Raw genomic sequence first — 144,179 nt, 5'->3', positions numbered from 1 at the left:
TTTTGTTTTGCAGCCATATGACTGAAATCCTCCTCTTAAGAGACACACAGCACTTTATATCATGATATTAATTCTTCTCCAGGAATATGTAGCAAAGCAATGCATGTCTATTCTCTTTTTGACAGCAAAGTTTAAAATGGTGGAAGGTTTTAGAATGGTGTTGTCTACCATAATTTTATGCTTAGATCTGTATATGGTGCAAGCAGTTGTTAAGCATCAGTAGAAGCTATGGCTACATTCCACTACTTAAAAAAGGTTCCCAGGGGTCGGATCTGAAGCCTACAGAGTCACAAAAGGGTTCTGTGCTCGATGGAGGGAGGTTGTATTACGAAGAGTCTGTTATAGATGTGAGCCTATTGCTGTATTTCAAAGGCTGTTTCTTGAAACATTTTAATGTCCTCCCTCAGTTGGAATCATCTGTGTCCAAAATAACAAATGGTCCCATACTTTTCCCCTTCTCTGTACTTTGGGTGGCTTGCTTTTTTGAAGTTGATGAAAATTGGTGTGGAAATCATGAGGGAGGTCCAGAGAGGGCTAAAATCAACCATTCAAAGCTGCCGGCAACCCCTGGACCCCCCGCCCCCCGCCCCTAAATGGCTATTTCCATGTCACAGAAAAAAATTTTTTTCATTTTAAAACATTCTGAGATATTTTCATGGTGTTGTGGCTAACCATTTTTAGTCAGTTAAAAAAAATGCCTTTATCACCTCCCACCAGGAAACTCATGGAACACACTGTTGGAGATGCTGAAACTTTTTTCATTTCTCCTTAGAAAATATTAATGGTAAAGCATTAAAAGAGAAAAGAAGAGTCTTTAATTTGGTTTTTTCAGAAGCTTAGCTTGAAATTAAAAATTGTGCATACAACCTGCGAGTCATCACAGTGAACAAATCTGATTGTTTTAATTGAACGGAAGGGCAGTGCTGGGTTCTCCATCTCACCGACGGTACAGGTAGTGTGCCAGAGTACACCAGTGGGAGCAACTCTGGGATGGTAGGTCTGGGTTTACAAAGTTAAAAAGCTCCGGTTCCCCAGCACTTGTAGATCCTGTGGAAAGAAAATCTGAAGGAAGAGGGTGGGGGGAGACAGGAGCTGGTAAAGTGAGGGAGCAGAGAGCAGACTGCTTCTCAGCTTGAATAACCAAGAAGCCAGCAGTCCTGCTGAGGAACAGGAAGGAGAGTCCCTATCAGGCCCCCTCTGCACTTCCCTCTCTTTCCAGAAATGAAACCTAGTCCTGTCTTCCATCTGACTTCCCTCCAGGCCCAGGACAGAGTGACTGTGGCCCCAGGTAAAAGATGGGCCGACGGTCCAGATGGGCTTGGTGTTTCTCTTGAGCAGCCCAGAGCACTCACTCAACTTTTAATAACTTATAAACTCTTCCTGCACCCAGGAGAACAGCGCAACTTGGTAGAAAGGATTATGCTTTGTTTTACTCTGTTCTTGTTCAGCGACTCAGTCATGTCTGACTCTTTGCAACCCCATGGACTGCAGCACGCCAGGCTTCCCTGTCCTTCAGTATCTCCCAGAGTTTGCTCAAACTTATGTCCATTGAGTCGATGATTCCATCCAGCCATCTCATCCTCTGTTGCCCCCTTCTCCTGTTTCACTCTGTGGGCCACATAAAAGCCAGGGCCCAGTTCCAGGCACAGTCTCTATCAGAAGAAAAGGAGAGCAGCAAATAAGAACATACTCCAGACTCTTCACTATTGTTTTTCTCCTCCATATAGGGAAGAAATGCAAACAAATACAAGAGGGTTTTTTATTTTGGTCTTTTCTTAAAGAGGGCAAGGAAATAGGTGCGATGAAATCGGAGGGGAGAGAATAAAGGAAATAAGGCCAGGAGAAGACGACATCATCCTTTACCAAAAGAGCTCGATGTATAAAGAATTCCCCATAATGGCTTTCACATCCAAATGCATCACAAATCCACCCATAGCCAGATAAAGGAGACTTGTCACCTAGAAGGGAGATTCTAGTGTGCTGAACACTTCACCAAAGTCTTTTCCACCTATTTTCTATCTCTTCAAAGGTCCTTTTAGAAGTATTGATAAAATAAAGATACTTGCACTGAAGCACATTGCTAAGCAATGTTAAAACGGACTGAATTTTGCCCCCACCCCAACATTCATAGGTTGAAATCCTAATCTTCAACACCCCAGAATATGAATTTCTTTGGAAATAAGGTCGTTGCAGACATAATTAGTTGAAAAGAGGTCATACTGCAATGGAATGAACCCCTAACCCACTATGGCTGATGACTTTATAAAAAGAGAAAAAGGCAAAGGGAGAGAAGATGGCCATCTACATGCCGGGAGGAGAAGTTAGAACAGATCCTTCCTTCATAGCCCTCAGGAGGGATCAGTCCTACTGACACCTTGATTTTGGACTGCTGGCCGTCGCAACTGTGATACAGTACATTTCTCTTAAGTCACCCAGCATATGATACTTTGTTATGGCAGTTCTGGTGTAATATCACAAAATAATAAAAGCTAACATCCCTTGAGCCCTTTCTATGTGCTAGGACCTATGCTTTATATACATATTATTTCTCGTAAGCCTCACAGTTTCACCTGTGGTGGCTTCAGGATGTGATGTCTGGAATTACAGCAGCCTTCTTGATTCATGAAGCCAACACACTGAGAATGTCAATAGAAAGAAAATACCTGGGCCCTTTGTCATGACACAGGGACACTGACTTAGTCAACTTTAGAACTCTCTATCTTGAGATACTTTTTGATGTGAAATAATTTCATATCAAAATTATTTTTTATTATTTAAGCCACATTCTATTGTATCTTTTGTTACCTATAGTCAAGAGCATCCTAACAGGTACGGTTCCCTCCAGTAAAGTTTGCTTTCTCATCAGCTTCCTCCAAAGGTAAGGGTTATGTTGCTTTCAGTTTTAAATGTCTCGATCTTCCCCAGGAACAGCATATGGAGGTAAAATTCAATATTTGTTGAATAAGTAGATAGATGAATGTATCCTCAAACAGATAATGTCAGTGGCATTTAACAGCTGGAGAGATACAAACTCCATGAATTGAACCAAGTTGCTGAAAACTGTTCAGTGATTCCATGAGGGGGAGGGAGACCCCTCTGACCACCTTATTTTCACATTGCTTTGTCTTCAGTGCCATTTTGTGTGACTATTGAAATTGTCTTCCCAGTATGACTTTTTTCCCCCGTACTTTCAACTTATATGTGATGAGCATGCTTAAATTTCTGTATTGTTTAGAATTGTTTTATTCTATCTGTAAGTGCTTTACCTATTTGTATCAGTAAGAGTCTAGAAGTCAGGGACCACATCTGTGCTGTTATCTTTGTGCAGTACCTGATATACCGTGAATTTAATTTGGCAATAAATAAATTCCTCTGGATGTTGATGATATCTGAAAACATAAAATGAACTCCTCAGAGAAATAATCTTCTCAGCCTGTATCTTATATACTCTTCAGGAGGGAATGGCTAAATAAGAAACTAATAGGATTGGAGACACTTTGTACCTTGTAGTCTGGGTCACATAGATGTTTGGCTTTTGTTTTTAAGTTTGTGAGTTCAGGTTCTTTGCACAGCCAACCAACAAGCTCAGCCTCACCATCTTGAGGTCACATCTCCACTCCTGGGACTGGTAAAATATGGAATGATTATCTTAAACCACTCTGGTCTTTAGCCCTAATTGCCTGGTGGTCATTACTCTTTGGGTATCTCATTGTGACCTCAAATTCAACATGTTGATGAAGAAACTTATCATCATCTATGAATGAAAATTGGCTTCCTTTTAAAAAATATTTTTATTCATTCATTCATTTATTTACTTATATTTGGCTGCACTGGGCCTTCCTTGTTGCACACATGCTTTCTCTACTTGTGGTGTATGGGCTTCTCATTGTGGTGGCTTCTCTTTGCAGAGCACAGGCTCTAGAGTATGTGGGCTTCAGTAGCTGTGGCTTGCAGGCTCTAGGGTACAAGCTCAATAGTTGTGGTACACTGGCTCAGCTGCCCCATGGCATGTGGAATCTTCCCAGGCCAGGCATCAAACCCATGTCCCCTGCATTGGCAGGCAGATTCTTAACCACTGGACCACCAGCAAAGTCCCTTGGCTTCCTTCCTTGCCATTCCCATTCCTGTTACTTTTACCCCATCATTGTGGTCACTCAGGATCAGATATGACATTTTTGATAGTTACAGCTGGGCCAGAGAATGTTACCTGCATGTAGAGAGGTCAGGGATGCTGGTAGACATTCTGCCATGCGCAGGACAGCCTTTCACAACAAAATGTGCCTCGATTAAGCCAATCTAGCCTAGCAGAATAGGTACTGGCTTAGCCAAAAAGTTTGTTCAGATTCTGCCATAACCTGATATGGCAAACCCAATACAAAAAGCAATGGGTACAAGAAACAGCACTGCTGAATAACTTCAAAATGCTCCCTAAAGCTTGATGGCATTTCCTGTGTCAAATGAGGCAAGTGGGCCACGATGCCCTGAACCCTTTCAACCCTTTTCTTCTTCTGACTCTGCTATAGCGTTCATGCATCGGTACCAGACACTTTGACTCTTCAGATGTTGTGTTGGGTGTTGGCTCCCATTCTGTGTATGTGTATCCCTCCGCTCGGTGAGATCCTGACCTTCCCAGGCCTGAAGGACAAAGCCAGGTCTCATTCCTATATTCCTCCACAGCACCTTATCTCTTGAGCAAAACAAAAGCCTAAGAAATCTGTGTTGCTTGATTGGATGAGCACATTCCCCAACAAATATGCCCAAGCCATCTGAGATGTAAGAATGTGCCTCTGTGTATTCACAAAACCAAACACTCCAATGTGTATGGTCAAGCCAAATGTTTTAGGTTGGGAATGTGTTGTTTTGCCTAATGAGGTAAAAGAACATCCTATTCCTTCAGTCTGTCCCATTTGGGATGGCTGAGAGAGCCAAATTCCAGAGAGAAGGATGTTTCTCCAGGGATTCACATAATTTAGGATGATTATAAAAGTAATACATATTCATTAAGGAAAGTTATAAAATATAAAGATCTATGCAACACAGAATTCAGAGGAAATCTTAGTCCCACCATCCAGAGATAATCATTGTTACATTTTGATCTATTCACATGTATATTTCATATTTCAATGTATGTATGTATATATATGAATATATTGTGAAAAGTAAAGAGCAATGTAAATTCAAATACTTTGCTTTTATTTAAACACACAGACACATTCTCATTGCAGACGTCTATGAGGACCTAAGATGACTAAAGTTTCCCCTCCATATCTCATCAATACTTCACTATAATACTTTACCACTTTAATAGCTACCATTAACAATTAGAATGTAGGGACTTCCCTGGCCATCCAGTGGTTAAGACTTCGCCTTCCAAGGCAGGGGTTGTGGATTCAATCCCTGGTTGGGGAGCTAGGACCCCACATGCCTGTGGCCGAAAAAGCCAAAACAATAACACAGAAGCAATATTGTAACAAATTCAATCAAGACTTTAAAAAATGGTCCACATCAAAAACAGAAAAAGAAAAAACAACTAGCATATATCCTTTCAGATTTTTCTCTTCATACATCTTTTTATTCTTACAAAAATAATACACATATTGTTGTGCAACCTGTGTTTCCACCAAATACATTTTGGATAACTTCCCACACCATGTAAATCTACCTCCTTCTTTGAAATCTGCATAGTAATGTTATTTTTTTAATGTAGCAAAACTTTAAAAATCATTCTCCAGTGATGCTCCTTGGGTTGTTTCAGTTTTTGCCAGTGTAAGAATGTTTGCAAAGAATGTTTTTGGACATATGTGTTTGGTTACTTGTGCAAATTTCCTGCAGGACAGATCCTGGAAGTGGAAATGCTTAGTCCAAACAATGCATAATCTAAACTTTATTTATGCCAATCTTTCCTCCAAAGCATTTGCTAATTACCTTTTCAAATGCTTTTATTTGGATCAACCTTGTTGAAAATTGGTAGAGTGTTAGGAGAAGGTGAACGTATACCAATATTCTTATCTTAGTAGATTTGCAGTGTATTGCAAGGTCAAAATTATATTTCAGGTTGACTTTTAGATTTAGTATAAGTCTATTGCTTATGCTCTACAGAATCTCTCTCATTGAATATGGTGAGATTATCCTTGATGTCTCAGTAAGTAAGCACTGAGTTTCCCAGTAGGAAAAGCTGAATGCCTTGGTGACTTTGGAGTCAGACTGATTACACTTGACTCCTACCTCTTCTGATTGTGAACTGTGTGTCCTTGGGCAAATTATATAACTGTTCCGACTCAGTTTTCTTTTCTGCAAAATGGAAAAGTAGCAATAAAGACTACTTTGTAGAGAGATTCAGAGAATTAAATTAAAACTCTTTCTATAGTGCCTGGTACTAGGTGTATGTACCTATATTAACTTTGTGGTCTGAAGTGTTTAGCTATTGAGCTGATTCTTTAATAGACCAAATCTTTTGTCACTGAAGTGTTCTGAAGTATCTGCCTTCAGTATTTACTTTATACTTGTTGGTTCTTTTTTAAGGAAGGGATGAATGTGGATCAAGCAAGAATGAAACTTATTACTGAATATGTTCCAAGATGAAATGCCAGACCTCAAATTGTATTTTCTATATCAGGTAGAGTCTCTGCTGTAGTGAATCCATTTCCCTGATAGTTACAAAGAAAAAGAAGAGAAGGTCTCAGGACTGCAACCTGTTGTGTCTTGGGTCTGAAGGGGATCTTTCCACTCCATGTTGTTTGATAGGGTTATTTATAATCAACAACTTTAGGATGAACCAGACTAGGAACATTCCACAAGGATTGCTGGGGAATGCCGTCATTCTTGGCTAACTGAAGTCTGTTATTTCACTGTAACCAGCGCTCTCTGCAGTCATGAAACAATTCTTGTTCCCTGTGGATACACCAGAGCTTAAACTTGTCATGAAAAGGTAATGGCAAGAAATTCCACAAAAGAATGAGTGACAGTAATTGGAAATAATTTGAGTAGAAGGGAGATGAAAAAGTAGCTTTTTATTATTAATTCTCTTTTTATAATATAAATGATCATTTGTAACACATTTATTTTGACAGTAGTCTAAGCCTTTAAAGCTATTCCCATGAACCAGTTATAAACTGTGATAATCAATTTCTTGGAGATTATCCTGATTAAGGAAATTATTCATCTACTGTATTTTTCATCGTGGATATTTTTCAAATGTCACTTAAGTCTCTGAAGCTTAAAAAACCTTGCTATTAACCAGTAAGCACAGTAAATGTAAAACTGATGACACAAATATTATGAATAGTACCTCTTAGGACAAAATTTGATTTGTTTGAAGGCAGATGACATTATAAAGGATAGTCAAGATGTCAGTAGAGGGAGTTGGTATGCTATTTGATTTACTTAGCATCTTTGTCACTTTGTAGATTGAGATATGATTGATGGTTACATTAATATAGAAAGTATGTTAATATTAGAACAGGCTTTAAGATCCCCCTACTATAAAATTCTCCCCCTCCTCAAATTGATATAATTTGGAATAACGTGCCCCAAGGATACAACGCTTCTTATACAGCAAGTCCTCTGCTGTAGAGATTCTTCCTTTATTTTTCAGAAAGATAAATCAAGTTTTAGAAGTATACTTTATATATAGTAAGATGCACCTATTTTAAGAACACATTTCAATAAGTTTTGACAAATGTATACAGTCTCCTCAAGGTCTGAGATGTTTTCGTCACCCTAAAAATTCTCTTCTGTTTCTTCCTAGGCAACAACCCTTCCTCCTCTGCCCTAGGCAACTGCTAAACTACTTTCTGTCACTATAGATTGGTTTTGTCTTTTCTAGAATTTTGTATAAATCAAATCTTACAGAGTGTGGTATTCTGAGTCTGACTTCTTTCAGCATACTGCTTTTGAAATTCCTCCACATTGTTGTATATACCAGTAATTCATTCTTTTTTTTTTCCTTGTTATTATTCTAGTCTATGAAGATAACGTATGTGTGTATTCATTTTCCGTACACTTGATGATGGACAGTTTGTTTCCACTTTTTGGCTATGATAAATGAAGTTGCTTTGTACGTTCATGAATAAGTCTTTGTGTGAACATATGTTTTTATTTCTGTTGGTAAATATGCAGTAGTAGTATGATTGAATGCCTGTTAGGTGTATATTTAACTTTATAAGAAACTGTCAAACTGTTTTCAAAAGGGGTTGGACAATTTTATCCTCCCACCACCAGTTGTTCTATATATTTGCCAACACTTGGTATTGTCAAATCTGTTTAATTTTGGTCATTGTAATGGATGTGTAGTGAAATCTCATTGTGGATGATGACTAATGATGTTGAGCATCATTTCATATGCTTACTGGCCATGCATATATCTCTGCTTGTGAAGTGTCTGTTGATATCTTTAGCTCATTTTTAAAAATGGGGTTGTTCATCTTGTAAAAGCTTTTTTTTTATATTTTATATTTTTATTCCTTATATTTTTAGATATAGATATTTTCTCCAGTCTGTGGCTTGCCTTTTCATTTTCTTAACACTGTCATTCGAAGACCAGAAGTTGTGAATTTTGATGAAAAAGGATTCTTTTTAATACCTGCTTGTTCTCCTTCACCACTTTGAATAGAGAGTTTTGAACACAAAAGTTGACCCTTAGGGAACCTTTGTTTACTGACAAACTGGGAATAGCAAAAACGTGAGCTCTGAATTGAAAATTCTGTTTTCAGTATTGACACTGTGGCTTCCGTCAAGTAAGTTATGCAGATTTTTTAAAGCAATCTGTGAGCCAGAAAAAAAATATATATCAAAAAAAATATTGCTGCTCCCGTTTTATAGAGAAATAATCTGAGGTGTGAAAAGCTGAAAAACTGAAGTACAAGACCTGAGGTGGTGAAAAGTGTCTGAGGCAGAGCAGGGAATGGGGTGAAGCTAATTGGTCACAGTGCTGGGCCTAATCCAAGCCCTTCAGGGGTCTCTGCCTGGTGCCCCAGCCCATTGAGCTAAGTAATTACAGCAGGCGAGGGCCTGAAGGGATCCACCCTTGTCGGCTGGTATTGATTCTTTAAATCTTATTTTGTTTCCTTTCTTCCTCCACCCCCCTTCCCTTCCCTCTTTCCTTTTCTTTTTTCCTTCTCCTCTTTCTTTTTTTCTGCCTTCTGTTCCATATGTGCTTCATTCAGCTCAGCGTTGTTTTGCAATTCTCTGTCTTCTTTCCATTCCCGTCTCCCTCCCTCCTTCTCTCCCTGCCTCCCTCTTTGCCTGTCTTAAAGGACGAACTCAACTTTTATAACCAATCAAAGCCCGATTTTCATGTTGTGCAGGAAAACGTACAATTGATTATGTCTTTAAAATCTCCTGATTGGGGTAGAGCTAAAAGCAAAACCCAGAATGCACTTTGGGGCCCCAGATGCCAGCTGGGGTGGAAATGCTGGCTACCTAGATGAGTTGAGTAAGAGAAGAAATTCACCTTGTTTCAGGTGAAAACTCTGATGTGTTCTTCTTGTGGGAGGGGGGGTTGTTTTTTTTAAATCTTCTATTATTTTTATTGGAGTAATAATTTTAATTGGATTATAGTTGATTTATAATGTGGTGTTACTTTCTGCTGTACATAAAGGGAATCAGTTATTCATATGCATATATCCACCCTTTTTTAGATTCTGTTCCCATAGAGGTCATTACAGAGTATTGAGTAGAGTTCCCTGGCTATACAGTAGGTCCCAATTAGTTATCTGTTTTATATGGAGTAGTCTTTTTGTTTTTGTTGTGTTTTAAATTAAGTGTACTCACAGTGATTATATTCCTATCACTAAGCGTCAGTACCTGCTTAAATCAGCAGCCACCTGGGTAAATTTTTAAAGAAGTGATCTTTTTTTTTTCTTTTTACTCTGTTCTTTATTTTTATTTTTTTATTTTTCAAGGAGTGATCTTTTTATTATAGAAATTCTGTTGTATTTCTCGGCTTCAAACTTGGATATGGTGCTCAGTCCCTGAAGCAGTCAGCAAGGTCCTATGTAATTAGGGTCTCTGGTCCTCAGCTCATCTCTGGCTACTCCCTCATATGCCCTCCTTTATGTCTCTTCCTTTCTTTTTGGGCTGAGACCCTCCTACTGCAGGCTGTTCCCTGGAGCACTCCACCCCGGGTCAGACTTTCTTCCTCCCTTCCAATTGACCCTCCTCCTGCTCTTCTCCTTACCTTCCTTCATCTTCATAACAACTGTGTTTCTCTATAAAACAGTATATAAAATGGAAATAAACTCAAGCAATACAGAGAAGTTCAAAATCTAATTTTTAAAAAATTAACCCACCACTAAGAAATAACTTCCTTCACTTTTAACATTATTTAAAACCTTGTTGAATGACCAGGACACCATGGAGACCACACCTTGCTTCCAGCACTTGCTAATTCTGGGCTTTGTGGATTTAGGCCAGTGATGTAACGTTATATTGAAGCTATGAGAAGATGATAGGGGAAGAGGAGGAGGTAGAGTTTTTCTTCAGAGTCCTCTTAACTGATTCAGCTTCTAGTACAGAAGACTGTGTGTGTACTCAGCCATGTCCAACTCTTTGTGACCCCACTGACTGTAGCCCACCAGCTTCCTCTGTCCATGGGATTTTCCAGGTAAGAATACTGGAATGGGTTGCCATTTCCTCCTCCAGGGATCATCCAGATGTAGGGATCAAACCTGTGTCTCCTGCATTGGTGGGCGGATTCTTTTACCACTGAGCCACCCGGGAAACCCTAGAGTAAGGACACCCAAAGATGTGTGACATAACAGATTAGATAGAGAGGCTAGACTGGGGAATCCCGATTATAATAAAGATCTGTCTATGAAAGCTCTCAATATGTCATTTTACTAAGTGCCAGCAAATGTATTTCTTTTTGAAAGTTTATTAATCAGTGTGAAAGCATTCTGGAAATAGTAGTCATCCATTGGACCTGCACTGGCTTATTCTCTTACTGAAAAAATTTCGTATGTAAACACGTGTTTCCTTACTCTGCCATCTTCTCCTCCCCACGTTGCCAAATGCAGGTTCTGACACCGCCACCATTGGAGCAGAGGGGAGAGAGGGCTACAGATTGAAAGTGGCGAGTGGGCATGGATGTCCTTCCATGCCTGGGGCTCTCAGTGTTGGCTTTAGGCTTTCTGGGTCTGGCAAGGGTCGGACACTTTCTCCTTCTTGTGGCTGCTTCTACAGAGACATCTTCAGAGCTGTCCCATCTGCAGTCTCCTTAATGAAGGAAGATGAACCTGTCTCCCCACTGGTCCCTAAAGGCTCCTTCCTCCACCTCTGTGAGTCTGCATTCACCTCCAGCCTCCCTATGCTGAAGTCCCTTCACTGGCCATGTAGCCATCTTAGACTAGGCTAAGACCATCTCTTGTTGGCTTTCTCCCGCATGATCCTTCTCCAATTCCAGGAGACCCTGGTGGGATCCTTGCTCTTGCAGATTCTCCCAGGCAGGGTGATCCCCAGCTCAGCCATCCTTTCTTCAGCTAACCATCCTGCTTTCCACCCTTCAGGGGTAGGAACCAGATACACGTCCACTGAGCCCTAGCATGTCATTCTAACCATGGGGTTTCAGGTGAAGCCCCTCTAGGCTTGAAGTGCAGGGCACAGTCTCACCATCCCGATCTTGGGTGAGTGTGGTGAAGTGGAGCTTAAAACACACTAATCACTCTCTTTTGCACCCTTTTATTCCTTTGATGTGGGTAGGAGCTTAAGGTTCACGTAATTTATTTTCTTTTCCTCTTTTGAGAAAACTTGCATCTTGACCAAGCACCTGATTTAGGAATATTATCTAATTAACTCAGTGATTCATCTGAAACTTTTTTCCCCCCAGATGGGGAATCTTAAAATCAATGGAATTCCCTTATTGCATACAGAGGACATACCCATGTTTCCAGGGAAACTGATCTATCTTCCAGCCCCGCCTTTCTCTCACAGAGAGGGCACTCAACTCTCGTGAGAAACTATCCCAGATACACTCCTGGGAAGATCATTTGATTTTTAGAGCTGAGAATCCAACTTCATCCTCAACAGCTTTCAGATCTATGCAGTAATTCTAATAAACTTAATAACTTGGACAAGTGTCTGTGAACATTATAAATCATGTTTCATCAGCAAGCTGTCATAAGCAACTTTAGCTGACTTACAGCCCAAGAAAAGGAATGGAATCCACTTAGTTTCCCTGCAGCTTTCTTGTTATGCCGTTGGTGTTTCAACGATTTCTCATGTCTCAACACTGAAACATCCATCTTGACTAATGGCAAAATTACACCCACGGGGTTTTACAAAAGACAAAAATTTGTCCTCATCTTCTGAGCATTCTCCTAGAATGTCTAAGCCCAGCATCTGTAGAACACCACATTTCTTTGACAATGTTTATCTCCATGTAGACAGTAGACCCTCTATGATTTTTCTTTTTCCTGTTTTGCTGAGAAAACTGCAAATGAAGATGTTCCATGCTGCAAATTAAGATGGAAAATATCAAAGTAGTATCAGGGGAAGAGAAACAAGTTCTTCTCATGGGAAAGCAAAAACCCACCAAGAAATAAACAAACCTCACTTAAAAAGCAATAAACTGTTCATTAACATAGATACAAATCCTTCTTTCCAGGCGTCTTTTCTGCCACCATCTTATATGTCTTGACACAATTTCACATCTTTCCCAAGTATTCATTTTCTATCAGATGTTCCTCATTGTCAAACATGTTTTTGTCTGCTTCAGATGCCATTCTTCTTTGTTGCCTGATAGCCAAGACTTACTTGAAATGTCTACCTCTTACTTGTAGACAGAGTTGGTGCCTGATTTTTCATAATCCCCTTATACAGAGCACAGACATTGGCAAACTATAGTCCTGTGGGTCAAATCCAGCCTGTCACCTGTTTTTTATAAATAAAGATTTTTTAGAACACAGTCACCTCATTTGTTTGCATATTGTCAGTGGCCGCTTTCTTGTTGCGATGGTAAAATTGAGTCATTGCAACAGGGACTGTATGACCCGCAAAGCCTAAATACTCACTGTCTGGCACTTGGCAGGAAAAGTGTGCTGACCCCTGCCCTAAAACATCTGCATATATATAGCAGGGCTCTTACCATCTTGAACTGAAATTGTTTGCTTTTTTAACCAATTTGCTCACTTACATCATCTTTGTCTTAGTCCTTTGGGCTCTGGACTGCCTAGTTTCAGATTTTAGCTCTGCCACTTAAGCAATGTGTGACCTTGAGAAAATTACTTCATTTGTTTAGATTCCCTGGTTTCTCATGGGAAGAATACTGTTTATATTATTGTTATTGTTAATATAATCTCACAGGCTTGCCATGAGGATTATTGTAAAAGGGCTCATTCACCTGTAAGTCATCTTTATCTCTCACATGCCATTTGAATGCCCCACATTGTTAGATGACTGAAATGTGGTGCTTTTTCCATAAAGATTTCTCGCACTCATTGAGTGAATGAAGAGAAAAAAAAACATAAATATTCCTAGAGGCTTAAACTAAGAGAAAATACGCACAGTTGTAGACAAATTCCACACACAAAGCCAAAGTTTGACTTAGAGTACTTAAAGGTGGGGCAATGACGCAAAGATATAAAAGCCTCCATAGAAGAAAGAGAAAAGGAAAAAATGCAAAGCTTTTGTTAAATAATAGAAACTCTTCTTGAGTTACATGGTTCGTTATTAGAAGAAAAATGTGGAAACGTTGTAGGAGAGCTTGCCCTTCTCTATTCTGTTGGGTTTGAAAGGAAGGAAGCTATGATACACACATAACCTTCACCCACAGTATATGGTGAGGGAGGTGCTTTTCTATATCCTTCTGTGCTGTCACTATGAAATTAACCAAATATGTACCTGTAAGAAATACCTACCGTCTGGCTCCCAGTGAGACTAGCTACTTCTCTAGCTTGTGCATATCCAGGACTTCAGCTGTGGCTCTTTCCAGAGTCAGTGGTTCCTATGCTCTTTTTAATCCTGTAGGCTCTAAGCAGAAGCCAAAGCCAGAGCATTGTAGCCCTGTCACTGCTAAGAGGAGCTGTATTAATTTGCCACGATTAAAAGATCTTTGAAGGTCTTTGCCAGTTTTTATCAAGGCATAAAAAGCAATTATTACAATTAATGCAATTTACCATGTGTTACTCTTCCAGAAAAGCTATTTCAGGGTAGGTCTGCCATCTGTCCCTTCCAGAGTTATAAATGTTGGAATTTAACTCTGTCCAGAATCTCAGGTTTTGCATGTAGAACTTCATGGAGCATCCTCAGAGAAATCAGCTCGATCATTTGCCTGTTGAGCTGTCCGAGGTCTCAGGTTCATGGACCCTCCTTACCTCCATTATAAGAGAGACTTGCCTGGCAGGGCCGGGACATGGAAGAATCCAGCCTCTAAATGGATATTGAGATGTTTATTTCTGCAGAGAGAGTGCACAGCCAGCAGAGGGCGCTTCTCTTTTTTTTTTGCCAGTCAACAACCCTATCCCTTAACACAATACTGAAGCTTAAAGATGCAGTCCATCAACAAGGCTTCTGACAACCAGGAAATAGGAAGGAAGCCTGGTGGTTGGCATATGCTGTCACCCAAGCCAAGGGAAATAAAAAAATGCTTGCCAGCAGAAAAGGAGACAAAAATGTGACTCCTAGTTTATACCATGTGTTTTTTAAAAATTTTAAGTTGGACATCTAAGATGTTTTAAGTTCAGCTATCAAAGATCAACCCAAGATTAAAATGTAAAACAACTACTTGTTATCCTTTGGGGAGGGAAAAAACCACTTTAGCTCTACCTTGATCTTCCTTTTGGAATGATTTGGGGTTCTTGGGAAATACAAAGTGATATGACCCATTTTAAAATGCATCGTGCCAGCCAAGTGGCTGGAAAACTCATACAGTGCTTCTCACCAGCCTTCCTCCTTCCTCAGAAAGAAATCTGGCTGCAGAGCTGCTAAGTATATAGTGAAAAGAAAAACGGGGCAGTCTTTTCCCAGTGAAAACAGGATTCCCAAAGACAGTGAGAAATAAACCGACTTTCCTCCCTGTTCACGCATTTTGGGGGAAGCTGCCATTTCTCAGGTTTGGCACCTCTTTCTTTTCCAATAAGCAAGAAGATTTTATATAAGATGTTTGTACATCTAAGCAGCACTATCGTGGATGGGTTTTTTAAATGGCTAAATGTTCTTGTCATTTTTTATCCCAATGCTTTGGCTTGTACATCTTCCACAACCCCCCCCCCCCCCCCCCCCCCCCCCCCGCCGCCGAGGTCCACATAGCCCTTGGATTTTTAAGAAGTTGCTAGAAAATAAGTTCTTTGAGATGACCATTAGAACCTTCAGAATTTGTTTTTGAGGAGACAGACTCTTTACTCTTTGTCTACCTTCAGATGAAGGAAGCCAGGAAGCTGCAAGGAGGATGTTTGAGGTGTAGTAATAAATGTGTCCTTCTTCAGTCAAAAGGGCTGGGAGGGGCAGAGAGTTACACATACTGATGCTGGAAATGTTCCATTTTCCTCAGATCACATGAGCCAACTTCATGGTCTCACCCACGTAGCAAGGGAAACAGAGAGGAAATTTTCATCTAGACGGAGATTCTTTCTGCTTTTTTGTTGGAGTATAGTTGCTTTACATGTTGTGTTAGTTTCCTCTGTAGAACAAAGTGAGTCATCTATGTGTATACATATATCCCCTCCCTCTTGTGCCTTCTTCCCACCCTGAGACATCAGTTTTCAATGTCAGCTTCTTAAAATCTCATTTACTTGACAATTTTTAACCATCTATTTGCTGTCATATTTTATATTTGCTATCAGGCTTTCTGTTTACAAGTTAAAATAAATATTGAGAAATTGCTATCAAGATAATTGCACTCAAGGTACATCTGAGGTTTTTTTTTTTAACAAGGTTGGGTTTTACATTCACTAGCTCATGGGCAAAGAAAATATAATTTGCAAATAAATGAAATACAATTAGTAGATATGAAAATAACCAATAAAGAGATCATCATTGTTATATTAAGCTTTTAGGGCCAAGCTGTACTATACCACTTCAGACTGTGAGCCTTAAAGCAAAACTTAGATGGCAACTGAGATTCAAGTGAATGTCATGGTCCCAGGCCCTCCAGTTACTCCCTCTGGAAGCCTGGGCTCTGACTGGACCAGTGATGTGGCCCACAGGCAGCCCCAGAGTCTCTGTCACTGTGGAGTCATAGACCTGTAGGGCCCTGTGAAATGGTCCTGGGCAGCCTGTCTGAAGACCTGTGATTTCTTCATACAAAGGACTCTGCCCAAAGTTACTATGGTAATGAACTAAGCAAAGAAGACTGGGTCCGTCCAGAATCTGAGAATATACAAAAGAATGATCAATTAGGACCTGAAGGAGAACTGAGCCCACATGCCCAGAATCAGGAAAACAAGAAGGGAGACTTAAGAGAGAACGTGGACACTAGAAAATTCAAGCCAGTCATAAAGAACACCTTATTTTCTGATGGGTTTTGCTCTAGTGCATGGATGTTTTTATGTTACGTACCCTTTTGCTTCAGTCGCCGAAGTGAACCTCTGTTCTTTTTTCAGAATCATCCTGGTCCCGGAGGTGCTACTATAGATACAACTGCCGTGTGTGCTTACTTGCTCAGTCGTGTCTGACTCTGTGACCCCACGGACTGTAGCCCACCAGGCTCCTCTGTCCATGGGATTCTCCAGACAAGGATACTGGAGTGGGTTGCCATGCCCTCCTCCAGGGGATCTTCCCAACCCAGGGATCAAACCCAGGTCTCCCACACTGTAGGCAGATTCGTTTTCATCTGAGCCACCAGGGAAGCCCAAGAATACTGGGATGGGTAGCCTGTCTCTTCTCCAGGGGATCCTTCCGACACAGGGATCAGACTGAGATCTCCTGCATTGCAGGAGGATTCTTTACCAGCTGAGCTACCAGGGAAGCCCTACTACTACCATCTGTTCAGTCGCTCAGTCGTGTCCGACTCTTTGCAACCCCAGGGACTGCAGCACACCAGGCTTCCCTGTCCATCACCAACTCCTGGAGCTTGCTCAAACTCATGTCCATCGAGTAGGTGATGCCATCCAACTATCTCATCCTCTGCCGTCCCCTTTTCCTCCTGCCTTCAATCTTTCCCAGCATCAGAGTCTTTTCCAATGAGTCAATGAGTCTACTACCATAGACTATTACAAATAGTAATAGTCTAGTTTAATTCCTAGAACAGATATTGCTGTTATTCTCAAATATCTTATAAAGTTACTCTTAAATCTATGTAGAACAAAGATGATCACTTTTCACTTTCACATGGTACTGTGTAGTCTTGATTTCCTTCTTTAATATTTATTTTTATTTATTTATTTGGCTGTACCGGGTCTTTAACTGCTTCATGAGAACTCTTAGTTGCAACATGTGGGATCTAGTTCGCTGACCAGGGATCAAACCCCAACCCCCGGCATTGGGAGCACAGAGTCTTAACCAGTAGACCACCAGGGAAGTCCCATGTAGATTCAGTGACTATTTGGAGAATCTTACTGCATACCAGCCCTCTGTAGACAATGAAACAGTTCTCCAGAGAATATAGTTTCCTGGTATACACTACCTAGTTAACCAGCTGCTCCTAGAGACTTCCCTGGTTCGAATGATGAGGGAAAAAAAGTGAATATCTGTTTTCTTATGGCTGTTCCTTTTGCTTAGGTGTTTTAAAAATAACATCAGAGAAAATAGAAAAATTATAAAATTTCATTGAGAAGGAAACATCAGGGAGTGTGTGGCATTTTTCCAAACTGTGGAAGATACGGGTGTGTAGATAGGACTGTTTCTGGATGGTGTTGACCCCCATTCCCTGTGAATTGTTCATAGAAAATAAAGGAAGGCTGTGAGGTAATCCTTCCCTTTACCTGAGGAAAAGTGGTACTGAGATTTGTAAAGGGACTGGGAATAGATGGACAGGATGGACAAGAAGTAGGTATACATGAATGGCATAAAGCCATGTGCGTCGTTCACTTATTCAACAAATATTTAATGAATTCCAAACATTATTTCAGGGTTTGGGGACATAGCGGTGACCAGAACCAAGCCCCCTCCCTCATGGAGCTTATATTCTAGTTCAGGGCATCCCAGGGCACCCTCTACAAATTGCTAGTCTGTGGAGTGTCAATAGTCTATACTGGAAAGGAGGTCCTCTGATTTTAAATGTTGGAAAATACTTGGTTGAATGAAATCAAGTCGATTTTCTTACAGCAGGTCCTCACGGCCATATTGGTTTTTAGGGAAAGTTCCACAGACTGGGAAGCTTAAATGATAGAAATTTATAGTCTCTCAGGCCAGGAGCCTGGATGAAGGTTTGGGTAGGATTATTTCTTCTTCAGTCTTTCTCCTTGGCTTGTAGACGGCTGTCTTTCCCCCTGTCTTCACATGGTTTTCCCTTTTTATCAGTGTCATCATCTCCTCTTCTGATAAGGACACTAGTTGTTGGTTAGTCACTAAGTCATGTCCAGCTTACAGTTTTGTGACTGTAGCCCTATAGGCTCCTCTGTTCATGGGATTTTCCTGGCAAGAATATGGAAGTAGGTTGCCATTTCCTTCACCAGGGGATCTTCCCAACACAGGGATTGAATGTGCATCTCCTGCACTGGCAAACAGATTCTTCACCACCGAGCCACCGGAGAGCCTAAGGACACTAGTTATATTACGTTGAAACCCACTCCAGTGACCTCATTTCACCTTTATTATCTCTGAAGAGCCAATTTCCAAGTATAGTCACATTCTGACCGACTAGGGTTTAGGACCTCAACATATGAATTTTGGGGAGAAACAGTACAACCAGTATCAACAATTTTGTGAACCAGATTCTTTCAAAATTGTAAGTCAGACCATGCCGATCCCATCCCCCTGCCTATGGTAAGACCCCTTTAATGAAACAGTGAATCCTAATATAAACCTTAGACTTCTGTTAATAATAGTGTATCAGTATTGGTTCATCAATTATAACAAATGCACCACACAAATGCAAAGATATTAATAAGAGGGAAAACCATGCATGGAGGGCAGATGTGGGATATAAGAACCCTGTACTCTCTGCTCTGTTTTTCTGCACAACTAAAACTTCTCTTTAAAATACTGATTTTTTTAAAAAGAGAAATCCTATATAGACCACACACACAAAAAAAGACTTTTTAAATTACCAGAGATCTTGAGGTGCTGTCCTCTCCCCCCACCTCTTTTTCCCCTCATTTTACTCTGTTGCAGCCACACTGACCTTTCTTGTGGTTCTCAAGTCGGTCAGTCTTGTTCACAAGAGAGGGTGTTTTGCTAGCGGGTTCCTTAACCTGGGTTATTTTTTTCCTTCCCATATATTCCAGGACTTAGTTTACCTATTAATTTCTCAGAGACGTCCTGGGTGACTACTACTAAGGTAGCCCACAGGGCACTGTCCTATCACCCTTTTTATTTTCTTTACAAAATGTATCCTTGCTTGGTTCATTATATTCTTGTGTCTATGAACTATCTCTTCCTTTTCTGCCCCCAGGTTCTTATTCTCACCGAGCCCTCACTGACCACTTATCACCGTCTCCTTGGATAAGTGAGACCTCCTGGTCCATGCCTCCCTCTGACCTGATCTATTATAGCAACCTTCTAATTGGTTATCAATAAGATGCAAATGAAGATGGGTGGGAGTCCTTGAAGGTGAGTCCAACAATTTTTTCCTCTCAGTTCAATCTGGATTTAATTTCATATGCAAGGATTCCCCCCACCAGCTTTCTCACTTGAACAGTATAGCTGTAAACACATGAAGAAAAAAAATGAACACCCTTCTTCCCATAAAAGGTCTTTGTTTAGCATTTCAAATTTAACATCTTGGAACTCTTCAGGTAACCACCTGAGTTGATCTCAGCTGGCAGAATTGAGAAAGGTGATCCTGAGAACAGCCAGAATTTATGAGGCAATTTAGCAAAAGATAGATTTAAAAACATTGAGTGTTCCTGGTAGACTTCAGAGCACAGGTGTACTTTCTTCCATTTGGAAAGAATTGCAAAGAAATACTGTCCAGCACTGTACACTAACTGATGCGTAGCAGCAGCTTCTCAATTACCTGGAGGTAAACGGACTTTAATGGATGATTTGAGAGGTTCAGGAGGGGCTTGGGGATTTTTATTCCTCATTCTCTGAAGGGAATTACACCTATACCTCAAAAAGCTCTCATGGGGTGAATGCATTAATGGTTTTGGTTGGTTCTGTTTTATCCTTGTGTATTTTGCTTTCTTCTGCACACAACAGGAGCAAACCAGTTTAAGTAAAGATGGGACAAGAGAGGGAGAAATTGGTAACAAAGACACAAGGGTGTCTCCTGGAAATGATGGCTCCAGGTGGCTCCCAGTCTCCCTTCCTCTCTGCCTGGCTGCCTGCGCCTTCAGTTTCTCTTCTGGGTCACAAGGTGGGCCTCAGTTGCCCTCCTTCTGTCACCTAAATGGACAAAAATAAGTCCAGCAGCTGCGAGAGGCCAGCATGAGTCTCTCTGTCTCAATCCAAGAAGTTACCCTGGTGGAACAGCATCCGTCTCTGGTCCAGTGTCTGTGGCCAAGGGAACGAGACAGAGACTCATGGTGCACACTCACCTCCATCCATCTCTGTGCTGTGTACGTTGATTGTGGAGGAGAGATGAGAGGTGGAGAAGTGAGAACATCTTCTGAGAAGGAGAGTTGTTGGGATTGGACTAATAACTCCCCCAAGGTTCCACACCACATGTGTATTGGTCGTTTGGTCATTACTGGTTTACTGAGCTTCTCCTGTAATAGAAGGGCACGTGCAGGCACTGAGAACAATCTCTGCCCTCTAGAAGCTGGTAATTTAACCAGAAATAAAAATATATGTGGAAGTTGTCAGGAACCATGTAAAGGGGACTTAGGGATAAAAATTCATGAAGTACCTGCATTTATAAGATGCTACAGAAAAAAAAAAAAAAAAGATGCTACAGAATGTTAGGGAGCAAGGGTACTGAAACCTAGCACCCTGTCCTCCCTGCCCAAGTTTAAGACCAATTGAGAAATAGTATAAAGCAAACAGAGACCAAAGTACTACCTTTATTACCAAAAAAAGCTATGTTTTGAGGAGGGGTAGTTGGTATCTGCTGGCCAATGGACTTGCCCAGAATTAGGCAGAGATGGCTGCAGCTGGGCATATAGAAAGGGCTCCAAACTTCATTTCTTTGAACACCTACTATCCACTGGGCACTAAGGTCTAGAAAATGAAGATACAGCAGTGAACAAAATTAAGTTTCTGCACTTTTGAACTTGACTTTCTAGTAGAGGGTATGCTAAGTCACTTCAGTTGTGTCTGACACTTTCCTCTTACAAGGACATCAGTCACGTTGGATTAGGGCCCACCCTAGTGACCTCATTTTAACTTTATCTCTCCTCTAAAGTCCCTATCCCCAAATACAGCCACATCTGGAGGTAGTGGAGGTTAAGACTTCAAACAGGAATTTTTGAATTTTTGAGGGAAACATAATTCAGCCAATAATATAGCACCATAAAGAAAAGCAAAGCAGGGTGATAGGATGTCAGTGGATGAGGCACCATTGTAGTCAAAATGGTCAGGGAAAACATTTCTGAGGAAGTAAAATTTGAATACAAGTTTTCTTTTTAAAAAATTTATATTGCAGTATACTTGATTTACAAGGTTGTGTTAGTTTAGGTATACAGCCAAGTGAATCAGTTATACATACACATGCATGCATGCTTAGTCGCTTTAGTCGTGTCCAGCTCTTTGTAACCCTATGGACTGTAGCCTACCAGTCTCCTCTGTCCATGGAATTCTCCAGGCAAGAATACTGGAGTGGGTTGCCATGCCCTTCTCCAGTTATAAATACATATATCCTCTGTTTTTCAGATTCTTTTCCCGTATAGCCCATTAGAGTATTGAATAGAGCTTCTTATTAGTTATCTATTTTATATAGAGTAGTGTGTACATATTAATCCCAATCTCCTAATTTATCCCTCCCCCTCTTCCCCACTGGTAAACATAAGTTTATTTTCTACATCTGTGACTCTATTTCTGTTTTGTAAAAAGTTCACTTGTACCATTTTTTAGATTTTGCATATAAACAATATCTTATGATATTTGTCTTTCTCCGTCTGACAGGTTTTCTTTTAAAGAATGATAAGTCTCCTGAGAGCTGAGACCTTTTGAGATATTCCAGATGGAATGATATAAGCAAGGACTTGGGCTTGGAAATGTGTATGAAATGTGTGAGCAGAAAGTTGAGGAACTTGATCTAGAGGGATTCAGAAAAGAGGCTTTGGGGGGTATTTTTGGTAGCAATAGAAATTAAAGTCCTAAGCATGTACTTAGCAAGACATTATGAATGTAGGATTAATCTTGAGATGATTAAGCTAAGAAAGTCTCCTTTGAAGGTTACAAGAAATGGAAAGAACAATAAACAATGTCTCTTGGGAAGAAAAATCTAAGCTCAGTATCTACAGCAAACAAGAACCGAGCAAACTCGAGCCCAGGGGTGGTAGAGGAAGCTGTTATGAGGGTCCCGGTGTTGGTCATAAAGATATGCTTTTGATAGCAGTTGGGAGGAAGAAAATTCAAAATTAGAGATGATTTCAAAAGAGAACTCGACTGAGTCACAATTGACATTCAAACCTCATAGTTATATGAAAGAAGTCACACTCATTAAACTCCCAGGAAATGGTAACCTGGCGTCAAGCGATGCCCATGTCTGTAATTCATCTGTTGTCACAATTAAAATGCAGAAAATGCAGCCACACTTGGATTGGAAATGCTTAATAGGTCTCCAGTCTCAAGGGATACCAGTTTCCCAGCCATGCTAATGACTGGAATTTTCAATGATGCTTTGTCTCTTGGGCATATCCACACTAGACATTAAGTATGGACTGAATTGTGTCCCCTCTGCAGAATCCACATGTCCAAGTCCTAACCTCCAATATCTCAGAATATGACTGTATTTGGAGATAAAGCCTTTAAAGAGGTCACGAAGATAAAATAAGGCTGTGGTTGGGCCCTGGTCCAATGGGCTTGGTGTTCTGTAGAGGAGATTAGGGCACAGACACACACAGAGGGAAGACCATATGGAGACACAGGGAGAAGACAGCCGTTTACAAGCAAAGGAGAGAGGCCTCAGAAGAAACCAACCCTGCTGACACCTCAGTCTTGGACTTCCAGCCTCCAGAACTGGGAGACAATAAATGTCTATTGTTTGAGCCACCCAAAAAGGATTGTCGGCTTCTTTGGAAGATATAAAATACCCCACAGGATTAGAAGAACAGATAAAAGAGCCAAGGACAGCTCAAACAACTTGTTGTTGTTCTCAATATTTATGTATTTATTTATTTGGCTGCGACTGGTCTTTGTTATGGCATGTGGGCTCTTAGTTGTGGCATGTGGGATCTAGTTCCCCAACCAGAGATCAAACTTAAGCCCCATGCATCAGGAGCTTGTAGTCTTGGCCACTGGACCACCAGGGAAATCCCTAACGAGTTTTGCAATTGGCATTTATGAGCCTTTCTTTCATGGAACTGTCAATGTCCATGTCTTTCTATTCCACATCTCAAAAATCAGAAAACAGAAGAATCTGAATGGCCCATTCTGAGATGAAGGTCTACTCAGCCAAACATGGGTGGTCAAGAGATGGCCCCTTAAGGACAAAATGGTCATGTGATGTCCATCCACATTTCTTCCTCTTCATCTCAGGGAGCCTGGAGTCAGTGTAGGTGGAGCCACCACCTCGATTAGGGTTCAGTGCTCTGGATAAAGGTATCTCTTTAGTGGTTGATCTAGAACCATCCATTGCAAAGTTAGCATTGCATATGTTTTGCTCTTTTTATAAGTCACAAGCAGCAAATAGAATGGTTCTCTTTAGGGATTTGTGGACACAGCTGGGGCAAGAGAGGGTAGGATGAACTGAGACAGTTGCATTGCAATAAATATATAGTACTGTATGTAAAATAGTAGTAGAAACCTGCCGTATAGCACAGGGAGCCCTGCTCAGTTCTGTGTGACATAAAGGGGTAGCATATGGGGTGGGTGGGACGGAGGTTGAAGGGAGAGGGAATACATGTATACACATAGCTGATTCACGTTGTTGTATGTTGTTGTTGGCAGAAACCAACACAACATTGTAAAGCAATTATCCTCTGATTTAAAAATAAAAATAAAAAAAGATGTTTCTCTTTACCCATTTTGACAAACAATTATTGAAGACTCACTTGGTGCCCAGGTGCTGGTATGGATGCTCTGGGAGATCTAAAAGGGAATAGGATATATTTTGTTAAAAATATATCTAGTTCCTTCATATACCTCATTCTGTACAAAACTGAATCATCTGAGAACTGAAAAGAGGCTGGTTTCTCTGGCTTCTTTGGCCCCTTACTTTAACAACCCGAAGAAGTACTTTTATGCTTTTGTGGCTTCATCAGTATAAAACATTACACAAAAGAAACAGCCTTCAAATCAGAGGCCCTCCTTTCCAAAGCAGCCACCTCGTTTACTTTCACTAGCTCTTATTGCCAAGATCAGCTGTAGTGACATCTTGCCAGAGCCCAACATTTCATGTGAGTGAGAAAAATCCTGTAATTTTCCATTTTCATGAATAGTTCACTCAAAAAGAGTTTTCTGACTCGAATCCTGTACGTTTTATTTAAGTCGGCATATATATAGTCCCCAATCATCCTGCAACGCTGAGCTTTATCACGGCAGCTAAATTCCACACAAAGACTTCAAACCCCTTCAAAATATGCTCTCTACCATCAAGAGGCCACTTCATTTCAGAGAACTCAGTAGAGATTGATCTCTCTCCTACTTTAAATTGAAAAACGTTCCACGAATGAATCATTAAAAATGATTGCATTTGGAGTTGAAAAATTAAATCACTAATGAGTCCAAAATTAATAATCAGCAAACAAAGGGAGGAGTATGTGGAGTGGATGACAGCAAAAATGAATCTCCGGGCCAACAAAACAGGGGAGATTTTAATTTGGAGTTGCCCACTCCCAGCTATCAAGTACCTGATGAATATGGGGGATCACAGTTTATCATGAGACCAGAGGGTTAGCACTTCAACATATTTGGGGTTTGTCAAGGGAAATGGCAGCACTTGTGTGGCAAATCTTCACTGTCCCTATGATTCTTTCCTATTCCTTATTTCCAATTTCACTGATAAATACTGTAATTGCATTTCCAAGGGGCTCCATTCTTTAGAAATACTCACACTGCTTCAAAGCTCTCCATGACAAGAGGTAAACACAGAACTTAATGTGCAGCCATATTTGAAACTTGAGTTATTCTAAGAAAGCTCAGTTTGTAAAGCCCTCCAAGAAAGAAAACCAGCAAGTCGTTTTTCTCCCTCATTCAGATTCTCCTTACTAGTTTAAACCACCTGTATTTATTCTTGCATTTTTATCTCCCTGGCTCCATTCCCTTTTGTGTTGTGAAAAAGCATTTATTTTCCCCCCTTTGTGTTATACGCTGTTTATCGGTTTGTAAGAGCAGTTTGCCTTTTATCTTTTGCTGATGTGGAGAGTGTTACTTTCTGAGTGGTTTCTGAACCCCGGGTATTAAAGCACTCAGCACAGAGATGGCTTTACCATCCACTGAACCCATTTCAATTTCATTTGCATTAGCCAATACATATTTCTATATTTGTGTGTGGATCTAAGAGGAGCTGAAAAATCATTAAAATTCACACAATGCTTCCTGCTCAAAAATCTTCAGAAAATTCATTGGCTGTCTCAGGAGTACTGGGATGCTTTTAGTTTGCATACACTTGTCCATATTTTAGAGATTGCGAGTAAATATCCAATGAGTTGCTATAGGCTAAAGTAAAGAGTTGTTGGGGTTGAAATCAATATACTTACTTAAAACTGACCAGTTGAATGTGAAGGGAGAAAAGTGATTTTTTTTTCTTTATTTGCAGTAAGTAGCTCAGTGCTCATAATTCACAGGGGCGCATCCAGTTGTTAATTTCCTATATGGGTAGTTCCTGGTGCTGATGAATATCCTTGTCAAATAGTATATGCCTTGTTTCCTGTTTACAAACTTGGAGATTTAGGTGGGGTTCAGTTAACTTCCTATAAGCTCAAAGTTGTTTTTATAATACAAGTAAGGTTTTTATCTCAGTCATAATTCACAGGTCAAAATATGGTAGTCATGGCTTGGGAACAAATCTGCCAAATGGCTTAATGTTTTTTTTTTTCCTGTAGCTAATCACATTTGACTGATCTTTTCAAATTACACATGAAAAGGCAACAGAAATGCAGAATTTATTTGCATTTGTTTTCACTGAGTTTTGTCACTCCAGGGATATCATTTACTGCACTTTTGATTTTTATTTGAAAATAAGCCATCACCTCTTTTGCTTTGAACTCCACTCTTATTTTTTCCCCCATCATTCTGTTCTTACTAAGTATGTATTTTCTGAGAGCTGTATTTGCCTGTTATTCAGTATGTCAGCTTTCTTTGAATGAATTTCAAGACATTCTAGGGTTAGTAAGCTGAATTAAACTTGGGCTACTTTAGTTCCTCTGTGGGGGATATATTTGTGTTTCCTGCAAACCATCTTTGACTGTTATCCATATTGGTTCATACCCCCTCACTTGATAAACTTTTCTTACAATTCTGTGTGAGGAAAAATTCTCTTTCTCGTGAAAGACAGATATATTTCTTTCAATGAGTCATGAGCTAAAGTTCACTCATGATGTCTCCCTTTTTGCCTCGGCTCCTGGGGAGCTCAGAAGTATTTGATTTTCCATAGAGCAGCTACCATGTTTGCTATAATACTTCTGGTGCATTTTTTTCCTCCCTTGTCCAGGCTTTCTTTCAATCACATAGCTCAAGGTCTCATATTTTTATTTCCAAGAAATGATTTTTTAAGATAATTTTATTAATTTATTTATTTTGGGCTTGCTGGATCTTTGTTGCTGTGTATGGGCTTTCTCTAGTCGCGGTGAGTGGAGGCTACTCTCTAGCTGTGGAGCACTGTCTTCTCATGGCAGTGGCTTCCCTTGTTACAGAACACGGGCTCTAGGGCATGCGGGCTCAGTACTTGTGGTTCTTGGACTCTAGAGCAGAGGCTCAGTAGTTGGGGCACACGGGCTTAGTTGCTCCACGACATGTGGATCTTCCTGGACCAGGAATTTAACCCATGTCCCCTGTATTGGCAGGCAGATTCTTAACCACTGGACCACCAGGGAAGTCCTTGGGCAGTTTAAAGAGTTTTCAGTCCTTGGAAATGGGCTTCCCAGGTGGCTCAGTGGTAAAGAATCCACCTGCCAATGCAGGAGACACAGAAGATTCGGGTTCGATCCCTGGGTTGGAAAGATCCCCTGGAGTAGGAAATGGCAACCCACTCCAGTATTCTTGCCTGGAAAATTCCATGGACAGAGATGCCTAGCGGGCTGTGCAGTCCATGGGGTCACAAAGAGTCGGACATGACTGAGTGAATGAGCAGTCCTTGGAAATGCCTCATTTCCAGTCCAGCTTTGTTCAGTACATCTGGATTTCTTCAGTCTTTTTTTAAGATTCTTTTGAAACTGCTGCTGCTGATTCCCAGTTCAGCGATTCACATCCACAAACACATATTTAGTCCCTAGTAAATGTGTCTATAGTGTGTGTGGGTGGGGGAAGGAGTAGGTGGGGGGCTAAAGATGAAAGACTTGGGATTTTTCTCTGTCACAGGAGAAAGGACTTGAGCCTTTAGGAAAGCAGAATGAGGTCAGTGCTATAAAGTGAAAGTGTTAGTCACTCAGCTGTGTCCGGCTCTTTGCCACCCCATGGACCGTAACCTGCCAAGCTCCTCTGTCCATGGAATTCTCCAGGCAAGAATACTAGAGTGGGTAGTCATTCTCTTCTCCAGGGGATCTTCCCGACCCAGGGATCGAACCTGAGTCTCCTGCATGGCAGGCAGATTCTTTACCATCTGAGCCACCAGGGTTGCCAGTGCTGGAAGAGAGGGAACTCACCGGAGCTTGGGAGGCCCGGAGAAGAAAGAGGCAGTGAGGTGGGAGGTGGGGGAGGGCAGCTGCTGAGAAACAGGATGACAGGGGTGACTTCCACAGGCGCTGAAGGAAGGTGCCTGCAAATGCTGTGTCAGAGAGACAGTCTGCAGACGGGAGAGACTGCAGGCAGAGGGAAAGACAGCCAAGTGCAGCTCTTCCTGCCTGTTTTCAATTAAATTAAATTGAATTAAATTGAACACATTAATGAGAAGATAATAGAAGCGACTTATCCAGAGAATTCATTCTAACTAGTGCCGTCAAACACCAGATAAAACATTAGATTAGGGCCTTCTGAGCTTGTTGTGAATTTCTGAGGAAAAAGTTAATTATGTAGTTTGGGCCTAATGCATGATTTTTCCTCTGAAAACCACACTTCTCTTAAAATTTCTTCTGATTAGCTCCCATTTTTTTTTCTTCTCTTTTCTGTCCAAGACCTTTATAGAAAAGGGACCATGTGGAGGCCTCTCTCAAGCCTGAGGGAAATGGGCAAAGAGCACCAAGCGGTGGTCTGTGTAGTGCAAGGACAAATGTTCACATGTCCTGGGGTGCCAAGGTCATGGTCTGGGGCTTTTGAGAAAGAGAAAGCACCATGGGTGGTCCATAGCTGGCTTTCATTATCTGAGCATTAAGACTTTCTGCCCACCCACAAAAACAATTCTTACAAGTTTATGTAAAAGAAATTATATCTAAATATAAATAATCATATATATATATATATATAATTTATGTGTGTGTATATATATATATATGTAAAAGAACAACAAACTGGAAAATTCTTCAAGAGATGAGAATACCAGACCACCTTACCTGCCTCTTGAGAAACCTGTATGCAGGTCAGGAAGCAACAGTTAGAACTGGACATGGAACAACAGACTGGTTCCAAATAGGGAAAGGAGTACGTCAAAGCTGTATATTGTCACCCTGCTTATTAAACTTATATGCAGAGTACACCATGAGAAACTCTGGGCTGGAAGAAGCACAAGCTGGAATCAAGATTGCCAGGAGAAATATCAATAACCTCAGATATGCAGATGACACCACCCTTATGCCAGAAAGCGAATAACTAAAAAGCCTCTTGATGAAAGTGAAAGAGGAGAGTGAAAAAGTTGGCTTAAAACTCAACATTCAGAAAACTAAGATCATGGCATCCGGTCCCATCACCTCATGGCAAATAGATGGGGAAACAGTGACATACTTTATTTTGGGGGGCTCCAAAATGACTGCACTTGGTGACTGCACCCATGAAATTAAAAGATGCTTACTCCTTAGAAGAAAAGTTATGACCAACCTAGACAGCATATTAAAAAGCAGAGACATTACTTTGCCAACAAAGGTCCTTCTAGTCAAGGCCATGGTTTTTCCAGTAGCCATGTGACATGACTGAAGTGACTTAGCAGCAGCAGCAGCATGTATGGATGTGAGAGTTGGACTATAAAGAAAGCTGAGCACCAAAGAACTGACACTTTTGAACTGTGGTATCGGAGAAGACTCTTGAGAGTCCCTTGGACTACAAGGAGATCCAACCAGTCCATCCTAAAGCAAATCAGTCCTGAATAGATGCTGAAGCTGAAACTCCAATACTTTGGCCACCTGTGATGTGAAGAACTCACTCATTTGAAAAGACCCTGATGCTGGGAAAGATTGAAGGCAGGAGGAGAAGGGGATGACAGAGGATGAGATGGTTGGATGGCATCATCGACTCAATGGACATGAGTTTGGGTAAGCTCTGGGTGTTGGTGATGGACAGTGAGGCCTGGTATGCTGCAGTCCATGGGGTCGCAAAGAATTGGACATGACTGAGCGACTGAACTGAACTGATGTAAAAGTGATCATATATATGATATACACATATCAATATAGCAATCATATATAATATACATACATGTGTTATGGTGACATACTATATGTGCCATATTTAATATATATAATTGGGATTATATGTATATATACAAGTACAAAATACATGATGAGAGGTACTGGATAATAGACATGTTCAGTTGATCCTTCAAAGTTAGCCAATAATTTAAAATTTTTCTGTCATGAAAATTTACTGCAAATTCACAACAGCAGCCATTGGTAATAAAATGAACAGTCTTGTCTCTGTTCCCGCCTCTGTGAAGTTGCCGGCTTGCTGGAATGGTCCCAACCAGGCAGCAGCAATAAAAGGCTAAAACACCCAGAATGATTAACATCACACTCAGAATCTTCCTGCCTGATGGTGTGTGTCAGAAGGGCCCCGAGTGAAATCCGAGAACCTTTGTGGATACTGACAAGTGGAAGGATGATGACTTCTATCTTGAACTATCTAGGAAAAAGAAAATCACAAAACCCTGGTCTATATAGGATCAACTTTGACTCACCTTTTCCACTTTCCAGAGCCAAAGATAAAGTAATTCACTGAATTATGAATCGTGACAAGTTCTTTCAATGGGAAGTATCAGCATATGCTGTCACTTATATTGAATATACTACTACCCCTGATGGGTTTATTTTGGATTTTCTTCCTTTGAGCTTATTACAAATCTAAACTACCTTCACAATTTATTTTGGGGATTATGGTTTCAAATTAAATCTATTTTTACACTGTTTAAGACTATTCCCAGGAGATTGCCTGCATTAGGGAAAAGCTGATATGTCTGTTGATGTACAAATACCCAAGGGACACAGTGTTTCTTCATAGCACATACATATTGTTCCCTTTTGAAGGTCAGTTACTCTGGGAGGAGTGGGAGTGGGGAGTGGGACCAAGTTCACCTCACTTGATGCTCATGCCTCCTGCAGCCTAATTACTCTCTGAGCTAGTTTCTAGAATATTGGCTGCTCTTGCCTGGGTCTGGTTCCCTTGGGAGCTCTCTGTAACCTCTCTTCTCAGAATGCCTAATGCTTTAGATTTTTTATAACAATACATTAAGACCACCCCAATTCTTACTGCTGTCTGTCAGTTCATCTGTCTGTTGCACAGCTTCTCAACTGTGTCCCTAGGATACATCTTCTGCTAGAAGCTTCCTGCTTTTAGTTTCTTTCTTTCTTTTAAATATTTTAGCATATAGTTGATTTACAGTGTTTTGTTAGTTTCAGGTGTATAGAAGAGTGATTTAGTTATACATATATATCTATTCATTCTTTCCTAGATTCTTTCCTCATATAGGTCATCCCAGAATATTGAGTAGAGTTCTCTGTGCTACACAGTAGGTCTTGGTTAGTTATCTATCTTATATAGATAGCAGTGTGTGTATGTTCATCCCAAGTTCCTGATTTATGCCCCCCACCATGTTTCCCTTTTGGTAACCATAAGTTTGTTTTCAATATCTATAAGTCTGTTTCTGTTTTGTAAATGAGTGCCTTTAGTTTCTTGAATTCATCCATCTATCTTGTATGACTGAGTTATCCTGGGCACAGCTTAGGAGGACTTGCCAATTTCCTAGATCTCAGTCTTTGTAGTATTTCCCTTCATTTCTACATGAAGTAGAGTCATAGGGACCAAAAATTTGACCCATGGCAAGAAAGTAGAAAATATCATTTCCATACTAGAGATTTCATCCTTCTCTAGATGGACAGAGCAAGAATTCGAGACCAACTTGAAACCATGTATTGTAACAGAGTCTTACATAATGTGCTAGCTACAATCTTCATCTGGCTATTCGATCATTTTCTCACAGTAGATCTGCCAAGCTAGCTGTTCAGCTCACTATCTTCTATGGAGGGTGAGTGTTGGAAATCCTCTCTTGCATGTGGTTCTGATTTAGGTCTGCAGCAGAGGGATGGCTCTTCTGGCTGGCTGTTCAAAGCCGCCCTCTCTGGTTTGTCTGCATTGTTGAGAGTCATCATCCAGAGGCTCAGGTCCTAAATAACTACCTCAGTGATTTTTAAATACACTTGCTACTTCAGATTTGGAAAACTTTCCAGGGGACAAAAAGCATATTCTGATGCTTCCTTGCTGTTTTGTGCTGGGCTAAGTCCCTTCAGTCATGCCTGACTCTTTTGCAACTCTATAGACCATAATCTGCCAGGCTCCTTGTCCATGGAATTCTCTAGGCAAGAATACTGGAATGGATTGCCATGCCCTTCTAGAGGGAATCTTCCTGACCCAGAGATCGAATCTGCATCTCTTAGGCCTCCTGCACTGGCAGGCAGGTTCTTTACCACTGGGCCACCTTGGGAAGTCCTAGGTTTTAAATGTAAAAACTTGGCCTGGCAAACTGCAGTGAATTCAAACTGCTATGAGGTTTTTTTCTTCCTTTGAAGAGTAAAGTGATGCTTGTTTTGAGTTTTGTCTTGCTTTGTTTTATATTATAGAAGGCTGCTCTCCTGGACAACTTCTGTATTCTTTCTCATTTTATCTAAGTCTGTATTACTCATTGCTTGTTGGATACAATTCTTCTGAAGTGTGGTTCTTTAGCTTTAACTCCCTTGAGAGCCTTGTATTCTACATCCAATTCATAGACATACACACAATCCTCAGTAGACCTACAATATATTGGGTTGGCCAAAATGTTCATTTGGGTTTTTCCCTAAGATGAAACAGAAAAACCCAGATGAACTTTCTGGCCAATCCAATACTAAGATAAAAACTGACATTTACTGGCTTCTTACTGGGCATTGAGTATCATTGTAATTAGATACGTTAACTCTCTCTTCACCACAATCCTGATTTAGGTATTTCATAGAAAAGGAAATTAAGCCTCAGGAAGATTACAAGTAACTTCCCTAGCTACTAAATGAGGAAGCTAAGATTCCAACTGGGCTTCCCGGGTGGCTCAGTGGTAAAGAATCTGCCTGCCAGTGCAGAAAACATGGGTTCGATCCCTGGGTCGGGAAGATCCCCTGGAGTAAGAAATGGCAGCCTGATCCAGTATTCTTACCTGGAAAATTCTATGGACAAAGGAGTCTGATGGGCTATAGTCCACAGGGTTGCAAAGAGTGGGACACGACTGAAGTGACTGAGCCCAGCACAAGATTCAAGTTAAGACCTTTGTTTCTGGAGCTTCCCTATATAACTTGGAGCAGACTCTATCTGGCTGGAAACCTCCAATTCTTCAATCAGAGGAGTGTGTATCCTGAAATACAATATGAAGACCCAGAAATTAAAGATCAACAGCTCATCCAGCCCCAATTATGATTTTTTTTTTTACATTTTAGTGTCTATTTCTTTAGCTAGCCCTTGGGTTTGTGAATTCATTATTTTTTTTCCCCACTGTTACAAGAAATGCTATTTCTGCTGAAGTGTTGCTGGATTTGAAAATCATTCTCATGACTAAATATTTATCCTCCTCAGATGAGCCTGGTGCAGGGCTATGCTGGCAGTGAGTGTTCAATAAAGATTAATGGATGGCCACACATATCCGTGTGGGAGTCGTGGGTTGAGGATCTGCTCAGTTCTGCGAAAGAGACAGAAATGATGTGGGAAAGGTGAAAATCATAGGATTATCACCAGTCCAGATCATGGGCATTTGACTTTATTATTTAACGGCTCCAAAGGCCCAGGTGCAGAAGGAATGGGAAGATGGAGCCTAGTGTTTTCTTGAGAAATGACTGGGAAGTCCTGTGAAAATGAGATTCTAGGGCCTGCTTCCAAAACTAGTATCGATTATGAGATACAACTTAATTCTCTGATGAGGACTGAAAAGAAGCAAAAATTTTTTTTTCAATTGACACATTTTCTATTATTATAAACATATAAAGATGATGAGTAATATGCCATATCAGATGGTTTATTCAAACTGTCAGAATAAGGGCTGAAGCGTGAGTAACTTTCCAGAGAAACTTCTGAAAAATTCAAGGAGTGCTAAGTGGCAGAAATCAGCCACGAGTTCATCTATACCACACAGGTATCCCTGAAAATCTTGAGAAAAGAAGCTTCTCCCTAAGTATTGATATATGATTTATAAAGGAGAGGAAACAGAAGGAGCATTTAAACTTCCTTCATTAAAAAACAAATGTCCATGCACTGCCCAGATGTGTGCACTCAAGGGAAAGACTAGGGTCAGCCATGTGAACTCAGAGAAGGTGTACTCCTTACGAAGGATGACATGACAATTGAGCACCAGTCCACATCTCAGCAGAACTTTGAGATGTTAAAGCCCTCATTTGCAAAAAATCAAGCTCTGCCTTGGCATTAGAGAAAGTAGGAGGAAAGCCTGAATTACTAGGGACAGTACTGCAGGTATTGGGCTGGGCCAGAATGTATCCATACTACCGTGCAGAGGAAAGTATACCAGCAAACACTGGATGGATTTCTGTGGGTCAGTCTCACCATCGGCCAAGTGAGCAAGTAGAAAACAGCTTTCCAGGGTCCCTTTCAACTCTACTGTTTCATCCTTGATGGGTTCCTCTATGGGATGAGTATTCATCCATGTATTGGGTTGGCCAAAAAGTTAGTTCAGGTCCATAAGGTGTTACAGAAAAACCCATACAAACTTCTTGACCAAACCCAATATCTTGAGGTTTTTGATGAGAATTTATTTATACAATTCTCCCTTTTAAAAAAAAAAAAAAAACTTTGCTTTTATTCCTCTACTCAATTCTTCTTCGCAATAAAGAACTTGGATGACATCTGATAATTTGGTGTATCAGGGAAGAACTTATTTCATTAATACATTACCTGCTACTGCTGACACCACATTTTGTCCCTCGCTCCCCCACCCCCCCACAAAGAAAGGTAACTTTGAGAAGCAACCCAGAAATGTTAGGAAAATAGATACTGTTGCCTGGAGAGAACTATGTGTTTGTTGCTTAAACACATGAAAAAATAAGGCAGCTCATGTGAACAAAAATAGTGTGACATGTATGTGTGAACAAAAACAGTGTGAATGTATGTGTAGCTGTGTCCAAGGTAAAGACAGATGTTTATAAAACCAAGCCCTTCAAATAAAAGTGAAAGGTTTGAGAAGTGAGGAGGACTGTGTCCCAGTAGCAGGAGCAGGGGCCATGTCAGCAGCCAGAGGCAGTGATCCTGGGGAGTAGGGAGACCTGGGCTAGGATGCCCCCCACTGCCCAATGCCTTAGTGTTGATTCTCCCAGGAAAGACCTGAGGAGCCGCTGACATTTCTCTAAGAAGAATCAATGAATCTTTGTTTCCTTCTGCCTCCTCATTTGACCTTATTTTGTTCCGAAACAGAGGAGGAGGAGAGAAAGAACCGAACTGGTGGGGTGGGATGGGGGTAGGCAGAAAGCAGAGAGGAGAGGATGTCCATTCTTGCTGTGGAACCCACAGACCAGATCACAGGCCCCTCATGGGCACCCGGAATGCTACTGTTTGCTGGTTGTGCAATCTCACTTGTTCCTGCTTCTCATTTCAATTCTCGCCCCATGTAATAAGTCACCGTCTTCCCAGCCATCATCCCTGTATTGACAAGCAAATGTCACCCGCATTTGATTGACATTTGTTGCTCCTGAATGCAGAAGTATGATTTACGAATCAATTCTACTTGTTTATTTAAAGTCGTTCTTGTGTGTCTTATGTATTTGTTGATGGGATAACTTGCCTAATATCTACTGCCGAGGGGCTTTCCATTAATATTATAAATTCAGGTTGTTCCTTCTGCTCACCATCACAAATGGGAGCTCTTCTTTCTCATATTTTGCCCATTTTTCCCCTCCCCCAAGACACATGCAGGAAATGTGCTTGAAGCTTGCAGGGCTCTTTCTGTGTCTTAAGAAAAGATCTTGTCCAGTACTTTTGTGAACGCTGTCTGCTCTCTCTCAAGACTTCTGAAGGCATCCTGACAAGTGATTATTTCTCATGCATGTGCTGCCTTTAAGTAAATGCAACTTAGGTCCGTGGCTGAATTTCCTGAAAGGTTGCTAGAACTGTAAGCCTATAATCAGAGTACCTATCTGTACTCTCACCATTTGCAGCATTTGTCAAAAGAGTCCCCTCTCCCCGCTTTTATGTGGTGGGCACGTTCATCTGAAATCCTTGAGAAAGTTCCTTTGGCTTTTCAACACACCTTACTGTTTTTTTGGGTAACATCTTATTTCACTTTGGAAGGCTGGTGAGGAAAATCATAAGGTTAAAAAAAATCACATCTACCATCTGGAAAATTCTAAAGGGCCCTCCTTATGTTAAAAGTGGCATTCTGAGAAAAAGAAAAGAAAAAAAAAAAAAAAACACCTGAAGCGCCAATTGTGGGTGAACCATTAAAGAAATACTGTCAACCCAGCCACCCTCCATTCAACCTTCAACCGCACCCTCCAACTGGGGCTGCAGGCAGTGGGGAAATAGAGGACTTAGGTGTGACCCTTGAGTTCTGAAGGCTCCTCCTGTACATCTGTCTCACCTCCCCCCCCCCCCCACCTCCCACCCCATATGTCCAGGGAGAGCGCTGCCATCGCCTGAGTTCAGCAAGGGAGTATTCAGGATCTCACTGTTCATCCATGTGCAGAGAAGGGAAAAAAAAAAGAGAGAGAGAGAGGCCGAGGGGGGGTAAAAAATCCCACATTGTCAGAGTAATGCCAAACTCTCTTTGAGTGGGATGAGCAGAGCAGATGCCGCAATGAGATGCCAAAGCGGCTCCCCTTCCTCTGCGCCTTGGGTGCCTATAAATTGCTCCGGCGCGCGTTTGTCAGCCTCCTCTTCTCCTGGCAGGTGGTACCCAGGCAGAATTCTGCATTCAGTCTCTCTCTCGCTCCGCTCCCGGCCGTGAGGCGCTCGCCACTGCTCGCCAGCTCCTCCGATCCAGCCCGGAGCCTCTCGGAGCCGCTGCCGGTGCCCAGCGCCGCTGCTCCGCTCACCCGGAGGGCGCCGGGCCCGAGCTTGTGCGGCCGGTGCGTGGGGTTTTGGGGATGCGCATCTATTAGAGTTCTGGTGGTTGCCGAGGAGGGGAAAAAAAAAAAAGAGAAAAGGCAGGAGAAGGGCGATCCCAGCGAGCGAAAGAAGAGAAGGAGGCAGAAAAAGGCAACTTCAGACGGAAAGTTGGTGCGAACTGGCGCAGTCGGCAAAAACGGAAAAGTCGATCGCAGGCGGCGGCATAAAAGTGTGAGCGGCCCGGGCGAGCGCGGGAGGCGGCGGCTGCTCTGCGCTCAGGGCGGCCGCGCCGGCGCCCAGGCAGCCACAGGTGCGAGGGGCTCGCGGGAGGCGAGAGGGCGCCCTGCGCACCCCTCCCCCTGCCCCCACCCCCACCCGCACCCCCAGCTCGGGACTTCAGCTCAAGTCACTTGGCGTCCGAGCTCCCTCCCCAGCCGCAGCCTCAGCTGGGGGGAGAGCCAGAGCCCGCGAGGAGCGGCCGGCGCGCGCCCGCCCAGGGGACTTGGGGTTCGCAGGGGGTTGTTTTCGGCTCTGAGGAGGTCCCCGCCCAACCTTCAAAATTTTGTCCAAAAGCAGACAAGAGGATCGCCCCGCGCTGAGCCGGCTGGTGGGCAGCAGGAGGCGCCTGATTGCAGCCGGGGCGCTGGGGGTGGTGATGGTGCTGCTGCTGGTGATCCTCATCCCGGTGCTGGTGAGCTCGGCCGGCACGTCGGCGCACTACGAGATGCTGGGCACTTGCCGCATGGTCTGCGACCCCTACGGGGGCACCAAGGCGCCCAGCACGGCCGCCACGCCCGACCGCGGCCTCATGCAGTCCCTGCCCACCTTCATCCAGGGCCCCAAAGGCGAGGCCGGCAGGCCGGGGAAGGCGGGCCCGCGGGGGCCCCCGGGTGAGCCCGGGCCGCCGGGCCCCGTGGGCCCCCCGGGCGAGAAGGGCGAGCCCGGCCGCCAAGGCCTGCCGGGCCCGCCGGGGGCGCCGGGCCTGAACGCGGCCGGGGCCATCAGCGCCGCCACCTACAGCACGGTGCCCAAGATCGCCTTCTACGCCGGCCTCAAGCGGCAGCATGAAGGCTACGAGGTGCTCAAGTTCGACGACGTGGTCACCAACCTCGGGAACCACTACGATCCCACCACGGGCAAGTTCACCTGCTCCATCCCGGGTATCTACTTCTTCACCTACCACGTCCTGATGCGAGGAGGGGATGGCACCAGCATGTGGGCTGATCTCTGCAAAAACAACCAGGTGAGAGCAGGCGGAGGGCGGGGAGGGCGCGCGGGAAGGTGCAGGCGAGAGGGAGGAGACCCCGGAAATGGGGGGTGGGAGCCCGCGGAGGAAGGGCGCGGCAGCTGCCGCTCCCGGGAGCTGCGAGAGAGGGGGGACGCTGTCCCCACCCTGGGGAGGCGGGGGTCGTACGCCGAAGAGCGCCCGGCGGCCTGGCGAGGGTGGCTCCCGAGCCCGGGCACCTGCGCTCGGTGCACGCGCCCCTAAGAAACGGGAAGCAGGATTCGGTCCGGGACAGTTCGTGCACCTCGGGCAGTCCCGGAGGAGAAAGCGACCCCCCGGCTGTGGGATGCTCATCAGCGTGGGGTCACTGTCAGATTTTGCCAGGAATCGGGAGGGCTGGGGGAGCCAGAAGTGGGCGTGCCAGCGTGACAAACGCGAGGGAGAAAGACCTGGGCCCAAAGGGAAAAATAGAAGGGGTGCGGAGGAGTGAGTCCGAGCGGAGGGCGCACCCGGGGCCAAGACAGGACCACGGGATCCGCGGTCTCCAGGCCCGGATAAACTCACAAGTAGTCAAATTCGAGATGCAAAAACTCTGGCTTAGATTTCAGCTGAAGAAGGGGGAGAGACAATGAGTGCTGCTAACAAAAGGAAAAGTTGAGAATCCTGGGTTTGTGCCATAAAACACGCTCCCAAACACAGCCCAAACTCCACTGGCTGGAGCCGGAGGACGCACAGGCGGGTGGTCGGGAATCTGGCGGCCAAACCCTACCCCGGGGCAATGAGCCTCCCTGCCAGGGAGCCCCAGGGCACCTTCGTGAGGGTCTCTCCCCCAGCCTTTCCCTTACAAGCAGCGGTGGCCTTGGCCTGGACTATGAAATAGCCTCAGGTTAGCCCCCTGCTAGGCGACTTGCTCCCCTGAGCCAAGCCGTTGCGCGCTGCTCGAAGGGCCACTGGTCTGCGGTGTTAGGCTGGGGCCACTTTCTCGTTGCCTTGAGAAATTCGCGGTCATTGCAAAACCGAAGTGTGTCTGATCTCTTAGTCAGGGGAGGAAAATCATATTTGTATCTACCTCAAAGTGTAATCAGACCCTCTGCACACGGTAAATCAGCAGCCGCTGGGGGAGGCCTTGCAGCCTGCAGTCTCGGCTGAGTTCTTGGGTTTAACTTTGCTTCTCGGGTGGCACAGAGTCCCCCTCCACCCCGCTCCGCATGACCCTGCGAGGGCCAGCTGTGATGTAACAAGGATTCTCAGGCTTCAGGTCGCTTGTCCCTTGAATTGAGACCTTCCTCGCTATAACCCTGGTTTCTGTTCAGCTACATTAAGGCAGAATTTATTCCAAACACCCAATTCACAGTGTCCGAATTCTTCCAAAGTGAAACACAAATGCTCTAAATAAATAAGAGAGAGGTTATCCTGTCCATTCTCTTTCCTATCATCCCTCACTTGTAAAGGAATTCAGAAGTAAATGGTTTAAGGGACCCTAAGGTCAGATAGAACAAAAAAGAGGAAAAATGGCCACCAGGAGGCACTGACAGGGTTGTTTGTTATAGTTATTATGCATGAAAATAATATTAAGATAAATAAAAATTATTCACAGAGCAGTGGCTTCCTTATAGGTAAATGGCGAAAAAGGGCATGACTCATTGTACCAAACTAGAGCTACTGTGTCACCCCAACAAAATGATTTGTGAACAGCCCCTCAGTAGGCAGTGATGAGGCACCCATTTATTTACAATTTGGCTGCCTTCTGACTCAAAGATTAAGTCTAGCAAATACTGTCAGGCTGAAGAGATTGTTTTTAAAGGTATTAATTCAAATTTAAAAAAAAAAAGACTCAAGTTGTTTCAGCCAGAGTATAAAAACACACATCTTTAAGTCTCTGGAAATTGCAATTGCATGAAAAGCCAGGGAGCAATACATTTAAATTAGCTTAAATGTTGACGCTGAGGCCAGATTTAGATTCCAGGAAAACCATGCCATATATGTGTTCCATGTGCATTTTGTTTTTTAAAATTATTTCATTGTTTGGAGTGTAGAAGGGTTCTTTGTATCATCCTAGGATATGCATTCTGTGAGGATCAGGGAAAAAAAAAAAGGGCAAAACAGCTGACCTGATAATGTATAATGCTTTTCATTGGCATTATTAAGCTGCTGCTTCTATAAAAGGTGAGCAACAAGTTATTCAGAAAAACAAATACCGTAGCAAAGAATATATTTTCGAATTCAGCAAGGACTGTTTTGCAAAATGGTTATTACAATATTAGTGTTAAGAAATTCTATCTACAGAGTAGAACTATTTTGTAAAGTCTGGTCTGCAGGCATTACAAATGACAAATCTTACAAAATCTTTTTTTTAATTAACATTAAAGAAAGAGTTGATCCTTGATTTTCAATTTTACTCTTGTCTGATCACTTCTTAGACAGCAGTTCCCTCTTCTGAGCTGACCTAATTTGTTTTCATAAAACAGAAACTCAAGAGATCCATGTCAGCGTAATGTTCTATGGATTAAGTAGATTTGAGAAGCACAAAAAATTAAACTAAAAAAGCAGTTCACTCTAGGATAGAGGAATGCCTCTGGACCGTAACTATATGAGAACCATTTTATTTATGCTTTGTGTTTGAATGCAGAATCACAGATGGAAGCATCAAGGGCCAGTAAATTAACCTGATGCACCACTTAACCTTTTGTTTATGATTCCACAGAAGTACAATGAAAATGAAATTATGAGAGCATCAGTAGCGATTAATTAAATTAGCAAATGTTACCATAAATATCGTCTCTAATGATAAACCCTCACTAATAAGATAATGCTAAGGCAACATAACCTATCATATCCTCACAAACAGAGAACTAAAAGGATCATGATTCTCATATTCCCCATGAAACCATCAACCTAAATTTAATCTCACCATGTGTTAAAAGCCCATGACAGTGCATATTAAAGGCAAAAGTTGGACTCAAATAGCTTTAACAGAGACAGGAATTTTTTAAGTTTGTATACTTTTAGCAGGAAACCTGAATAAAAAATATAGCTATTTGAATCCAGTCACTTTAATACCACTATAATAAGCTACTCTAATTTTCTAGAAAGAAAAAAAAAGCTACTGTAATAAAAAATAAAACTGGCTTAAGATTAGAACTATAAAATAATTAAAGATCCATTTTTACTCTAAGAATTTATTAGTCATGGCACCAGTAAATATGAGATATATTGGAAATAATGGACAGTTGTGGGCTGGTATTAATTTATTAGCAAGATTCATGAAATATCAAATTAATTATCTTTTTAGGGGCTGTGAAACATGCACTTAAGATCAGCAGAATCTAAATAGTTAACTTATAAGATGAAAAGATATTAGAGTGCATTTAGGTAGAGATGGGTATATGGGGCAAAGAAAAGAATGCACCAACCTTTCAGAGAAAATGCTGAAATCAGTGTACATTTTGGAACCTGAAAATAGTCTTCAGGGTAGATATATTACTTTCCTCAATAATTTGATGGCTTAAAGGAAGAATTGTTGGAAGTTACTGGGCTGGATACTAGAGCTTGAAATTTCAAGTTCTATTATACCTTTATAGTATGATCAGGTGAGCAGGCATACAAAAATCATGCAAAGTACACTAGAATATGGCACGTATTTAATTGGGAGAGTATTATGGTACAGTACAGGTTAAAATCTTTGAGAATCACTTTCATTAAAAAGCAATCACACTGGCTTTATCCAACAAAGGAAGTGAAAACTGTAAGGGTAACCTTCCAGTCTGTGGAATCACCCTAATGCATTTGCAGATTTTCATGGTAACACCTACTGAATAAAAATGGTAACATTTATATGGGTTTGTGGTTAGACCCCATAATGCAATAGAATAAAAATTGCATTATATATGTGTTTAAGACTGTTATCTCTAAATCAACTGATTTTGATAATCCCAGTTCTCAAATGCCCTCATGTAGAAAACAGTGTTAAAGCACAATACCCATAGAATTTCATACTAAATACCTAAAGCACTAAATAAAAATGTGTGGTGATTATTAGGTGAGAAACCTATTATAGATTGATAACTCACGTATTACTAATATGACTAGCAATTATTTTGTATTTTAATTTTTCTCACTCATTAAAAATCTACACATTAAAAAAAAAAAATCAAGTCCCTAAGAATGCTGTCCTCCTTGTAGATTATTTTCCCCTGGGAAAGTAATGACTAGATGAAATTAGTGAATCAAAGCATCCAACTCCTATAATTTAATGGATTAATTCCTAAGAAATATTATGACATTAAGTTGTATTTTTATTAATGTTCAAAATAGATCACTTCACTAAATTGGTGTATACATTTGAATCAGTGCTTCTCAGCATAATTATATATTGCTTTCATTATATTAGTGTCAATTAGCACACTGTTAAATGATTCTAAATCTTTAAGCCCCTTTCTCCTTTTGCCATATGATATCCAGAAAGAAATGCTTAAAATACTACTCGAATTACAAGTTCAGCAGTGTCAAAGAGCCTTCTCCTTTTTTAACATTTCAGCATTACTGTGAGAACATACCACATGAAAATTTAATTTGAAAACCTATCATTTAAATTTTGAAAGAAAGGAATGGAAATGCTTGACTTATGTCTCATTTCTCTCATTTTGCCAAGTGATAAAATCCCACAAATTGCACCCCAAGTCATGCATTATTACACAGTACAGGTTTACAAAACCACTAAATCACTCACTGTGTTATTTGGGGAAATATCATTACAGTGGAATAGAAACAAGCCACAAAGTAGATGTTTTACTGAAATAAATCAAGTACAAGTCTGCCTATTGAAAAAAATGTTTTCTAAGGTAGACTCAAAATACAACTAAATGAATGTGAAGCCTAATTGGAGTTGAGAATGTGACAGAATGTCCATATTACTTGATCTGATGGGGAACTGGACTGTTTGCAAGTGTCTGTCAGCTCTCTAATGAGATCACAGGCTCAACCTGAGTGGATTATAAGCAAAGTTCCATCCTCAGAGCAAACCACACATTTAGAATCACCTAAATATAAAAGGGTATTCCATGAGAGCATTCAAAAATTCTAGAAATTTTAGAGACATCAAATCATAGAAATGTTGTTCCTTCTGTAAGTTTTAGATGTATTAAAATTAAATAGTTTTAAGTGCACACAACTAAGTGATAAAAAGGCACAAATAGAAGTAAGAGCTATGAAAACTTTTAAACCAAAGATGTTTGATTCGGGTACAGGGGCTTTTCCTTGAATTAGATTTTGAAAGCCCCAAATCAAAAAGATTTCTTCTTCTTTTTTTCTTTCTGTATAGTAGAGTTAGAGGAGTCAGATTTCTCTGAGTCTGTACATACCATGGATCTCAATTTTCTAATAATCAGAGGGACCAACTGAAGTTTGGTTTGAACTTCTGTACTCATAGACAACTGGTTAGAATACTGCTGCTTGGTTTAAATTAAAATGCAAAAAACAATGGCCATTTCAGGAAGTGATTGGGCATAGAGATACAAGGAATTAGAAAAGTCCTGATTTAGGAAGAAAAGAGATTGATATGCATTGTTTACCACATATAGTTTTTTTAAAAAAAAAGACTGCTACAGTGACCCTCAGAAAAGCGCTATTTTCCAGTAGCGTAGTTGAAACCGTTGCAAAGATATCCTCATAAAGCCCCGAGGCCAAGGTGGACTTGGCTGTGCTAAATTCAGGGCCCTGACGGCCAGTCTATTTATGGTGCTGTGTGAATGGCAAAAAAAAAAAAAAAAAGAAAAAAAAAGAAAGAAGGAAAGATAGAAAGAAAAGAAAAGACAAAGAAAAGAAGATCTCTTTTGCAGATTCTAATTCTTGTCTGTTTCACACAGGTGCGCGCCAGCGCGATTGCCCAAGACGCGGATCAGAATTACGACTACGCGAGTAACAGCGTGGTTCTTCACCTGGAGCCAGGGGACGAAGTCTACATCAAGTTAGATGGCGGGAAAGCCCACGGAGGCAACAACAACAAATACAGCACATTTTCTGGATTTATTATTTATGCTGACTGATCGTGCAAAAACTAAGCTTCTTGCTCTGAGTTCAGACCTTGGATTCATGTGGCTAACGTCAGTGAACCGAGGACCCCGGGGGATGCCGGATGCGGGGCACCTCAGCTGTGTATATGATGTGGGGGATTCAAATGCTACCTGACTCACATCTGTGTACTCAGAACATGATGTAAAAAAAATATATATTAAAATCAAGATAAGCAGATGTGTGATCCACTACCGCCAAAGCAAATAACTCCTTATTGTTAGTGTCCAGTGTGAATGAAGTCCTATATATAGATCACAAATTTTTATAGAAAAATCTAAGACACTGAATTATTTCTTCGATATATATGATACTTTGGTGTACTGTGATCTCGCTGCTTTTATCCATATGTCGGCTTTGGTTCCTGTGAGTTTATCTGCTAATTATGAAACTCGGGGTCCATTTACAGTGTGGGGAAGAATGACTTTTACCCTGCAGGAGAGGGTCTCATTGACACAATGCTGCTTTGTCCCCAAAGAAATCGTTTGCCTTGTATTCTTGTTAACTTTAGCTTAGACCTGGGAATGATTCAACTTCAAGCCTTAACCTGGAATTTTCTGGATTTGAGGGAATTCCCAAGCCTATGGTCATTTTCCACATTTCCTTTAACTTAGGAATCTTCTTTTCTTTTTGGGTGATAGTCCTTAAAAATAGAGATTGAACTTGTATCATAGGATTACCCTCTAAGTGTGTAAACGTGTAATTATGTATGGTATTTAGAAAAATCCCCTGTGTCCGGTTTGTCAGTAGAATGTGTTTAGGTTTACTTGGACAAGTCAGAGAAATTTATTCTTTGGTGTTAAATCAGACAGAGGCTTTCGCCTTCTCTGAAACAAAAGATTATTCATAACCCAATGCACATAGGTTTAATTTGCACTGCTGCATGCCTCACCGAGGGGACACTAAATAAGGCCTTCAAATAGTTACAACAGGTCATGGCCTGAGGTTATTTCAAAACAAACCATTTCACATATAACCAATGTGACAACAAAGTGTATATATTTTATACAAATACCTGCTACATATATATATGTGTGTGTATATATATATATGTTAGATGAAATATAATATATATGGCTTCAGACCATAGGTACAGTGGCTGTATAGACCCAAAAATTTAATTAAAAAATATGTACATGTAGGCACAAACACAAACATGCATAAATTACTTATTTTGGATTGAAATATATTTTGGAAGACAAAAATATATGGAGTAGCAAAATCATTCAGATGACTTCTAAGAGTGATCCAGAAAATTAAATTTTATCAGGTTAAAATGCCCCAGAAATCACGTCTGTAAATTAAGCCTGTGGCTTCTTTATTACCATATGCCAATCAATACTTTCACTGCATTCTGTGACTGTTACTGTTAGGACTGCAGAGATGAAGTAGCTGTCCTTTGCAATGTTTATGAATCATATGCATTTGAATGATCAATTTTTTTCTTTTTTCTCAGGTGGCCTGAAGCTGACAGTAAGGTAGATTTTGAGAGTAGTGCAAATCCTTCCTCTCTGTTTAAAATACACTGCCAAAAGCCATCTCTTTATTCTAAGAAAAAGATTTGAAATGCATGTTGATATATCCTAACTATCAGACTATTTCCACTATTACAATGAAAAATCTGTTCCACTCTCAGTTGCCTTTGAAGACTCTTTGACAACTAGATTTCAAAAACAGAGACTGAAAAATCTGTCTCTTTTACTGGTGAAGGGCATTTGCATTTTTTCATTTAAAGGAATTAGTTTGTTCTCCTGGCTCCTTCCTCTTGGGTGCTTTCTGTTCTAATACACAGAAAGCTTGATCATTCTTGATCCACAGAAATATCTTTTATTTCACGAACCTCAACTTTCCGAATGAGTTACACCTGGTGTTCCCATCTGAAGGTGCTGTTTGCTTGGTTTAAATGCCTTGGTCTGAGTAACTCTCATGATTTACATGATTAGCAACACTTAGCCACTTTATCAAGACTAATGACTAACTCTATTTGGCCTTTCTAATATGTAAGATAAATCATAAAGGAGTTGCAGTAGATTTTATTTCCATTTAACAATATGTATTTATCGAAGAGGAATTAGCAGTAAGGGTCTGGAGACTTTTCTTTTTTAGGTAGCAAATAGTATAGTGAAGGATTCAACCAAAAGATTAGTTTATAAACATCAGTATACATCAACTAAGAGTTTCAAAAAATGTTTTATTTACACTAAACATCAGGTCTGGGTACCTTTTTAAAATTTGACTCTAGAATCAGACTGTCATTTCTAATAGATCTGACCTTTTCTTCAGATAAATAAGCATTATTTTCTGTTCAGGCCCAAGGAAAGACAAATGAAAGGTAAAGAAAATAAAGGGAATATATATATATAAGGCAAACATTTCTCTTTTTTTGCATTCTATATTATTAATTAATTAAATTGTGGCCTTTGTTATAAATGTAATGATTCATTAAACTATATTATGTAATATATTTTGACTTTTATGATTGAATTTTTATAATAGAATACTATGCTGTGTGTTCATATCCCCTTATATAAATTTTTCAAATCAAAAGAAAATATAGGAAAACTGGATACCAGAAAGGCACAGGCAACAAAAGTGATTTATTTTAAGTATATGAAGATAGGTGAACAGATATAATTAACCTTCCACAATATTTTTACTGTTGTGAATTGGTTATTGTATTACAGTATCCTTAAAATAAATGTCTCAAAATTTAGCTTCCTTTGCTGCAGAAGCTATTTTAAAGTGGGATATTATTCATTAAGCATTAATTAAAGAACAGCAGGATAATTAGTAGAATCATCAATATTACAAGAAACATTAGATTGTTCCAGAAGGGGGTAATTTAACTAAAAACAGTTTAAATTTTCTCAAGGAGTGCTGCTGATGGATTAAAGAAAACAAAACAAAAGGAAGCAAAACTCCACTCAGGGGAGCTAAACTGTAAATCATCATTTGGAAATGGCTACTTTTGTATTTATTTTGTGAAGGAAAAACAATAGGGCTTAATTAGGCTCTGCAACTCCCTAAAGGTACAGATGTAATAGCCAGTTTCTGGGAAGGCAAAAGTCTTCTACTTCGCATAAAAAGGAAATATTCTGTCATTAGTCCTCTGTGGCTCTGATTAATATCTCACAGTGGGTTTGAAATCACTCTCTGTTCCCTGGCAAGCTTTACACTCAAGGTGCGAATTCGTAACAACCATCCTATTTGAAAGTTAGCCATTGCTTGGGGTTCTCGATCAGAATCTTATCAAGTGCACCCTCTGTTATCCCCCTCAGCAACATTTTAGGAACAATGTTGGTGAGGATATGGGAATAGCCGTGACCTCCATATTTCGTCAGCCGATTCTTTGTATGTATGTCGTGTGCCATCAGAATTCGATCCTCGTAGCCCTCATCCACCAGAAGTCTCACCCTGTGAAAAAAATGGTAATTCATTATATGGCACTGGTTTCACGTTTACGACATTCAGAATGCTTTAAACTTTTTCCTACTCATAAACCTATTGTGTTGTAAAGATACCATCTTCCATTGTGAAGACACCCTTAATAAATATTGTGTGGTGATGCCAAAGATATTATCCTGTCATACTAGGAAGAGGATCTTTATTCCATGCACACAGAAATTCCTAGCCTGTGATATTTATGATGATGCCTGGCAAGCCTGCATTAAAGATAGCTTCTAATCAGATGTGCTAGTTTGAATAAATGGCCACTTTAGCATTTCATTAAATAACTTTATCCTGAATTTGTATCCAGCTCTCCATTCTAAAATACCTCACTTAGTGAACCCATTATTCAGATCTCAGTCTCCCTGTCTCTCCTATTTTTGTTTTCTAACAAGTAAAATCAATGACTATTTGGGATTAAAATAGCATAACGATAGGAATCTTCCTACAAGTAAAATGTTCTGAAACTAAAATTAGTTGGTTTTAAAATGAAGGGCATGTGATGCAGTAGACATCTTTAAAAAATATTTATTTATTATTTATTTGGCTGCACTGGGTCTTAATTGTAGCATGTAGGATCTTTAGTTGTGGCATGGGGGATCTAGATTCCTGACCAGGGATCAAACCTGGGCCTCCTGCATTGGGAACACGGAGTCTTAGCCCCTGGACCAGGGAAATCCCTTGGTTGTCATTTTTCTAAATTAATTTTATTGAAGTAGAGTTGATTTACAATTTGTGTTACAATTTGTGTTCATTTCTGCTGTATAGCAAAGTGACTCCGTTATACATATATATTCTTTTCCACATTCTTTTCCATGATGGTTTATCACAGGATATTGAGTATAGTTCCCTGTGTTACACAGCAGGCCTTATTGTTTATCCATCCTGTTTCTAAAAGCTTGCATATCTGCTAATCCCAAACTCCCAGTCCTCCCTTGCCCGAACTCCCCTCCCCTTGGCAACCGCAAGTCTGTTCTCGATGTCTGTGAGTCTGTTTCTGTTTTGGAGCTATAGTTCATTCGTGTCATATTTTAGATCAATCGTCATTTTTAAAAGGTCAGTTTCAGTCCCTCTGTGTTAGTCCTTTTGAAGCTGATGGGTATTTTTGCTCTGTAGTAGTGTGGGAGCATTGGATTAAATTGACCAATAAAAATTTACTCTGTCTCCCTTCTATGTCGATGAGATTGCTATAAATAATGGACTGTTCCTTTAAATTTATAGTCAGTGAACTATAGAAGGCTTCCTGCCTATTGTCTAAACATCTAATCCTGTTTGCTTTAAGTGCTGTAATCCGTAGTGTGAGTCAGTCCCCTCGTGACAGCCACCATCTGTGGATGTCTGGACGCTGGGCAGTGTCTGCCGTGACTTCCATGGGTCTCTGATGGCAGGACATGCAGCTTGGAGACCCTGGCTGTTCTCTGACCTTTTCTATATTTTCTTGTTGGCCCCTAAATTCCCCAATGGATCTAGATAGATGGGCAGCACTTTCCTCCAAGGGCTAATTATTTGAAAGGTATCCTTTTTGCTTCAATAGTACTTCTTGGCATTCTAGTGCATGAGTCATATTTAATGAATACTACAGTAAGCAAAGGGTTTCCCTGGTGGCTCAGTGGTAAAGAATCTGCCTGCTAGTACAGGAGATGGGGGTTTGATCCCTGGTCTCAGAAGATCCCCTGGAGAAGGAGATGGCAACCCACTTTAGTATTCTTGCTTGGAAAATCCCATGGCTCCATGCCAGGAGCCTGGCAGGCTAGAGTCCATTGGGTCTCAAAAGAGTCAGACATGACTTAAAAACTAAACAACAACAACGGTAAGCAAAATGTGGGTCGCCACAACAACACACTTGAACACAAAGCTTTGCCTTCTGCGAAAGTGCATTTTATTTTATTCTTATTAATTCTTACTGGAGTATAGTAGCTTTATAAGGCTGTGTTAGTTTCTGTTGTACAGAAAAGTGAACCAGCCACGTGTATACATATCTCCCCTCTTTTTTGGATTTCCTTCCCAGTTAGGTCGCCACAGAGCTTTCAGTACGGTTCCCTGAGCGATACTGTAGGTTCTCATTAGTTACCTATTCTATATGAGAACATACATTTTAAAATAAATTATACTTAAAGGGATGCCAGAAAAGAGCCAACCTGGGTGTTTCGTCTAGAAATCTTCAGTCATACCACATGTACCCCAAGTGTGTCCTAAAAATACTTGGGAGCGTTATCTGTGCCACCATCATTATTTGCTTCTTTATTTTTTATTGAAGGACAGTTGATGTACAATGGTATGTAAGTTACAGGTATACAGTACAGTGATTCACAAGTTTTAAAGGTTATACTCTGAGTATAGTTACTATAAAATATTGACTATATTCCCTTCATTGTACAATATATCCTTGTAGCTTATTTTATAGCTAATATTTGTACCTCTTAATCCCCCACCTCTGTATTCCATATACCCTCACCTCCCCCCATATAGGGGTAGGACATTGGTTTGTTGGTCTTTAAAATTTGTATAATTTCCAAAAGTTCTGATCTAAAGTTGCTTTTGGAACAACCTCTCTTTAAAGGAATTATCTAAGACAGCAATATCATCATTTATGAAGGAAGAGAAATATTTCACAGATGCATGCATAATGCTGAAACTTAGGGTGACAAACCCTGATCCACAATTAAAAAGGAATTTCCCATTACAGGAAATTTTAAGGTATACTTTCCCCCATGTATTTTCTGAGCGTTTCTCAACATTTTTGTCTCTTTTCCTTGTCTGTGAAAAAATGATATCTTATTACTTACAGAGGCATATCATATAGATAAACAGATACCTGTAAGAGGCCTGAGTCATATCCTGGAACACAAAGTTACTAAATTTCGCAGTAGCAAGGAAAGATACTCATTTGAAAATAGGAACTGTTAGAACTCAGTAAGTCAAGAAACTGAAGACTAGTTATCTCATGAGAAAGAGAATGTTCTGGTTCTAGAAACATAATTTTATCTTGACTATCAAGAAAGCTGCCTGGTTGCTCCTAAAATAAGGGATCATCTCACATGCTGTGCCATTGTGTAGAAGAACAGTAGTTAGAGAGAGGCTGCCAGAAGGAAGGAACCACTACAGATGAGAAGACAAAAAATCACAGTAATTATAGAAATACAAATGAGTTAGTGTTTTGCAAACAAATATTAGAGAGAGACTACAAAGTGTGAAAAGGCAGAGATATAATAAGATTTGAGAAATGGAGCAGAAGATTGAAAACAGGTGTTAGACACAGAATTTCTGGTGCTGAAAACCAGAGGTAGGCAGAAGCATGCTTCTCTGTTCACTTCAAAGCTTTACGATTCTTGAAGCTCGGAGAAGGACTGCTGATGAGGGCTGAAAACCAAGCACCCAAGAGATGGGGACAAGGGAATAAACTAGGGCGCACACAACCCAAAAGGTCATTTAATAATCACCATGAGCTGTACTGGAGTCCAGTGACTTAATGCGTGGCTTTTTTAAAATTAATTTTTGGTGGAGTATAATTGCTTTACAATGTATTAATTTCTACTGTACAGCAAAGCAAATCAACCATACTTGTACATTCATCCCCTCTTTTTGGACTTCCTTCCCACTTAGGTTACCACAGAGCATTGGGTAGAATTCCATGTGCTATACAGTAGGGTCTCGTTATTTATCTATTTTATGCATAGTAATGTACGTACGTCAATCCCGATCTCCCACTTCATGCCATCCTCCCTTCCCCCCTTGGTGTTCATACATTTGTTGTCTAGATCTATGTCTCTATTTCTACTTTACAAATAAGATTATCTATACCATTTTTCTAGATTTCACATGTATGTGTTAATACATGATGTTTGTTTTTCTAACTTACTTCACTCTGTATGACTTATAATTTACAGAAGATTAAAGATACATACATATACAGACACATAGATATATACAAACACAGATGTGTATATATACATAAAATTTTTATGTAGTTCCATACATCTAGAATGTTTACATTTGGCACAATGAAAGCTCATATCTCCATCGATATCCCTCTACGGATCCCCTCTTTCATTCCAGAAAGTCTAGGAGCCTTATGCAAAGCATAGGGGTAGAAAAGATACACCTCACTGCCACAAGGGGGCTTTAGAGAAAGGAAGCGAACCCTGGGAGCAAGCTTCCTATTTCCAAGATGAATTGTAAAATAGTGTTTAGGGCATTCATCAGGAAGTCATGATTTTGAGATCATGAAAGATGAGAAAGATCTACCACACAGGCTCATCTTAAATTCCAGAGAATATTCACCTCTGAGTATGGTTCAAGCTAGTACAGTTTGCCAATATTGAATGGTACTTATGGGCAAGTAAATTTAAATTATAAAACAAACAAACAATAAATCTGTTAATCAAAGAATTGGTTTGAGTAGTTGGAAAAAAAAAAGAGACCTAGTGATACTAGTCAGGGCAGTCAAGGCAGTTTAAAGATGTAGAGTGAGTGTCTCATATTTTTGTAACTACCGTGACATTGCTCAACTATCTTTCTCTAATGATATTAAACTGGAAGGTATTTTAATTAATGAGCTCATCAAGGAGGTATGTCAGTTCAAGGGACAGCAGAAGACATGCATGTAAAGATCAACAGCCCAGGGGAAAGACCCTAAAGCTGTTAGACCTTCCCCATACCCCAGTGTACATATGGTCACAGTAGTACATGTGCTGCTCAAGCCTCACGTTTTCTGGACATCACTTCTTTACTCCAATTTGGCTTACTCTTATTCCAACGAGTTTTCTACACTCAAAACACTATTCTGCTTTTGTCATCATGGAGAACTACTTCTCTACTCAACCTTCTGTTTTCCTCCCTGACCACGAGTTGCATCTTTCTAGTTTTTGGCTCACCTTCTTCCATGTTCTGTATTCACTCACTTCATTAAAGCATCCAGGGGTTTACCCCTGTCTGTTACTGATAGATATCTCTCCATCTCTCTCTATACTTTCTTCCCTCTAGCTTGGACCTCATGACCCTCATCTCAACCCTGCCCTTGTCCCCTTTGGATATCAAGCGTGTTCTTCAGACAGAATCCCAACCTTCTCTCTGTCTACATCTATTACTTCTACTCACAAAACCTTTTTGGCCCTACTACCAAAACACAAAACATTTTTTTAGGACAATAACCACCAAATCATGCAGCTTGGTGCTAATAGACAGTCAAGCAGTAATGATCTCTGGCCTCCACTGGGTCTTCCACACAACATGTCCTGAGTCAGTATCTCTGTCAGTCACTCTCCATCCACTCCCAGCCTTCATCCTCCTATACAAGGTCCTGCCCTGAATCTATTCCTTCCTTCACAGGAGATGACCATGTCTCTTTCACAGGCACTTTCAGATCAAGTGGGACCATCTGTCGTCAGTGTTCTGTTCCTTTCACCAAGACATTGATCGGCACTCACTCCGTTACCTGCCTTGCCTCCTCTCATTTCTATGGAAATAGCATACCTCCTTTTTAAAAAAAATTGGTTTATTTTTAATTGAAGGATAACTGCTTTACAATGTTGTGTTGGTTTCTGCCATACATCAACATGAATCAGCCAGTGCTATTTGCTGCCCAAATTCCATCTCTTTGTCTCCTCAGGAGTCTTGCTCTATATCTCTTATCTGTCCAGATTTTTTTAAGTTAACATTGACTGATCATTTCCGTAGTATACCCCAGATACTCACTTAAAAGGTGCATGCTTTATTTCATATAAATTCTATAATAACCCTATAGAATAAACACCAAGTCCCTGGATTCATTCTCTTGGTCTCCTAACAAAACCTTTCTTTGGCCCTGTCTGGTCTTCTTTTTTTTTCATATTTATTTACTTATCTATTTGACTGTGCCGGGTCTTAGTTGTGGCATGCAAATTCTGAGTTGCAACATGTGGGATCTAGTTCTCTGACCAGGAATTGAACTGGGCTCTCTGCAGTGACAGCATGCAGGTCTTAGACACTGGACAAGCAGGGAAGTCCCCCGTCTGTCTTCTAGCTCTAGTCCTGCAACCCTCCTTCACTTTACTACCAAGTTTCTTGAAAGAGTAGTCTCCATATTCTCTGTCTTCTTCCTCACTTTCTAGTCTTTCCTCAAGCCTTTTCTGCCAAGGCTGCACTTACTGACTGTGAAATGAAAACTTACTGATGGTGAAATCCAATGGATACTTTTCCATCTTTATCTCTCTTGGTATCTGCCACTTAGAACAAGGGTTCAAGTCCTTCTGCTTTAAGTATCCTTCTCCACCAACTTCCATAACAATGCATTTCCCTGATATTCTTAATGCTTTGAAGATTTCTCAACCTGTCCTTGAGGGACTGTTTCTGAGTTCATCCCTTAAATGTGGGTGGTCACCAGGGTTCTGTCCTCGTTTGCTTCTTGGAGTGATCTCATTCATTCCCACGCTACTGATTGTCACATGCAAACCAACAATGTCTAGCTGCATGTCCAAGTCTGTCCTGAGCTTCATACCCTTTTCCCATGGCCCCATGGGTAGCAACACTATATTCCCAAACTAAAGTCATCCTGCGGATCCCAAATCTATTTCACCTCCCAGGTTCCCTAACTTGGTGCATTCATTCTCCATATCACCAGGTAACCAAGGCAAACCAGGTAACCATCTAGTCTTGATTCTCAAAAATTTCCACTTGAGTGCAGAGAATGACTTCTACAATTATTTGTTTTCCCTCACAAATATTGAACAATTTTGAGAGGTTGGATTTTATATAATGTTTGACGTTATAGCCTTTCAGTTGCAATTACCCCTTTAGTGGATATTTTTAATAAACATTTTAAAAATTCATTGCAGAAGGTTAGGACTTTGGTGTGATCAACCTCAGAAAGAAACAGCTTACTTCATTAGGAATGGAAACAGGGAAATGTCTTTTGTTCTTTTACTGTCAGAGCAGAGATTGAGTATTATCTGTGTTTCTTATCAGCTGCCCATCTGCACTGAACTTCTAAGGCTCTGCTAAGCTTTTGCCTACTTAGATTGACTCATTTTCTCCTTGAAATAATATATAGAGATTTGCCTTCCTGAAACAGCATTGATATATTTTCCCTTGCAAGTCTCTGGTTCCGCCTGCTTATTGTTTTCTGAATCTTTACTAATTCCCACCCAGATATGAAAATCAGGAAGAAATGGTAAGAGGAAATGCTGTGAGAGATTTCATCATATTTACCTTTTAATTCTTTTATTATCATTGGGCATGTCAATATCTGGGTTGAACTGATAATGAAAAAGTTCAGTACCAAAGAGATCGTATTCCAAGTAACAGCCAAGCTGAGCAAACTCCAGTAGTTCCTTCTTATCAAGGATAGTCCTAGAGACAAGAAGACATACATATGGTTACTATCAAGACCATGTTTTCCACACATACAGATTAAAGTGTTAAGCACACTATGTACTGGAATATAGTTGAAATCAAGTAAAAGAATTTTGGAGTTGGCTTTTAGGATGTGACTATAAAATATTCAGTTCAATTGTTACTAGAAATTAGGAAAAGTGAAGTAAAAGTGCTAGTTGCTCAGTTGTGTCCAACCCTTTGCAACTCAATGGAATGTGACCACCAGGCTCCTCTGTCAATGAAATTCTCCAGGCAAGAATACTGGAGTGGGTTGCCATTCCCTTCTCCAGGGGTCTTCCCAACCCAGGGATTGAATCTGGGTCTCCTGCATTACAGGCAGTTTTTTTCCCACTGTCTGAGCCACCAGGGAAGCCCAGAAATTAGGGAACATTATCATCCAAAAGGGAGTTTTCTCATCTCAAGGACTTCAAAACTATAGAAATTTTAATTATGCTGCCATCTCAAAAACAATGTTTGTAATTCTCTTCCAGAACTGTCTTCAGGGTAGGCTTTATATTCGTTTGAAAAGGGGACTGATGTGAACTATGGAAACTATCAAAAAGGAAATTTGGCCAGGACTGGAGAATTAGGTGAGTAATACTGATCTGCATGAAACATAAAGCCAAGGTAAGGCAACATCACATGATGTTTGTGACGATCGATCATAAAGTGGTTCTAAAATTAATCCCAAAGCCTATGTGAATATCAGTGTAATTTTTTTTGAAAGGGCAATGCTCCTATAGATATTTATGTTCTGGTGTGTTTATTTTTTAAATAGAATTTATTATTTTATGCTAATTTTATGGGTATCTTCTCACTTTAGTAGAGATCATAGCAAAAATATCACTCTTTGTAAGACTATGTAAATGAACGGAAAAGGAGAAAAATATAGGATAAGTGCAGGCTTCAGACAGAAGAGTCAAGTCTGGAACAAGAGTAGATTATCTCAAGAAATTTAAACTCTAACAGATAAAAAGGATACATAAAGTTAACCCCTGGAATGCAAAAGTAGGAAGTCAAGAGTTACCTGGAATAACAGGCAAATTTGGCCTTGAAGTACAAAATTAAGCAGGGTAAAGGCTAATAGAGTTTTGCCAAGAGAATGCACTGGTCATAGCAAACACCCTCTTCCAACAACACAAGAGAAGACTCTACACATGGACATTACCAGATGGTCAACACCGAAATCAGATTGATTATATTCTTTGAGGCCAGAGATGGAGAAGCTCTATACAGGCAGCAAAAACAAGACTGGGAGCTGACTGTGGCTCAGATCATGAACTCCTTATTGACAAATTCAGACTTCAATTGAAGAAAGTAGGGAAAACCACTAGACCATTCAGGTATGACCTAAATCAAATCCCTTATGATTATACAGTGGAAGTGACAAACAGATTCAAGAGATTAGATCTGATAGACAGAGTGCCTGAAGAACTATGGACAGAAGTTCATGACATTGTATAGGAGGCAGTGATCAAGACGATCCCCAAGAAAAAGAAATGCTAAAAGGTAAAGTGGTTGTCTGAGGAGGTCTTACAAATAGCTGAGAAAAGAAGAGAAGCTAAAGGCAAAGGAGCAAAGAAAAGACATACCCATCTGAACGCAGAATTCCAAAGAATAGCAAGGAGAGAAAAGGATGCCTTCCTCAGTGATCAATGCAAAGAAACAGAGGAAAACAATACAATGGGAAAAACTAGAGATCTCTTCAAGAAAATTAGAGATACCAAAGGAACATTTCATGCAAAGATGGGCTCAGTAAAGGACAAAAATGGTATGGACCTAACAGAAGCAGAAGATATTAAGAAGAGGTAGCAAGAATACACAGAAGAACTATACAAAAAAGATCTTTATGACCCAGATAACCACGAAGGTGTGCTCACTCACCTAGAGCCAGACACCCTGGAATGTGAAGTCAAGTGGGCCTTAGGAAGCATCACTATGAACAAAGCTAGTGGATGTGACAGAATGCCAGTTGAGCTATTTCAAATCCTAAAAGATGATGCTGTGAAAGTGCTGCACTCAATATGCCAACAAATTTGGAAAACTCAGCAGTGGCCACAGAACTGGAAAAGGTCAGTTTTCATTCCAATCCCAAAGAAAGGCAATGCCAAAGAATGCTCAAACTACCGTAAAATTGCACTCATCTCACATGCTAGGAGTGTAATGCTCAAAATTCTCCAAGCCAGGCTTCAACAGTATGTGAACCATGAACTTCCAGATGTTCAAGCTGGATTTAGAAAAGGCAGAGGAACCAGAGATCAAATTGCCAACACCCTTTGGATCATCAAAAAAGATAGAGAATTCCAGAAAAACATCTATTTCTGCTTTATTGACTATGTCAAAGCCTTTGACTATGTGGATCACAACAAGCTGTGGAAAATTCTTTAAGAGATGGGAATACCAGACCCCCTGACCTGCCTCCTGATAAATCTGTATGCAGGTCAAGAAGCAACAGTTAGAACTGGACATGGAACAACAGACTGGTTCCAAATTGGGAAAGGAGTAGGTCAAGGCTGCATATTATCACCCTGCTTATTTAACTTATAAGCAGAGTACATCATGCAAAATGCCAGGCTGGATGAAGCACAAGCTGGAGTCAAGATTGCCAGGAGAAATATCAGCCTCAGATATGCAGATGTCACCACCCTTATGGCAGAAAGTGAAGAAGAACTAAAGAGCCTCTTGATGAAAATGAAAGAGGAGAGTGAAAAAGTTGGCTTAAAACTCAACATTCAGAAAACTAAGATCATGGCATCTGGTCCCATTACTTCATGGCAAATTGATGGGGAAATGATGGAAACAGTGAAAGACTTTATCTTTTTGGGCTCCAAAATCACTGCAGATGGTGACTGCACCCATTAAATTAAAAGATGCTTGCTCCTTGGAAGAAAATCTATGACCAATCTAGACAGCATATTAAAAAGCAGAAACATTACTTCTGCGACAAAGGTCTAGCTAATGAAAGCTATGGTTTTTCCAGTAGTCATGTATGGATGTGAGAGTTAGATCATAAAGAAAACTGAGTGCCGAAGAATTGATCTTTTTGAACCATGGTGTTGGAGAAGACTCTTGTGAGTCCCTTGGACAGCAAGGAGATCCATCCAGGCCATCCTAAAGGAAATCAGTCCTGAATATTCATTGGAAGGACTGATGCTGAAGCTGAAACTGCAATACTTTGACCACCTGATGTGAATAACTGACTCATTGGAAAAGACCCTGATGCCCGGAAAGATTGAAGGTGAGAGGAGAAGGGGAGGACAAAGGTTGAAATGGTTGGATGACATCACCGACTCAATGGACATGAGTTTGAGTAAGCTCTGGGAATTGGTGATGGACAGGGAAACCTGGCGTGCTGCAGTCCATAGGGTTTCAAAGAGTTGGACACGACTGAGCGACTGAACTGAGCTGAAAGTTAACCCCTAAAGCATCACTATAGAGATTCAAAAACAGAAAGAAGAAAGAGAAAAAGGAAGAGAGAAAGGAAGGAAGAAAAGAAGGGAGGGAGGGAAGAAGGATGAAGAAAGAAAGGATCCTACCAGGAGACGATATGGAAAAAAATAAGGGAAAATAAGCCTCGTTAAATATTGTGTGAGGGGAGTTAAGAGAAAAGAAGAGATTGTTCAGGATCCAAAGCTGGCCTGGAGAAGAAGTGGAACATCAGATAATCATTGTCTTATTAGACTTTTTTCCATTATGATATTCTATTACTTTGGCAACATCAGGATGCCAGGATTAAAGCACTATTATATGTCTATAAATCTGCTTCTAAGAGGTCAGAAGTATTTTCAGAGCCTCTCTTCCAAACTCTAGGAGGACCAGTTAAGCCTCTGTGTCCATAAGTGAGAGGATTCTGCTGTCCCGGGCTGCTTCCTGGGAGCTGGCTCTTGACTCTGATTATGAGCAATCATATTGTAGCTGGTTCCTTTTTATTCTCTTCACCAATTTAGCATAACTTCTAGTTCATGATGTTGTTTTAGGCAGGGAGGCTAAAAAAACTCTTTCCTTTATACTATAAAATGCACATTAGCTCGGTGCCACCTTCTATTAATACTACTCCTTTTCTTTCTTCTTACCATGGAGACCATTTTTGCTTCCAAAATTACTCGGCTAAAAGAATATGTGTTTTTCTATAGTAAACATATTCTGTTTTCCCCAAAGAATCATGCTTAAAAATGAAATATACACAATTAACATAAGTGGGAAGAGATAAGTTTAGTATTTTTTTTTTCCTTTTGAGGCAGTTCATTTGGTTTGTTAACTACCAATTGTTAATTACCAATATGGGCAAAATACCAGGGTGGGTCCGGGTGGGGAGTCAAGAAAAGCAATGGAGTTGCCCATAACAGGTTGGATCAGACTCTTATTTCTGATTGCAATGTCTTTTTGCTTCTTTAGGCCTAAATTCCTTGAGACTCAGTTTTCTAAGTATTTAAGTGATATAGTGAGTCTATATCCATGGTAAATGAAAAACTATAAGAAAATCTTTCAGTCTTAGTTCCAACTGAAAACAAAAATAAATTTGCTTATCATCGTCATAGCCAACAAGTATAAGAACTTACTGTGCTTCTGGCATTGTAGTATGTGCTTTTTATTTATTATCTCACTTAATATTCTGTATAATCCCATCTGGTCTCAGGTTTATAGATGAGGAAACTGGGGCATAGAGATTAGATATGCAAGGTGATGTGCTGGAATGTAAATTCATTTCGAGGCTAGAATCTACTTTCTTAATCATCATACTATGTGACATCTCCTATGGCTAAATAGTTTATCCTCAAAGGACATTTTCCAGAATTGCATTGACTTTGTATGTGCATCATGTTTTTTAATTTTTATTTTGAAATGTAATTCCCTCCCCACTGTACCTTCAAACTGCACTTGAAAAATGAGAAATTTACTCCCCAAATAAGAAAGGATTATTTTGTGGAGGTCTTTAATCACTGCATATCATAGACAGGATTTGACCATTATGTCATTCTGGATATTTCCAGTGATATGGTCAGAGAAGGAGAAGGAGCTCTATTAATCATGACTGTTGCTTACTATCTTAGAACCTGAGGTTGCTATAAACCTCTCACAAATATTAAGGGTCACATATTAAGGGTCTTCTATGGTGAGGTCCTTTCTTCCAAAGTTCAGACTCGCATGTCTAATTGCCTGCTTGCCATCTCTACTTGGATGTCTAATAGACAACTCAAGTTTAACATGCCTTGAACTAAACCCCTCATGTCCCACCCCAAACCAGCTGCTGCAGCACCCTCCCCATCTAAGTTGATAGCAACTGCATCCATCCACTGCTCGGACCAACAACCTTGGGGTTTTCTCCTCTTTCTTCCTGTAAAACCCTCTACATTTAGCCCATCAAATAGACTTATGGCTTGACTTTCAAAATATGACCAGAATCCAGATACATCACAACCTCCCCTGCTGCTCTCCTGGTCCAAAACTCCATCATCTTTTGCAAGATCTCTGCAATAGATGCTCAAACACTCCTTGTTTCTCTTCCTTTGCTCTGCTACTGTCTATTCAATTACAACCACCAAAGTCTGTCTTCACAACGAAGTCAAATCAGGTCTGCTCACAACCCACCAACAGCTACTCATTTTCCTCGAGAAAGAGCCAAGGCCTTACAGTGGCCCATGAGACACTGCGTGATCCTCCTGTATGTGGTCTTCCAAAAGCTTTATCTCAGGGAGGGATGGGGAATGCAGGCATCCAGACCTCCAGACATCAGTTACATATAAATCCTGCCTGGATGGTAAATGTCATCTGAAATATGGCATGGTAAGTTTCTAGAGGAAGATGAACATGTTCAGTAAGATTCATCTACACGTGTAAGTGTCAAATGTAATCCCTGGGAATTAGAAAGGAGTGCCACTTGAGGGAAATGGTCCCTCTGTAAAACACTGTTACAAATTTCACAGTAACGTATAGGGGAGAAGACTTCAGAAAAGAAGCAATTAGGCTCATGTTTTAGACATTGGGTAAATGAAGTTAAAAAAGGAGACAGACAAATTTGCTGTCATTAAAAAGCCAGGAGATATATATATATATATACACACACATGTCTCTAGTTTAGTCTAGTCGCCAAGTTGCATCCGACTCTCTTGCAAACCCTGGACTGTAGCCCACCAGACTCTTCTGTCCATGGGATTTCCCAGGCAAGAATACTGGAGTGGATTGGCATTTCCTCCTCCAGGGGGGTCTTCCCCACCCAGGGATCTAACCGGAGTCTCCTGCATTGGCAGATGGGTTCTTTGCCACTGAGCCACTGGAGAAGCCTTGCACATACATACACATGCATATATTGAGTTGGCCAAAAAGTTCATTCCATAAGATGTTGTGGAAGAAAACCACAAATGAAGTTTTTGGCCAACCCAATATTATTATTAGTGATATCTGGTGATGTGACACAGCCTAGATAACCGAACATTAGTGTGAAGGCAACTAAGAAATGAGTTCACTTAAATTCTCCCTATTAAAGAAGGGAACACAGTATAAAATCTATGGGGAAAACTAGTGTCAGTGGTCATACATACTTTTCAGAAGAGAGCCCTGCAAAAAAAAAAAAAAGTTTGGGATTAGATATTAATGAGGTGGTAGGATGGAGAAGCAAGTGAAGCAAGAAGATAAAACACTTAATAATCCTCAGGCATTTTAGATGGCCCCATATCATTTAATTCTTACAAAAACTACATGAGAAAAGTATGAGCATCCATTTTATTTTTATTATTTTTTGGCTTGCACAATAGACATATATTGTTTTTTATAGTTTGGAGGCTGGAAATCCAAGATCAGGGTATCAGCATGGTCAGGTCTGGTGAGCGGTATCTTTCTGGCTTGCAGGCAGCCACATTCTCACAAGTTTTCTGGTGTCTCTTCTTAGAAGAGCATTAATCCCATCATGAGGGCCCCACCCTCAATGATTGTCCTCATTTTATAGATGAAGAAACTAAGTCTCAGAAAAGTTTGGGAGTCCTTAACTTCTGAAATGAAGAGCTGGTGAATAAGAACAATTTGTATTCGTCTTCAGATGTCCTGGTCTTACACCCCACTGCTCCTTTTGTGATGAGAGCATCCACCCACTTTCGCCGCCACATTCCCTAGGACAGCACTTCCCTATGGAGAAATACACCCCATCACAAAAGCATCTCACCCAGCATACAGAATGTCTAACAAGGTGACTTAACTACACTCAACTGACAATCAGCTGGATGACTTCCAGGGACTGTCAAGATGCTACTGAAGTTGCATTTATGCATGTGACTTTTTTTTCCGCTTGGAGAAAGGATTGACCCCAGATGTCAAAATGGTACTGGGGAAAAATATACTCTGCTTGACGTCTTTCAGATGAGGCTTAAACAGAGGTCCTGCCCCTCCCAGTCATCAGTGATCTCATAGCACTTCTTGTAAGAGCGAAGGTGTCAACCTCAGCCAGTTTTCCTCATTCCATATTCTATGTGTGTTAGTCGCTCAGTCATGTCCGACTCTTTGCGACCCCATGGACTATAGCCCGCCAGGCTCCTCTGTCCGTGGGATTCTCCAGGCAAGAATACTGGAGTGGGTTGCCGTATATTCTATTTCCATGAATAATTACATTCTTTCTTATTCCACTCTTCACCAGCCTTTGAGGTAAATATCTTTCACCTCTTGCCCTAAATAATGTGGTGATTGTAAGATGCAGAAGAGCTGCTGTGTTTCACACTGGAGAAAGTCCCTTCTTCAAGGTCAATAATGTTGATCACAATGTTATCTGTAAAATATCCTGGAATTTCCCAAGAGGAAGATGAGATGTTCGTATCAAGTATTTATTCTTGTTACTGATACTATATCATTTCTTCTGTTTGCTCCTCAACCAGTAAACAGACTCTCTCTTTATAAGGAACAGGCATACATTGATGACAAATATATTGCTATTAGCTAAGAAAACAGTTCTCTGACACCATCTGGCTGTCTTCGTTTTCAGAATATGGTTATCACGTACGTACGTTTTTAAGGCCAGTACTGAAACGCAAGACGACTGATTCTGTTTTTCAAACCTCTTTATATTCTAGATCTTTATCCAAGAGCTGAGGGGTTTAGTTTAATGTCAAAATGCACTCTGAGTGGGAGCAAGGAAATCTGTGTGAAATGATAATTTAGACAAGGGCCTGTGAGCTCTCTGGGAAGAAAGAACTAAGAAGCAGAGGAAAGGATATGATACGTGGGTGTGATCCAGATGATAACATTACCTAACATTTGTCTTGGGCTTTTCCGGTTTCAAAGAACTTGCAAATATATGATTTCATTTCATACATTCAAGCACACCTTCATGAATTAATTTAGCAAACATTTACTGTCTTGTACTGTTACCTACCCTGTGCTAGCTTTTGTGTTGGGAATACACCTATGAATAAGAAATTTAAGCAGCAGTCTCAAAGAACTGAAAGTCAGGGAAGGAAATACATATTTAAATTAATAATTACAGTTAAAGGTGTTGAAAGCTTTTTATAGTACAATACATACAAAATATTGTGGAAGAATAATGAAAGAGGCAACTCATTTGAGTTGAGTCTTGAAGAAAACTATTCAGATGTAGGTTGGTGGGGTTCAAGTGTCAGATGAAGGATGGATAATCCAGAAGAACACCTATTGAGAGGTAAAAGAGCTTGTTGTTTCTGGAAGATAAGGCTGAATTTATCAGCGCTAATGTGCATGAAGGAGATGCATCCATCTGTCCATCCATTCATCCATCTAATAAGATATTGTTGATCATTTATTTACTATGATGTACAAGCTGGGAAAACAAAGACAAATAATATGGAATCCCGTCCTTCAAGAAAATCACTGTCCAATAGGGAAAATAGACATGGAAACAGATCATTGCTTTTCAGACCTTACCGAGTCTAAAAAAGTACTCCTAGGATCTGGGTTGACACAGAGGAGATACCAAACACTGCTTGGCTCATTTAAGAAAGGCTTCATAGAGAAAAACATCTCTGATTAGATGTATATTGAAGAAAGGCTCTGCCTCGTAGATCAGAGAATGTTGTATTCACATCAGAGGGATGAGGTCATGTGAGAAGCATGTAGGAACACTCAGCATAGGTTACTCAAAATCATGATCAGTGTGGCTTTTGCCCAGCTTCTGCCTGTGCATCTAGAAAGGATGGGAGATGAGTTGGAAAGACTGGTAGGGACCAAATGACCAGGATGTTTGGATTTTGTGCTGCAGGTGACGTGGAACCTCTGAAGAGCTGTAAATCAGGATGGAGATATGTAAAGCAGATTTGTGTTTGGAAAGATCCAAATGGTAGCAACATGGACGCTAGATTAGGGAGCAAAACTGAGAGTGATTTCCTGTTTGGAGATAATTACAGCGGTTTAGGGGACAAATGAGGATCTGAATTAAGTTAACAACAGAAGAATGGATAGGAGGGGCTGTATTTGGAGATCTTAGTGGGGTAGATGGTTATTATTTTGTGGGGGTGCAAAGGGAAGGGGAATTTAGGCTAGCATCTGGGAGAATCATGCTGTCATAGACCAGAACAGGGCAAGAAGGAAGAGTAAAGTGATGGGACTTGTTCCCCATCGTGACAGAAGTGGAGAAGGAGAAACTTGGGCCTGCTGTGAGCAGTTCACTATATGTCGGCATCATTAAATGCTACCAAGAGCATGAAAAGGGCAGGTTCTGAAATTCATAATGAACTGGTGAAATACAGATGCCGCGTGTTAACACGAATGCAGAAATGAAGAAACTAAAGCTTGGGTCTCTTAACTGCTCAGGAATCCAGGAATTCTAGCTCCTAGGCTAGTGCACTTTCCATTATATTGTGCAGTGACTTTTTTGGAATTCATCAGCCATCCAACCTGTGACTTTCTGGGTCTGGAGGGTAAGCACTATGAGTCTTGATCTATTTTGAGACGAGTTCAGAGCCTGACACATCTAGAAACACAGAATATATTCAGTGCCAAAACTTATGAATTTGACCAAGTAATTAAAATTTTCTTTAATTTAAAAATACAATAATACAGGGATGCTTATAGACAACTGATTTATTTAAAACAATGTTGAATTTCAATGACTGATTATTATAAAAATTGTTTACCATGAAAGAAACTGCCCCCAAAATTCTGTCTCCCTCGTCACTGAATTTCTTAATTTAAAACTGATGAATATTTGTGGAGATAGTACCGTGTGGATTCTTTACAATTTTATGAGAGTTCTTCAACAGCTACTTGAAAGAATTATTAAACTCACCTAGAACTATTGATTTAATAACTAAAATAACTTTTAAAATATTTATAATATGTCTAAAATAAATTATATAAATTACTATACATTGATAAATTCACTGTTAATATAATTCTAAAACATTAGTCACATATACTCCTATATTACTAGTGCCAGTTACAGCTTAATTACAAAATCTGAAAAGTTCTTAATTGATGAATTTCAATTAATTTATTTTTAATGTCAAAAACAGAAACTGAATAGAATGGTATGTTTTAAATGTAAGACTATTCCCTCAACAATGCCTAAACATTGTATATAGCCAGAAAGTATAATTTATTACTTCAAGTAAATATTTACCGGGAATTTTGGTTTCACACAAACACAAAACCATCAATTCACACAGTGCATTCACATTATTATACTAGTTTATTCACATACATGTAGGTATTTTAAAGATTCTTTTGTCTTTCTTTAAAGGATTCTTTTTGTGATAAAGGATTACTTTTATGCTTCCCAACTGTAGAGAGTAACTGTGAATAAAAAGCCATAGAGAAATAATTTAGATTGCCATGTATTTATTTTGCATATTCCCCATTATCTATATATTTGAACAAACATGATTCAACTGTCTGCTTGGGCCCATTATCCTACAGAGATGTTTAATGACGTCATAGGAGAGAATGACGTCACATTTTCAATATTATGACATAAGTGTAAGCTTAAGGAAAAGGAACAGATGGCTGCAAGAGAGAAAAACCCTTGTTTAAATTACACTAAAACCAGAAGTTGGCTCTGAATTGCAAAATGTAATTAAAACTTCATTTTAAAATGCATTTCACAGTTTATCCACCCTAGGAAGAGCTTTTTACCATATGAACTTTGCAGCTGCCACAGAGCACAAAAGAGGTTGCGTTTTTCATGTAAAGCGATACATAGTTCATGGAATGATGGTATTGAGGAGAGTGAAGATAAATCTCATAGACATGGCAATCCTATTTGTTAAAATGTCACATTTCTTGGGAATGGTGTCAGAGTCATGAAAAATGGCTTTAGAGGAAAAAATTACTTGTGGGAGGTTTTGGTGGCTATAATACGCTGGAGAGAAGACAGGACCAGTGTCTTCATTTGTTGTTGACATTGGGCTGAATTGCCCAAGTGTCTGTGTTAAAGAGTGCAATTTGGGATAATTAACACATACCAATTACCAGCATAAGTTAATTAGCTGCATTTTATTCAGCACTTTTAGGTATACTAAGTAGTTTTGCTCCATTTCAGTTTGTCCAATATTTGTCTGGATTTTCTATTTCTTTCTAAACAGGTCTTTTTACTTTACTTTTACTTTACTTCTTTTAAATAGTAAAAGGAAAACTATGACAAGCAATAATTGGGGAAATTTGCCTAACACTTTAAAGGTTAAAAAATAATTTTTCTTAACCCCTTTCAATAGATGAGCAAAAAAGACTTGGAGGCTTCAGTGACTTTCTCAAGGTCACTCAGAAAGTAGGTGCTGTTGTCAGAGGCAGGATCAGACACTGTGTCCCCAGGACCCTCTCTTTCTCCATTGTCCCAGACAGGCATAGAATATGCACTGCATTCGTGAAGGGATAGCTGTGGCCAGTGTCACTACACAACACCACACTGAAATGTGCTCATGTTTTATGTGTGTTTCTGTCTCACTGAGTACGCTCTACAAACCAATGTAGATTTCTTAAGAAATTTTCCAGGAGTATAGCTGATTTACAATATTGCATTAGTTTCTGCTGACAGCAAAGTGAATCAGTTATACATATAAATACATCTACTCTTTTTTAGATTCTTTTCCCATATAGGTCATTATATAGTATTGAGTAGAGTTTCCTGTACTATACACTAGGTTCTTTTTAGTTATCTGTTTTATATATAGTTATATGTTAGTGTGTATATGTCAATCCCAATCTCCCAATTTATCCCTTGCCTCCTTTCGCCCCTGATAGCCATAAATTTGCTTTCTATGTCTGTGACTCCATTTCTAGTAATAAGTTCATTTTTACCATTTTTGAAGATTCCACCTATAAGTGATAGCATATGATATTTGTCTTTCTCTGAGACAGAGATTGTCTCTGTGTATGACAGTCTCTAGGTCCATCCATGTTGCTGCAAATGGCATTATTTTGTTCATTTTTATGGCTGAGTAGTATTCTATTGTAAATATGCACCACATCTTCTTTATCCATTCCTCTGTAGTGGGTATCTAGGTTGCTTCCATGTCCTGGCTACTGTAAATAGTGCTGCAATGAACACTGGGACACATGTACCTTTTTGAATTATGATTTTTTTCATATATATGCCCAGGATTGGAATTTCTGGATCATATGGTAGCTTTAGTTTTAGTTTTTTAAGGAACCTCCATATTTTTCTCCGTAATGGTTGTATCCATTTATATTCCCATCAACAGTGTAGGAGGTTTCCCTTTTCTCCACACCCTTTCCAGCATTTGTTGTTTGAAGAGTTTTTTTTTCCTTTTCTTTTTTAATTGGAGGATAATTGCTTTACAATGTTGTGTTGGTTTCTGCTGTACAACAATGCAAATCAGCCATATATATATGTGTGTGTGTGTGTGTATATGTGTGTATATATGTGTGTGTGTATATATATGTGTGTGTGTGTATATATGTGTGTTTGTGTATATATATGTGTGTGTGTATATATGTGTGTGTGTATATATGTGTTCGTGTATATATATGTGTGTGTGTATGTGTGTGTGCATATATATGTGTGTATATATATGTGTATGTGTGTGTATATGTGTGTGTATGTGTGTATATATATGTGTGTGTGTGTATATATATGTGTGTGTGTATATGTGTATATATATGTGTGTGTATATATATGTGTGTGTATATGTGTATGTGTATATATATGTGTGTATGTGTATATATGTATATATACACTCCCTCTTGAGCCTCCCCACCCCCACCACCCCACCCATCGAGGTTATCACAGAGCACCACGCTGAGCTCCCTGTCTTATATAGCAGCTTCCTACTAGCTATCTATTTTACACATGATAGTGTATATATGGGGCTTCCCAGGTAGCTCAGCTGGTAAAGGATCTGCCTGCAGTGCGGGAGACCTGGGTTCAATCCCTGGGTTGGGAAGATCCCCTGGAGGAGGGCATGGCAACCCACTCCAGTATTCTTGCCTGGAGAATGCCTGGTGGGCTGCAGTCCATGGGTTGAAAGGAGTCCGACATGACTGAGCGACTAAGCACAGCACAGTGCATGTATGTAATGCTACTTTCTCAATTCGTCCTACCCTCGACTTTCTTAGTCTGTCCTACCCCACTTGATGATAGCCTTTCTGATTGGTGTTAGGTGATACCTCATTGTAGTTTTGAGTTTCTCTAATAAGTAGTGATGCCGAACATCTTTTCATGTGCCTCTTAGCCATCCATGAGTCTTCTTTGGAGAAGTGTCTATTTCGATCTTCTGTCCATTTTTTATTGTTTTTTTTATATTGAGCTGCATTAGCTGTTTGTATATTTTGGAAATCAATCCCTTGTTGTTTGATTCATTTGCAAATATTTTCTACCATTCTGCAGGTTGCAATGTAGATTCTTATGTAAAATTTAATTGCAGAAATAACTAAGTTTATCCATTAGGCATGGTGACATGTTTAAAGGCATCTAGTTTTTCTTATATTTTCCTATCGTCTGCAATAGTGGTGACAGACGAAATGTCAGTGGACATTAGGAAATGGGAAAGGAGCAGTGTCATTAGTAAATATTTGCTTTTAAAAATACTCATGTGCTTATCAGGGCCTTACTTTGTTCCTGATTAATTTCTTTTTTCGCTTGTTTGTTTTTGGTTTTTTAAAAATATTTATTTATTTGACTGCATCAGGTCTTAGTTTTCGCACATGGGATCTTTGTTGCATCTTTGGGATCTTTCATTGTAGTGCATGGATTCTCTAGTTGTGGCCCACGGGCTTAGTTGCCCTGCAGCATGTGGGATCTCAGTTCCCTGATGAGGGACTGAACCTATGTCCTCTGCATTACAAGGTGGATTCTTAACCACTGGACCACCAGGAAAGTGCCTGCATTTCTCACTCAGTAGTTAGATCTGAGTCAATTTGACTAAATAAGTTGTCTTTACTATATATACTGTGTATAATGTATATACTCTACAATGCATATTCATTCCTGTCCCCACATACATTTCATATATAATGCATGCAAAAGCATAGTCCTAACAATAAATTATTAAGAAATACAGCACTGTATGCAGAGAATTCTACATGTTATAAACCATTTCACGTGCAAAACATGCTAATTTTTTTAAAGTATTTCCATTCTATTTACATATATTAAAATATTTTGGTCAAGTTTAAGTTTGCTAAATTTCTGCCTGGAATTGTTTTTGAATGGTTTCATATTAATTCACTAGTATGCATAGGAATTAAAAGGATACAGTTCCAAGGATACCAAATGATTATTTGGGGGTGGCTTTACAAAAACGCCCTTATGGTTAAGCCACCATAATCACAATGGACTATTCATGTTGAAGCCAGAAAGTGGGTCTTGCTCCTTGCTACATCCTAGTGTCTGATATATGGTACTTTTAGACACTTAACAAATATTTGGTGAGTGAAAGAATAAATGAAATTATTCTTCACTCCATTACTTCATCTAATTAAGAGCATGAAAAATGTATCAAAATTGCATCCTTTGAAGAGGTGGGCAAATTTGGCATGAATAATCACGGCTAAAGAGAATAACACGTGTTGATCGTCCATCCCCTATGCCCTGTCTTCTCTTTCAGAAACCCTCAGGTAAAATTCCTCTGCCTTCCATGGGGAGAAATTTTCAGAGAGATGTGCCGTGTTCCTGCACTTAATTATCATTGTGCCCCTAATCAAACTCTAGGCCCTGGGTTTCCATCAAAGCCCTCTGTTTTGTTAAATACATAATTAAGTAGAAAAAGACTGAAGCACAGCACCTGTCTGTTGCCCTCCCAGGGGCTTGGAGTTTGATCAATAAATAGCTAGTGCCCAAATACCTTCCAACCATGTCTTTCTACCCCACCTTCCTTGGTAATGAAAGAATTTTGTTATCATAAAAATACCCACAGCTACTCTACAGTCCATTGCAGATAAAACTTCCTTGGAGGCAGATAGCAACAAGACCCTTCCTGGGTTGTCTTCTTCCATCACATATACCCTGTATTAGGCCAGGCCCAGAGGCAGGGCTATGATGACATGCCACCTGAAAATGTGGCTGGAGTTTTAACAGATAGTCAAGTTCTAGTAAGTGATTAAAAGGCACAAAGCCTTTGTGGATTAAAAGCCCAGACAGCAACACAGAAGTGCTGGTGTTATTTTCTGACAAATGTTGACTTTGGGTGGCTGTAACTGTCAAGGGCACCCCCCTGCGATGTTCCCTGGGGTTACACCCGCTGCATTCCTGGGCACTTCCACCGGCCTGCATTTCCTAAAGAGAACAGATGGTTAGGGGAGGGGACTAGACACAGAAGCAGATTTATCTTGTCAGGCTGTCGTCTCCAGGCAAATGACCTGAAGCAGGTCAGAAATGGTCACATGACAACAATGTGGTTTAGTGTCCTAAGGTGATGGCCATTCATTAACCCTTCCCTCTCAGGGTCCCAACTGCTGCTTTCGGCTAGGCCTATCACAGTTTTGTTGTTGTTGTTGTTTTATGTGTATGTGCATGTATTTTAAGATAAAATGCCCTATGTCTGAATGCAAGTGAAGAGTTACATATCTTCAAAAATATTTATTGCTTTAATGGATTATGGACACCCTGAAGTATTTTATTTTTTATCATATATCATTTATTTACTTATATTTCCCTACTATTAAGTACTCTGACTCTGAAGTAATTGTATTTTCTATTTTCAAATGATAGAAATCCTACCTTTAAAGAGAGGAATGAACAGTTTTACAGGGATTGAAAGCCTGTAAAAAGCTAGAAAGCCCTGTGTCCTAAAAAAGGGTCACAGGACAGAGCCAGCATCTTAACTTGCTACTGGCGACCACAACAGCCTGTGGGTTCAGAATCTTCTCCTTTATGCCCCCAAATTTCTGTTGTTGTTTTCCTGAAAGCCTTGTTTTCAGGATTCTCTTCTTTTTGTGTGTGTTGTCTCTGCATTTTGTTACACGAAATACATGTTCTTTTGTGATGTGTCCCCATTATAGAAGCTGAAGTCTTTGCCCTTTCAATACAGATCAGACTGTGTGTGCAGCCCAGTGGACCTCGGAGAGTCTGTGAAAAGATGACCTAGTCAAACGTTAGCCTGGGAACTGTCTTGCTGTGAACACTCACATCAAAAAAGCTAAAGTTGCCCGCCTCTGCCCCCCTGAATTTTTTCGTCTGTTACTTTATTTGGTTTGTTTTTCCCACTGCACTCCTTTTTGTGAGGCCATTTTCCCTAATTTGCCTGTGCTCTGAAATATTCATACTTATAGGGACAGTACTGTTTTTTTAAGACACTGGAACCCTAAATCATCCCTGTGTGGGTACAGAATGGGTGACTGTTCTAGGATTGGTCTCAGGATTTTCTAGGATGTCCTGTGTTTGACTGATGTCAGGTCAAGCTCAACTTTCCTTCCTAGGCCATTTTAAAAAGAGGCAATGATCTACAAGCAATAAATGCTGGAGAGGGTGTGGAGAAAAGGGAACCCTCTTACACTGTTGGTGGGAATGCAAACTAGTACAGCCACTGTGGAAAACAGTGTGGAGATTTCTTAAAAAACTGGAAATAGAACTGCCATATGACCCAGCAATCCCACTTCTGGGCATACACACTGAGGAAACCAGATCTGAAAGAGACACGTGCACCCCAATGTTCATCGCACCACTGTTTATAATAGCCAGGACATGGAAGCAACCTAGATGCTCATCAGCAGATGAATGGATAAGGAAGCTGTGGTACATATACACCATGGAATATTACTCAGCCGTTAAAAAGAATTCATTTGAATCAGTTCTAATGAGATGGATGAAACTGGAGCCCATTATACAGAGTGAAGTAAGCCAGAAAGATAAAGAACATTACAGCATACTAACACATATGTATGGAATTTAGAAAGATGGTAACGATAACCCTATATGCAAAACAGAAAAAGAGACACAGAAGTACAGAGCAGACTTTTGAACTCTGTGGGAGAAGGTGAGGGTGGGATGTTTTGAAAAAACAGCATGTATATTATTTATGGTGAACCAGATCACCAGCCCAGGTGGGATGCATGAGACAAGTGCTCGGGCCTGGTGCACTGGGAAGACCCAGAGGAATCAGGTGGAGAGGGAGGTGGGAGGGGGGATCGGGATGGGGAATACGTGTAACTCTATGGCTGATTCATATCAATGTATGACAAAACCCACTGAAATGTTGTGAAGTAATTAGCCTCCAACTAATAAAAAAAAAATTAAAAAAAATAAATAAAAAGAGGCAATGAAATGGCAGTCAATGAAACTGAGATAGTATAGCTTTATCATTCAAAAGAAAATACATATACAAGTGTGTGTACACACATATGTGTACCTATATATGTTGATTTTATGAGTAAAAAATAAACAGATATATATACAGACATATATATGTATGCATATATATATTTATATATATATATTTTTATTTATTTATTTATTTATTTTTTTTTTTCAGTGGGTTTTGCCATACATTGACATGAATCAGCCATAGATTTACACGTATTCCCCATCCCGATCCCCCCTCCCCCCTCCCTCTCTACCCGATTCCTCTGGGTCTTCCCAGTGCACCAGGCCCGAGCACTTGTCTCATGCATCCCACCTGGGCTGGTGATCTGTTTCACCATAGATAATATACATGCTGTTCTTTCGAAACATCCCACCCTCACCTTCTCCCACAGAGTTCAAAAGTCTGTTCTGTGATTTATTAAAATATTTTTAAAGACTCAATTTTATTTTATTTAATTATTTTTTAAATCTTTTGGCTGCATGGCCATGTAGGATCTTAGTTCCCTGATCAGGGGTATAGTTTGATTTTCTGAACAGAGAAGCCCTACTGTTTTAGAAGTTAAGGTTTATCTCACAATTTCCAGTGAAGGGTTATGTTCTATTAAAGCCAAGCATCATTTTCTAGGGCTTCCCTGATGGCTCAGTGGTAAAGAATCTGTCTGCCAATGTAGGAAACGCGAGTTGAATTTCTGGCTTGGAGAAGGAAATGGCAACCGAGTCTAGTATTCTTACCTGGGCAATCCCATGGACAGAAGAACCTGGTGGGCTATAGTCCATGGCATTGCAAAGAGTCGGGCATAACTGAGCAACTGAGCAAGCATCATTTTCTAACTTGCTTACATGTCTGGCTATAAACAGATAGATTCTTTAAGAAACATAAAGATTCTTTAAGAATTAGCTGGAGCTAGTTTAAGCAGTAGGGCAGGCTGAACATTCAAAGGAAAACTTCCAAGCAGAGTACATGTGAAATAATGAATAAAATGAAAGGGGACAAAAGATCATATTTTAAAATGCCTGTCTAAGCTGGTAGGAAAGCAAAGGACTTGCTCGGGGTGTGGGGTGGGGCGGGGGGCAGAAACAAGAGAGATAGCAGAGAAATGAGGTGTAGGGGTGATCCAGAGCTGCCATTTGCCCACCTGTTTTTTTTATTGAGGTGTAATTGATGTATAATATGTAACTTTCTAGTGTAAAACATAGTGATTCACAACTTTTAAAGCTTGTATTCCATTTACTAGTTATAAAATATTGACTATATTCCCTGTGTTGTATAGAATGTCATTGTGGCTTATTTATTTTATACATAGTAGCTTATACCTCTTAATCCCCTTCTGCTACCTTGTCCCTCCCCCTACCCTCTCCCCACTGGTAACCACTAGATTGTTTTCTTTATCTGTGAGCTTATTTCTTTTTTGTTATGTTCATTGGTTTGTTGTATTTTTTTAGAGTCCACATATAAGTGATATCATATAGTGTTTGTCTTTCTCTAGTAGTACACTATCTATCCATCTAGTTGCAAATGGAAAAATTTCATTCCTTTTTATGACTGAGTTTTGTATATCACTTCTTCTTTATCCAGTCATCTGTTGATGGGCCCTGAGGTTACTTCCATATCTTAGCAATTGTAGATGATGCTACTGTGAGCACTGGGGGTCCACGTATCTTTTCAAATCATTGTTTTTGGCTTTTGGGGCTTTATATCCAGGAGTGAAATTTCTGAGTCACATACTACTTCTATCTTTAGTTTTCTGAGAAACCTCCATACTGTTTTCCATGTGACTATACCAACTTACACTCCCACCAACACTGTACAAAGGTTTCCTCATCTCCACATCCTTGCCAACATTTGTTACTTGTGTTCTTTTTTATGATGGCCATTCTGACAGGTGTGAGATGATATCTCACTGTGGTTTAATTTGCCTGATGATTAATGATATTGAGCATCTTTTCATGTGCCTGTTCATCATCTCTCTGTCTTCTTTGGAGAAATATATATTCAGATCTTCTGCCCATTTTTTAATCAGACTGCTGTTTTTCTGTTACCTGGAGGGTTTTAAAGGGTGAAGTGAGAAAGTGCTGGGCTGAACAGAGATAAATCAGAGATACAGCCTCCACCAGCACATAAAGGGAGAGCTCCTTTCACTCCCCCTAAAAACACCCATGTGGGTGGACTCAGTAAAAACCTGGCCCACAGAAGGAGTCTTTAGAGATTTTATTTCTTCCTCAGTCTTGTCTTCTGGTGGAATGGAGGTAGTCAGGAAAAGAGTCTTCCATGAGAATCAATAACGACAAACCTGTACTTACTGAATTTAGGGGCCAAAATTCATAGCATCTGTGTGGTTCTAAAACCCTCAAACATTTAAGCTTTCACAAAAAGACAAATATGGCACAATTCCACATATATGAGATGCCTGCAGTAGTCACATTCGTAGAGACAGACAGTAGAATGGTGGCTGCCGTGGACTGGGGTGGGGAGCGGGGAGGGGAGAGGGGATGTTGTTGTTTCAGGGGCATAGAGTTAAGGTTGTGCAAGATGAAGAGAGTTCTAGAGACTAGCTGCCCAACAATGTGAATGTACCGAAAGCAACCGAACTTGACACTTCAAAATGCTTGAGGTGGTAAATTTTATGTTATATGTATTTTCAGTTCAGTTCAGTCGCTCAGTCATGTCCAACTCTTTGCAACCCCAAGGACTGCAGCATGCCAGGCCTCCCTGTCCATTGCCAACTTCCGGAGTTTACTGAAACTTATGTCCATTGAGTTGGTGATGCCATCCAACCATCTCATCCTCTGTCGTCCCCTTCTCTTCCTGCCTTCAATCTTTCCCAGCATCAGGGTCTTTTCTCATGAGTCAGTTTTTCATATCAGGTGGCCAAAGTACTGGAGTTTCAGCTTCAGCATCAGTCCTTCCAATGAATATTCAGGACTGATTTCCTCTAGGATGGACTGGTGGGATCTCCTTGCAGTCCAAGGGACTCTCAAAAGTCTTCTCCAACACCACAGTTCAGAAGCATCAATTCTTCAGCAGTATGTATTTTACTATAGTAAAAATTGGTTTATAATTTTAAAAAATTTAGTTTAAAGTAGTCTCAAGTTAGTAATGCCCCCTACCTATAAGAAACAAACAAAACAAAACAAAAAAACAGGAAAATACCCTCCAACCTGGGACTCATAATAATTTCCAAGCAATCTAAGATCACAGTAATATTTTACAAGGAAATAATGAATGAGGGCCAGGAGAACCAACGAACTATAAAGTCAGAGTAAAAAGACAGTGGAAATTAGGTTTATTAACTACAAAGTTAAGATTGTATTTTTGATAATTTTTAAAAGATGAAGCTGAAAATATGATGAAGGAAAAATAAATGATCAAAATTAACCAAGGAGAATTGAAAAGTAACCAAATGGAACTTATGTAAGAAAAAATCTATAGTTCTTAATATTATAAACCAAACTGATGGACTAAGCAGCAGATTGATTCCACTGGAGAGAGAGAAGTAGTAAATAGGAAGATGGGACTGAAGAAATTACAGCTCAAAGACATAGATGGATAATGAAGTTCAGGTATTTAGATCCTACATGTATCAACTCACAGTTTACAATGCAAATAATAGGGAAATAGGAAGCAATATTTGAAGAGACACTGGCTGAAGTTTTTCAGAAACAATGGAAAATACCTTCCTACTCAGGAATCCCAAGCAACAAAATAAAACAGAAATTCACACTGAGATAGCTCATAGGGGGAAATACAGAACAGGTGACAAAGATGCTACAAGTAATCTGAAAAAAGAACACATAACTTAAAAGGAAACACAATTACTTAAAGCTGATATAACAGCAATACTTATCAGCTGAAAATGGAATATCTTTAGAGGACTTAGGGAGAATAACTTTTAAATAGAATTATCCATTCTAATTCATTATTATAAATTATCTATTATATTAAATTATTCCTTATGAATGAAGGAATAAAGTCATTTTCAGACACATGAAACCTAAGTATTTATCACCAAAACAGACCCTCAGTAAAGGAACTTCAAATGATGTACCTCAGGATATAAGTAATATTTCAAGGATAAAGATCTGACATGTGAGGAAAAAATGGTAAGCAAAGGAAAAAAGCAAAAACACTAATCTAAATATACATTGACCATGTTTTTAACAACAAAATAATATCTAATCACTGGGTTTTAAAAAATCAAGTAGACCCCACATCCTGAAAAATTTAGCATATAACTTAGATTACAATTGAGGCTAAAGGATTTTAAAGTCCTTATATTACTAGGAAGGAAGGAAGGTAAAAATATTTACTGTATTCAAAACTTTTAAAATTCTATGCATTAAATATACATGTTGATTTTTCTACTGTAACCACTAATAGAATATAAAGAGTATACATACCTTCCAAAGAAGGGGAAAAATAGAATACGGAGATGAAAATGAAACAATAAAAATAAATCAAGAAATTTTAACAGTAACTACGACAAAAAATCAGTAAACATAGTGAATGTAAAAAATTGGGTTTACCATATAAAAAGAATATGGCTGGGTAAAACTTCAAACCCAGCCATATGCTTTTTATATAAGACACAAGTAAACTATAAAGACAAATAGGTAAAGATTGGTATAGGCACATTCAGTTCAGTTCAGTTCAGTTCAGTCGCTCAGTCGTGTCCGACTCTTTGTGACCCCAAGAATCACAGCACACCAGGCCTCCCTGTCCATCACCAACTCCCGGAGCTTACTCAAACTCATGCCCATGGAGTCGGTGACGCCATCCAGCCATCTCATCCTCTGTCGTCCCCTTCTCCTCCTGCCCCCAATCCCTCCACAGCTTTTAAAACCAAAAAACCCCTCTAGTATTCACATTACAATGTAAAGCAGCTCAATATATGTTGATATATTTCAATTCACCAGGAAAAATAATAATTTGTATGTATGTGATAACATAGCTTCAAAATATATGATGCAAAAATTGAAATATGTACAATCAGAAACTAAAAATCCACCATGATGGATTTTAACATACTTCTCATGGTAACCAATAGATTGAGAAATCAAAAAATCAGTAGAAATATAGAATATTTGAACAATACCATTAACAACTGTAGTCTAATGGATATATAGAGAGCATTTATAGATAACAGCAGAACACAATGTTTTCAGGAACCTAATAAATATTTTTAAAATTTAAAAACATTATCTATACACTTTTGCATGTCTGATATATTTCACACTGTTTAAAAAGAATTAAAAATCATCTTATTGATTAAAGGTACTACATATATTCCATATCATACAAAATATGATAAAAATACATTATTTTAAATTCAAATGAAGCCACCCAGGACCTCAGAGCAAATGGTAGAGGCAAGATATAAAAGGTGTCTCTGGGTCCAAAGATTCTATTCTTCACACTGTGATGTACTACCTCAATGATCATTATCAAGAAGCATCCTTGTATTTTATCAGTACAACCAGAAGATTCCTGAAGATTGCCAAGTATTGATCTGGATACCAGCTGCCAGAACAGCTGCCTTTACCTCGATGTCCCTCAGTTTTCCCATTAACACTGGCTTCTCTGTTCTGCCACAACTGTAATATGTTTAATATTTTTTCTGCACAAGATTTTACAGTGTTTTTATCAAGATGAAGCATTTTGCCAATACATTCCATAGGAACATTAATTTATTAAATAGCAGACTGTCAGGTCTCATCATCAGGATTTATCGGTCTGCTAACATGGCTTTATTCCACTTTGCAAGATAGAAGTAATGTATTATTAGTCTCATTGGTACTACGTTAATTCCTTCATCAATTCAGTGTAAGGACCAGTGGCTAGCCTTTGCAACATTGTTGGGCTTTTTCATTCCAATAACTGTAACCAATGTCTGTTTATATAGTCAGTTATTTTACTGACCCTATGCATCTAATATAATATAAGGAGGCTGAGTGGTGGACCTCAAAAAGACATGTCCATGTTTCAACTCTGCATCTTTGAAAGTGACCCTATTTGGAAAGAGGGTCTTTTCAGATGTAATTAAGTTAACAATTTTGAGATGAGGTCATTCTGGATGATCTGGGTGGGCACTAAATCTAATGACGGGTACCTCATAAGAGACAAAAGAGGAGACACAGACAGGCTTGAGGAGGCCATCTGAAGACGGAGCAGAAATTGAATTTAGGTGGCTACAAGCCAAAGAAAGCCTGGAACCACCAGACAGTGAAAACAGCAAAGAAGGCTCCTCCTTGTAGGTCCTTGGAGGAAGCACAGCCTTGCCAACACCTTAATTTCAGACTGCTGGCTTTCAGAGCTGTCAGAGAATACATTTCTACTATTTGAAGCCTCCCAGTTTCTTATAATTTGTTACAGAACCATAGGAAACTAAGATATAATACCATCAAACAAATAATATACATATTACTATTATTTTTTTAGCATTGCATTTTCCAAAATTCAGATGATTCAAACCATCAATCACAACAGGAACATTTATATGTGTGTTTTTATTCTCAGAATGAAACCAATTTGCCTTCCCTTTATATTTGCAGATAAATTTATCACTCTAACTACTGGTAAATACTAAGCAGTTGGAATTGACACCAACTGTGACATCATACCTTGAGGCAAAGCAGTGATAGCTCCCATGAAGGGTTATGAAGGAGTAACTAAATTAAAAGAAATGACTTATGCAAAGTACCTAGGGTACTGACACAGTCTAGGGACACAAAAATGGCATCAGTGACTTTTATTAATGTTTATGGTAAAACTTTCTAAATACTATCTAACATGGAGTTAGTAGTTTTCTCTAGTGTTTCATTGATCTGATGATTCTATTTATTTGATCATCCATGAATCATGTGATAGTTGACATTAATTGGTAGATGTTCTGCTTACCTATCGATGTGTGACATAACTGTTTTGGATATGTCTGCTCCAGCTTCTTGCAACACTCGGATAATCTGAAATGGTGCACTTTGATTCCTTCCGGGATGAATAATAACAGGACAGCCGAGCTGAGTCTGGGCGTGAGCTGTTGCCTGCAGAACCTTTCTTTCACTGTCAGTCAGAGGCCAGGAGCAACCAATTTCCCCAATAACGCCACACTTGATACTGGTTCCATCGGCTCCACAGAGAATTTCATTAACAAGGACATCAGTAAGCTAAGGAAGAGTGAGAATGAAAATTTATAAACTGGATTTTATCAACAGAGAGTCAATACAGTATGTGAATGAATTTATTCATTGAGTCACTCATTCTTTTAAAAATGTATAAATGTATTCAACATTCATTCAGTTAATACTGACGAATGAGAAAGGCATTTTACTGGCAAAATCTCAAATTCAACAAGTTACTCTAAAAGAATTTTAGAATAGTCCAGTGGTTAAGACTCTGTGCTCCCAACTCGGGGGGCCTGGGTTCAGTCCCTCGTTGGGGAATTAAGATGACACATGCTGCACAGTGTGGCAAAAAAAAAATTGAAAAGAATAGATACATGTATATGTATAACTGAATCATTTTGCTGGACACCTGAAACTAACATAACATTGGTAATGAATATACTCCAAAGAAAATTTTAAAAAATTTTAATTAAATAGAAACACAAAAAGCACAAGTTACTCTAAATCAAAGATTTAATAGTATCTTACTGTGACTATTTAACAAGAAATTCATGGATTTAGGAAGCTACATGGGGAAAAGTGACTTTTAAGAAGAGTACATACATTGTGCATTCATTCATTCATTGAGATAAAAATCCATAATTTAATCTCAGGGGCATGTAGAATGTAAAAAGACTGTCTTTGAGTCTGTGTCAACTGTAGCAAGTAATTCTTTAATTCTCTATTATTTATTCTGTCCTTTGCCCTACTCTTTTTTTTGTTTAGTTGCTAAGTTGCATCTGACTCATTGTGACTTCATGGACTGTAGCCTGTCAGGCTTCTCTATCCATGGGATTTCTCAGGTGAAAATACTGGAGTGGACTGCCATTTCCTTCTCCAGGAGATCTTCCTGACCCAGGGATTGAACTCATGTCTCCTGCATTGGCAAGTGGATTTTTTACCACTGAGTCTCCTGGGAAATCCCTTTATACTATGAAAGAGAAAGTGTAGTCACTCAGTCATGTCTGACTCTTGCAACCCCATGGACTATAGTCCTCCAAGTTCCTCTGTTCATGGAGTTCTCCAGGCAAAAATACTGGAGTGGATTGCCATTCCCTTCTTCAGGAAATCTTCCCGACCCAGTGATCGAACCTGGGTCAGGCAGATTCTTTACCGTCTGAGCCACCAGGGAAGCTACACTATGCAGCAAAGCAAATTCACAGCATATAATTCTAAGATGACATTTTGGGGGAGTTCCTATTTATATTTACTGCTAAGTGTGGTTAGAAGAATGTGTAATCCCTGATATCAGGGTAGTCTTCAAATAATATCAGTGTATAAAAAGGGACCAATTAAAAAAAATATATATATATATATATTTGAGTATGTCCCTGGGCTTCCCTGGTGGTTCAGTGGTAAAGAATCCATCTGCCAATGCAGGAGACACAAGAAACTCGGGTTCAATTCCTGGGAAAATCCCCTGGAATAGAAAATGACAACCTACTCCAGTATCCTTGCCTGGAGAATCCCATGGACAGAGGAGCCTGGCGGGCTATCGTTCATGGGTCGGCAAAGAGTTGGACACGACTGAGCACATACACAGACTGGCAGTCCATGTTCCCAATGCAGGGGGCCTGGATTCAATCCCTGGTCAAGGAACTAGGATCCTGCATGCTGCACGGTGTGGTCAAAAGTAAATAAATACATAAGACACCAATTAAAAAGAGAAAGGCCTGATTGGAGAAAATGCAGATAAAAATCTGAAATATAAAGTATTTTAAAGATTAACTGATTCTTTGCAAAGGCTGCAGCTGACATTCTATGCCTATGAAACAGATAATGGAAGATACACATGAATATATACATATACATGTAAATACATATACATCTGTACTATGTGTATATATAGAAAGAGCACACATACACATGCAAAAAAGCTTTGTGGCTTATTCTTTCTCTTTAATCCCTGAAAGATTTACTTTTCCTTCTGCCCATTCTTGCTTAAGATCCTATTTAAACAAAAACAGGAAAGTGGATTTTCTTCTACTCCTTTTTGTAAAAGGAGAAGGAAACATATTTGCAAAAGTGCCAAGTCTCTGCCTGCCAAATTTCACCCTACAGTGAATTTTTATTGCTGGTTACATTATAAAATTCAGAAAGAAAACTGAGGTTGCATAACTGTAGCTTACAATGGAAAGCTGAGGTTTACACAAAGCCTGTGCCACCACTACCGAGCAGATATCATATACGTGAATCTAAGTATGAACATATCAGCTTTTTCAGTGACCCATGCATTAAGATCTTCTTCCAGGATGCTGCTTCTTTATAAAATAAAATGTTTCTAATTTAGGTCCCAGTGACAGATGTCTTTGCTAGCTGGCAAATTTCCATAGCATGTCTCTGAGCCAATGACATTTCCAAATGTAGATGACATGTAGGGATAATCCAAGGCCTGAAGGGCTGACTGTTCTGAATTTACACCCAAATATTGTCCAAGAAGGGTTTCCCTGGTGGTTCAGTGGTAAAGAATCCACCTGCCAAGCCAGAGACAAGGGTTTGATCCCTCGATCGGGAAGATGCCCTGGAGAAGGAAATGGCAACCCACTCCAGTATCCTTGCCTGGGAGATCCCATGGACAGAGGAGCCTGGTGGGCTATAGTCCATGGAGTTGCAAAAGAATTGGACATGACTTAGAGACTAAAGAACAACAACAACAATTGTCCAAGAAACTAGGGCTTTTATTGATACCTGCTCCACTGACATGGCTCTGGTCTCTGAGGAGTGAGTTGCATCCACGTAAAAGCCAGCGCCAGCGATGATGTGGACACCCGTCTCTTCCGAAAGCCGCTTCAAGGTCCGCACGTCCCGGCTGAGACCAGTGGTTGTGTTTTCCACCAAAGCTCCTCCACCTTTGGCTTTAAAATCCAACAGTTCTTCCTTGACGGCTTCCGTCTCCTGATTCAGCTGCAGATTCTCTTTATGGGAATAAGGGTTTTTCTGGATCCAAAATAAATTTTTCATTATAATAGGCTCCTTGGAGATAACTTCGTGACTTGGAGAAGGTGGGTAGTAACAGCAATCGAAGGTCATTGTCAAATGTTCGTGGGTCAGGGTGCGACCCAGTGTGCCGGGCTCCACAAGGCCCAGGACCGTTTGGACTTTTCCACTTAAGGAAGACATTTCTGATGGACCGGGCGATGCTCTAAAAAGAGTGTTTCCTGGAAAAAAGAAAACGATAATCAGAAAATTTAACACACACAGAAATTCTGTCCATAGGGGATGTGAAGCTGTGAATGTATACCAGGATAAGAGAATCAATGAAACTAGAGATATGATCTCACTCATCATCCTGCCAAAGTCAGAGTCTGTCGCTTGTAAATTGTTTAAGTTCACTGCAGCTCAAAGTGACATGCATGGTGTTAAATGTCCCCCAACCTCTTCCACTGGGACTTCTCTGTCTGATTTAATCCCAAGCTCATCTACTGGAAGTATTTCTTGATATTCAGTTCACATTTTTCTTTTGCTTAATTTTATCTCATTAGTCAGAGCTATGCTTCCTTGGATAATTCAACAATAATGTCCATTTAAAAAACTTCATAATCAATAACTTGTATCAGAAGTAGCCATATATCAGAACTGTTTCATTTGTCATTTTCCAGCTAAATTAAATATACTGTGATGACTAATCACTCCATGACTCATTTACTAGCCACATGGTACAAGGTTCACCGTGTCAAAACTGGGGATACAAAAAGGAATACAACAAAATCGACTATGACGATTTCACAGATTATTCCCAAAAAAACAGCTAGGAGGAGCATGTCTAGGCCTAATAATGGAAAAACAAAAACAAACAAACCTCTTCATTCTACATGTTTTATTCTGTCTACAGCACACAGTCAGAAATACACTTCAAAAATACTTAAAAGCAAAACTTCTTAGGCTTCATGAAAGTGACTGTGCATTCTAAAACAGAACTCTATTGTCTGTAAAGAGAACAAATGCCACTCTGTTTATCCTGTTTACTTTCATTTGTAACACAAATAAGTCTGCACCAAGTTTCTATCGGTGACAGCAAAGATCCCAATTCCACAGCTTTTCATTTCATAAATGAAGGGGTTTCACTTGGAAAGAAAGAAAGGAGATCCTGAAAGTGATGAAGGTACACAGTCAAGGACAAAACCACGGCCAGAGACAGTGTCCTACTGGAGCACCAACCAGACACATCCAAGGGATGGCAGAAAAAAATCTACTGGGAACTGAGTAAAACGGAGCATCCTTTGAAGCTCTCACATTGCTGCTTTTTTTTTTATTCTCCTCTCCCATCTTTTTCTATTATAGTAAAATATATATGTTGTTGTTTAGTTGCTAAGTCATGTCTGACTCTTTTGTGATCACATGGACCACAGCCCACCAGGCTCCTCCGTCCATGGGATTTCCTAGGCAAGAATACTGGAGTGGGTTGCCATTTCTTTCTCCAGGGGATCTTCCCGATCCAGGGATCGAATTCCAGTCTCCTACACTGGCAGGCAGATTCTTCACCACGGAGCCACCTGTCCTGTGCTTAGTCGCTCAGTCATGTCTGACTCTTTGCGACCCCGTGGACTGTAGCTCGCCAGGCTCCTCTGTCCATGGGGATTCTCCTGGCAGGAATACTGGAGTGGGTTGCCAAGCCCTCCTCCAGGGGATCTTCCCAACCCAGGGATCGAATCCAGGTCTCCTGCATTGCAGGCAGATTATTTACCATTTGAGTCACCTGGGAAGCACAAAATATATATAGCAGACAATTTGCCATTGTAACAGTTTTGTGTTTTTTTTGTAATTTGTTTGTGTGGACTCTTCATTGCGGCGTGTTGGCTTTTTCTCTAGTTGCGGTGCACTCAAGCTTCTCTAGTTGAAGCTCTTTAGTTGCAATCTTAGCTCCCCAAACAGGGACTGAACCCACGTCCCCAGCATTGGAAGGTGGATTCTTAACCACTGGACCATAATTTTTAAATGCAAAGTTCAATGACATTAATTACATCCACAATGTTTTGCAGTCATCATCAGCATGTGTTTCCAAAACTTTTTCATCACTCCAGACAAAACCTCTGTAAACATTAAGCAATAATTCCCCATTTCCTCTTTCCCCAAGACTCTGATAACTACTAACTGATTTTGTGTCCCAGTGAATTTAACTCTTTTAAATAGTTCATTAAATATGTGTTATTTCACTTTGTTCCTTCAAATGAAATTCTGAAACCGTTTCCTCCCTTTGCCAGGGAACCACATCCCTTTGAGGATGGTCCTTTTTGACTTTCTGAGCATCAGTTTTCCCATCTGTAAATTAGAGCAACATGCACATTTCATAGGCTGTCATAAGAATGAAATTAAATTATATAGTACAGGTAAAATGACCTGTCCAAGTGTCTGGCACCCAGCACACACCTTTGTTACTCTGACTTTGGAAACTCTTATATATGTCCTGCATTATTCCTTTTTAGAGGAAGTGACTGATTAAAAAAGTCATCATTTGGGGGCACAGTGGGTATAGGACAAATTTATAATGGGTACAGCGCATTTGTAAGACAAGGTGAAAATAAAGATAGAGAAAGAGGAATACTGAGTTATGGGGCCACTTTATATCAAGCCATTGTAATCATCTGGAACCCAAGTGTTTGACATATATTGGTGTGCAATGCATAAAGAATTGATTTAGACTGTTTGACAGAGAACTTTAGGACTTGTGGCTAGCATGGCCATTAATTTTTGCTTGAGAGTGCTCTTCTGCAAGTCAGGCTTCCAACAGCTAAATATTTCACTGGCGGTCATAACAGAAGATGTTTGTCTATTTATAGAGTCACTGTGATTCTATAAATCACTCTGTGCCAGTTACTACAGAGGGCAATATTTTCCATTGATGATGTCCAAGAACCCACTGTTCAATGCCTTATTCCTTGTGACTGTAGCTAGTTCCTTCAGTTGATGGAATCAAAGTATCATTTAGTAATAGACTCAACGTTCCATATGGGTTCATTGACTCTTTCCCTCCTTCCGGCTGGTGGTCTTACAGATGTGTTCCTGGAGTATCTCCAGGGGCCAGAAACTTGGATAAATTGACAAAACACTATTGCTTTTACTAGAAAAGTGCCAAACCACATATTTAATTGATATAGATCTGAAAGAGCAATGTTGGTAAGTCTCAAGCTCACAAGCTGTGAGTCTTTGTGAAAAAAAATATCACTTAAGAAATGTCATCTCCTCCAGGAAATTCCTCTAACGCTCTCAGGCAGAACTAGTTGGTGCTTCCTATGATCACATACAATGTAGACCATGCTTAAAAGATAAGAAAAGAGTAAAGAACAAAGAAGACCCAACACCACTCTAAGCTAGAATGTGTCTTTCAGTGCAGTTCTCCCCATCCTTGCTGGCACCGGGGATTGGTTTTGCATAAGACAATTTTTCCATGGACAAAGGGGTGGGGTGGTGAGGTGGAAGGGATGGTTTGGGGATGATTCAAGTGCATTACATTTATCGGGCACTTTATTTCTGTTACTAATACACTGTGATACATAATGAAATAATTATACAACTCACCATAACACAGAATCAGATCATCAGGCCTTAGATGCTCAAAGGAGCCCTCAGCCTAGATCCCTCACATGCACAGTTCACAGCAAGGTTTGATCTCCTACCAGAATCTAATGCTGAGGCTAATCTGACAGGAGGTGGAGCTCAAGTGGTAATGCGAGCAACGGGGAGTGGCTGTAAATGCAGAGAAACTTCGCTTTCTCTCCCACTGCTCATCTCCTGATATGTGGCCGGGTTCCTAACCTGGCCAGTACAGGTCCATGGCCCAGGGGTTGAGGGCCCCTGTTTTAGTGAGATTAAAGTATGCAGGTAGATTTCATAGTTTCTGTGCAGTAACTATGGGGTTTCTATGAGGCAGCCCTTTGGGGTCTATTTTCAGCCTGGAACTTGTTCTCTTCTTAATCTGCAGGCAAGGGGCTATTAATGGCCTTCTGCCATAGAGAGAGAGCACAGAACACAGAGGACAATAAGTGCACAATAAGAGCTGCAGTGCACAACTATGCAAATAGGAGTGACCTACCCGCCTCCACCCCGCACCCCTGAGGCCCCAACCCCAGCCCCAACACAAAAAGGAGGCTTCCGGCATTTTACGCAAGACTTGCAAACTTCAGCGCTGCATACATCTGCCCAGAAGGTACTGGGGAAAGGGTTGGTGGTGGTGGTGGTTTAGTTGAGAAGTCGTGTCCAACTCTTGCGACCCCATGGACTGTAGCCCGCCAGGCTCCTCTGTCCATGGAATTCTCCAGGCAAGAATACTGGAGTGGGTTGCCATTTCCTTCTCCGGGAGGGGAAAGGGTTAGCCACAGCTATAAACACAATTGCCACAAGATTTTTGTACTTCACATATGAAATCTGAACAGTCAGAGAGACTGAGGAAAGTCTGCAATTACTATCAGAGCCCAGTCAAAGGAACCAGCACTGCCAATCCCAATAGGTATGGAGTCGAGAGAGAGAGAGCGATAAAAAGAGCATAGAACATTAAAGAAAAAAAAAAAAAGAACAGACTCAGAGAATAACACTACACCACTGAACTGGAAACTAGAGGCAATGTGTAGGCTCCGTCTTTTTTGAAAATATATGCATCAATGAACTTTCATAAAATATAGAGTAAATTGGCCTAATTATTAGAGTTGGGAAGTGAGTGGGCAGTTTGGGAGCAATTTAGTTTCCTTTCATTGAAATTGTGCCACGTGTTTTCACCCTTGTCATTATGCTTAAGATTTTTCTGTCTGCCTAGAGTGAGATCCATTTCAGTTATATTTCATATTTCAGAGCAGGACTTATAAAACTCTGAATATTTTACATATGCCTGAATGGAATTTCTTTAATGGCAACGCACTGTCTTATTCCACAGACATAAGCCCTCTTTCTGCCCTTATGCCTTCCGTGCCGGGTACTAGACTAGATTGGAGATACACAATTATAATTCTAGAAGCAATGGTGAAATTGGCAAGTGGATGTTTGGTGAATTGATTTTCAGTTCAATTCTTCAACAACTTTTTAAGTTCTAAGCTCTGCCTTCCTCAGTGATCAATGCAACAACAGAATGGGCAAGACTAGAGATCTCTTCAAGAAAATTAGATATACTAAGGAAGCATTTCATGCAAAGATGGGCACAATAAAGGACAGAAATGGTATGGTCCTGACAGAAGCAGAAGATATTAAGAAGAGGTGGCAAGAATACACAGAAGAACTATGCAAACAAGATCTTTATGACCCAGAAAACCATGATGGTGTGATCACTCACCTAGATCCAGATATCCTGGAATGTGAAGTCAAGTGGGCCTTAGGAAGCATCACTATGAACAAAGCTAGTGGAAATGATGGAATTCTAGTTGAGCTATTTCAAATCCTAAAGGATGATGCTATGAAAGTGCTGCACTCAATATGCCAGCAAATTTGGAAAACTCAGCCATGGCCACAGGACTGGGAAAGGTCAGTTTTCATTCCAATCCCAAAGAAAGGCAATTCCAAAAAATGTTCAAACTACCACACAGCTGCACTCATCTCACACGCTAGCAAAGTAATGCTCAGGATTCTCCAAGCCAGGCTTCAACAGTATGTGAACCATGAACTTCCAGATGTTCAAGCTGGATTTAGAAAAGGCAGAGGAATCAGAGATCAAATTGCCAATATCCTTTGGATCACTGGAAAAGCAAGAGAGTTCCAGAAAAACATCTACTTCTGCTTTATTGACTATGTCAAAGCCTTTGACTGTGTGGATCACAACAAACTGTGGAAAATTCTTAAAGAGATGAGAATACCAGACCCCCTGACCTGCCTCCTGAGAAATCTGTATGCAGGTCAAGAAGCAACAGTCAGAACTGGACATGGAACAATAGACTGGTTTCAAATCAGGAAAGGAGTATGTCAAGGCTATATATTGTCACCCTGCTTATTTAACTTATATGCAGAGTACATCATGTGAAATTCTGGGCTGGATGAAGCACAAGCTGGAATCAAGATTGCTGGGAGAAATATCAATAACCTCAGATATGCAGATGATACCACCCTTATGGCAGAAAGTGAAGAGGAACTAAAAAGCCTTTTGATGAAAGTGAAAGAGGAGAGTGAAAACGTTGGCTTAAAACTCAACATTCAGAAAACGAAGATCATGGCATCTAGTCCCATCACTTCATGGCAAATAGATGGGGATACAATGCAAACAGTGGCAGACTTTATTTTTTTGGGCTCCAAAATCACTGCAGATGGTAACTGCAGCCATGAAATTAAAAGATGCATGCTCCTTGAAAGAAAAGCTATGACCAACTTAGCATATTAAAAAGCAGAGACATTACTTTGCCAACAAAGGTCCATCTAGTCAAAGCTATGGTTTTTCCAGTAGTCATGTATGGATGTGAGATTTGGACTATAAAGAAAGCTGAGTACTGAAGAATTGATGCTTTTGAACTGTGGTGTTGTAGAAAGCTCTTGAGAGTCCCTTGGACAGCAAGGAGGTCCAACCAGTCCAGACTAAAGAAATCAGCCCTGAATATTCATTGGAAGGACTGATGCTGAAGCTGAAACTGAAGTATTTTGCCACCTGATACAAAGAACTGACTCATTTGAAAAGACCCCGATGCTGGGGAAGATTGAAGGCAGGAGGAGAAGGGGATGACAAAGGTTGAAGTGGTTGGATGGCATCACCGACTCAGTGGACATGAGTTTGAATAAGCTCCAGGAATTGGTGATAGACAGGGAAGCCTGGCGTGCTACAGTCCATGGGGTCACAAAGAGTCAGACATGACTGAGTGACTGAACTGAACTGACTTGGTCCATCTCACTTTGAGTTGTTTGTTTTCCCTAATCAAACCCTAACAGATTAAAAAAAAAAATGGGAAAGCATTTCAGAGTTTTGTGCAGAAGATATGATCTGAATAACCTGGCAACTGTTTGCAGAATGGACAGAAGGGCAACCAGTGTGCCTGTGGAGACCAGCGGGGTGTTGGTAGAATCTGGACAAAATGAGGTGGTGGCTTTTTCTGAGCTTGATGCCAGTGGAGATGGTGAGACAGCAGAAGCAGAAAGAAGTACAGCGGATGGAAGTTTCTGACTGGCCTTGCTGACGCTATAAAGGAATCCCCCAAATAAATGGGCTCCTTAGAGAAAAGTGCCGTCTGATGGAAATGTGTGGGCACTTCTATTTTTTATGGGTGACATCATACAGAGCAGCGGTGCTCCATAAAAGCTGCACTTTCAGCTGACATTTGATTTGTGACTAAAATATTTTAAACACCACCTAATACTTTTTCAAGCTTGTTTGAATACTTCCATCATGTGCAGGTTCAAGCCTTTGACACGCCTCCTCTCAGACAGCATCGGTCGGGTGGCTGAACAACTGTGACACAAGAAATCTCTCTTCACACACGTCACCGCATGTCCACTTACCCAAATATTTATGGTTAAGTGGCTCTACTGTGTGGAGATTTATAAGTTTTCCTATTAAACGCTGTCCAAAGATCAATAGCCATGCCTGAGTAAAGAAAAAGAAACCCAACAACCTCAGTGCACAGAGCAGTGATGGGACCCAGCAAGCTCTTCAAACTGTGACATAAATAAAACGAAGCCACAGACTTCCTCTGGTGGTCCAGGGGTTGGGACTCTGGGCTTCCGCTGCAGGGGGCACAGGTTCAATTCTACATGCTGTGCAGTGAGGCCAAAAAATAGAAATGAAAAACAAAAAAAAAAACACTCATGGATACAAATGAGCAACTTGTATCTGGAATTCAGAGGAAAATGGTGGGTTTCATCCCCCAATTTCTTTTTTCTATTTGACTAAGACAGTAAAAGAGACAAAGTGGGGATATTTCCAAATCTCAAACAAGAAATATGAAGATGGCAGCAGAGATGTACCCAAGGTGTGACATTCCTAGAAAAATTTGGTCACAGACAGGTGTGCTTGGCAAAGAGGCCCTCCTCTAGGTCAGCTCCACCCTTCCCGGTTCTGGGCTCCTTAATGTGGTCCTGGGCTCCTTAATCATTCACGTGATTATTAAACTCAGAAACTGCACAGGAGTCTTGACTAAAGGGATAGAGCCTGTAGCTTCATTGATTCTAATTTAGTCAGACATGTGCTAACTAGTCAACTCTTCAAGTCACACACACTATAGCTATGATAAATCATACCACTGGCTTCTTGAATCTATTACCTGTTTAGGCAACAAACAGAAAATATAGTCCCCTCAACTGGAAAAGACCCTGATGTTGGGAAAGATTGAAGCAGCAGGAGAAGGGGGCAACAGAGGATGAGATAGTTGGATGCTATCACCAACTCAAGGGACATGAGTTTGAGCAAACTCCAGGAGACAGTGAAGGACAGGGAAGCCTAGTGTCCTGCAGTCCATGGGGTCACAACGAGTCGGACACAACTTAGCAACTGAACAACAACAACAATAAAAGAAAGGGACAGAGGAGGGGTGTATGGGAGAGGGTGGAAGAGAGGAAAAAAATATTTCTTTCTACTGAGGCCAGAATACAATATTGCTTACTACTTATTGTTGTGTTATAAGTAATAGTTGTGCAATGCTGGCAAAATGCTGTCTGCAGAACTGAATGGATCTTTGTGTTTTTCTTCATTTGAAAACCTAAGATTTTAACTCATCTTAGCCCTTCTTATTCTCAGAAGAAGTTTCCACACTCAGTGCTGAGAATGTTTGATGTAAACTTTTTGATTTTGCTAACATATACTCTTGGAAATGAAACCTAGGACAAGTTACTGGATGCAATAGTTAGAACGTCTTTTTCTTTGTAATGAACTCTCTGAAGTGAGGTCGGTGCTCAGCTTATTATAGAGGATTTTTTTTTCTTCTGTGGATTCCCAGCACTAGGTTGTCTCTTGGAAACAGCAATATTTTGAACAAATTGCACAGCTGGTCCTTAACTGTATTTAGTCACTAAGAGTCTTAAAATTTGTGTTACTTTTAATTCCTGGCAGATTAAATTAATGTCTTAACCACAAAACATCTCTATTCCTCACACAATTTCATCTGGGAGGCTGTTTTTGAGGTGGCTTGGTTTAAATGGAAGAACATTTGGGTTAGTGTTGGCTCTTGGCTCTGCCACTAAACAGCTGTGTGGCTTTGGGCAGATAAGTTCACACTCTTGAGTCTGTTTCCCCATCTGTGAAATGAAAGGGTTGACCAGATGACTTCTAGATGACTTCCATGTTTTGGTGATAGCCTTGAACTTGAAACAGATATTACTGACTTTCAAGAGATCATTATCCATGAAGATAGTACTTTTTAAAACATTTTGTAACATTTTAAAAAACATATGTTTTATATAGATATGCATGTGCTAAGCCACTCAGCCATGTCCAACTTTTTATTACCCCATGGACTGTAGCCCACCAGGCTCCTCTGTCTATGGGATTCTCCAGGCAAGAATACTGGAATGGATAGATATGCATACATTCATACATATAATAAGAAAGTGAAAGAATGAACTTCATTAAATATCAGTGCTATTCATTCATTATGAATAAAAGCTGTACTTTAAGAATTATTTTTAAAATGTACATTTTAGGGAGTTCCCTGGAAGTCCAGAGGTTAGGACTTGGCACGGACGTGGGCCTGGGCTCAGGCCCTGGTTGGGAAAGTAAGATCCCACAAACCTTGTTGCCAAAACCAAAAAATGTACATTTTATATACATGTGAATACCTACATACATGAGAGAGAGTCAGAGACAGAGAATTAATTAATTAATTTCAGTTTCAGCTACTGTTCAGCTTAAAAGAGGACTCTCCTGGATGCTAGGAGGGATGGATGATTTGAAAGGACTGCGAACTTGAAGTTCTGGCTCCAGTGTTTCCTACCTGTGTAAGTGTGAAAAATTTTAAAGCTTACAGTGAGCTAATATGTTGGTCTCCTCACTTGAAAACTGTGGTAGATCTGCCTGATCTACTGCTTAATATTTGAAATGAAAAGCAAATAAGATGGTACCCAACAGCATTATGTAAAATATAAAGCACCAGACAAATGTCCTTAATTATTATTTGCCCAACTGTATCTTTTTCCAAATAGTGGCTGAGTATCCTTAGGCAAATGAACCTAAACTTGCTCTCTTAAAAAAAAACAAACCCTAACAATAAGAGATTGGAGTTGATGAATCAAACTGAGACTAATTTGCTTAGAAAGCAATTCCTTCACTTGAGGCCCATGATTGTTAAAAGCAGATTGACTGTTAGAATTGACATCACAACTCACTGGGCTTTTGGAAATGACTGACTGAAGTGATTACAGCTACAGGAGGTCCTCATTATCCACGGATAACTGGTCCTAGAAATGCCTCTTTAAATGAAGGCACTTCAAACTGTGTGTTAGCTGGTCTCCATAGCTAGCTTTCAGTGAACTATGTTTTCCAATATTCATACACTTGTGCAGCCTGTTTCTAGGCTCAACCTGAGCTGGTCTGAGATTGGCTTTAACCAACAGAATGCGGCAGTAATGATGCTATGTCAGTTGGGGACTCACATTTTCTGAAGTAGCTTCTGTTTTTGTGATTTGGGAAATCTTGAGCTACAGTGTAAGAAGTCTGGCTACCCTCTCATGTGGAGAAGGAGAGACCCTAAGGCTACATGTATAGTGCAAGAGGCTGACCCCCACCCCATCATCCCACTGAGCTCAGCCTTGTGGCTGTCTCTGGAAGGTACCAGATGGATGAGTTGTCTTGAACCTTCTAACCCAGCTAAGATCCCACCTGACTGCTGGCCCAGCTACAGCCAACCCAGCACAGTTTGGCTAACCCACAGGGTTATGATTATGGCAGATAATCAAACGGCTGTTATTTAAAACTTGTGTTTTGGAGGGATAGTTTGTTACACAGCAGTGGGTAATCAAAATACACAGAGACCAACATTGAATAATAAGTCATATTTAAAGGGCTTGATTAAAATTTCAAATTAGAAACATAAAATATTATAAAAACAAGTCAATATTATAGATAGGTCCTAATTCTTAGAATGAAAAAATTAATCGAATGTTGGATTTGGGGAAAGAAAGGGTGTAATATTTTTGATGAAATTCAGTTCAGTTCATGCACTCAGTGTCCGACTCTCTGTGATCCAATGGACTGCAGCACACCAGGCCTCCCTGTCCATCACCAACTCCCAGAGCTTACTCAAACTCATGTTCCTTGAGTCAGTGATGCCATCCAACCATCTCATCCTCTGTTGTCCCCTTCTCTTCCCGCCTTCAATCTTCCCCAGCATCAGGGTCTTTTCAAATCAATCAGTTATTTGCATCAGGTGACCAAAGTATTGCAGTTTCAGCTTCAGCATTAGTCCTTCCAATGAATATTCAGGACTGATTTCCTCTAGGATGGACTGGTTGGACTTCCTTGTTGTCCAAGGACTCTCAAGAGTCTTCTCCAACACCACAGTTCAAAGGCATCAATTCTTTGGTGCTCAGCTTTCTTTATAGTCCAAATCTCACATCCATACATGACTACTGGAAAAACCATAGCTTTGACTAGACGGACCTTTGTCAGCAAAGTAATGTCTCTTCTTTTAAATATGCTGTCTAGGTTGGTCATAACTTTTCTTCCAAGGAGCAAGTGTCTTTTAATTTCATGGCTGCAGTTACCATCTGCAGTGATTTTGGAGCCCCCCAAAATAAAGTCTGTCATGGTTTCCATTGTTTCCCCACCTATTTGCCTTGAAGTGATGGGACTAGGTGCTGTGATCTTAGTTTTCTGAATGTTGAGCTTTAAGTCAATTTTTTCACTCTTCTCTTTCACTTTCATCAAGAGGATCTTTAGTTCTTCTTCACTTTCTGCCATTAAGAGTGGTGTTATCTGCATATCTGAGGTTACTTATGTTTCTCCTGGCAATCTTGATTCCAGCTTGTGCGTCATACAGCCCAGCATTTCTCAGGACATACTCTGCATATAAGTTAAATAAGCAGGGTGATGATATACAGGCTTGATGTACTCCTTTCCCGATTTGGAACCAGTCTGTTGTTCCATGTCCACTTCTGACTGTTGCTTCTTGACCTGCATACAGATTTCTCAAGAGGCAGGTCAGGTGATCTGGTATTCGCATCTCTTTAAGAATTTTCCACAGTTTGTTGTGATCCACATAGACAAAGGCTTTGACATAATCAATAAAGCAGAAGTAGATGTTTTTCTGGAACTCTCTTGCTTTTCCAGTGATCCAAAGGATGTTGGCAATTTGATCTCTGGTTCCTCTGACTTTTTCTAAATCCAGCTTGAACATCTGGAAGTTCATGGTTCATGTACAGTTGAAGCCTGGCTTGGAGAATTTTGAGCATTACTTTCCAGGCGTGTGAGATGAGTGCAATTGTGCGGTAGTTTGAACATTCTTTGGCATCTCCTTTCTTAGGGATTGGAATGAAAACTGACCTTTTCCAGTCCTGTGGCCACGGCTGAGTTTTCCAAATTTGCTGGCATTATTGAGTGCAGCACTTTCACAGCATCCTCTTTTAGGATTTGGAATAGCTCAACTGGCATTCCATCACTTCCACTAGTTTTGTTCATAGTGATGCTTCCTAAGGTCCACTTGACTTTGCGTTCCAGGATGGCTGGCTCTAGGTGAGTGATCACACCATTGTGGTTTTCTGGGTCATGAAGATCTTTTTCATATAATTCTTCTGTGTATTCTTGCCACCTCTTCTTAATATCTTCTGCTTCTGTTATACCATTCTCCATACCATTTCTGTCCTTTATTGTGCCCATCTTTGCATGAAATGTTCCCTTGGTATAGCTCTAATTTTCTTGAAGAGATCTCTAGTCTTTCCCATCCTGTTGTTTTTGGAAGGCTTTCTTTTCTTTCCTTGCTATTCTTTGGAATTTTGCATTCAGATGGGTATATCTTTCCTATTCTCCTTTGCCTTTTGCTTCTCTTCTTTTCACAGCTATTTGTAAGGCCTCCTCAGACAACCATTTTGCCTTTTTGCATTTCTTTTTCTTCGAGATGGTCTTGATCACTGCCTCCTGTACAATGTCACAAACCTCCGTCCATAGTCCTTTAGGCACTGTATCAGATTTAATCCCTTGAATCTATTTGTCACTTCCACTGTATAATCATAAGGGGATATGATGATATTCTTTACTTTTGCACCCCAGTAATAAGAAAGGTTAATTTTGCAAAAATATTTCTGAAGATGTTTTCATTTTCTTTTTTTACCACAGTCCTCTATTAACCAGTTTTATGTTTCATATTCTCTTTTGAAGCAGTGATCCTGATACTGTTAAAGGTCTAATTCTGTCACATCCTCATTTGCATGGGTTTGTATATATCATAAGATTTGCATGGGTATATATTGTAGGATTTCTCCAGTATCACTTTCCTCAACTTCATGATACAACTGCATCTTTTTTTTAAACTTTCAATTTCAGTTTGCAATCTATTTGCATTTTATCCCTTGATATTTTTGACTATTTGCGCCAATCCACAGAGATGAAGAAAAAGATATTCAGATGCTAGGCAGGAACAGAAATTGGGATGATGGAAACAGGAATGCTTAAATGGGAACTAGTTCTTGAATGGTCAGTTCATTAGTGTATAGATTTGGTTTATCTAAACCTGATAATGTTGGAGGGGGAGGGGTACTCATAGTGAATGTATCACAGGATGAAATTCAAAAGTAGATCCCGGCAAATGTCACATTGCCCTGAGCTGACCCATGAAGGTATGTGTCTCTATTTGACGATGTACTGTGTGTGTGTTTGCAGTAGTAGTAGTAGCAGTAGTAGTAGGGGAAAGGAGGAAATCTCTTTTCCTTAATAGTGTCAGTTCAGTTCAGTCACTCAGTCGTGTCCGACTCTTTGCGACCCCCTGGACTGCAGCACGCCAGGCCTCCCTGTCCATCACCAACTCCTGGAGTTTACTCAAATTCATGTCCATTGAGTCAGTGATGACATCCAACCATCTCATCCTCTGTCGTCCCCTTCTCCTCCCACCTTCAGGGTCTTTTCCAATGAGTCAGCTCTTCACATTAGGTGGCCAAAGTATTGGAGTTTCAGCTTCAACATCGGTCCTTCCAGTGAACACCCAGGACTGATCTCCTTTAGGATGGGTTGGGTGGATCTTCTTGCAGTCCAAGGGACTCTCAAGACTCTTCTCCAACACCACAGTTCAAAAGCATCAATTCTTCGGCACTCAGCTGTCTTCACAGTCCAACTCTCACATCCATACATGACTACTGGAAAAACCTTAGCTTCCACTAGATGGACCTTTGTTGGCAAAGTAATGTCTCTGCTTTTTAATATGCTGTCTAGGTTGGTCATAACTTTCCTTCCAAGGAGTAAGTGTCTTTTAATTTCATGGCTGCAGTTACCATCTGTAGTGACTTTGGAGCCCCCCAAAATAGTCTGTCACTGTTTCCCCATCTATTTGCCATGAAGTGATGGGACCAGATGCCATGATCTTAGTTTTCTGAATGTTGAGCTTTAAGTCAACTTTTTCACTCTCCTCTTTCACTTTCATCAAGAGGCTCTTTAGTTCTTCTTCACTTTCTGCCATAAGGTTGGTGTCATCTGCGTATCTGAGATTATTGATATTTCTCCTGGCAATCTTGATTCCAGCTTGTGCTTCATCATAGTGTAAAATTCCCTAAAAATCTGTTTCTGTCTTCCTTTTTTTGGAGTATAACTGCCTGACAGTGTTGTGTTAGTTTCTCTTGTACAACAAACTGAATCAGATGTATGTATACATATAGCCCCTCCCTGTTAACCTCTCTCCCACCCCTCTAGGTCATCACAGAGCATGGAGCTGAGCTCCCTGTGTTACACAAATGAGTCAGAAAAACAAATGTTGTATATTAACACACACACACACACGTATATATGGAATCTAGGCAAATGGTACACAGGAACCTATTTGTAGGGCAGGAATAGAGACACAGACATAGAGAACGGACTTGTGGACACAGAGGGGGAAGGAGAGGGCGGGATGAACTGAGAGAGTCCAATTGACAGACATACAGACTAGCATGTGTGAAATAGACGGTTAGTGGGAAGCTGCGTATAGTACAGGGGATCTCTCTTTTATCCTTAGACTTACATAGTATCTAGGATGTAGTTTGCACCTGTGAAAGTGGACTGAACTGAATAGAGAGAAGGTCATTTGTTTGTGCATTAAAGAATGAGTGAAAGAGGAAAAAGGTTCATGAATAAAGGAAAATTTGCTCAACTCTATGATTCCAATAACATTCCCCCCTCCTCCACTTTTTGTTTTAGTTTGCAAGTGGAAAGGGCACATAATACATAGAACTATACCCCAAATCCCAATGGGTTATCCCACAAATAATTACTTTTCTTTTATATACAAACAAATGTGACAGTCTAGTTTCAATTACACCTTCTTAGTGAGAAATGAAGAGAGCAGTGGCTACATACATAAAATTCTCAAGCCTACAAACTAAACTTCAAGCATGATGTATTTTTTAAAAATAATTTCCAGCAAATACAGCATAATGGAAAACTGTCCAAATTTCAAATAGCTGTCAAAATATCAAATAGCTAAGATATTTATTTGAAATTACTGCTGCCAGATAATCCCCAAAATGTGTTGGCAGAGAGGGGAGCTTGATTTCAATTTTGTGCAAACAGTGCTTAATAATAAAAGTATTTAGGGACTTTTCTGTGGTTCAGTGGTTAAGAATCCACCTTGCAATGCATGGGACGCAGGTTCGATCCCTAGTCAGTGACCTAAGATCTCACATGTCACAGGGCAACCAAGCCTGCATGCCCCAACTAGAGAGTCCTCACACTGCAATGAAAGATCTCATGATACAACTAAGACCTGATGCAACAAATAACTAAATAAAAATATTTTTTAAAGTATTTAAAATATATACCACATTTAAGGAACATAACTTCCATCTGCAACACAGGAAACACAGATAACCATTTGAAAATTTTCATAGAAATCTAGCATCACATTAAAAGAGGAAAAGCTTTCCGCTATAAATAGCAACTGAGTCCTAAAACTTAGCAGAAATGGCCACATTTTGGGGGACCCAGCAGAAAGCATCAGCTGGGAGATGGTTAAAACAAAGATGGCTAAAACAAACGAAATGGTTTGTGAAAAATGAGTAATATCATAGTGAACATTGTGCATATGGCCCTCCTTTCTATAACCCTGGCAGAGTGCACATTTACCCAACTCTTCTGAAAAGCAGTTTAGCAATATGCTGCTACGGTTTTTAAATGTTACAGTGTTCCTGGAGATCTGTCTTCAGGAAATACTTAGATACCTGTAAAAAATATTTATGCCCAAAGGTTTCTTTATGGCATTATTTTAAAGAGTGGCCAAAATATCTAATAATATAGGAATGTTTCCCTATAATCTAGGAATATTTAGTGATAGAATAAATGCTCTTTTAACATGTGAAAAAAATGCAAAACTGTAAATTTATGGCCAGTGTATACAGCCATAAATATGTAGAGTTTAACTAGAAATACTAAAGTGTATTGTGTATCTTTGGGCTGTGGATAGTGAAGATAAATTTTTTCTTTGTTGAAATTTAATGTTTTTTCAAGCTATAAAAATAAAAAGTTTATCTGTTTTGTTAAGTTCATCTTCCCTTTTTTTTAGATTTCACATACAAGCAATATCATATAATATTTGTGTTTCTCCAACTTATTTCACTCAGTATGACATTCTCCAGGTCCATCCATGTCGCTGCAAATGGAAAACAGATTTGATCATGTTTCTTCCTCCTTTAAAAATCCCCTAAAAGGTTTCTCACTGCCCTTAAGATAAAATCCAAAATACTTGGCATGATCTGTAAAACATGGTATGATCTAGTTCCTGTCGACTTCTCCAATCATTTCACTCTACTCTACCCATTCACTCTAACCATTCTCCCCCGTGGCCTTTCAGTTACTCAAAAAGGCCAAACTCTTCAACTCAAGATCTTCCTATAAACTCTAAAATTTGTGTAGTTTTCTCCCTCACTGATTTTGTGACACAATTCTCAACCCAGTGTCATTTTCTTAGATGCCTTCTCTATTTTCAAGTTCGTGTGGTCCTGAGGGCACCTGAGAATTGGTCTGAAGTGTATTCTCACTGCTTCCTTGCCACAGTGCACTTCAGGTACCTTCTCCTATCATCCACCTCTCTCCAGAAACCTCCACAAATTAACCCTTTCACACCCAGTTTCTCCATTCTTTAAAAAAAAAAACCCGGTTATCAGATTCCATTAATATTTATTGTGTATCCTTGAAGTGCAAGACCTGGTGCTTGGCATGTAGAGCCTATGAGAATTACTCAACATGCCTGCACCTATCTCAAAGTCTTTGATTGTGTGTCTGCTTGTTTTTTCCTGAGATAACAAACCTAGCCTACTCCCCCCACCCCCACTTCCTCAATCATTTTCCTCCCCTGACTAACTTGTACAAGGCCTTCAGGAAGCAGTTTTCGCATCATTTCTAACTGGAAGCTTTTCCTGATGTTCCTCCTTGTTGCTCAAGCAACAAGTGGGTGAGATGCCCACTTGAGGTGCTCTCATGTCTGAGGTTACCCTTGAAACTCACTTCTTGTCTCAATGTCTCTCCATCAGACTTTGAGCTTCTTGAGGACACAGTCCATGTCTTATCTCTCAGTTTTCAGCCCCTGGCAGTGTCTGGCACATAGAGGTACTTAATTAGTAATTATATGCTTGCTGGTTTTAATCCAGCCTTTTTCCATTAAGGATTTGAGGTAACTTACACAAAAGACACATAAAGAAAACAAATATTAAAGCCAAAGCAAGGAAATAATAAGCAGAAGTAGAATTAGGACCAGAAGAGAACAACAGGTTTGTGGTTGTTAGAAAATGGCTAAAAATTTTCTCCCTAGAATATTTATAAATATATATGTGATATAGGTAATTCTGAGATCACAGCATGCCCCTTTTATGACATATCACATTATTTTCCTAAATTAAAACCACTGAAATTTATTTAAAAGTATAGGAAATGTTTTCCTCAAAGTTTGGGAGCTATGGATTTTGATGCCATGTTTGTTTTTCTAACTTTCTTATATCTTTGCCTTCCAAGTTCTCAGAACATAGCAAATATGCCATTGTAGCTTAATCCTTCTGCATCCCATGCAGTACTACATAGGAATATATGTACTTAAAAGAAAAAAAAAACTTTCCCTTATGAAATAAAAGCAAGACTCTTAAACATACAAGAAAAAAATCAAGTGGCTTTATCTTCAAGGATGTTCCTGCCTGAATTAGTAGACACCAAATATAAGTCAGGCAACTAAAAATACTTAGTAAAATAGCTATGAGTGATTCATAGTAGTAACCACTCCTTTGTAAGGACTAAAACTGGATAACATCTCTTACAACTAATTTTTTTTTTTTTTAATACATAGGCTATCCACACTACTTTCTCTTTAGGACAGCTGAACTTCAAAATAATTTTCCTAGAATCCCAGAAAGTCTTTCTGTTGCACAAATACGTATCTATCTAAAAGGTATGGCCCACAAGATCATCTCAGGCCATGTATTTTGACCACCACACAGTAGACTGTCTTAGTTTCTGTGTCTTAGACACAGAAGAGTCTTGAGTTTCACTATCCTGCTTAGCTAGTTTAGACTTAAAGACTCAGTACCAGGTACATGCTTTTAGATTGTCAGGCTTAGTCTGTTTGGTGTCAAAAAGTAGTCTTGCAGAATAAAGTCAAGGAGAGCCAGAGGATTCTTCACCTGAATCTAGCCTTCCTTGGCTTATTCTAGAGACTTCCAAAACACGATTTGTGGTCTACCTGGATACCTGTATGAGACAGGCCACCCACGCTTGAGGAAGAGGCGCTGATGTGCTCAGTCATGGCTGCCTCTTTGCAACCCCATGGACTGTAGCCCACCAGGTTCCTCTGTCCATGGAATTTTCCAGGCAAGAATACTGGAGTGTGTTGTACACATAACTACCTTAGCTTTGATAACCACTTTAATTCCATTCCCACACACGGAGAAGTAGATACCACCTCTGAGCAGTATTAATTATAGGCAAGAAGCAGATGCCCAAACAGTGTCTATGCAGGGACTTCTCTGGCAGCCCAGTGGTTAGGAAGCCAGGTTTCCAATGCAGAGGGCATGGGTTTGATCCCTGATCAGGAAACTAAGATCCCATATGCCCCATAGTGTGGCCAAAATATTTTAAGTTTCTGTTCAACCAATGAACAGTTTGAGCTCTACCCACCCTTCAATTCCACACTGATGGACCATAATTTCAGCCAAAAACAATCTGATCCTCTCATCAGCACTGTGGCCTCTTTATCAGCTTGTGATCAGCTACTGTTATTTGTCTTGAAATAGTAAGAGAAGCAACTCTGATTTGTAGGTTTGAAGGGATAATTTGAGCCTTCAGTTCTCAGAGCATTGAAAGGTGGCATAAAAGAGCCTGCTCACCAGACATCCACAAGTTTCACCTGCGTACATTGCAATTCAATGTCTGCTGAAGATGTTTGCTGAGGATCTACTATGTTCAAAGGATGAGGATACTATGGCACGCAAAGATGAAAAAGGAACACTTGTGCCTTAGGAAGCTGAAGCATTCCAACGTAAGTGCGTGATATAGGGTGAGCTTCCAATGCAAGATTGCTATTTTCTGTGTATTAGTGACACAGCTATGGTATAAAGCAGAGTGCAGTAAATGTTAGAAAAGAGGTATAGAACAAGTGCCCTGGAGAGTACTGTCTGGACAATGTTCACCAGTTCTAGAGGGACTGGGAGGACTTCCTGGAGGAGGTGGCATTTAGGCAAGGCTGCAGAACATTAAGATTTTAGCAAAAAGGCATCCGGGTAGCATAAGCAATGAAAGGCATGTTTAGGGGTTTGTAAGCAATCTTTAGAGGCTCATACAAGGATTGAACAGCAGGTCTGTAGCAGAAAACACTACAGCATGGGCTAGCCCCAGAGGATGAGACTTGTATTAGGACGGTAATTAAATGGGCAGTGCAAGTATAAGCTGAATGCTGGAGACTGAAGGCTAGGATGAGTTAGGAAACAAAAGTGAATTTTCATTCTTCCTCAGATACTTTAAGAGCAGGAGTACATTTCAGAGGAAAGGAATCCTGGATGCACATGGGCTTTTTTTTCTCCTCTAACTTGCAAAAGTGTTAAAATGCTAGCTGCATAAAATACCTTTCCCAATCATAGTTTGAAAACACGATTGGAGATTTGAAAATACGATTGGAAAGTCTTAAACCCTGACTGAATACAGCATGACTTGAATACAGCATGACTTGAATACTCACTGACCTCTCAAACTTATTGATGGGAAAAATGAAATCAAAATACTTCAAACAATTAGAACATTCCCAGTAACTGAGCTCTGAACTCTCAAATGATGATGACCACTATGAATACCACGTGGTATGAATGTGTTTCCCTAAAACTGTGACTGTCGTGCAGCCCCAAGTTTCTATATTGCTGGTTTCATTACCTTCAAGAGATTATGAAATATCAAAAGTATGATCTACAATGATAACGTCATGCATTTCTCTGAAAAGCTCAGGGGTCTCTCTGCACTTTAATTAAATCTCCTAATGTCTCTGTGACATTCACAAGGGATGACCAGAAGGTGAGCCACCGAGAAGACAAGAAGACTGGACCACTGGACATACTTTTAGCTGAAATCCACTTTTATTGTTATTATTCCCATTTCACCAAGGAGGAAATGGGGTTTATTCAGATAAGAATGATGGGCTATCTTCCATTTTCACTGAAGGCAGAATGTACTGCTCTAGTCCCTGGAAGCACCCCCTAGGAGGCCTTTAAAAATAGTATAAGAGAAATCTCTCAGGTTTCTCCTTTGCGATTCAACTGGCACTTTTTTTTTTTCTTTTTTACTTATCTATTTTTAAATTGTAGTATAGTTTATTTACAATGTTTGTGTTAGTTTCTGCTGTATAGTAGAGTCAGTTATCAATATACATATAGCTACTCTTAGATTCAATTCCCACATAGTCAACTAGCACTTATTAATGAACACTTAAAATGTGCACCAAAGAAAATAGACATCACCCTTTTCTTGCAAAAGAACACAGGACAAGAATCCAAATGTATCATGATATCCAATCTCTTAGCTTTGATTGACAGGCTTGGCTGCCTTCCCCATATACCCATCCTTCCCTTAGCAACACAGAGATTGGGTACCAGTCTTAAGGAGGTTGGTTATGTTAAAGACACTGTTTAAATGGCAAAAGCTAGGAAAAATGAAGAATCCTAAATGAAGAGTTAGGATAGTAGTATGGATTCTATAGTCAGACTCTAAAAAACAGACATGCAGTTATCATATATTATTTAGTTTATAAACTAAATCCACTTCTTATGAAGGAAATTAGAAGGCCAAAACCACTTCACATTGTTTTTATCTTACCAACTCCTAGCATCCTAGAAACCATAGTCATGGCTCCCAAGGAAACAAAGACAGTTTGTGCGGGGAATCAGAAAAAAAGATAGATGCTGCCTGTGGTTTTCGGTAATAATTTCTTATCATTGAAGTCTGGAAAACAAATGGAGATACAAATAATGAAATCTTATAGCAATGATCAGTTGTAAGATGCTATAATGATCCTGACTATGCTTACCGTTATTTAGATTGTCATAAAAATGGAAAGATGAAAATCAAAAATTTTGTTGAGAATCTATAGATCCTCAAGTTTGAGAAAAATAGTGTTAGAGACAATCTTTACTGATGGATCTAGGAAAGAAGGCGAGATAACGAATTTTGCCTGTTCCTAAGAGAGGGTGGCATCTGACACAGAAACCTCTTTTGGGGAAAGACTGGTATTTGATGTACTAAAAATAAAGTAACACACAGCTTATTTCTACTCCTGAAAACTGATTTACTACAATGGGAGCCAGGGCAAGTCTGTAATAACTACGTGTGTCTTAGAGCAACAATCACTCTTTCTCAATCTTTGAGATGGCAGAAAAAGTGCTCTAATGGAATTCTAAATTCTCTAGATAATGTCTCACAAAATTAGAAAAGTTCCCTACAACCAACTAACAAACTTAACTGATCCCTAGTCATGTATATGCATTTAAATGTAAAGGAAATGTATTATTTATTTATTTTCCTCCTAAAAGTAAGATACCCTAAAAAATTTAGAAAGTTGGTCTAGTATTATAATTTAATTTGATACCTCAAATCATTGCTGTTACTTGCTTTCTAAGAATTCACAGAAAATCATATATTTTAAGTATTATTCAACACACTATTTCCTTTCATCGAGTTCTAACTGTACTTTAACAAGTATGTGTATGCCAAAGCACTATAATTTTAATCTCTTCTTTGCATTAGATTTACATCTGCAACTTTAATCATTTCCTTCAATTTCCTAAATATAAAAGACTTTTGAACCAAAATTACAAGTCTGCTAAAACATGACAAATTATTAGCTGCATCTAAATAAGGTAGGGTTTTTCATTTAGATGAATGGCTTTGAAGCAGGTAAAATAAACATTAAGATTAAATGTTAAAATCATAATATTTATAATTAAAATGTGAAAGCTTCAATTAATGTTACATACTATTTGATCTTGAAATTTTTGAGCTGGAAGGGACTACAGAGATTACTTAACTCAAAGACTTCATTTTTATTTTTATTGTATTTTAAATATTTATTGATTTATTTGGCTGTGCTGCGCCTTAATTGTGGCATGCAAGATCTTTAGTTGTGATATGTAAACTCTTAGTTGAGGCATGTGGGATCTAGTTCCCTGACCAGGGATTGAACCCAGGCCCCTCCGCATTGGGAGAATTGAGTCTTAGCCCCTGGACCACGAGGGAAGTCCCAGCAAAGGCTTCATTTTCAGATGCAAAAACTGAATCTTTTTTTTTTCCTGGTAACTTTGACCAGAACCCAGTCTCCCAACTCGTTAGCCTTTATTCAACCACGTAGATATTTACTGTAGACACCACATTAAGTTATCCTGGTGTCCATTAATGTGGAAATACCATTCAGAGGGAACATCACTCACTGGCCTCAGGATGAAGCTACAATTATCCAGGACCAGAAAATCTAATCCCAACTCAGCTGTGGCCTGGATGGCACGAAGCAAGCCATTAAGTGCGAGTTATAAAAATAAGGACTAGAGTAATTTACAGGTATCTACCTAAATTGGTTGTTGCAAGCAGTGGTAATAAAAAATGACTATAAAGCATCCAGCATCTCTAAGTGCGAATGAAATACTTAATAACAAAAAACTCAACTATATTTAAACCAAGGAGTAATAACCTCTTTGAGTCATCACTAGGAGGGAGTATATATTAGCTGTTGCGTGTCCTTATGCCATCTGAACAAGCTAATGCGGGGGCTTATCTAACAAGTTCAGCACCTCCTGAATTTTCCTAGTTTTTCATAATCTGTCTTTATGTTGACCTAAGCCATATAGAAATGATCAATTAAGAACAAATTAGAACTCTGTGACTTATCAAATGCACTACTCATTACTAAACAGAGACAAATGTTAATGAAGCATTTGTAGTGTTGCAAAGAATCTGAAAATTTTACTATAGAACTATCCTGCAACTGATATATGCAGAGCATAAACCCTGCCAAATACTATTCTCTAACAGCAAAATATAGTTTCCTGGGTGACATGTAAAATCGTCCAGTTGGAGCTGACCTTTAGAAAACAAAAACTTATCAACTAGATTCTCCTGGATAAGAAATAAATCTCGCAACTTCAAGGGATGGGAAGAATGAATAAGTAGGTTTTTACAGTATTGTAAAAAAAAAAATAGAAACATATTTTGAGGGACAAATTGCATATACTATGCATAGGAAATAGTCTGAAAGAAAGAAAATACCCAGAGGTGCTAATAGAGGTTATTTCTATGGGTAGAATTTTTTTAGTTTAATTTCTGTTGGAGTATAGTTGATTTACAATGTTGTATTCATTTCAGGTATACAGACAGGTGAGTCAGGTATACATATACATATATCCACTCTTTTTTAGACTCTGTCCCCATACAGGTCATTACAGAATATTGAGTAGAGGTCCCTGAGCTATACAGTAGTTTTTTTTTTTTTTTTTTTAATTTTTATTGGAGTATAGCTGCTATGCTTCCCCTGGTGGCTCAGAGGTTAAAGCGTCTGCCTGCCGTGCAGGAGACCTGGGTTCGATCCCTGAGTCGGGAAGATCCCCTGGAGACGGAAATGGCAACCCACTCCAGTATCCTTGCCTGGAGAATCCCATGGTGGGAGGAGCCTGGTGGGCTACAGTCCACGGGGTGGCAAAGAGTCGGACACGACTGAGCGACTTCACTCACTCATAGCTGCTACGAGGGTAGAATTTTTTGTTGTTTTCTTTTTCTCCTTTGTGCTTATCTGTTTTGTCGGATTTTTGAATGTGGATTAATTGTACCATATTTTTTAAAAGATTACTTTTAATGGCAAAAAAAAATTGCTTTAGTTTCTTGTGTTGAGGGAGGTAAGGTACTCTCATGCCCACTTCAAAATAAAACCAGAAGGCTTCAAATGTTAATTGATGGCAGTGATAGAAATGGGAGTTGCCTTCAGGGTTCTTGGGTCCTGATGTGGTTCTTCGTTACTTTAGGGGGCCAGCAGAGGGGGAGAAAGTCTCAGGAGGCTACTTCAAGGTGAGCTCTCCCCCTGAGTAAGTACTAAAGGGCATAACTGTAAATGGTTCTAACCATTCCCAAACCTCTACGTGGCATGCATTTCTTCCCACCATTTTCACTTCTGGCTTGTATGTCTCCGTCTTAAATTTAAACAAGCATTGCTTTCAGTGTTTAATTACAACTTAATGGAAACACTACTTGCATTCAAATTAGCTTTTCGTTTTCACAACACGAATGTGCATCCAAGTTATTGTGTCATTATAATCTCATGTTATAATGGCTTCATAATGCAAGTCCCTGCAGAGTTGAATTACTAGTTTCCTATGGTAATCACCCATCACTAGAATATCATAATCACATAAGCACAGTCCCCACATGCTTCCACTGCAATCATTTTGACATTGTAAGAGCATTTTAATAGTATTAGCATAGATTCTCCAGAGAAATCATCTCATTGTCACTACATTGCCATATAAGATTAATTGTGATGGAGCCCTGTCATTGTGATATGAAAGCTTAAAAAATATTTTTTAAAAAAGTGACGCTTAGCAGTAAAGCATTTCACTTCTCAAAAGGTCAGTGCATTTTACAGGAAGGTTGGCTTTGAGACCTTTAATTGAAGAAATTTCCTTTCGCAGGAGGTGAGGCTTTAGTTTTCGTTGTTTCTTTGTGTTTGTTCAGGATTCACACAACAGTAAGAAAGGAGGTCAGTTCCCTCTCTGTGGTACAGAAAGGAAAAGCAGACGCTGTCCCTGTCTTTAAGGACTTTGTAATTTAGTCAGGTTTATGACCAATTACATGCAGCATTAATACTCTTATGCTAATTTTTAAAAGAATTTTTTTTTTTATGTGGCCCATTTTAACATCTTTATTGAATTTGTTACAGTGTTCTTTACCAGCTGAGCCACCAGGGAAACCCAATGTTACAATATTGCTTCTGTTTTATGTTTTGGGTTTTTTTTGGCCATGAGGCAAGTCTGATCTTAGCTCCCCAGCCAGGGATCTAACACACACCCCCTACATTGGAAGGTGAAGTCTTAACTACTGGACTGTCAGGGAAGGCCCTGTATGCTAAATTTTGAAGTCACTGGTGTTACATACCTATGAGAACAACCACACAAGGTGCTCCTGAAAAGAAAAGGTTTGCCAGTTAATAAAGGGTCAGACAAAGACTGTACGGCAGGATTGGAGTCCAGGTTATCAGCCTTCCTCACAGTCCAGCTGTCATCTTTGAAGCCGTTAACCCCAGGAAGAAGGAAAGCCACCAGAGACACTAGTAGGTTTCACAGCGACAGCCCCACCCAAGGACGAAGCAAAAAGAGGTTGTGGGCATGAAACCGCTCCTCTGCTGGGATCTGAGGAGAGCATGGAAGCTGGACCTTGATCTTTCTCATTAACAGAGGGACGAGCAGAGATGGTCTCCCTAAGCGCCACATCAAGGCTCAGAAAAGCACCTCCCAGGCCCTGACACTCTTTGGTTTGAAGCCACAGGGTAAACTGACTGTGTGTGTCAGTGACAAATGACATGTGATGCAGAGCCTGGCAGGGTACTGTGTTCACTGGAGGAGCCTCTGATCTTCTCTGGAGACACTGGGTGGGGCGGGGGGGGCGCGGCGCGGATTGCAAACGGATTATCCTAACTCTCAAGGAATCCTCCTCTCTGCTCAATGTTCAGTCAGAGTCAGGTCACAGCCAGCATTGAGCACGGTGACAGGCCTGTGGCAGGCCTTCTAGAGATGCTGACGGATGGAGGAGTTCATTATCGTGGCTGGAGAGAATACGCAGGCTTCAGAGCTGCTGTGGGTCTGAAAACGCAGGGGGCAGATGTAGAATACGGACTCTCTGGTTGCATTAACGGCAGAGGAATTACCAACTGGCCACGTCTCTTACATTATTAAAGATTGCCCATTTTCTTAATGATAGCAAATATCAGCATTCAGAGGGCTCATGGTCACTAATTTTGCCTTTCTTGAGTTATATGTGCCTGCGAAATCTCAGAACTATGCCATGGCTCAGTTTCCCAAAAGAACTAATGACACTTTTAAAATTGGAGCACAGTGAGATACAGATGTGCTTTCTAGGTGCTCAAAGCTGCTTTTCCTGACAGGCTGTGGAGCAATATTATTACATAAACAAAATTAGCTATCCTTCCTTTAGAAGTGATTTTTAATTTCATAGGTAAAGTCTATGGCCCTCGATACCCTAATGTTCCTTGAGTTCTTACATGGGCATCACATGACATTCAACTCTTTCTCAGGCTGTTCTTCAGAGTAACTCTTGTCATATACTTTTCATTATGAATTCATATCAAAAATTACTCTGATTACCTTTGGTTATCAGTTTTCTATTATCTTATTATTAGACATACTGAGATTAAAAAATCAGAAACTCAGGGAGATTTGAATGCAAGAGCACTAACCATAAGAACAGAAATTTTATTTATCATGGGACATATACTGACATCTTGATGCTGCTTAAAAAATACCAGTTTCCCTCTCTTGTTCAAATGTATTGAAGGCAACAGACATCATTCATGATAATATGCAATTGGTTAATCTTTTGATACAAACAAAATTTAGAAGCTATGTGATATCACTTATATGTGGAATCTAAAATATGAACATATCTGTGAAGCAAAACAGACTCATAGACACAGACACAGCCTTGTGGGAGCCGGGGGGGTGGGTAGCAAGTGGATGGACTAGGACTTTCGGATTAACAGATGCAAACTATTACAATAGAATGGGTAGATAATAAGATCCTACTGTAGAGCACAGAAAACTATATTCAATGTCCTGGGATAAACCATAATAGGAGAGAATATGAGAAAGAATTTATATATATGTAAGACTGATTCACTTGGCGGTACAGCAGAAAGTAACACAACATTGTAAATCAACTATACATTGATTTTTTAAAAAGCTAGAAGCTATATAATATCTTAAGTGCCATCATAAGTTAATGCTAACGTGCTGTATTCCAAAAATGGAAGAATACACAGAGATGGGACAGCATACTACTTTATGAAAATATCACTATTTCCCAAAAAGAAAGAAAAGCTAGAAATTTACCAACTACATCCATATTACAAAAAAAATGTTGACTTGCTCTGAGTGTGTCTTTGGGTAAATCACTTAAGTCTGTGGGCCTGTTTTCTCATTAATAAGACAAAGGAATAAGCAAAGTGATTTCTAACATTCCTTTCGGATACAACTTCTATGATTCTATGTGAAGTAGCATTCAAAGAACTGTAAACTGGTTTTGTAGCCGCCCCTCCAAGAGTTCACTGTGTTTAGATGTTAAACAAATGGGGATATAAATGTAGTAGAAAATCAGGCAAAACATTGCTATGCAAGGACATAAAAAATATTGATCTTTCTAGTTCTTTTTCTGATTTCCCACCAAGGCAAACCATCCTATAACAAACTATATTATAGTATTCACTGTTAACTTCAGATTATTACTAGCAAATGAAAGAAAAATATTTTGCTACCCAGATGATTACTTTTCTATGGTCACCCTTTATATTGCTTATGACTAAGAGTAAGATAGAGGCACTAGTATAAAATAATGGTGGTGATTAGCCCTCAGATAAATGACGCTGACTGTCTAAACTGGGACCCCCAGTTAAGAACTGGGCTGCACAGCAGGAGGTGAGAGGCAGGTGAGCAAGCAAAGCTTCATCTGTATTTACAGCCATTTCCCATCACTCACATTACCTCCTGAGCTCTGCCTCCTCTTAGATCAGGGATAGCATTAGACTCACATAGGAGCATGAACCCTACTCTATGTGAATCACACTGAAACCATCCCCCACCTCCACCCTGGGTCTATGGAAGAATTGTCTGCCATGAAACCAGTCCCTGGTGCCAAAAAGGTTGGGACTACTGGTCTAAGCAACTGAAAACACTTGGCTCTTTCCCAAGTACCAGCTAAAATGATCCATTATCTAAGTATATGTGTACACTGATACACATGCATACATAGGTAATTACATTTTATATTGTTTTCAGAGTTTCTAATCATCACAGTACAGGTGCAGAAACTATTCTGAAAACGACTGTGTGCCAACTTTTCAACTAAGAATTATTTTACTTTTTAGTGGGCAAGTGAGATAAGTATAAAAAGTCAATTTACTTGTTTTTTGTCACTGTTTTCAGAAAGTGGGACGTGTAGGCACTCAGTCGTGTCCGACTCTTTGTGACCCCATGGACTGTAGCCTAGCAGGATCCTCAGTCCATGGGATCTTCCAGGCAAGAATACTGGAGTGGGTTGCCATTTCCTTCTCCAGATATATACTCCACTGGTGTTCAAATTGATTTTAGGTGATATATGGACATTTTAAAATGTTTAAAAAAAGTATTTACTTATTTTAATGTATGTTAGGGGGAAAAGTAATCAACACTGCAAGCCTGTGATTTCAGACGTGTTTGCTTAGGATGAGGCCAAAGAAAAACAACGGGTTGGTTTAAAGAAAAATATTGTCATTAGTAGTGAAGGTAGTACATAGGCATAGCAAACACTCTTATTTTTTTAACTTTTTTTAAATTAAACCTTTTATTTTATATTGGAGTATAGCCAATTAACAATGCTGTGATGGTTTCAGGTGGACAGTGAAGGGATTCAGCCACACAGATACATGGATCCACCTCCCCCAAACCCCCTCCCACCCAGGCTGCCACATAGCATTAAGCCGAGTTCCCTGTGTTGTACTTTAGGTCCGTGTTGGGCAAACACTTTTAAAGATGATATGAGAGTGAATCAAATTTGATGAATACCAATGAATGATGAATTTACTCATTCATTCTGATGAACATTATACACAGAGAGTTCAAATCAGGTACTCTGTGATAACCTAGATGTGTGGGATGGGGTGGAAGGGAGGTTCTACAGGGAGGGGACATATGTATACCTATGGCTGATTCCTGTTGAGGTATGGTAGAGACTAGAACAACACTGTAAAGCAATTATCCTCCAATTGAAAATGAATGAATTTTTAAAATGACATTTAACATCTCTGCAATGTCTTGTAATATATTTAATTTTTCTGGCCTATTAAGGAACTAACTCCTGTTCTGGAGGTAACATCCCCACAACACATCAGAAATATAATCTTGACTTCTAATTAGTCAGAGAAAGTTATTATCCAGTTTTAATTCTCAGACCTTTTCATTGATCCTGTAATTGACATTATTTTAAATGATATGGATATAAAAATATAAATATGATATTATATGGTGTAAAAAAATATAGATCGAGACATTGTGGTCAGACATAGTACAACTACTTAGTAAGCTTTCCAATTTTTATAGAATAAAACTCTAAAGTTTTAATGCATCACTCTTTTTAGAGAAACAAGATATAAATAAACTCTCCTTTAGTGACAGTGTTGTAAAATCATCACATTATATAGGAATAATTCATGAAAACTTGGGCTTCCCTTCTCTGGTGGCTCAGACAGTAAAGTATCTGCCTGCAATGCGGGAGACATGGGTTCAATCCCTGGGTTGGGAATATCCCTTGGAGAAGGGAATAGATATCCACTCCAGTGTTCTTGCCTGGAGAATCTCATAAACAGAGGAGCCTGGCAAGCTACAGTGCCAGAGGTAGCAAAGAGTCAGACATGACTGAGCACTAACACTTTCACTTTTCTTAACGAAAACTTATTTTAGCCAAAGTATTACTAAAAACAAAAATAAAAATAAGTAAGTGGAGACAGCTTCATCAGATAACACAGTATCCTTACATAATGCCTTATGAAAACTCCACATTAAAAAAAAATGCAATTCTGATTTTTAAAAGCAAAATAATTTAGAAACTAATCATTTTGACCTCACTGTGGCAAGAATACGTAACAGCAAAGGCCCGTGAAATATCCCTAATGCTAGAAACTGTATATGTTCTTGTATATATTTTAAACCTAACAATTAAATGACATTCAGTAGGCAAGAATATATAGAACTATGTAGAATCTGCACAGAGACTGTTTAAACTTGAATCTCTTAGCTTGACATATTTTAATTTTTCCACTGAAATACTCTGATAGACAAAAAGTTAAAATGGCAATACCTGGGAGGAATGAAGAAGGTCAGAAAGGAACATCGCAAGTGGATCTGCTGAAATCCTCTATTTCCCTGGACACATAGAAGGGCAGATACGGCTGTAAGGTCAAAGTCTCCATCATGTCTGTACTTAAAACAGCAGAATCTTCACTACTTATGCACTCGGCTGCTCCCAGATATTTAGTTCCATAGGAAAAAGAATACTTGCAAACTATTCTTTGCTGGTTGATACTGGGGCAAGTTCAAAAGAACACGGAAGCCAAAGGGAATCAGTGTTAGGCCTTAGATCTGCACTGGAGGCCAGTGGCCCCTTCTGAAATTCCTGTGTTGTGTGAATTTGTGCAGTGGCAAATGGAGGCTCTGAGGTTAAAAACTGAACTTGGAGAAACTGCAGCCTGGGAAACTATAACTCGTAGAAAAGCACTGACTCATGAAACGATAGACGTGCCATAGACCAGGGAGTGATAAATAAGAACATGTGTCAAATAATCTAGGCTAAAACTAGCAAAGACGTCCTTGTAGCCTTTCCTGGGTAAAGGTTTCAACAATACTTTTCTATGGAATGACTGGTAATGAAAACCACATTCTACCTATGTGTGTATTCTCTTATGTAAACATGCATACCTTACTGTTCAAATTTAATCTGTCCCTCTAAATGTGATGGTAGCAAATTTTGCATTACAGGAGAGAGAGATATATATCTATGTATATATAATTATATATAAAGAAGAAATGAATTATATATTCATATGATTATATAATTATATACATAATTCATTTCATCTTTGAAGAAATAATTCTCTTATTTGAACTTATTAATATGGACATTTTAAAAGTTTACAAATGTAGAAAGTGCAGTGTAATGAACCCCTATGTATCATCATGCAGCTTCAGCAGTAATTCCAACTACAAACAGTTTTTGAAGGGAAAAATAATGTTTCACAGCTCATACAAAACCATTCAACCAATTATCCCAAATATTACCAACATACTTTTATAAACCCACATGACAATCCTCTAAGGATTTCTGGCTATCCGTTTACTGCAAAAGACATTTTAAAAGAGAGCTTTTTAAAAAAACAACAAAAACTACAATTCTGTTCTGAAGCTGAACATAGTGGTTTTCCAGTATCAACTCTAGTATGCATGGTTGATGCAGACAGGGCACATCAACATCTTTGAGCTTTTCATGTTCCCAATGTTTCTTCAAATATAAGAGCTTATCTAACTTCCTCTTGGTTCATCCTCTTTCTTCAGAGACTCTGCTGCTTTCATGGACATTTTTAGCTGATAATAAGGAGGCAGAGATTCAGAACACATCTTACAGCAGAAGCACAAGATGTCACCCTCTAGGGAAAAGATGTGTGATAGGACCAAAGTGTATTTTATATCCTGTTACCCTTTTTGATGGCATAAGTATGCAGACTAGTCAAGGCATGTTTTTGATTCAGAGAGGATATTTTAGGTTAAAAATATGTGCTAGTTGTCATCACAAATATCTGGATGGTGATAGTTCAGATGGCAAGATATACTTGCTTACATGCATTTTATGGTTAACAGCTTAATACACTATGTAGAATTCATTGAATCATGTTGCTTTGATTTTCATCAGTTCAATCTTTTAAGTCACAAACATAAAGCTCTCCTCCAAGTAATGTTAAGAGGTTCCTGAACTGAGTAGACTCTCCAAAAATTTGTAGTTATCACTTGATTGCTCAAATTTGATAATTTTTTTTAAACCCTCCAAGAATGGTAGTTTCTAGAGACCATTGGGTTTCCCTGGAGGCTCAAACAGTAAAGAATCCACCTGCAATGCAAGAGACCCAAGTTTGAAGGGTCAAGAAGACCCCCTGGAGAAGGGAATGGCTACCCACTCCAGTATTCTTGCCTGGAAAATCCATGGACAGAGGAGCCTTGCAGGCTGTACAGTCCTTGGGGTCACAAAGAGTTGGACACAACTGAGTGACTAAGCACACACACATACAGAGACCATTATTACTGTAGCCTAGCCTGATGGGCTGAATTGTACCCCCTCTAAACATTCTCAGGTTCAAGTCCTAACCCCCACTGTCTTAGGATGTGACATATTTAGACATAGGGTCTTTAAAAAAGGTAACTATGTCAAAAAGAGTTTGTTATGGTAGGTCCTACTCTAACAGACTATCTCATGTAGTTGGAAGAAAAGATTAGGACACAGAGAGAAGACCATGTGACGACACAGGGAGGAGGGGGCAATGAACAAGCAGAAAAGAGAAACTTCAAAAGAAACCAAATCTACCTACAACCGTGATCTCGGACTTCTAGCCTCCAGAAAAATGAAAAAATCAATTTCTTTTGTTTAAGTCACCCTGTGATATTTTGTTATGCAGCCCTAACAAACCAATACAATCAGTAATAGAGGTCGTGTAGTCCAAGCCATGGAAGTGGCCTTTAATTACACCAGGGGACTCTGCGTCTATCAAGTGAGTAGAAAATTTGTCAAGAGTCTGGCCAGGCATATGCAATATAATCTAATCCTTTTTGACAAATGTTGATGCCAATGAGGTGACAGCTCAGTGTATAGACTGAGAGTAAATAAATCATTATTGCAGTTATTTGTCAGGGCTTAATAGAAAAGCTTGCTGAAAAGTTAAGCAGATACCACACACAACAGATGTGGCAGCTGTATAATTTGAAATACCCCTGAACCAGGGGATCCCCTTCATATTTCCTATAAACTTTCACAGACCAAGAATATGACGTCTAACTTTTCAGAGACATAAGGAATGTAGTAGATGAGACCTAGAAAGGTGACAGAATAAATATGATAACTTTGAGATTGTAGGAAAGAAAATACTTTAAATATTCCAAAAATCAATAATATACAAGTTTGAAAATAGTAAGCAATATTAAGAAAGACATTTTTTTTGGTACACAAAAATACTAAGGATTTTGTGGTTTCAGTGGACTTTCAATTGCACACGGAGCATTAAATTCATAATAATATTTACCAACAGAGTCTTCAAAGTGTTTTTAAAACACTAAATAATTACCCAATTAAGCCATTGCGAGATAAGCTGTCATTACTCTAGATTTAGTGGAAAGGACTAATAATTATTATTTTAACAGTTTCTGTGAAGAAAGACTCGGTGTTTACTGAACACAACTGTGAGACACAGATCAGCCTTTTAGTGAATAGGGAACAGAGAAAGCAAAAGGTTGATTAGATAAGTGAATTCAGAGGAAGACAGAGACGATTAAGAACTAAAAACCATGACCAGTGAGAACAGAGAATTTAATATGCAAAACAGAGACCAAAATTGGCAGAAAGCTACTTATGAAAACTGCCAATATTCATTGTGGCCAACTGACAGTGGGGGATCTTTGGTCATGCCCTGAACAACATAATTCATCACACCAGCGCTCAGGGCAGTCATGTCCAAGCAATTTATCATCATCATATCATTCGTCGGAGTAAGAGAGGGGGAGAACTTTGATTGTTAACCTCTAGGGAGACTGGATTTATAGCCAACATCCCTAAGAAGGCAGCATGGCTCTGCCCTAAGCAAAATGCTCCCTGCTTTACTTCTGTTTAAGTCAGAGGAAAAGAGGGAACACGTTGCTTCCTGCATGGGGAGAGCAAAATCTAGGTCTGATCCTGTTAGATCTGAAATAAGGAAGCAAGGAAATGATATTTAAAGTATTGTCTGAGGCTGCTTTAAAAAAAATTAGAAAGTAGTTAATGGTAAGTTTAGATGATTCATTTCAAGTGTCCCTTGGTGACAAAATAATTTCTGCACTGCATCCATTGATATAACTACATTTGGAAAGAACTATCCCTTAACAATGAATATGTGAACCTTCCTCTATATTGTAAAACTTGGGAAGAATGCTGAAATTTTAATAATGTATTTGTATAGAAAAATACATCTATATTTTATAAATATATAAAATATATTTATATATTGTAAATATACATTTTATATTATATATATTTTAAGTATATAAAATATACTTATATTTTATATATTTATAAATATATCTGTATCTAGATATAAATATATATAAACTGCATTTTTCAAAATGAAAATGACAACCTTAATTGCTATCCCTTATGGACATTGAACCTTTATGTACTTTACACTTTGACACCTGCTGCCCTTAGAGAATGTGATTAAACATCTAAATGCTGTCTTCATCACCTTTGATTAAAATCACAAAGTTGACTTGAGTGTTATGGAAACAAGTCTACCTGCTGTCTCATGTGATAGTTAAAGGAACACTGGTCACAATAGCAGGTTCTTACAGAACCTTCCCTCTTTTAGGCTCCCAAGATATCTGATAAGCTGGAAACCAGTAATCCCTGGAGGTATGTGGCTTAGCCCTTACCTGAGTGTATTAGTCAGAATAGGCTAGGTTATGTGATTTAACAAACAAATCCCCAAACCCTGGGGCCTAAACCCAACAGAAGCTGATTTCTGGCTCACACTGTGTCTAACACAGAGTGTTGGGGACTCGGCCGGTTGTCTTCATTCTATGTTCCAGGCTGACAGAACAGCCACTGTCTAGAAAACCAGTGGTCACTCTGGCAGAGGGAAAGAGAGCGGGGTATGCCTCTCATTGGCTTTTAAAGCTTCCACCTGAGAGTGACACAGGTCACTCCACTTCTATTTAATTAACCAAAGCAACTCCATGGCCATGCCTCATTGGAAGGGGACAGAGAAGTAGACAACAGTTAGGACTCCCATGCTGAGCAGGCAGAGACAGTTGTAATCAGAGAGATAATGGTTTCATGAAACAGGTCGTCAGAACCACAGAGCCAGTTTATACCAGATGACTAAGTGGGAGCAGATATTTTATTTTTCGTCTTCCTTTTTTTTTTTTTTTAAGTGAGGGAGGAATGTCTATGAATGAGAAGGCTTTTTTTAAATGAAACATTTTTAGAAAAACAGGAACCATTGAGAAACAGAACGATGCTGTGTTCAGTATATGAAAAACATATTCAACAACCATCTCAGGTTTTCCTATTAACAGTGATGTTCATGGGCAGTACACAGCTTAAGGACTTCTCAGCAGGGTTACTGTTTGGTTCACTGGGGTATTTAAGACAGGTAGAAGAAAGATTCCTCATATGGTAACACTTTAAAGTAACAAGAATGGATATTTTCCAAGATCAGAAGCTCCTCCCATTCTCTGTAGTTCATTATTTTGTCTTCAGGCTTAATTCTGAGAGCAACTTCTACAAGCCTTACATAGGGGTCCACTGCCTACTACAATACCAGGTATCTTAGGGCCAAGCGCAAGACTAAGAAGGCATTAAATACATAGGGATAGACTTTTCAAGACTGTAAATGATCTGTTGTTCTTTGCTCCGATCTGGGTCAAATTTTAACTGTGCGCACTGCAAAGTGTATAAGGAGATCAACCAGTCAATCCTAAAGGAAATCAACCCTGAATATTCATTGGAAGGACTGATGCTGAAGCAGACACTCTAGTACTTTGGCCATCTGAGGCAAAGAGCCAACTCACTGGAAAAGACCCTGATGTTCCGAAAGACTGAAGGCCAAAGAAGAGGGTAGCAGATGATGAGATGGTTGGATAGCATCACCAGTTCAATGGACATGAATCTGAGCAAACTCCAGGAGATAATGGAGGACAGGGAAGCCTGGCATGCTGCAATCCATGGGGTCACAGAGTTGGACACGACTTAGCGACTGAACAACAACAGAATATTTATTTAAAAAAAATCTACACTACATATAGTTTAGTCACTTTTATAACAATAAAGCAGCATCTAGCCTCCACAAATAAACACAGCATTTCATAAAGTAGAACTCTTATCCTTTTTAAAATTAAGTTGCTATCTTGCTATCAACAGTCAGTCAGCTGTCTGATTTCTTTTTCTTTGCCTCTTGCACTGAGATTTCTTTTTGAAGGGGCTTGGTTATTTCTGGAATTACATCAGGCCTTCAGGATAAGAGCTGTACACCCCTCCTGCCAATGTAAAATAAAATGTAACTGGCCAAGGAGGAGTTCTATTTCTTAGGGGTTTTTTCTTACTGATATTCATTCTATATGACAGTGAATGTGACAGATCCTTTAGGATAGGAGTCAGTGCTTGTCAGTTTTCTCCACTGGAGAAGTGATTTAAGGACGAATAGACTCGTGTGTCTACATATGGAGGAAGTTCTCTAAACGTCCCCCCACCCCAGGTGTCACTGCACCTGAGGAGTCTTCAAAATATCACATCGCAGCTGTAAATACATGATCATATCCGCACTTGAGAGTATCTGGAGTATCTTTACGATGGAAAGACCATGACAGTAAAATAAAGCGGCAAGCTGAGGCAGGCCCAAGGCTTAGAGGTATGATTTCAAAGCTTATAAAGGAGAACAAGCGTGGAATAGATGACCCTGATGCCAGCACAGCTGCCCAACTACGACCCCAGAGCACTTCTGCCCACCAACCCTGAGCTGGAGCCACGAGGCGCCCTTGGCCTCGTTCTGCGCGGGACTCTGCATCTCGGGTTTCAAGCTCGACTTTGCAGGACTTTAAACTTCGGGACTGAAGAAGGAAATGGAAACTCCAGTATTCTTGCCTGGAGAGTCCGAAGAACAGAGAAGCCTGGCAGGCTACATACAGTCCATGGGATCCAAAGAGTCGGACACGACTTAGCGACTAAACCACCACCACCAGACTTCGGGGCAACAAGCCACCGGCAAGCCTCGACCAGCCTCCCAGGCCTCCCGCAGCCTCAAGATCCCCGACTTTGCAGCTTCCCCGAGAGCGCTAGGAGAAAGGCAGCAAGAAGCCAAAGCCGTAGGGACTCCTGCCCCAGGCGGGACCTCCGCCGCGGTCCCTGCAGGAGTTCACGCGCCCAGCTCTTCAGCGACCGCACCCTTCCTACCGGGCCCACAGCTCCCGCGCCCGCTCCGGTTCCCGGGCGCCTTCCCTCCACTCGCTGCGCGCTGCCTTCTCCCTCGGGACCCTCTGCAGGGCCAACTTCCCGGGTCTTTGACTTGTCCCCAATCCCCGCCCACTTCACCCTCGGGTCTAGTCTTCTCCCAGCCCTACGGCCCTGACCGCGCCCACCTGCCCTCGGCCACGCCCACTAGGCGCCCGTAGGCCCCGCCCCCGACTTAGACTACTCGCAATGGGCTCCTGTTGGGCCACGCTCCAGACTCGGCCACGCCCAGCAGGTTGCTGCCAGGCCCCGCCTTAGGCCCCGCCCCCGCCCCTTCCGCCTCCAGGCTATTTGAGCTCAAGTTCGGAACGCTGGGCCTTCCCCTGAGCAGTCAGAAGACTTACAGTCTGAGAATCCGCTCAGCTGCTGAGCTGAGAACCCACTTCCTCTGCACAAGTCTGTTGTATCCGCCAGATATTCTGGAAGGAGAGGGTTCTCTCTCTAGTTCGGCTGAGTCTGAAGGATTAGGAACTAGAGCCCCCAGGGAGAAAGGAAGCAGTTGCATTTACCCCAGATCCCAGTTCTCCGTGTCAAAGTCTGGAACGGGAGGCCCTAGAAGCTATTTTGAGTTTCCTGCAAGGACGGCAAACCAGCGGGAGTGCACTGGCAGTTTGATGGCAAGAACAGAATTTGGATCAGCATCCTGAATACGGACAACGTTGAGTTTCTTTTTTTCTTTTTCCCTCCCAAATGATTTTTTAAATTGTGGTAAAATATACATAACATTTACTACTTTAAAGCATACAATTAGGTGGTATTTAGTAAATTCACGATGTTTGACATCAGTTTATTCCTTCATTGTTTCATGTTCATGGGCCTGAGGCATCTCTTCTTTAAAATGAGAGTGATGCTGTGAGCACTGGCCCAGGCACTTGACGTGACCAGATAGGCTTCCCTCGTGGCTCAGATGGGAAATAATCTTCCCGCAGTGCAGGAGACCAGGGTTCGATCCCTGGGTGGGGAAGATTCCCTGGAAAAGGAAATGAGAACCCACTCCAGTATTCTTGCCTGGAGAACAGTATTCTTGCCTGGCAGGCTACTGTCCATGGAGTGGCAAAGAGCCGGACACAACTGAACGACTCACATGAGCTCTGGCCAGGCACTTGATATGACAAACAGGCTTTGTGAATACTTGTGAGTCAGTCTAGGAAACAGTGCGGAGAGCAGCTACCACTGGATAGAGTTTAAGTAATACTATTACTCTGTGCTCTTTGCACTGCTTTAACTTTATCCTGAATTCTGAGAGGGGAAAAAAAAAAAAGGATGAGTACTCAGATAGGAAGAACCTCCAGGTGTCATTTGAAATGAAGGCAAACATTAATAATGATAATAATATTAATAGTAATAGATGTTTCCTGAGGCCACTTCTGCTACTCTAAGGACTGTCTATTAACTTTTAGAACAGTCTGCATGGTAGGATCAATTTCTCCTCTGATTACAGATAAGAAAGCAGACAGAAAAGTGCCTTGTGCAAGGTCAGGGCTAGAACCCAGTTTGGTGATGTCTTAGCACCTGCCCTCTTTGTAGAGGACTGAGAACTTCTATATAATGCTAGGAAATACATCAATATATTTAAGTGAGAAAGGACTTCTCTGGTGGTCCAGTGGCTAAGACTCTATGCTCCCAATGCAGGGGGCTCAAGTTCAATCCCTGGTCAGGGAACTGCATCTGACATATGCTGCCTGCATGATTAATGAAGATCCCGCCTTCTTCAACTAAGACCTGGTGCATCCTAAATAAATAACCAAAAGTTTTTTGGAACTTTTGTTTTTGTTTTATCAAGTGGGTAAAAGTATAAGAAGTTGGTTGGTGAGGGACAGGCAGAGAGAAAAGACTGGGAAAGCAGTGGTCTTTAAAGATGGGGGCTTCTTGCATCCTAGGAACCAAGAAGAGGGTAAAAATAGCACCCGGGGTGGCAGAAGAAAGAATAAATGTTGAGGTTAAGAACTCCAGGGGTGTGAGTCTTGGAGAGGTGACTATTGCCAGGAATGACTGGGGCTCATATGAAGATTATATGATGAATAGATGGATCAGCGGAAGCTTCTGGAGTGATTTCAGTGCTGCCGGCCACTCTGATTGTACCACAGCCATGAAGCCCTATAAATGTGTACCTGACTGTGGTTGTTAAGGAGAGGCCTAAAAGTCCATTATTTATAATGTTATGTATTTCACTAGTCCACGCTGCCAGACGTGAAATTATACACAAGATTCATGTTTAAAAAAATGACTCCAGTTTTCCTTTATGGAAGTTACTAAATTCTCCACTGCCCACATTACACCCATTGTGGAAGATTTGTGATGGATTTCACATGCAGGCTCTTCCTTCTAGGACTTTACGCCTTAAAAAGATAGTGTTAAAGAGAAACTGCTCTAGATTTTATTTCTCTTTGTTTTGAAAGAAGCAGCTTCAAAGAAAGTTCAGATTAATAGGTAATTTCAGGAAATTTCTTCAGGAAATTTCTCAAACTATTGTGAACACGTGTGTTTGAACACGGGGAGCGAAATCATGCAAATTCAGTGTACAGCAGTGAACACCTTGACAGCGTGTAGCATTTGAGTTTATAGACTCTAATTCCATTTCATGTTACATGTGATGTAAGCACTATTGTTAGTGAAACACCAAGTGTGGTCCTATTTAACAATCATGAAAATAAACGTGCTCCAGAACTGGACCCCAGATCTACTAGCCCTGATGACTGGTAGGCAAGAATGGATGAAAGAGGTCTTTTATGACGTCCTGCCGTGACAAATCGTAATCTGCCATCAAGCCTTGTACCCAATGTCATTTGTTCCAGCCTTTCTTCCTGGAAAAGCTTAATTTGGAGATATTTTCTGAAACCTAGAATATCACTGTACTATCATCTCTCTGTGATGAAATAGTTGAGTTAAAAATCATATTATTAAGGAACCAAAGCTTCCCAAATCAATCTCTCTGTTAAGGGTTTAGTTCAAATACACTTTCATTTCCACAGTACCTGCTTTTTATTTTTGTAGTATCTTTGAATTTTGACAGTACCTATACTCAGAAACACTAAATTGGCAAAGAGAATAAAATCCAACCCAAACATCCAGTACCCCTTGCTGTTTAGATTCAACTTCCAGAAGACAGTCAGGTTTCCATCACCCTCGTTAACTGTATTAAATATTTATGCAGAAATAGACTATAGGAAAAAAGTCTGGAGAAGACAAAATATAAAGTAATCCAGATAATTATCATATGAGTGGCAGGGAAAAAGCACAGTTAATGATATCAATTCTTGAAGAGTGTTGCTGTCAGGTTTTAATTGGTAATTAGAAGTTAGAACTTACACTGCTACAGAAATTTTTCTCAGTTTAATTTTTGGTCATGGTGTGATAAACTAGTCCCATCATTTCTAGGAAATCTGTTAGATGCCAATGTCACAAGAGAGATAGGACAGAGCTTTCCACACAATTTTTCTATCAAACTCCTATTCTTTTTACCTCCCAGAGAATACAACTAACTATTCAATGTATTTTATTATTTAGAGGCAAAGAAAAAGTGAAATTAGAGCTATTCTAGTTCCTAAAGAACTAGAGTAACATAAACCCACCCTCACCCCAGTCCAGGAAATTATTTTTACATTTTTTAAAATATTCTTTTCCATCATGGTTTACCACAGGATATTGAATATAGTTCCCTGTGCTATATAGTAGGACCTTGGGTCTATCCATCCTATATATGAACTTTATATCTGCTAATCCCAAAGGCCTAGTCCTTCCCTCCCACTTGGCAACCATGAGTTTGTTCTCTATGTCTGTGAGTCTGTTTCTGTTTTGTAGTTAGGCTCATTTGTGCCATATTTTAGATTACACATAGAAGTGGAACTGTATGGTATTTGTCTTTCTCTTTCTGACTTCACCTAGTATGATAATCTCTATTTGAATCCATATTGCTGCAAATGACATTGTTTTGTTCTTTTTATGGCTGAGTAGTATTCCACTGTATATACGTACCACATCTTCTTTATCCATTCATCTATGGATGGACATTTGGGTTGTTTCCGTGTCTTGGCTATTGTGAATATTGCTGCTGTGAACATGGGGGTACATGTATCTATTTGAATCTAGTATTATCTCAGTGGGGCTTCCCAGGTGGTGCTAGTGGTAAAGAACCCACCTGCCAATGCAGGAGACCTAAGAGATGCAGGTTTGATCCCTGGGTCAGGAAGATCCCCTAGAAAGAAAATGAAAACCCACTCCAGTATTCTTGCCTGAAGAATCCCTTGGACAGAGGATCCCGGTGTGCTACAGTCCACGGGGGTCACACAGAGTCAGACACAACTAAAGCGACTTAGCATGGTGTGACATTATCTCAGTATATGCCCAAGAGTGGTAATGGGATTGCTGAATCATATGGTAATTCTATTTTTAGTTTTCTGAGGAAATTCCACACTGTTTTCCATAGGGGCTACACCAACTTACATCAGAAAACTTTTTGATAGGGACTATACTTTTACAAAGGAGTCACTACAACCATTTGTAGAAGTCAGTCACAAATTTGTCTTCAAAAACTATTGTGATTTACAACTTTGGAAAAGTAGAGCATTTCTTCAAAAACTAGTGTTAACAAATGATCCAGCAACTCCACTACTGGGTATAGATCCAAGAAGTGAAAGCAAAGAACCAAACAGATATTTGTATGCCTGTGTTGATAGCAGTGCTATTCACATAGCCAAAAGGTGGAAATAACCCACGTGTTCATTGATAGACGGATGGATTAACAAAATATAGGCTGCATATACAATGGGATATTATTTAGCATTAAAAAGGAATGAAATTCTGATAATGCTACAGCTTGGTTGAACCTTGAAGACATTATGCTAAGTGAAATAAGCCAGACATACAAAATGACAAATATTGTATGATTTCACTTACATGAGGTGCCTGGGAATAGTCTAATTCATAAAGACAGGAAGTAGAATAGAGGCTGGGGGTAGGAGGATGGGGAGTTAGTGTTTAATGAGTGCTGGGTTTCAACTTGGAGAAGATGAAAAAATTGTGAAGATGGATAGTGAGCATACTTGATGCCACTGAACCAGACACTTAAAAATAGTTAAAATGGTAAATTGTATGTTTTGAATATTTTAACACAATAAAATATATTTGACTTTAGGTAACTGTTTGTAAATAACTTATGAAAGTTGACTTGAATTTCGAACACCTATTACTCACACTAGATTTGCTAGTATAAGTAAAAGGTCATAATTTTTAATTAGTTAGTTAGTTAAGTCACTCAGTCGTGTCCAGCTCTTCTTTGCAACCCCGTGGACCACCAGGCTTCTCTGTCCATGGGATTCTCCAGGCCAGAATACTGGTTGCCATTTCCTTCTCCAGGGGATCTTCCTGACTCAGGTGTCGAAGCCAGGTCTCCCGCATTGCGGGCAGACACTTATAACCTCTGAGCCACCAGGGAAGCTTATATCATCATTAACTTGAAACAACTTTTAAAGTGAATTGTATGGGTTTTTTTGTTTGATTGGTTGGGTTTTGTTTGTTTATTTTTGTTTTTTTCCTGGCTTAGCAATTTCTTTTGGTATTTGCAACAGAGACTCAATGGTATTTGTGGTTTGTTGTTGCTTTTATTTAATTGCTAAGTCATGTCTGACACTTTCATGATTCCATGGACTGTAGCCTGCCAGGCTCCTCTGCCCATGGATTTCCCAGGCAAGCATACTGGAGTGGGTTTGCCACTTCCTTCTCCATGCAATCTTACCTAAGTATCAAACCCGTGTCTCTTGTCTCAGCAAGTGAATTTTTTACCACTTAGCCACAGCGACCCTGTGGACTGTAGCCTACCAGGCTCCTCCGTCCATAGGATTCCCCAGGCCAGAATACTGGAGTGGGTTGCCATTTCCTTCTCCAGGGGATCTTCTCAAGGATCGAACCCGTGTCTCCCGCATTGCGGGCAGACGCTTTAACCTCTGAGCCACCACGGAAGCCCTACATGGGAAGCCTAGGTGCTCACTAAACCTATTTTCTTCTCTGCCTCCTCCTGGGCATATAAAGACACTACATTTCCCAAGCTCCTTTGCAGTTAGATATGGTCCTGCCCCTGAGTGCCAGCCAATAGGATGTGGAAGAAGTGCCTTTGTGAACTGACCTATCAAAAAGCCTCCCCACGGGCCCAAACATCCCCCACTTCTTCTTCACTCTTTGACAGGAGGGAGACAATTCCTCGAACGTGGGTCATGGAGCCACAGGAGAGAAGTAGGCTGTATCTGAATGGCCATGTAAAGGAAAGCCCTCCTACCAACATTAACTACCAGAAAATATGAGTGGAAAATGTACTTTTCATGTCTTAAACCACTGAGATGGGATTATATGTTACGACAGAGAGCCCACCCCGATTAATACAGTATTTGTCCAGGTAGAAGAATGAGGTGGTTCCATATGCAAAAAAGATGACCCTCTTTAGCCAGTTGTTAATAACTAATACAAAATGCCTTTTGTGATGGCTCCCGAATTCTTGAGAGAATTACTTAAGTGTTAGAGGCATCTGTTAGCACATGATAACATAATTATTGGTCTCTAATATTAAATACAATGTTGAAAGATACAGAATGAGAAACAGAATGATGTAAAACAACCCCCCCCTCCAAAAAAAAAAAAAACTCTGCAAGGAAGCTATTTGTTAACTGTAAGTACAAGCATGTGTATCTGTTAAGAATGCCAAATGGTAGTTTTCTCAGTGTTGAAAAACAAAACAATGTGGATTTGAAGCAAACATTAGAAGGGTGACTTGAATATATAATTCAAATAACTTGACTATTTTTACCTTTTAGTAATATGGATAATTTCTTTGTTTTCATTTCAGGAGCTTTAAAATGTGTGTGTGTTTTACCATGGATTTAGTTTAAATTGCTTTTCTGAAACCTTGTTTAAGTACTGGTTTTAAATATTTTGTGCTATGTAAGGAACACAGCCTGTGCAACCTTACGCTAAAGAACTCTTTCCTGTGAGTAGTTGGCAAAATTGTGTCTGACTTAGTAAATATTGTTAAGAGAAGTAACGGTATACTGGGGTATGTAAAAATCATGTTGTAGCTAAAATAACTGAAGAGAGGAGTTTGCTTCCATTTCTAGATAAAATCAGAGGGGTGGGGGGATGTCAGACCTTCTGTTAGAACGAATCTCCAGACAGAGTGTGCTGGAGACGGCTCTATCCTCCGTCAACACAGAAAACCAGGTAGAACCAACCAGTATCTTCAGAAGCAGCTCTGGAGTCTGATAAACCTGACTTCAGTTCCTGGGACCTCTTCATATCCCTGAGCCAGGCTGTCCTCATATGAAATGGAAACATGATCACCTCCCTCTGGCAGCCTGGTGGTTGTCCTTAAGATCCTTTCTCCTTTGCTTTCACACTAATATTTTAGCAGGGTTCATGGACACCATTTAAAGTAACTTATGAAAGTTGGATTTTAACTGCCTCTTTTGCAGCTAAGCTTGGCCATGTGACTTAGGAGATTTGATTTGTGACCCCTCCCCCTGGGAGAAAATGGAAATCGAGGAAGCTGTCTTCAGGCTAGAGATAGAATTTCTGTGTTGAGGATGGCAGAGACCTCGTGTCTTCATAGGTTGCTGTGTGAATTAAGTGCTGCGCTATATGAAGTTGTCTTTTCTGGAGGCTTCACAGCAAGACTGGGAGGTTTGCCAGACAGGAGAGGTAATTATGGTTTAAGAATAGAGAAGTAGTGTTGTAGGTCAATGATACTTCAAGAACAAACCAAGTCATAGAAAAAGAGGTCAGAATTGTAGTTACCAGGGACAAGGGGTTGGGGAGAGGAGGAATCAGATGAAGGCAGTCAAAGGTACAAACTTTCAGTTATAAAATAGATAAGTACTAGGGATAGAATATATGACATGATTAACATAATGGACATTGCTGTATGTTATATATGAATGCGTGAATGATAACCGCTCAGTCATGTCCGACTCTTTGAGACCCCATAGACTGTGGCCCTCCAGGCTCCTCTGTTCATGGAATTCTCCCGGCAAGAATACTGGAGTGGGTTGCCATTTCCTTCTCCATGTTATACATGAATCTTGTTAAAAGATTAAATCTTGAGTTCTCTTCACAAGGAGAAATATGTTTTCCTATTTCTTTAATTTTGTATCTGTATGAGATGACAGATCTTGTGATCATCATTTCATGATATATGTAAGTCAAATCATTAGGCTGTACACCTTAGACGTATTGCGTGCTGTATGTCAGTTATACCTCATTAAAAGTGGAGAAAGCGGGGTTGGGGGAGCAGTAAATAGAATGAAGTTAATCGTATGTTTTCAGGTAAGAGGGTAGGTGGGGCCTCAGGGTACAGTCCTCTATGAAACCACCATGTGACGAGCATCAGACAGAGGCTCAGGAACCAAAGAGTCAGGAGAGGGGATTTGAAACCCAAGCTAAAGGCAGGAAAATCAAGCATCAGATCCTTGGGTGAGAAGCTGAGGAGCAAGAACATAGGATCAGTGGCCCTGGCAATAAAGCTAATAATAGTTACAAAAATAGCTATCATTTATTGACAGTTGGTGTGCCAGTCTGTACTCTAGTAGCCCTTGGTAACCATTTGTAAGATTTTATATTTGCATAATCCCCATTTTACTGGTGTGGAAACTGAGGTTCATAAATGTGATGTCTTGTTGCTCAAGGTCTCATAACTATTGAAAGGCTATGCTGAGATTCAAAACTAAGACTCGCTGGCTCCAAAATCCAAAGGCTAAGAATTAACTACCCGGTCATCCAAGTCAGATCCTTAGCACAGGGCTTAGCAAAGGGATCAATAAATTTTAGTTGTTATCATTCAGACAAGGAAATGAGTACAGACTGGCACAGATGAGCAGAAGTAGGATTAGATGTGAGCTGGAGAGACTGTGGGTCTAAGTGCCCTGTATACAGTGTGTTTGCATGTGTGTGTGCATGTGTAGGAGAGAGCACTGGGGAGGTGGGAGAACCTATAGGGTATTCGGTAGGTAAATCACATGGAAGGTAAAGAAGTGAGAAGTCGGGGAGCAAAGTAATTCCCAATTCCAAGCACCCTTCATTTTCTTCAGTCGTATGGGGAAAGGAACCTGATTCTTCAAGAGAAGCTGGAAAAGAAAAGCTAATGCTTCCCCTGATTGTCCCAGAGTCAGAGATGTTTAGAGCCAGAGAAGAAAGGGAGGGGATATATGTATACGGATGGCTGATTCATGCTGAGGTTTGACAGAAAACAGCAAAATTCTGTAAAGCAATTATCCTTTAATGAAAAAAAAAAAAGCCTAGTATCCACCCCTCTCTTTTGGAAGGAGGCAAGGGACATTCTGTGGGATTTTTTTTTAATCACCCACTGCTGAGAAAGATGCAAACTCAAAAGGGCTTTTAACTCCAAGAATCTGAAGTCCCAGAGGAAGGTTTTAACTTGAGAGAAGCAGAGCAAGTCAGAAAGCACTCTGTAATCACAGCAAATGTGTGAGAGTAATGTTAGAATGTGGGTTAATAGTAACAGATGTCATCAGAAAACTTCTATTTTAGGTGCTGGCATTCTTATTCTTGCTGTGCTAGGCTTAACTGCTCAGTCATGTCCAACTCTTTGTGACCCTTTGGACTATAGTCCTCCAGTCTCCTCTGTCCAAGGGATTTTTCAGGTAAGAATACTGGAGTGGGTTGCCATTTCCTTCTCAAGGGCATCCTCCTAACCCAAGGATCGAACCCGAATCTCCTCTGTCTCCTGTATTGCAGGTGAATTCTTTACCTGCTGAGTCATCAGGCAAGCATTTCATTATTCTGATGTTTAGGTGGTAATAGGGTATGAGGATGGTGTGGTCATTTTAATAAAAAAACTATTTTTAAACAAAAGTTACATGGAGTATTCAGGAGATCAACCCTGAATATTCACTGGAAGGACTGATGCTGAAGCTGAAGCTCTGATATTTTGGTCATCTGATACAGACAGACGACTCATTGGAAAAGTCCCTAATGCTGGGAAAGATTGAGCGCAGAAGAAGAGGACATCAGAGGATGAGAAGGCTGGACGGCATCACCAATGCAATGAACGTGAACTCGGGCAAACTCCGGGAGATGGTGAGGGACAGGGAGGCTTGGCGTGCTGCAGTCCGTGGAATCCCAAAGAGTCAGACACAACTGGGCGACTGAACAACAGCAACATAGTTGTGTGGAAGCTTTAACATGCTAGTCTTATTTGAATATCAGGCACACAGTATTTTTAATTGACACAGACTATAATAAGGACTTCCCTGGTAGCTCAGCTGGTAAAGTATCTGCCTGCAATGTGGGAGACCTGGGTTCTATCCCTGTGATGGGAAGACCCCTGGAGAAGGAAAGGGCTACCCACTCCAGCATTCTGGCTGGAGAATTCCATGGACTGTAAGGGTTCACAGAGAGTCAGACACGACTGAGCAACTTTCACTTCACATATTCAATAAAAATTAGGGAAAGTAAAAAGTGTAGTAATAAAATATACATCTGTGAACCTACCATCCAGCATTACTGATACCATAGATATCCCTTGCAATCTCTTCTTTGGTATTATTACCCACCACCCCCAACCAGGGACAACCACTTTCCAGAATTTAAGGTTAATTACCCCCTTGCTAGTGTCAGAGATGCCCAGCATTTCTGGCACCTCCACCATCACCATCTCCTGGATATAGGATTCCAAAGAGTAGGAAAAGTATTACTGTTAAAAATCAGAGTTGTGAAGTGACAACAAATGCCACATTTCTTAACACAGTTTTGCCCAAATTTAGCTTGTTTTTAAAATTAATTAATAATGGTGCTAGCTTCTCACAGACATAAAAAATCAGGCAGACATGACTTTAAAAATTCCCTCCAACAGCAGAATTAAACACACAGTCTGCAAGTCAAATTCTGTTACCCATTAATGAGCTTGACTTGATCTCAGTCTTAGGGGGATTAGAATTCCCCAAGAAATAATGTCCACAATAGTTACATATTAAGAACTGTTTTAACATAGTTGTTCAGTCAGTAAGTCATGTCCGAATCTTTGCGACCCCATGGACTGTGGCCTGCCAGGCTCCTCTATCCTTGGGATTTCCCAGGCAAGAATACTGGAGTGGGTTGCCATTTCCTTCTCCAGGGGATCTCCCAACCCAGAGATGGAACCTGGGTCTCCTGCACTGCAGGCAGATTCTTTACTTTAGTCTGAGCCACCAGGGAAGCCAGAACTCACGTCCATTGAGTCAGAGATGACATCCAACTATCTCATCCTCTGTTTCCCTCTTCTCCTTGACACTCAAAATTCTCTAATGTTCAGAGCAAGTGTGTACAGAGGCTTAACAGAGTCACAAAACAGGTATTTGCAAGAAGGACTGTTTTGTATTTGGCAGATTTTGGATGAGGGTGAAGATGTACTGGCTTACTTTTCTGCTCTTTAAATCAGAGGTCCCAAGCTTTTCCTGGTGAATGTGTACATGGTTGTTCTCACAGACTCCCTTTGTGTAGGTGCAGTGTGGGGCAGGGAAGTTGGACAGAGAGGATGAGAAGTTGATAAGAGCGGTTCTGCTGATATCAGGGCAGGGACAGCTCTGGAGAGGCTGGAGGGGCAACCAGGAAGGACTTCGGATCCACCACAGGTCACGTTGGACTCCAGTTAATTCTGTGGTACTCAAGGAATAGCACAGATGGTAGGTGCTCCATCTCTATGCTGCCTGGACTGTCCCAATTAAATGTCCTAAACCTCATCATCCAACAGAAAGGAACTTGTTACCAGAGATTTGGACTCGATGATACAAGATGAGAAGGTTGTGACTTTGTCAGGAATGGAGTGGGAATAGAGGTGAGAAGACATGTAAGACAGTGCTCCTGGCTTTGATTTTTGTTCAAAAAAAAAGGCGATGAGAGGGGAAAAAAGGATTGGGAAATGAGGCAGTATCTAGGAACTTTCTAAAATAAAGTCACCACACATACACAAAAGGCAACAATATTGATGAGCTTCTTTCATTATTTTGATTGGAGCTGTATTTTGGTATCAGTGCTCTGAAAGGTAATTTTGTTGTTGTTTAGTGGCTGTGTCTGACTCTTTGCAACCCCATGGACTGTAGCCCACCAGGCTCCTCTGTCCATGGGATTTGCCAGGCAAGGATACTGGAGCGGGTTGCCATTTCATTCTCCAGGGGATCTTCCCGACCTGGGGATCAAACTTGTGTCTCCTGCATTGGCAAGCAGGTTATTTACTATTGAGCCACCAGGGAAGCCTAAAAAGGTTATGTCGGTTATATCTTATTTTGTAGCACACATTTGTACATTTCCATGTGATTTCAATTGTGTGCTCTGGAAACCATATTCCAGCGATGACACTGGCAAAGCCTTCAGAATGGAGATGCAGGGGTTTCTATGCGGTGGCCCTAAGACAGTTGTTTAAGTCGTGCTCTGCATAGAAGTAGCCTAGTGTTACTGAGAATGTGCTGTCCCTCTGCCTGGTCAGCGGGTTGTACAGAACTCCTTTGCTTTGTTCTGGAGTTGTTTCTTGCCCGCAAATTGCTTGAGAACCTAGTCTGGCTCTTCACTGATCACACATGACCTAGCAGATGCAGGGGCCCTGTGGTTCTGCTGAGATTCATGATCCTAAACCAGCCTTATTTGATTATTCTAATCAGTGAGGGATAGAGAGACAGGCAAAGAGGGAAAAAGTGGAAAAGATGGAATTGGAGACTTCCTTAAAAGGACAAGCTACTCTCTTTTTTTTTTTTTGGCTGTGCCTGGTCTTTGTTGCTGCGTGGGCTTTCTCTAGTTGTGTTAGCGGGGGCTACTCCTCTTCGAGTGTGCTGGTTTTCACTGTGGGGGCTTCTGTTGTTGTGGAGCACGGGCTCTAGGGTGCGTGGGCTTCAGTAGTTGTGGCTTGTGGACTCTAGAGCGTAGTCTCAGTAGTTGGGGCACACGGGCTTAATTGCCCTGCGGCATGTAGGATCTTCCTGGGTTAGGGATCGAACCAGTATCTCCTGCATTGGCAGGCAGATGCTTAACCACTAGACCATCAGGGAAATCCAGGTGAGCTACTCTCCATCACATCATTTATTGTAGTAATAGAAAACACAGGGAGCTCAGCTTGGTGCTCTGTGATGCCCTGGAGGGGTGGGATGGGGAGTGGGGAGGGAGGGAGGCTCAAGAGGGAGGTGATATATGTATACTTATGACTGATTCATGTTGTTATATGGCAGAAACCAACACAACAGTGTAAAGCAATTATCCTCCGATTAAAAACAAATTAAAAAAGAAAACAACATACTGTTTTAAAGAACATCAGGCAAATTTAATATTTTAAAATATATTAAAAAATAATAAAATAAAATAAATCATATGGAAATGAGATTTCACTTAGACCTCTCAGAGATGAGATTATTACTTTCCTTCTGGCCTGGGTGAAGTCATGGAAATGTTCATTTCCCTAACTTTTTTGCTTGCCGTCTTTCCTCTTTCAGATAACAGGACAGCCTGACTTATCAGTATAAAAAATATTTCTGTCAGTTTCCAGAGAACATAGAGTAAGTGTAAAAGGAGAGCAGTTATGTCAGCCTGCTCTTTTAACCTAAGCCTAGACACCCCAGAAGTGCACTGAATTAAAAAAAAAAGTTGCAGGCTGTCACACTAATTAACAGTTGATAAGATACAAGTACTTTAGCACATCATATAACAGGCAGATTGTACCTTTTGACAGGCAGTAGAAACCTCACATAAAAATATTTCATTGAATGTATTAAGATGGAAAACATGACATTAGGTGGGTGGAAGAAAAATACTTGCTATGGCAAGACACAGTTTTCCTTCAGTAGGAAAAGTCTGCAGTTCAAAGTAGCAGTCCCAACAGATAATCATGTCTTCATTGAATGTGGTGCTAACATGATATACTCATTTCCCCAAATAAAACCTCCATCACCACTGGCTTTTGAACTATTTTCAGTTATAAGAAGGGGCAACATAGAAGAGTTTTTAGGCACAAGCAAAGTCTTCATCATTTCAAATATTTGAGAAATTTAATTTTAATATTAGAATGATGTTCACGTGTTAATTCAGAGTCTTGAACAGAACTTTACAGTAGAAATTAACATCCCACTGGGAACCACGATAGATGCTTCTGGTGTGAGGTGAATCTTCAACTCTCATCATAGGAGAAAATTCTAAATACAGAATTTAAAATTATGTGGTTTTGAGGAATGATTTTAAAATAGTAAGTTAGGCCAAAAAAATAAATAAAACAGAAATTGTCAGCTAAAAAAAATAATAAATAAAAGAATAAATAGTAAGTTAACCCATTTTCTGTAGAAGTGGGGTGTTCAGATGTAGGTGATGTTAAACTTCAGAGCCTTGGAGAGTCTCAGCATATTGCCAGTTAGGCATTAACTTTGTATTCCTGAAGGTCTCCACTCCTCTGCTCACTGTAATTATAATTATTGATAGATGACGGCAGGAAGAATTACATTCAGAGGGCTTATAGGCAGGGGGAACTCACATAGCTGGCTGCCTCTGGAAATCAGAAATAGTGACATGTTTGTTTCCTAACAAGGGTAGTTAGGCAAAAAATTTCCATGAACAAAAATCACTTTTAATGTCACCCACCGTTTCCCCTGTTCACTTCTGTTTTACTGTTTGGCGATTCTTGCTCATGCTGTCTGGACTCCTCATTATGCTTTCTTTGCTCACTGTGGGATTTGGAATAATTCTTACTCTACCTGAGATTACCTGCCTGGCAAGACCCCTCCCCTGACGCCAGCACCTCTGGGTGCTACCTGTTCTTTTTCAATCACTTCAAAATATAAATTCTTTGTTACTGCAAGTTACTACTCTATATCCAATTATTAATATTGTTTTACAATATCCTCACTTATTTTTTTATTTTATTGGGATATAGTTGCTTTACAATGTCGTGTTAGTTTCTACTGTATAGCAGTGTGAATCAACTATATGTATACATACATCCCCTTCCTCTTGAGCCTTCCCCCCACCTGTCTAGGTCATCACAGAGAACCGAGCTGATCTCCCTGTGCTATACAACAGGTTCCCAGTAGCTGTTTTATACATGGTAGTGTATGTATGTCAATCCCAATATCTGAATTCATCCCACCCTCTTCTTCCCTGCCTTTCTGTGTCCATGAGTCCGTTCTCTATGTCTGCATCTCTATTCCTGCCCTGCAAATAGATTCATCTGTACCATTTTCTAGATTCTACATATACCTGTTAACAAATGTCCTAACTAGATGGACAACTTATGAACCCATAACATGCATGAATATTCGAGCCTGGATTAGCAGAGCAGCTAATTATCTTAATGGAAAAAAAATTCAGGCTCAGATATTCATGAATAGTGTGGGTTCATATGTTGTCCATCTAGTTAGGGCATTCACATGCTATTAACAGTCAGCTAGGGAAGATGCATTTTCTAATCTAAGGGAGGGAAAAAAGCAATCTAATAAAGATATATTGTAAAAAAAAAAAAAAAAACCAAAGTGTCCCATGGTCAGTAGAGTTGGAAAATACTACTTATTTATGTCCCATTATTGGAGATTCAGAAGTTTGTAGTTTCTCCCAGCACGGGTAAGTTCTATAGTAAAGAGCTATGTATTTAAACCTGAGATTTTTTCCTACACTTATGAACATTAATGAACATATAAGTCTATGTGCATTTTTTCCCTCACTATAACACCTCTTAATGCTCCATGGAAAACACACTTAGATTCAGGGATCAAACCTGGGTCTCCGCATTGCAGGAAGATTCTTCACCGTCTGAGCCACCAGGGAAGCCCACTTAGAGATACACTTCCTTAAACCAAAGTAGTGATTCATTTGATGGTGTAAATTTCAGATACCAGGGCAGCACCTTGTATGAATGTTTTGGAATTAGAGTCTTTGAATACTTCTAAAGTCACACTGTGAATTTCTGTCTTCTCCACCCATAGGTAGTAGTTGGTTTTATTATCCAGTTGAGTTTAATAACTGGCCAATACTGGTTTAAGTCTATTCAAATGAATCATTCCCATGTCCTTTATATCATCACAGATCTTCAAAACCCTCTCCAGTAGCTCTTCCAAGACTTGGAATGGATCAAGTGTGTAGCCAGGAAGACAGGCCTCATCTAGCCTCCCCCTGCTGAACACTGACCGTTTCTGTTCATTTGGTTAAAGGAATCTGTGATAGCAAGAATCCTTGCTTTGAGCATAAAACTCCCCCCACCCCCCCCCAGTCAGACTCTGAGAACCAGCGATCATTGCTGTAAATGGAAAACTGAGGTTTGTAACGTATTTTCCTTGGCATGCATCGTGTCTGTTGGAGAAGCTGTGTAAAGTGGTGGGGTGATAACTTCTCAAGGAAGCAAGCTGCATTTCAAAGCTAAACTGTCCAAGTCTGTGTGGGTATGAAATGGCTTGCTTTTAGTTGGAGCAGTTTCTTTAATTATCTAGGGTTAGGATGGAGGCTGTGCACAGGAAATCACATCTCTCTTCCATGCTTTTTGGAAGATTAGGGACAGAGCCACTTGTCACCTAGGACCCATTTTTATTCCCCCTCTGTCTGAAATGCACTAGAACTCTTTACCTAAGGGATTGGTGTCACCTGGTGAATCTGAACCTTGCTTGAGGTAGTGTCAGTAATTTTATTCTTCTGTAAGTTAAGTTGGAAAGAATTTGGATAGAGAAACATTAATAGAAGCATAAATGCTTTAAGTTACTATAGGATGTATCATTTTTCTACTGAAAAGTGAGTATGCATTGTCTTATAAATGGAATAATCCTATAATAATTTACTGAAGAAAGGCATTCACCATCCAACAGTATTTGTTTTGAACATTATTTGAGAATTTGGGGGGAAAGATATTGTCCTCCAAAAGCAAACCAGAACCAAAACAAGTGAAAAACTAAGAAGAATTAGAGAAAGAGATACATGTTAGAATCTTAGTAGCTGTCCTAAATCAATGGAAAAAGTATATTTATTTGTATTTCCTTAGCCTTTAGCATGATTTTTAACAAAAATATTGTTCAGAAATTTCAAATATTACTGGTAAAAGTAGATTGGAGAAATAGCTTAACTTTCAAAACTATTAAAATTAAATTTTAATATGTATAGAGCCCAGTTAAAAGTTTTAATGAATTCCACTGAATCTCACTTTACCCTCCCAAGTGACTCAGTGGCAAAAAATCTGCCTGCCAATGCAGGAGACCAGGGTTCAATCCCTGGGTCAGGAAGGTCCTCTGAAGGAGGAAATGGTAACCCACTCCAGTATTCTTGCCTGGAGAATCCCATGGACAGAGGAGCCTTGTGGGTTGTAACCCCTTGTCCATGGGGTTGTAAAGAACCAGACACAACTGAGCATGCATGCAGATGGGAATATATTCTGGGCATATAGTAAGTCTTAGGGATTATAAGAATATGAAAAAAGAAAGAAAGTGAAAGTGAAGTCTCTCAGTCATGTCCAACTCTTTGCCACCTCATGGACTGTAGCCTACCAGGCTCCTCTGGCCATGGGATTTTCCAAGCAAGAATACTGGAGTAGATTGCCATTTCCTTCTCCTGGAGATCTTCCTGACGCAGGGACTGAACCCGGGTCTCCTGCATTGTAGGCAGACGCTTTACCATCTGAGCCACCAGGGAAGGGAATGTGAAATTATTTTAAATAGGACTAATACAAAGTGGGTCAAGTTACTACTAAATTCAAATTGTTTTTAGGGGAAAATTAAAAGAGAGAAAGCTATTCTATTTAGAAAAACTTAGCAGAATAAAACCACAGCTCCATGCCAGTATACCACCAACCCATCTTTGTCTTCTACAGTTGTGTTCCAGCTTAAAAATTGGAGTTCTGGGACTTCCCTGTGGTGCAATGGTCAGGACTCCTCGCTTTCACTGCCAGGGCATAGCTTCAACCCCTGATCAGGGAACTAAGATCCCACAAGCCACGTGCTACAGCCAAAAAAAAAAAAAGAGGAATCTGAGTTCTAAACAACTGTCCTGAAACACTGGCAGAACTTGGATTAATAAGAACTAAAGGATATTTTGTTTACCTTCTAAGAAAAGAAGTTGCTACATTTTGGAAAGATGGCCAATAATAAGAATTGAAATATAAAGGTTTCCTGCTTAACCTGGAGTTATACACACAGAAGTTATCAGTGGTTTATTGTTAAAAATTACCAATCATGTTGAAACTGACCACAGTGACTTTTAGTGAACATTCACTCTGATCCAAGCAAACAGTGACCTTTCAGAACAGGAGTATAGAAGTTTTTAATCCTTTTGTTTGACAATAGAAAGTGAAGAGGTGACAGAGTACAGGCAGACCTCGAAAATATTGTGGGTTTGGTTCCAAAATGTCATAATAAAGTCAATATTGCAATCAAGCAAGTCACAGGAATTTCTTGGTTTCCTAGTATATAAAAGAGTTATGATGTTTACACTGTACTGTGGTCTATTAAGTATACAATAACATTAGGTCCAAAAAAACAATGTACTTACCTTAATTAAAATGTAATACTGTTGGAAAAATGACAGTGATAGACTTGCAAGGTTCTCACAACCCATGAATTTATAAAAAATGTAATATGTATGAAGTGAAATAAAATGAGGTCTGCTTGTTCCCCACTGGCATTAAACAGTCCTAATTTGCAAAGTGTTTCCCCAGTATATTTATGAATTAAAAGCTCACTGTATTCAGCTAATCTGAGTGCAAACGCCTTCGGGCTAGGATGAACCTCTAGGTTCACAGCTTAGAAGTGTGGTTCTTAAAAGTTTATTTGTCTTGGACTCATTTACATTCTTAAACCTTACTGAGGGCTCCAATGTGCCTTTATTAATGTTGCTATTTGTCTCATACTTAAGAAATTAAAACTGGAGATTTTTTAGGACACAGGAATGCCTAACACATTTTGTGTGAGCTGTCAGAGCAGTGAGGCCATCACACAGCAGGTGGTCCCTGAAAAGCTCCACTGTAGTCTTGTAAGAGAATAAGAGTGGAAAAAGCAAATAGAATCAAAATATTTTTTATCAGAAGACTTTTGACCTCATGAACTTGCAGAAAGGGACCCGGGGAACCCCAAGTGTCCCAGAGCATAGGTTGAGAACCACTGTCTTCATATAAACTTTTTCTTAAAAGTCTTGTCCCTTTAGCATTTTGCGGGGGTGGGGGTGGGGCGGGGAGGGGGGAGGCAAAGGAATTGCTGAGAAAGCAGGTGAGAATTGGTTGAAATGCATATTTCAGGGACCCCTACCAAGAAATTCTGATTGATTTGAGATAAGGTTCAAAATGTTCCTAATTAAATATCATGACTCCTAATCTTATCCTTCACCGCCACGCCTATTCCTTGTGATTTTGATGTAGGGGGTCTGAAAAGGCATGTGACAGACCCTGCCTGGATCTCGTGGTTCGGTTGTTAATATTCATCCTTATCTAATTTATCCTGTATAAACATATTGGGTGTTCTGAATCAGAGAGAAATTTCATATTAAATACCTCATAGTAAATAGTAACTTCATCCATCCTTCTTGGTGCAGGCTCATCTGTGAGGGGATGTGATGAGTGATGAGAGGTCCCTGGTCCCACTCCACCCACATCCCCGCTCCACCTACTCCATCCTTTTGTATGTTAATACATTTCTCCGGAAACCTGAGAGACTAGGTGTCCTGGCTTTTGTGACCTTGAGAATTCTCTATGTTCTGGGGGCCATTCCTCTTTTTTTTTTGTGTGTGTGTCCGACCACATGGACTGCAGCCTACCAGGCTGCTCCATCCATGGGATTTTCCAGGCAAGAGTACTGCCTCTTTTTTCTTTAATTGAAGTATAGTTGATTTACAGTGATGTGTTAATTACTGCTATACAACAAAGTAACTCAGTATATGTACATTCTTTTTTGTGTATTCTTTTTCATTATGGCCTATCACAAAATATTGAATACAGTTCTCTGTGTTGTGCAGTAGGACCTTGTTTATCTGTTTTATATTATAAAAGCTTACATTTGCTAATCCCAGCTTCCCACGCCAGCCCTCATCCAACCCCCTCTCCCTTGGTAACCTCAAATCTGTTCTCTTTGTCTGTGATTCTGTTTCTGTTTCATAGATAGGTTCATTTGTGTCATATTTGAAATTCCACATATAAGTGATATCATTGTCATTCTCTTTCTGAATTATTTCGCTTAGTATGATAATCTCTGGTTGCATCCATATTGCTGAAAATGGCATAATTTTATTCTTTTTTATGGCAGTTCTTTTTGTGATATATATGTGCCACATCTATATATCCATATTCATCTGTTCTGATGGGTTGAGAAGATCCCCTGGAGAAGGGAACAACTACTCACTCTAGTATTCTGGCCTGGAGAATTCCATGGACAGAGGAGCCTGGCGGGCTACAAGATAGGTTCACAAAGAGTCGGACAGGACTGTGACTTTCACTTTCGCTTTCTGTTGATGGACATTTAGGCTGCTTCCATGTCTTGGCTACTGTGAGTAGTGCTGCTCTGAATGTAGAGGTGCCTCCATATTTTTTGAATTACAGTTTCATCCAGATATATGAAACTGTATGTATATATCTAGGAGCGGGATTGCTGGATCATATGGTAGCTCTATTTTTAGTTTTCTGAGGAACCTTCATACTGTTCTCCATAGTGGCTGCACCAACTTACATTCCCACCAATAGGATAGGAGGGTTCCCTTTTCTCTACACCCTCTCCAGCATTTGTTATTTGTAGACTTTTTAATGACGATCATTCTAACTGGTGTGAGGTGGTGTCTCATTGTAGTTTTGTTTTCGATTCCTCTAATAATTAGCGATGTTGAGTATCTTTCCAAATGCCTTCTGGGGGCCATTTGTCTTTGAAATTTGAAATGCAAAAATCTAGGGACCTGGCACTCCTGTCTTAAAGACACCTTGGGCTTAGCCTGGACACCTACTAGAGTTGTAACTATTTGTTCCACCTGGGAAGGTAAGAGAAGTTAGTACTTTTTCAGATCAGGGAAATTAACTAGACAAATGGCTATGTTTCCGAATTCCTTGAAGAGCCTTGAAAGACTATGGAAACACAGAAAAATTCCAGGGAAATTTTCTTTCTCCACACCTATTTTCCAGGAGGAAAAAGAAAGTTTCTAGCTAATCTAACCTGCAATACAAGTAATCCTGTTGCTTGGACCTTGTGATCTAGAAATTCAAAAGTACATCTAGCGTCTGCAAAATATTGGAATTTTATCAAACCTGTGAAAAACCCTGGTGGATTTCAGTATTGGGTTGGCCAGAAAGTTTGTTTGGGTTTTCTATAAGCTGTGCCGAAAAACCCGAATGAACTTTGGCCAACCCCATAGAAAAGTTTCCATGTTTATGAAATGGATATCCAACCACAAGGAAGGTGGGTGTAAGACCATAAATAAAGGGTAAAGGGAGACCAAGCCGTGAGCAGGACCACAGAGCCCATCTGGGAAGGGCATCACAGTCACGGCTGCTGCTTAGGCCATAGTTGCAGGGCGTGATGGCTACTCTCTAGTTGCAGTGTGCGGGCCTCTCATTGCAGAGGCTTCTCTTGTTGAGGAGCTCGGGCTCTAGAGCACAGGCTTAATAGTTGTGGTGCACAGGCTTAGTTGCTCCATGGCGTGTGGGATCTTCCTGCACCAGGGATCGAACCCTTGTCCCCTGCATTGGCAGGTGGGTTCTTTACCACTGAGCCACCAGGGAAGCCCCAGGCAAGCGGCCTTTCATATAACTGCTGCCACACTCTCAACGGTGTCATGAACAGTGCTGGCTTCACATCCAAGCCAGAGCAACAGAGCAATCCCTGCCCCGGGTCCTGCCCTTTAGAGGGCTCCACTTCTTCCCCCCCACCCCCCACACACATGTTAAAGAATGTCCAGGCATCCCTGATATATGGGATCTGGTGCTCAGGGCTGGCAGTGTAGGAGTCATAAACATCCGTTCTTGAATCTGACATTCTTTAGGTCCTGGGAAAGCACTGGTTCACATCTCTTGCTCTCCATCTTTGAAACGAAAGGTGCCTGTTCCCAAGGCTGTGAATGTTTGTGTGTTGCGTCCCTGCCAACATGAGAGACATTGCTTCAGAGCTCAAGGACAGTTGGGGAAGCCAAAGAACTTAGGTGTAAGAATAGAGAAATTAACATGTCCAAGAGTTCTCAGATACTATCAGGGAAATATAGCGTTACATCAGGAAATAACATTTCTTAGTAATGCTGAACATCCTTTTCCTTGCTGCTCTTCATGTTCTAATTTGTGGCCCTAAAGATACTCATGAATTCACGTGGAACTTGCAATAGTTGTACATGACAGCTGACAGCTAATATGGAAATTTTTGCCATATTAACTCATGTTTCTCTTTTATTTGTGTATATGTAGGGCTAATCTGCCATTGGGCTTCCCAGATGGCTCAGTAGTAAAGAATCTGCCTGCCAGTGTAGGAGATGTGGGTTTGATCCCTGGGTAGGGAAGATCCCCAGAGAAGGAAATGGCAACCCACTCCAGTATTGTTGCCTGGGAAATCCCATGGACAGTGCAGCCTGGTGGGCTACAGTCCTTGGGGTTGCAAAGAGTCAGAGATCAGCAAATTCTCAACAACAACAAAAATCTGCCCTTACTACTTCTGAAAATTAGATGTTGTTGCCACCAACAATACAGGATTTAAGGCATTTTCTCCCAATTCAAAGTTAAGAGTTTAGGTATTGACAGATTAAAGATGCCTGTGTACCAAGGCTTGGCTGCAAGGGAAGTGGTGAAAGTGAATATTTGATATTTGGGCGCCTATGGTGTCAAGTGGGCTTTGTGTCCTACCAATTTCCACACAGTGAAGATTAGCCAAGTATAGAAAAATCATTGTATTTTTTCTGAAAATCAGAATTTGTGGTCACTGCGATACAATCTTGCTTTTAGTATCTTGAAGAATTATTCCTGAAGAAAAGAGAAGGTAAAATAGAATGGCAGAGAGTAAGTCCTTTTTTCTTTTGAGGAGATATGAAATGGAGGTTGAGGTTAGAGGCCCAAACCCCCAAGTATTCTGTAATCTTGCACAGGTCCCTTCATCTACCTAGAGTTCAGGTACCTCATACAAAGAGTGAGATAGCTGAGCAAAATAATTTCTAATTCTCTGTGAGCAGTAATAAATAATGTATCCTTCCTTTTTCTCCAGGGCAAGTATAAAGTTGAGTCAATGGCTTAATGGAAATAAAGCTAGCAATTCTCTCAAACATCAGATACTGAAGATGTATTTTTTAACAGCCGATTTTCCATCTTATATGTTTTTTTTTAAATATTAGTAATGTAACAGTACTATACATCAGTGAAAAGAATAAAATATCACTGCACACATCAAGTTGAATGTATCTGAGAAGATATTATTGAGTGAAAAAATCAAGTTGCAGAAGAATTCAGACAGTGATTCCATTTATATCAACTCAGAACATTTGAGACTAAATCACCCACTGTATGAGAATATCAACATGTGTGTCAAACCACGGTAAGGATAATCCAAAATTCAGGGAGGTGGTTCCCTCTAAGAGTGGTATGACATCATGGAGTGATGCATTGACGCCCTTAAAAGTGCCCCAGACACTCCACATTCCTTATTTTGAACAGTGGGCACATGGTGATCAGTTTTGTTGTAATTCACTCTACCTAATGCACATATTGTAATTAAATTTTTATATCCATTCAGCATTTAATAAAAATAGCTAAAACTAAGTTGAGAACATGCATATCTGTGTAGAGTAAAATTTTCTCCCCTATTGTATGGTGTTTCCATGTTCTTTCTCTATTTCTTAACAGACTTTCATGTTTAAGTAAACAGATATTTCATGAGAAACATGAAACAGAACCTTGTACTTTGGGAGTCCTTCATATAAAAACAAAACAGCATCAATAACACAAGGTAAGAAAACATCAACAAATACGTAACAGGCACCTTGGCCAAACCAGAACTGTATAAACGTGGATTGTG

At 40.1% G+C, this 144,179-nt stretch overlaps 2 protein-coding genes across 2 annotated transcripts; one reads left to right on the top strand and one right to left on the bottom strand.

The window, feature by feature from the left end:
• The first annotated feature begins 36,546 nt into the window (after positions 1-36,546).
• On the top strand, positions 36,547-46,730 carry C1QL3 (complement C1q like 3). The gene is made up of 2 exons (XM_043479627.1): positions 36,547-37,966; positions 43,813-46,730. The coding sequence occupies exons 1-2, from the start codon at positions 37,379-37,381 to the stop codon at positions 43,990-43,992; spliced, it is 768 nt and encodes a 255-aa protein (XP_043335562.1). The 5' UTR covers positions 36,547-37,378; the 3' UTR covers positions 43,993-46,730.
• On the bottom strand, positions 46,585-120,305 carry PTER (phosphotriesterase related). Its single transcript, XM_043479626.1, has 5 exons — positions 120,187-120,305; positions 82,368-82,837; positions 79,417-79,682; positions 54,650-54,790; positions 46,585-47,431 (listed from the first exon to the last, which is right to left on the bottom strand). The coding sequence occupies exons 2-5, from the start codon at positions 82,797-82,799 to the stop codon at positions 47,221-47,223; spliced, it is 1,050 nt and encodes a 349-aa protein (XP_043335561.1). The 5' UTR covers positions 82,800-82,837; positions 120,187-120,305; the 3' UTR covers positions 46,585-47,220.
• Positions 120,306-144,179: the final 23,874 nt, after the last annotated feature.

Source organism: Cervus canadensis, chromosome 10, assembly GCF_019320065.1.
Source record: "Cervus canadensis isolate Bull #8, Minnesota chromosome 10, ASM1932006v1, whole genome shotgun sequence".
In the NCBI taxonomy this organism is placed as follows: domain Eukaryota; kingdom Metazoa; phylum Chordata; class Mammalia; order Artiodactyla; family Cervidae; genus Cervus; species Cervus canadensis.
This window is presented reverse-complemented; position numbering and strand designations above follow the sequence as displayed.

Coding starts and splice junctions, on each gene's coding strand:
- PTER (XM_043479626.1), bottom strand. CDS start 82,799: ATGTCTTCCTTAAGTGGAAAAGTCCAAACGGTCCTGGGCCTTGTGGAG. Junction 79,683..82,367: donor GAGCCATGTCAGTGGAGCAG/GTATCAATAAAA, acceptor ACTCTTCCTTAG/CTTACTGATGTCCTTGTTAA. Junction 47,432..54,649: donor GATAATAAAAGAATTAAAAG/GTAAATATGATG, acceptor TTTTTTTCACAG/GGTGAGACTTCTGGTGGATG.
- C1QL3 (XM_043479627.1), top strand. CDS start 37,379: ATGGTGCTGCTGCTGGTGATCCTCATCCCGGTGCTGGTGAGCTCGGCC. Junction 37,967..43,812: donor ATCTCTGCAAAAACAACCAG/GTGAGAGCAGGC, acceptor TGTTTCACACAG/GTGCGCGCCAGCGCGATTGC.